Source organism: Pithys albifrons, chromosome 3 (genome assembly GCF_047495875.1).
Source record: "Pithys albifrons albifrons isolate INPA30051 chromosome 3, PitAlb_v1, whole genome shotgun sequence".
NCBI classification, from domain to species: domain Eukaryota; kingdom Metazoa; phylum Chordata; class Aves; order Passeriformes; family Thamnophilidae; genus Pithys; species Pithys albifrons.
In genome coordinates, this window is record NC_092460.1 from 60,387,888 (window position 1) to 60,532,066 (window position 144,179).

At 37.3% G+C, this 144,179-nt stretch overlaps 2 protein-coding genes across 3 annotated transcripts; one reads left to right on the forward strand and one right to left on the reverse strand.

Annotated features, from left to right (window-relative positions):
* Positions 1-6,003: 6,003 nt before the first annotated feature.
* On the reverse strand, positions 6,004-50,866 carry METTL25 (methyltransferase like 25). 2 transcript variants are annotated; one of them, XM_071552139.1, is made up of 12 exons: positions 50,425-50,866; positions 45,609-45,773; positions 40,903-41,003; positions 34,127-34,759; positions 31,676-31,820; positions 22,855-22,949; positions 20,831-20,860; positions 19,695-19,768; positions 17,260-17,353; positions 8,497-8,571; positions 7,809-7,880; positions 6,004-6,272 (listed from the first exon to the last, which is right to left on the reverse strand). In XM_071552139.1, exons 1-12 carry the CDS (start codon positions 50,669-50,671, stop codon positions 6,177-6,179), a joined length of 1,827 nt encoding a protein of 608 aa, XP_071408240.1. In that variant the 5' UTR covers positions 50,672-50,866; the 3' UTR covers positions 6,004-6,176. The 2 variants fall into 2 exon arrangements, with proteins under 2 accessions (XP_071408240.1, XP_071408241.1); XM_071552140.1 differs by lacking the exon at positions 20,831-20,860.
* CCDC59 (coiled-coil domain containing 59) lies at positions 50,532-55,585 on the forward strand. Its single transcript, XM_071552141.1, has 4 exons — positions 50,532-50,867; positions 52,005-52,227; positions 53,512-53,611; positions 55,347-55,585. Exons 1-4 carry the CDS (start codon positions 50,735-50,737, stop codon positions 55,506-55,508), a joined length of 618 nt encoding a protein of 205 aa, XP_071408242.1. The 5' UTR covers positions 50,532-50,734; the 3' UTR covers positions 55,509-55,585.
* The last annotated feature ends 88,594 nt before the right edge of the window (positions 55,586-144,179 follow it).

The following is a 144,179-nucleotide window of genomic DNA, read 5'->3' on the forward strand; positions in this document are numbered from 1 at the left end:
GTTTCACATGCAGAATTTTTAAATCCACAGATAAACTGTAGTTAAATTCAGAATTGATATTTTGCTTTTGGACAGTCTTACACAAAGATCTTAAATAATTGTATCTTGTTAGCATGTGTTACATACAAGAAGAAATGCATAGTCCTTGCTTATTATACATAACTACTGTGACTGTAATTGGAAAAGACTGAAAAGAGATAATTTAATTATAAACTATTGGGAAAAAAAAAGCCAAGCATAGACTTGGATTATAAAACAGGTACAAAATAAATGTCATGTAGAAACTAGCTTGATTTCCTGGGATGAACAGTATATTAGAGTGTTGCCCTAAAAAATGTTGTCACTTTTGCAGCTAGTTCCTAAATTGTTACGCAAATTTAAAAAGTGAATCTCCTGTTTATTTACTGCACTCCAGTTGAATATCATAATTGCATATATACTTTAGAGTAACTTCAAATCTTCAAGATATTTTTGCCCATACAATCTTGCCTATGTGTTTCATATTTATGATTTTAACAAATTGTGGCCACCAGTGCCTCATGATGTAAACTGTACATATACTGTGTTTTCCTAGCCAAGAACTTACACAGCCCAATTTCAATTTCTTCTCCATTTAACTGGGAATATAGAAACCATTTTCTGATTTACTTCAAATGTGCATTTCTGAGGAAATTGCAGGATATAGTGGGATTTCACTTGGAAAAAACAACATAAGCTTACTGCAAAATCAATCAATAAATAAATCTAGAAGTAGCTACCACTCCTAGCAATTAGTGGAAGTCATTTACTGTTTGGATGAGTGTATTAAGAGAAGGGTCCACCTGTAGAACACAAACCATGGGACAAAATTTTGTAGACCTATTAATGATAGTCAGAAGTGACAGAAGTAACAAGCTGAACTGACTGAATAAATCTGCTAAATGTATTTCAATGATATCTGGAGAAATCTTTGAATGGAGCATACCCATTCCAAGAGTTCTGCTGCTTTTTAACATAAGGCAGAGAGTGGAATGTCACTCTCTTGCTCATTTCATGAACAGCATCACAGTGATGGTGAGACAAATGGTCTGTTTCTTTCCAGTTTGATATAAACATTGCAGACAGCCTTGAAGAGGATGCAGGTTTATACTGGGAAGATTGGTGCATAACAGCATGTTTTAACATTTTGAGGCCAACCTTCATTACGATGGGTTTCCTTGAATGTTTAAGTTTAATGATAAGCTGCTCTGGAATTCTTGTAAAGAAAATGCCTCAGAGCTCTTGAATTGAAAAAGACTTTTGAAGAGAAGATACTGTGCATAGCAATTTTTAATAACCTATGCCTCTCAGGATGTCTGATGCTTACTAATCTTTCTGATAATCAGGAATTAATTTCAAGGGCTTAAGGGAAAAAGCAACAAGAAACATAACTGTTGTATAACTACTAAATCTCAGAAGGATTTTACTCTTTTTCTTAGAGTACACTGAAATACAACATTGACAGAGACAACAATCAGGGATAAGCAAATTCAAAGAAACCAACTAATTCAGCAGTTGCCTGGAGATACAGAATACAGACTCAATTTGAGTTGGTTATTTCAGATGGCGAGGGAACTGCAGCTGGATTCCCAGAGAATTAGACCATGTTCCCATATGTCAGGAAGTACGGGAATTTTGGAAATTGTTAAATTTGAATGGATTTCAGAAACTGAGGGAGGTAAAGTCACAGTTTAAGGGTCAGGAGGCCAGTTTAAATGTCTGAGCAACTACACCTCAGTTCTAATTTGGTTACAAATACTGAAAGATTTTCATGGCCCACAGCCTGGCATGGATTCTACTCCTTTCAGAGCACCAGCACATATTTCAGGAAGAAGGAGGACATTTATCAGTGATAAGATGCACAGGACAAAGAAATTTAAAGATGTAACAAAGATTGGGTATTCAGTTACTTTCCACAGAAAAGGAAGTCTGAAGCACCACACTGCAACTGTGAGCTTGACTACTTCACACATAAGCAGGGAGATTTTCATGGTGCTGGTCCTATCTTACCACTTGCCCTTAGTAGCAAGGACCTCTGACAGTATAATAAAGACCATTTAATTCTGACCCCCCTGCCACAGGCAGGGACACCTGTAAGACGCCATGTCTCGAGCTATGAGCCAACCAAGGGAGTTTAAAAATATATAAAGCTCTGAAAGTTCACCCGCTGAATTATTAGAAGAGCCCTTGGTTCCTTTAACACCTTAAGGGAGAGCACAAAGGAGAAGACGCGGCCCACATTTTCTCAGGAGCTTCTTTACAGATAAACTTCAGAAAAAACACAAATAGTTGGCCAAAGTTTAAAGGGTAACATACAACCAACCAAAACAAAGCATTCCACAAAGCATTGACTTAGCACATGCTAACACATACAACTCAGCAAAACCCAACCCATCTAGTATCCAGCTACCCAAAAGATTAAGAAAGGATATGAGAAGAAGAAAAAGAAGAAAAGAAAGAAAGACAAAAGGAAAGATAAAGCTACTGTTCCTAGCCCATGTAGGTCCAGCTACAGGAGACTAGAAAATGGTGGGTTCACACCGGTGGTGAGCACACGTCTCTGGTTTGACCCGCTCTGGCCACCCCTCCCAGGCGGGACTCGCTGCCCACCTGCCACGCTGGGGCTGCGGGGTAGGGAGGGGGCTCTTGCTGTGCCAGCCAGACAGGGACTGGGTCAGGGGCCCTGGGCTGTGCTACAGGCTGTGCTCCCAGGCTGCCTGTGACTGATGGCTGCCCTGGGGCTGTCCCGTGAGTCTTGCACAGGCTGGGATGTGGGACAAGGCATGACCTCACCTCTGTGAAACTCGACCTGTCCCTCCCCTGCTCCCACACACACACCTGAGTTGCTCTGAGCCAATACAGTAACCCAGTGTCTCACATCACCTTCCAGAAGACCAGGTTACTCAGAGCCCCATTCAGCCTGATCTTGAACTCTCTTGGGATAGGGAGTCCACAACTTCTCTGGGCAACATGTTCCAGTGCCTCACCATTTCTTCCTAATATCTCATCTAAACTTACCCCTTCTTCAGCTTAAGACCATTCCCCCCGTCCTTCTCCCCAGGGTTCATCTCATTCCATTCTCTGCCCAGACTGTGTTAGTGCTGGGGATTGCCACAAACTAGGCAGAGGACTTGCACATGCCCTTGCTGAACTTCATGAGGGGTGCACAGGGCCACCTCTCAAGCCTGTCCAGGTGCCTTTGGATGGCATCCCTTCCCTCCAGTGTATTGACTGCCCCACACAGCTTGATGGCATCTGCACACTTGCTGAGGGTGCACTCGATCCCACTGTCACTGACAAAGTGCCAGCTCCAATGGCAACCCTGAGGAACACCACTAGACATGCAGAATTAAAGTTTGTTGTCAAAAAAGCAGGTTTAGAGGTCTTAGGGCTACCACGTCTTCTTGGATATTAAGGTTGCACACACACTTTGCATATAATCTTGTTACTACATATAAGAACAGGTTTCAGCCCTGAACAAAAGAAATAAACCACTCCAAATCTGCTATAGAATGCAAAGCTCTGTCATAAACAGAATGAGGCAAACACCGGACGGGAAGCAGGTATATCCTCTGTTCCTTAGGCAGTATACCAAGATTGATAGCAGCACGTCAGACTGAAAGAAAATGGAGATTCTTTCTTATCAAAAGACTTAATCATATTTAGGATACAGTTCACATTATGAAAGAACTTCTGGCAATAACCATGAAGAAAAATGGTTTTATTCATCTTGATTACTGTCAGGGATTTTTCCATTGTGTAAACAATAACTCATAGGTATTCAGGCATCCAAAGCTTTGAAACAGCCTTGAGAGCAGACAGCAACTGACTGCTTGAATGCAAACTCATCATATAAACCTCTTGGTAGTTATTATTCTAAGAAGCACATTGCCTCTGTCTTTGCCGGCATAGACTACAAAGTGCATGAAAAGTACTAAAAGAGCCTGAGGAGTTGCTGGGGGTGGGGGAAGAGAAATGCAAATTTATTCAGACCTTTTTGAATCAGCAGAAAAGCATTTGTGCTAATCCTAGAGATGTGCTTGTTTTTCTAAACTGTTGCGAATATCCTCTGAGGATAGTAATAAAAATTTAACTTTGAATTTATCTAGCATTACAGACATATCACACAAAATTATCAATAGTCTTTATAACACCATTTGCAATTTTGACTGTGTTTAGATAAAACCAGACGGGGCTTGCTGAAATGAATATTTTTGGGCCACAATAGGGTACTTTTTAGGCCTTTGGTTTCAGTGAGAAACTGTGCTTTCTTCGTTTGGACATCATATATGCACATTTTTTTGTATTTGGTCTGAAAAACAGAAGAATCAATTCATTCAGAAAAAAGGCAATTTCTTCCCCAAGTACATTTTTCCAACAGCATATAAGCAGGGATGGCAACACTCTAAGCCTTCACTAACAATTAATCACCATGTCTTAGCAGAACAGAATGTAATAAACCCTATTTTTTAAAGATTTTTTTTCATCTTTTTTCTTTTTAACATCATGTACTTTAGACTGCCTTTTTATATCAGATATTACTGGTTTTTTCCTTCCAGAGGACTAGAGGATTTTCTTTCTTTTGATTCCTCTCCCGGGAAAAGAATTCAGCAGCTCGTTAGTCTCCTCGGTACTCTCTATATAACAACAGGTGGCATATATGGAAGGCCTCATTTTTCTCCTCTTAGCTCTGCTCTGAGGATGCTGGGAGCACCTGCAACATCTATTAATTTCCTTGGATATTGAAGGTGTTCAGCAGCTCTAAGGATTGAATGTACTGGACCAAATAAATGTGAGAAGCTCATACTGGAACCATGGAGCTGATAAGGACTGGGAGTTCCAAAATAGATAGCAGTCAATTTATACATACACACAGACACGAAGTATTTCTTCCAAGTCAATGAAGATATGACTTGTTAGGAAAATACGTTACTTCTTTTTCTTTTTCACAAACTCTCATTATGTTTTGCAAACTGCAACAGAGTAAGATTCATTTCTACTCACATCTCAGTCTCAGTCTGATTCCCATGACTCTTACTGTTCCTACACAATTAATATAAAAGTATTTTATGGTATTCTCATCTTCCAGGAATATTATCCCCTTTTGTTCTTTAATGCTGTATCTTATTATTTAGTTGTTGTATTTTTTTCTATGCACTAGTAGTTAATTATATTCTATATATGCTGGAAGATTCTAATAAAAGCATTAGGACTTAGAATAGAAACTTTTCTCTTTTAATTGATGGAAAATCTGCAAATTTAATTAGGCAACCCATTGAGATAAACACATCAACAAATAAATTCCACACTCATGAATGGAGCACAGCCAACAAAAAAACTGCCTAGGAAGTTTCACTTCACCTGGGTACCAAAGTATTTATACCCAACAGATTTGGGCTAGATAACAGCTTTCCAATACAACCCAAGGATTACAGAGTGAACCCCAGCAGGGCAGCTGATTCTTTAGCACTGGGAAATCTCCCACTGGATTAGAGCACACATATTTTTTCTTTCAGAGTCACAGGCAAAAAAGTGCATGCCAGAAAAATGCCTAAAGAAAGAAAGGCTAAATACAAAACTGTCCTTTGCAGGTAGTCACTCTCTAGGCTCTTCTACACTGCTCTATAAATGAGCTGGTCCTGATGACCTGAAGAACAGGAAGTACAAAGATTCTATTTAGTCTACAAGCCTCTTGTTCATAGTGCAGGTTATTTTTCTGTTTATACTCTGCAGCATCTGAATCCAGAAAAGAAAAAAGGTGAGCCTTGTCTGAGACTGCTGATACCAGCCACTGGTAAAAACTGAGAAGGTATAATCTTGAGATTAGAAATATCAAGAGAAGGAGTATGGATACATAAGCATAGCACCTTAAAAAGAAGAAACATAAAAATTATTTTAAATAGCAATCACATAGTATGGTTCATAACTTTTAGAATAAAGTCAAATGTTCAGCATTCTTTAATAACTGACATAAGGAAGTCATCATATTTATAAAGGAGATATTTATTTCTGAAAATTCAAAGAGGCATTGTAGTTTTTTCTTTTGCAGCTGAAAAGCAAAGAGTGTACTTGAGGAATCAATTAAAAATAACAGAATAAAAGGGAGGAAATAACAGTATCAGTTCAGAATTCTCAACCTCTCTGCAATTTGCTTCCACTTAACATGACTGTTTCTTCAGAGCAATAACTGCATAGCATCTGGGGGATTTCACAGGATCAAATAACTTCACAAGTCCAGACCAGGCAATGTTTTCCTGTAAAATGATATATGATTAAAGTACATAAAAATGTGTTTGACTTAAAAGCTAAGATATGTTAATAGGTCCACATTTTGAAATACAAAATTGAAAATAAAAATAATTATCATTAATGCAAAGTGGGAAAACCACTTGTCTAACAAGAAAACCAGGGAAAGTTTGTTGTGAAAAAACAAAGATATGCACAACAGGATGTATTTTAAAGTAATTGAATTATTTCTGGCACTATTAAATTATTGCTTCCCACTCCCCCTTCATCAATAAAAATTTGGGTTTTGGTTGAACTACAGCAAAGAAATTAAGGATCAAGTTATAGTCATTTTAGGCAGTACATTCTACTACTGCGGCTAATTAACTGACTTCTCAAATTAATCAGGCCAGCTGGATCTGGTCATCATGTTGCATATGGCTTTTATAATTTGTATTTTTCTTCCTAAACACATTTTCTGAATCACTCAGTACAAGATTAAATTAATGCATATATTCCATTCAGAAAAATGGATAGTGCTAAATGCAGCAAGTTTGATCTCCCATCTTGGAAATCATATAGATCTCTATGCAATTTTTAACTGGTTGGCATTTGGGAAAATACATCATTATTTAAATATTTCAAATTACCTCTCTGTAAAAATACCAGTTAGAACAAAAGCATACATTTACTACAACTCAGTAGTTGTCAGAGAATAAAGTGAGTTTTCACTTTTCATAAAATGGAGCTGTTCAAATGTAAAGTTTATGGTGGAAAAACACAGCTATTCATATGAATGAGTTTTGACCACAGCCCAGAGCAGAAGTTGGAAGATGCTACCATTTTCTCCTAACAAATTATTATTTGTGTGAAAAATGTTTATTGATTTAGGAAAAAGTATTACCACTGCTTCTGAGTTAATCAGGCCAAGTTCCAAATTAGTGTTAGAAGAAACAGTGTAATAAATCATCATGAAGTAAATGTAGCATTTGCTTGTTATATCCCAGGTCTATACTTGTAAAATGCATCCAGGCTCTATGTTAGTCAAATATACCTCGGTTGACCCATACAGTTGGAAAAAGTGCACCCTCTCATCATTGATCTTAATTAAGAAACAGTAAAACAAAATCATAAGCATTTTGGATCTAATTCAACATTTCTTGAATTATATATCCTAAAGCGTATTAATTGGAAGTTCTAACATGAACAGCACAGTGTTTGTTTTGCATTTCCAATATTCTTTTTAATTAATAAATATCTCAATATGTTGTGCAAAATGAGATTTGCTGCATACTTAAATAATTTATTTTTTTACTGCCTATTGACTAGTAATTACCATACAATTAAAAGAACATAAACTTTATTGTTGCTGCTTTATTGAAAATAAAAACATCTGCTGGGCATATGTTTATACTGAATGAAATGAATGCTTATACTTTTGCAAATATGATGAGAATAATAATTCTGCAACAGAGACTTTTGGTCTGCACAGTAATAAATTGACTGAAATAGCTCCATTTCACTGATGTAGCCTTTAGGTATCATAAAATATAATGCAAACATACCTGCTCCTTGAGGTAACAAAGACGATCCAGAAGTATCAAAACCTCTATGCAAGGAGCCAAAACAACCTTCAACTGAAAGAAAGATTAGATATTATAATCCTCTTGGGAAAGACAGGCAACACACTTCCAAATGGCTACACTTCCCCAGAACAATTCCAGGAAGGTCAACTTCTTTTAGGGGTTCTGTTGTACAAATGTCACTTTGCTAATTTTCCCTATGGGATGGACATCTTCAAAACAGACTACATTAAAGACAAAAACGCATGGAATGCCCTAAAGTCAGAGAACTATGTTATTTAACTGTTTTTCAGACATTGTCCAACAAGAAAATGATACTATATGTAGCTGAATAATTTTAAAGAAGGAAATAATGAATTTTAATAAAAAGAATTTTTATGAAATAACTGCATGGAGACCAGTCTAGGTTTAAAAGGAGACTGACATTTCATTTTCCAGTGTAATAGTCCCTCTTGAAAAAGAATCTTCCATGTGTTCACTTTATTATTTTACTTACACCTAATATAGTTTTGGAATAGGATATGTTCCAAAGTTTGGAAGGGTGGGCTGCTTTGTTTTTTGATATTGCATTCCACTGTAAGACAGTCCACCTCCACATAAAACTTAACAGGACTTTCTTCTAGACTAACACATATAAACAAGGTAATAGTATTAATCCTATAACTTTTACCATATTAAATGCTTCAAGCTCATTCATTCTGTGTTTGTATTTTTCATAGTAATCCATTATACAGCTGTCTGGGAGCTGGAAGAGATTTAAAAAAAAAGATATCAAAGTTATTCTCACTATTTTTGAGAGAACTTTACAATAAAATATTTTTTCCTAATTGAAAGTCACATTACAAAATGAAATCCGTGTTTTGTTTTTGAAATTAGTACTTTTCCTGAGGTTTACAATAACTTTCCAATAGCAGTTTCTCAGTTCTAATTTACAATAACTATTCTTCAGACAGCATTTTGCACTGACACGAAATACTGAGATACATTCATTATTCAGAAAGTTCCAGCCATTCTTAAATGAGAATTACACAGTGAAGTGGAGATAACATTTTCATTTCCTTTCCCATATATCTTATCCCCTTCTCAACAGCAGTATATCTATTCTTTCATGGCTGTGGAATGAGCTAGACCACAACTTAGGAGAAAAGTAACGACACTGACAGACGTGTAGATGTGGCTCTGAGGGACATGGCTTAGTGATGGACTTGGCAGTGCTGAGTTAATGGTTGAAATTGCTGTTCTTAAAAGTAGTTTCCAACCCAAAATGATTCTATGACTATATGACAAAAGACTATGAAACTGAAGCATTTCATATATTTTTGCACACTTTTATTAGAAGAATCATCTGAGAGCATGTGGCTAGTCCAGCTGCAAAAAAGTAAAATCTTTGCCTAAAATAGGAAAACAAACTAGGGAACATTTAAAAAAATTATAAGTTTTCAAATCAGGTGTGTATTATGAACTTAATCTAAGACAGCCAAGAAGTGACTGAAGGGACTTCAGAACTATTAGTCATTGTCACTGAGAAGTTCTTACAGGGGGTATGTCAGGGAGTATGTCTTTTATTATAGAACAGATAGTTCAAATTCAATGCACTGAAAAAGTGGAACAAATAAAGAATTTAAAACCACTAAAAGATAAGCAGATGAATTCGCCAAGAACAAATGACAAGTTGGTCTGCTTCACTTATAAGGATGGTAAAAAGCATTCACAACAGAGCAAAACAACTGACTCTCATATATTTTGATTTCAGAAAGAATTTGACAACTTTTCACATCATAATTTTACAAGCAAATTAAAGAAAGAACTTTTAGATTGAAGTATTCTGAAGTGAGTGAAAAGTGAATGACCATCACCAGACAATAGTTACTAATGAGTCTTTGAACAACTGAAAGACCTGCTGACTGGAAGTACATTATTGAATGCAGTATTTTCATTAAGAACGCAGACAACAGAATAGAAACCATATTAATTAGGTCTGTTAATGTGCAACAGGAAGGCATTACCAGAACTTAAAATAATTTCAGAAATTGGAGCATTGCTTAGAAAAGAAGTTTGAAATGCTGTACAGAAAAGCAGAAGGGACTAGGCTCAGACAGAAATATTCAGCTATTCAGAATGGGGAACTCCAAATGACAGTCTGGGAGATATAGCAGATCATAAGCTGAGTGAGAGTCACAGTTGTGCTACTGCAAAAAACCAGCAATCACCATTCTGTGGCACATATGGGAGAGCAGCCTGCAAAGTGCAGGAAGTAATCCTTCAACTCTGGCAGTAGAAAAGCTCTAGCTGGAATACTGCACCATTTTTGGGCATAAGATTTCAAAGAAAGAAATGAACTGTCTGAAAAAGCCCTGAGAGAGAAAAGTGATCAGAGATCTAGAAAACACGACCTATGAAGAAAGACTCAGAGAACTGAAACTGACCAGGCTAAATTGGACAAAATTGAGAGTGGGCATAATAAAAGTGTTTACAAGGCTATCACCAAGAAGCAAAGAACAGTTTGTTCATTGTGTCTACAGAGGACAGGGCTTGTATTGCAGCAAAAAAAAGGTCAGCCAAAAACTTGAAGAAACTTTTTTTCTTAGAGGTTAATTAAGGACTGGCAAGGTTGTCACTCTCCATTATAGGAAGCTTTCAGAAGATCTGACAAATATATTTCAGGAACAATGCAAAATTCTAACTCTGCCTTAAAACAAGAGGGGTTAGAAAAACTTCTGTAGTATTTCAGTCATATTCTTTTTAATTTAGAAAGTACTTTTTCCCAAGTGCAGATGCAAGGTTGAGAAGCTGATCTGGCAGTACTAATGTGAACTAATAGGATTTTTTTTTTATCTTATTGCTATTTTATTTTCTGTAAAGCTGTACAAATATTTTAGAGGTTCTTTTTTTTCCTCTTCCCCTCTAAAGAGTCAAACCAACTAAAATATATCAATCATGAAATAAACAAAATAGTTTATTTAACCTCTGTTCTATATGCTTTTCATTTCAGCTGATTATTAATAGGGTTTTAGTATAATGGATTTTTGAAATTACAGGCTATTTGCAATTGAAATACAAAGATCTATATTTGGAAAAATGTGATCATGACACCTTTCTGCTTTTCAAGATGAACCATTCAAAGTAAAAGAAAACAAGCTCTGAAATGTTTGGCAAATAGAAAGTGGGTCAAAAATGTCTCCTGGACATCCCACACTAAAGTATGTGTTTTTCCATTCCTTCCTTACTTATTACACATTCTGACTGAATGCATCGTGCTGTCATGGATAGATTAGGTACTATTCCAGAATGTGTCTCAGAGAAAAGTTTGGTGAAGTGGAAAAGAGAAAAAGTGTCCACCAAAAAGCATTAATAGAGAAGGGCATGAAAAATATAACTGGTAGTTAACTACGTGGTCAATATCTTAGAAGAAGACTAAAACCAGATAACACTGTGTGCTGATTTAAAAGTAAACTGGTTGGAGAAATGAATCCAACTCAAGAAAGATTACAAGTCAGAGTTACAATTTACTAAAAAGATTACAATAAATACAGTGATAGAGAGAAAAACTGGTTTTTAACCCACAAAAACAGATATATAACCCAGCACCCTGGGACACAAACAGGATGGTGCTCATTAGCCCCTGTGCTGAGCACCATATGGTCCCCCGGAATGCAAAGTAAAAGAAAAGGAAATCTGTTGGTGAGTATGATGGTCACAGTTCTGTCTAAGTAATGACTGCAGTCTTGTCCAGAGTGCCAGTCATAGTCCTGTCAAAATTCTGGTCCTCCTCTAGATCCAACTAGTGGTATCAGAAGTCCTGAAACCTGAAGATTATATATGCTCAGGTTCAGGTGGGAATGCCCAGTACCTCCCCAAGGGTGGGAAGTTTCACAATGGGTAATTTAACTCTGTGAGTCATGGGATAGTTTGGGAACCTTTGAGGATCTAGGTCATTGCAGCTGCCTATTGTGCCAGACCCTAATAGCCTCTTAGCAGACATGACCCCCCAGACTGGGTGTGACAGTGCTAATGCCTCTCCCAAGGTAAGTTATCATGGCTGGGTCACTGGTATGAAGACAAAGAAACACTCTCCTGCCTCACAGGCTTCTTTAACACCCAGCTTGTAACCTGGGGTGTCAGGTGTGCCCTGGGCAACTGATGCAAACAATCCGTTATTAACAATCCATCAGAAATGACATAGAGAGTGTAGAATGCACAGTTTTGGTTATACGCACATAGTGCTAACCCACTTCTGGCCCCTCTAACTAGGACACTCTGGCTTTGGCTGAAATTGCAACAGCTTGCCACCTGCCTTTGGTTCCTAAAAGGTACTCAATGCAACTTTCAGTTAACCTTCTAAGGGGAAGTAGGAGTAGATTACTGTTTGCATTTTCAGGAGAATTTTACTTCTATATGCAAAGCAATCCCCATTCAGCCACTAACATTGTCCAGGCAACTGTTTTCTGGGTTGCCACGCATTTGCGTATTCAAAAAAAAATTTCCCAATATATGCATGAACTTTTTTCTTACATTATGATGTTGATAGTATGAACATGACAGAACTTAGACACATCTACCATGTACTTGTCTTAAGACTGATTCTGGACTCAAAGATTTAGCTCATGTTACTGACACTCAAGTAACCTTCACTTCATACATAATAGTTTCATCAGTATTTCTTCCCTGATGTATCTACAATGTGTCCATGTGTTCATCAGGTTGTGAACCAAAGCACCTCTTTGGACAGTGATGGTGGTGCAAGCTTTCTTTTAAACCAATTTCTTTGTGGATTGATGTGGTCACTCAAACAGCTGAAACAACCAAGAGGACCTAGCAAGGTCTCTGCTGACCTAGTTATAACTATACCATACACGGGAGGTGGCACTAAAACCATACCATAGCACTGACTCATCTACTGTGAACACTACAAGACTGTCAAGAGAGCCCTGAGAACACGTGAGATACCAAGTGCCTGAGCACATCCAGCTTGAACTTCAGCCCCCTAGATGAGCTGATTGAGCACAGGCTGAAAAGAAAACATTCAGGCACGGTGTTTGGGACAACTAGTGATACCACACAATATTTATTCAGAGAGCATTTTTTCAGAGCTCTGTCTTTCCCTAAACTGAGTATTTTGACTGAATGAGTCTCTTTTACTGTCAAATGCTGTGCATGCCCTACAGAGGAGAGACACTGTAAGGATGTTACTCCACAGTGCATTTAGATTTCTGCCTCAAAGGGACTGTTTTCCCTTGCACTGACTGCACAATTTTGTTTCCTCTCTCTTCTTGTACCAGCATCATCAGGAACACTGAGTACATGAAAGCAGTAAGGCAATCCTTTTAGCAGAGCAGCATCTTAGATTAGTTCAAAATATGTGGGAGACCATATAGCAAATTTTACAATTTTTCCATGACTGAGGTAGTTAAAAATAATGTAATGTAATATAGTATAAAATAATGTAAACCAGATAAGGAAATTACTGAGAGACTTAAGTTTATTTAGAACTTTGTTTAAAATGCATTTCAAATGAATGCAATCTATATTATTTATAATTATACCTGAGATACAAGTCACATCTCTTAAGATTCCTTGTCAGACTAAAATGTTACATTACCATAACTGGGATACTATTTTGTCTGTTTGAAAAACTCTTGTACTTCAGAACAGCGTTATGTGCATACACCTTATAGGCTGTATACAAGTGTTACCTGAGCCTTCATTTAGTATTTCCCTAGCTAACAAAGGAACTAGAAAGTCTGTGTGCTGAAATTCCTTCCATCCAAGAAAACAGTGGAAAGAGTCAACTCTTCAACTGTAAATGCATTAAGTGTGTAAATCTATGTAGTACCTTCACTTTGTGATTGTTTAGTGTCAGGTAATTGCTGCTTTAGGATTCAGAGGAAAGGGGAGAGCATTGTTTTGGCTTTGGCTCCATGGCTGAACACAATAAAAAGCATCAAAATTACAAATATTCTTAAGAAAGACCAACTCGTTTCAGGTATTCACTGTCATTTGAAGTTATCCACACTGAAGCTGGTACAGGGTACACATTAAGATCATAAGAAATCTCAAGCTAAAAGTACCTCTTTCTCAATTTCTGCAAAAATCCTTTTTAGTTCCCAGTATAGCTGTGTATATTCAGGTTAGTTCATGTCTTATTGGACTGGAGTGGCCTCACCTTGAATATTGTGTACAGTTTTGGGTACCACAATATAAGGAAGATATTAAGCTATTAGAGAGTGTACAGAGGAGGGCAAAGAAGATGGTGAAGGGCCTTGAGGGGAAGCCATGTGAAGAGCGGCTGAGGTCATTTGGCGTGTTCAGCCTGAAGAGGAGGAGACTGAGGGGAGAGCTCATTGCAGTTACAACTTCCTTGGGAGGGGAAGAGGAGGGACAGGCACTGATCTCTTCTCTGTGGTGATCAGTGACAACACTTGAGGGAATGGCCTGAAGTTGTGTCAGGAAGGTTTAGGTTAGACATTAAAAAGAGGTTCTTCACCCAGAGGATGGTTGGGCACTGGAACAGGCTCCACAGGGAGGTGGTCACAGCACCAAGACTGACAGAGTTCAAGAAGTGTTTGGATGATACTGTCAGGCACATGGTGTGACTCTTGGGGATGTTCCTGAGCAGGGCTAAGGGTTGGACCCGATGATCCTCGTAGGTCCCTTCCAACTCTGCATATTCTGTTATTCTTTGATACCCCTCTACCTTCCAGTCAGCCATGGCAGACGGACCTTAGGACTGTAAACGGTGGGGCCAGTTCTGTGCACGCTGTGCCTCACCTAAAAAATCCACTGCGCAGGCTGAAAGGGCACACCCAAGTGGGGAGAGCCCTTCCCAAATCTCTGTTCACGAAGTCTGGCCATACATACATACCTTCCAGTACTTTTATTATCATACAGAAATGAAGTTCTTTTTAATTTTCTGATAAATCTAGTAAAGACTGGAGACTTGCAGTTTCCTGACTTCTGTATTTTACAAAATATTTTTGCACATGTAGAACAGCGGCTCATATGGAAACAATTTTTTTTTCATAGTTCTCTGGTCGTATTACACAGTGTCACTAAGTTTTAGCTGCTTTTTTAACAGAACTAATTAAGTTCATGTATTAAGACAGTGATTACCTATTTTTTTTGTATGTGAATGACAAGGACATTTTGGAGTACTCTGGAAATATGTTTCCTATATGCTTACTCCCACCTTATATTCTTCCAAAGGCATCAGTTTTTGGCCACTGCCAGAGATAAAATAGACTTTTGGTCTATGCAGTACAGCTGCTCTTTTGTTAATTTCTAAATAAAGCTAAAAAATAAATTCTGCATAAATTTCTCTTTGATTTTTGTTGTCTTTGAGAGCAAATGTTTAGGCTTCATCACATTTTTAGCTATGTAAGTATTTTTTCTGAAGAGAGGATTTTAATACATTCTCCAGTATTGTGTAGATATAGTGCTGACTCCACCATGAAAACTTCAGGGTCAGAACCACTGTTGAGGGAGCAGTTACAACTTTCCTCTCAGTAGTATCAAAATAGTACTGCTTTTTGCTGCTGCAGATTTCAACATAGCTGGGAAATAAAAAATAATATTGTTTACATCAGCATAAAATCCAAACCTCAGTATGCAGCCAGCTGCACATAAAATGAGGAGAAATATAAGCAAAAGGGAGCATTTGCTTGAATCAGGTCTTTAGCAACCATACAAACATGCAGTTTGAAATAGTGTTGACAGACATCTTTCTCCCAGGGCAACTTGCATTTGTCCAGGCTCTTTCAAGCAAAAGGTAGCATGTCTAAAATCAGACCCCTTGACACAAAGTTTCTATGCTTACTGGTTTTAAGGAAAACAGTAAATAAATCAGCCGAGTTTAGTCAATAACTTTGCAAACTGATTATTACACAAAAAATCCATTATTGCTTTTGGGTGACTTTACACACACTGAGTAAGACATCATTTTACTTTCAGCTGGGGCGAATGAATGATGTTGATGCCTATTCATACAGAAAAGCAAAGAGGTAACCACATTTGCAAACAGAATTAAATAGAATCCTTTTAAAATACCGCAAATTTCAGGCATAAGTCTTCTTTTTAATGCTGTAAGCATGACTCCAATGTCATTTGAATTTACTTGCTTATTTAGTTTTGCCTTTTTCTCATAATTCATGCTTTGATGTGTCTGGCAAATTTTAAGTGATTTGACGTTTTGACTACAAATTTTAAACACCACTTTACCAAAGACTACAAAAACATTTACCTTAAATATTTTACATACTTGCCACTCCTACTTTTTCTTTGATTGCACTGAATTTGTTAACAATCTGTCTAGTACTCTCTAGTGTATCCATTGCACAGCTTGTTCTCCTAGCATGGTTGTGATCTTTACACAGTAATATTCCATGCCTAATGTTATGTTGCCATCTGTTGACCAACTGAACAGTTGTAGTACTAAGACAAGACACTCAAGAACATAAATAAAATCACCAAAAGATCTTGTAAGTTTAAATCTCAATTTTGAATTTACTTCTTTTTCTCTATCTAGGAAAGTTATTTTAATATTTCTTCTTAACATTTACTAATTCAAACAAAAAAAGAGACATTAGGCCTTCAAAGGTCTTCAGAGGCAGCTTAAGAACACTGTCTAAAGGCTAAACTAAACTGCAAATACATTGGAAACTAAATTGTAAGAGAAACATACTGCACAGGCTGAAATGCTTATCTTACATATTTCTATGTCACATGTTTCCGTTTCAAAAGGTGTCCAATAGGATCAAGATAATATTGCCAAAAAAAAAAAAGAAAATCAAAAGGCTTTGAAGTATCTACCATGCGATTCAGTATTCATAATTTTTTGGATAGCTTTTAGTTTAAACTTAAATACAGAGAAAAAAGCAAGACGCTGGTATAGGATAGTATCTCAGCTGGATTTAGAAGGATGCATGAGTTACTTTGACTTGGATGCATCAGCACAGGCAAGAAGTTCTTCATGCCTTCTTCACTCAGCATCTGAAAAGTATACTTACCTTTAAATAACAAAATGTGAAAAATAGAGTGTTACATTTTCAGCCTCAAAGGAGATTTGTAGGATTAACTTCAGAAATAACAGAAAGCCTTAAAAAAATTCTGATGATGACCACCATGTAGAAAAAAGGATTGGTATTATATAAAGTCATTCAAGTAATTTTAAACCAGAATCTTTTAAAGAATTTAAACATGGAAATCTGTTTCCAAAAAACCCCATGAAAACACCCCAGCTTTCATTTGTTTTTTTTTTAATACCTACAAACCAGCATGGACTTGATATATTAATATGAATAAAAATGATTATGCTTTATATTCATATGGCAATAAATAAAGTAAATCAACTCAGTGGCTTAAACATTTCATTGTGGTGCTGACTTCAAGAACTTACAGGGATATAAGAATTTCATATAGTCTGTATTTAGTGACTCACCTTTGAATCATCCAGTTCCAGCTTTTTCAGGGACCTTCTAACATAATCTATGAAGGAAGATGATTTGGAGAAAGTTTTTCCAACATGTCGATCACTGAAAATACAGCATTGAGATGTAGGTTTTTATACATCCAACAACAGAAATTCAGGTATTTTTAACTTTATTTTTAATTTGAGAGAAATAAATCAGCTGGATGGTTACTACTGCCAAGTTAGTAACAAGTGGCCTTTTTCCTCCTTCCACTTAAAATGATCCAGCTAATACTTCAAGTAATTTCTGCACACAGCAACTGTATAATTGTATTATGGTTATAGTAAGGTTATTATTTTACCTATAAATTTGAGAGCTAGTTGAAGGTTGTTTTTAATTTCTTCATTAGTATTTTTATTTCCGTATATGAATGACAAAATTCTTATTTCTGCTGACAGATATTTCCTTCTATACTTCTGTAATTTATTATAATGCTGCTGTAATTTATTTACCATCAACCGCTGGATTGAGCAAATGCCACTTTTGCTTTTTACCTTGTGATCTTATCCCTGTAATTTTTATTTCATTAAACGATGCCAGCATTTTCTTCTGCTTGCAACTCAATAGCCTGCTTTTGTTGTCAGCCCAAAATGTGGGGTTTTTCCGAAAACATTAAAATAATGCCCAAAAACTTAAAAAAAAGGAAGAATCCAAACAGGTCACTCATGTTTGTTCTTTTCTGTGTGTTTAAGTATCTTGGAGAAACAACATGCAAAGTTTTTGTAAGTCTGAATTAATTTTCTTGACTGTGTCCTAACATAATTCCTCTTTCACCTTTACAATGTAGGAGTTAAACTTTCAAATACAGAATTTTCAGCTGAAATACATGAAATACACTCCTCCTGACTCTCCCAGTACAATACTGAATAGAAACACCTTAGTTTAAAACCTTTCTCCTTCTTTATTCATAGTACAACCCTACCTCCTTACCTAAAAACCAGAGCTAACATCTACTGAGGTCAATAGAAAGATTCTTCAGTGGCAGTTCTAATGCTGTTTAGCTGTCAATGACACTCACTCACTGAGAGTCATTTCTATTGTCATGTTTAATACTGAGATGCACTTAAACTTTTGGGCTGATGCAGTCTGAAAATCAGTAAATGATTATGCTGTTATGTCATTCTTAGCAAGATGGGCATCTGCCTCCTAAAAGAAGCTACTGGAAAAGAGATGTTTTGTGGATCTGTCTGGGATAGAGGTAACTTCACAGCAGCCCGTACAGTGCTGTGCTTTGGATTTGTGATTCAAACAGCGCTAGTAACACCTCAGTGTTTCAGCTACTGCTAAAGAGAGAATGCACAGAATCAATGCCTTCTCTGTTTCTCCCTCTGGCTCTCAGTGAGTAGAATGAAGGTGCACAAGAAGTGCAGGGGAAACACAGCCAGGACAGCTGAATGGAATGGACTATAGGGATATTCCAAGCCATACAACATCATGCTCAGAAATAAAACTAGAGGTGGGGGAGGTCTTTCCAAGGGAGGTCTTTTCATTTCAAAAGTATAATCTTAATTACTTCCTCCAAATTATACTTCCTTTAACAAATGAAAAATCTATCTCACAATTTTTCTTTTCTTTACAATTTAGCAGCCATGACTCTTTGTGAGATATTTTATGTAATTTTAAAATAAAGAAGCATTTCTTCTTTCAGAAATGTGACCTGAAGGGTAAGCTATCTGACTTTACATCTAGCATAAGTTTTGGGAATATCAGCATTAGCATTTATTTTAGATCTGGAGTATATTGCTGAAGTGAATTTTCTGTTTTCCCCCCTGTCATGCCTTAGTTCAAGCTGTGGAATAGCATCAGAGGTCAAAAAATGGGTTATTTTCAAACTAAATTAAACTGGAAGGTGTGCTTCTGGACATACTCCAGCTGTTAACAGGCACACATCCTCCAGAATTAGATAAAATCTAATCCAACTACAACCACAAGAAAGAGTATAATGCAGATGCCAGGTTCTCAGCAGCAGCTCCTCAGATCCCTTTCTACAAGAAGGCAATACTTGCCACAGTAGGCACAGGCACAGTAGCTCTTTACTGCCATCATGGCCATTGAGCTTTCAGCAGTTTTCCTCAGGACAAATGGAAATGTTTTTTCCTTCTGCAGTATTAAAACTGCCAGGACCTCTGCATGACCGAGTAGCCCAGGATTGCATTGACTTTTTAAGTGAGTTTGCTGAGTGTTCTCTGGTGAAGGAATGTTTTACCCATGTACCCAATAACAAAGAGAACCTACTTCAGCTACAGGTAAGGGAAAGGCAATACACTTGTAATGCATATTTAGGATGAGCAAATCTTTCCTGCATTTTAACACTAATGTGTAATACAAAATACTTTCTCTACAGAATAGAGGTGGAAGAGAATCAGATATTTGGTTGGTATTCTGTGAATTCAGAGATTCCTACCTTTTGGTAACACCATAAATTTCTTCTATAATAACCTGAAGAACAGCTCGGTAAAACAATGATTCTGTAGGCAGCTGTGAAAAATTACAACAGCAAAGATTTAAAATTGGCACTGAAATTAAGATTAGAGTAACAAAACCAGCACTGGCTTCCTTAACAACTTATTATGTTCTTTATAATCAGTCATAACAGATTTAAGAGCAAAATTTGCTAATGTTCTTGCATCCAGTCAAAATTATATTTTTGTATCAGATTCTAACATAACCATAACTGCAAGGAAAAAAAAACAACCCCAAACTCTGAAGATCAAAGGTTCATGGAGGAAAAAAGAACAGAGAAAAGCATAATGATCATGAACCAAATTCTAATATGCAAAATAAATAACAATTTACCCAAGCTGTTTTGAAGACAAAAGGAATAATTCCCTAGCTGAATCATCATACACTGTGGTTTGAACCATCCAGAAAATACTATGCTAAAAAAAGAATATACTGAAAATTTCATATCTGTGCACGATGCTCTATTTGCACAAAAATAGTTAATGATTCTCAACTAAAAATTCGCAGGAAAAAAACTACTGGGATGAGTGGGCTTACATATGGAAAGAAGTCTCTCAGCCTTGCCTTTTAAATACTTGCACAGTTGGTGTCCACCATCCCCTAAAGGATAAGTTGCATAACAATAATTCAAAATATTCACCGGGAAAAAATATACAAGGATTAAAAATGAGAATGATGATGTTTCTAACAGGTTCAAGCTTTTGTCATAACAATGTCTATTTTTACATTAGTTTAGTGAGTGATCCAAACCAGGGATATCAGAAGGACATTTGCACTGAATTTATGTATTAGCCGAAAGATAGTGAAGAAAGTTAGAAAGAGTAATTTAATGCCTTAAATTTTAAGCTGTGCTTTTTTCCCTCAGACTCTTAATTGTCAAAAGAAAACAGATTCACCAAGTACAACCACAGCAATAAAAATGTGACTTCACGATGACATCTGCTATCTATGAGGATTTGACATAGTCTGTTAGATTCCAGATATGCAGAAGTTCAATAAAAGGCCATGGATTAAGAACATTCAAAGGGAGAAAACACATTTTAACTTACAATGGCTAAAATAAACAATATTACTTACCATTTGGCCAACTGCAACTCGCTCCAAAGCCTTTAAGAGTCAAGGAATTAAATTGCTGATATGTTTATTCTTTATCATAACATTTTATAAACACATTGTATAATAGTCAGAGGAGATGACATTTTAAAAGATTAATGGTGTGACATAAAACAAGCTTGCACACTTTAAAGTGTTAATACCTTTAGGTACTCATAATCAGCTACTCCTGTTATTTTGGTTTATTTATAGGAGAAGTAATGACATCCAACTGTGTGGAACTAGAGACATGCAAAATTTGTTTGTTTTTCTTTGTATTGTATAAGAATTTCAGAGTATTACTTTCAGTAAAAACATGACAAAGAAATGCATTTTTCTTGGGTCTATTCCTACTGAAATACAAATAATTCACTTTGCATATTTGACTATTTAAAAGTAAATACTGGCTCAATGTACAGTATTAGTTTTAATCCCAAGAACTCATATAAATTGAACTGCTGTAAATAAAGTTAAATCAAATAAAACTTCAGAGAGACTGCACTTTAAAATAGTGTGCACTATTTTTCACTAGATTCTGCATACTCTAAATGCTGATGTAGGTGTTAAGACTACTTGCTTTTTATGATCCATAGTGACAAAGAATGACAAATAACTAGAAACATGGAATATCCTTTCACAGTTGAAAAGGTACTGTGCCTATAAAAATTTAAACAAGTTTTAAAGATGGTAGTAAAATGAAGACAAAAAAGTAAAAAGTAAAAAATAGAAAGTGAGTGTGTAGTGGCACTGTGCTGGCTCTCTTGTACCACATAGAAGGCAAGGAAAATCTTAGCCATGAAAAATGCATATACAAAATCACAAACTTGACAGTAGAAGTGTCTAGTGACACTAGAGAACTCTTTTGCCTTTTGGGAATGTTTAAACAGAAAAAGTTTCTAACTGACAAATTTCTGTGATTTCTGAGAAATCTAAAATAGATATACACGGCATGATGAGTACTGTCTTCCTACCATTGTTGAAAAACAGCCCAAACTTTTTCCAAAAGAAAGGGAATAGGAAAGGAAATAGCTAATGTGTCAGCTAAGGAAGGATTGGTATTGTAAGACACAAGAAAAAGAGAAAAGGCAAATCCCTTCAGAAAACACTTTTTTGTGATAAATTTTACAGCAACATCTTTAAAATGAACAATTCTTTTCTTTTACTTTCCAATGGTAACACATTTAAACCTTATGAATACTAAATAACTGTCCTCCTATACTTCCTCCTGATAGCATTTAATTTTCATGGTAGTACAAGTTTATGTATTCCAAACACATTAACCTACACTCAGTCTTTAGTCTACACTGTTCTCTGTAACAGAGGTACTGAGCTAGCAGCAGAGGCCAACCATAACCTGATGCAATTCACTAGGATACCAGAAATCAAAAATTAATAGAAGGAAGGAATAGTGGTCTTCTAACGCAAACAGTGGTTGAAATTTTCAGCACCTATCTGTTTTTTCAAATTAAAAACCAGCTCATCAACCTACCTTGATGAGGCTCGGAAGTACTTCCTCTCTTGGTGCAATGTTAAAAAAACCCCACTGTTTCCAGATTCTTAAGCCTCATGGATTTTAGAGCTCTTCTAGTTTTTGGAATGGGCAAGTTTGTTCAGGTTTCAAATAGTCCGAACATTCACTATTATGAATCATGAAGGCATTGGGGGAGTTCCTGATTGCAATCCTTCTACAATTACCTTGTTTCCCCCTAAGTCCTTGGCCAGGAACCATTACTCTGAGGGGTTACCTTGTTTAGGTTTCAGCAAAGGTTTGGCCTTTCTGTACGCTCTTAAAATACACTTCTGTCACTACTCATTTTTTTCATGCTGTTAGCTGGAAGGTCAATACTATTTTTTTTGGATATAATTTATCAAGCTTACAACATTAATGTTGTTATTCTGTATAGTCTTGGATTAAAGTCATGGCTTTAGGATTAGAAGCCAAAAACAACGAATCGTATAACATCTGGACAAAGCTCTCAGTAGGAAAAACAAGAGAAGGGGAATCATACCAAGCATGCTGACATTCTAGCATTGCGACCACAGCACCAGCCTTTGTCCTTCAAGTACTGAGACATGGGAAATCCCCACACTTTGTCACAGCGTTCTGCAAAATGAAGAAAAAACCAAAAGGCAGAGCCTTGCCGCATACTTACAGAATACACAATGGATTGGGCAAGATGAGCAGTAGTTAATGGAAGCATAAACACTTAACTGTTCTCATCCAGTACTAAAACCTGTGGTGGTGCTATAAAAAACATGTTTTCCCTGTAACAGATGTTTTGGGTTTATGCTGAATTTCTGATAATTTTCTGTTTTCCAAAACAATTTTAAGTGAATGTCCTTTACAAAAATCCACTGAAAAAAACAAAAGGACAAGAGAAAAGCTTCCAAATCCTCATGCTACCTCATGCTATGCCATGAGTCACAAGATGTAGGCCAGGCAGTCATTCCATGAAGCAGGACTTCAGTACTACTTCTCATTGTGTTCTAATTCTATCATAAACAACTTTTAAATATCACACAGAACAATGTGTATTTGTTTATTCCAGTTCTGAAAGACCGGTTCTGCTGCGAGGCAGAATATTTGTTTTCCAGAAAAGAGCAGCTGCAAAGGCTCTCGCTGTTTCTCCAAACATCAAGAAGCATTTGCATCATAATCTGTGCTCAGTTTGTTTCAGTATCATTTATATTTTGAATAACAACACAATTCTTCATGTTTAACACTAATGCAAATGTGGGAAAACTAAACTACAGAGATTACTTTCTAGATGTTCTTAATACCAAATTTTTAATGTAGACAAACTCGAAATGTTTAGAGTTTTCATTAGCACATTTGTCAGCTGATTTTTTAGAATGTTGAATAAGAATTACTACTTTCTTAAAAAAAACACAAACTGGCTGGGATCCTGGCTTTTGAGCACAGGAAGATGACTGGGGCATATTTAAGAATAAATCAAGTAATGGGGTTAAAAAGAGGACAGCAGAAACACAACTTCAAATTTAACAACAGTATGAGATACATATATCTAAGCAGAATTCATTTAATAAATTTAAGCAAAGAAAAAGAGAAAAAACTATGAAGAACCCTCCCCACCACAGCCCTTGGTTTTCTAGCAGTAGTGCCCAGTTTCAGTTGGTCTCTGGAAAGTAACAGCAAGCAGGTAATCTTCTTCAGGCAACCTCACCCTTTGGTCTCCTTTTAGCCCTGAGAAATGTCAGAGGCCATAGGGGGTGAATATTGATTTAAGGGCCATGATTTAAGAATAGGATTTTAATTTCAAATGATTAGCAGAAGGAGAAAGAAAATTCTTTAGAAATAAAGATGAAATTTTACAAAACTGCTTGCATTTGGTTTTAGCACTAGGAATGTACTAAGAACTTGTAAATACCTCATGACAAGCTCTAAAACATTAATTAACTTTAAGTCTAATTATGGAGCACATTAATTATATGGGTATTTCTACTGCAGAGATGGCAATAGGAACTTATTAAATACATTTTTTCAAAGACAATAATGACTGCCATGGTTCCCATTTTATGATTCACACTAATAAGTCGTTCTATTACATATGTTAAAATATTTAAAAATAAAAATTTGCAAACTGAGTTAGAAAGATGAAATCATTGATCTTTTCAAGAAAATCTCTTCTAATTTACATCCTGTCTTCTAGGCAAATTAATCATCCATGCAAGTTAAAGTTCCTACCCTGTCAGCTACAATCCCAGTATCAGTGCACTATACTCATGCATAGTACTGGGGAATTTATGACACCTTTGAAAAAAATATTTAGGCAAAGCACTGTCTTCATGTAAATTAGTGAAACTCTAAAGTAGCAGAAAAAGAGAGGGAAACCGATGCTTTAAGTTAGAAAGAATTTCTTGTGTATATCCAAAGTTGACCACACAACTACAATAGTGCCTTAAGTCCTATTTATATTTTCATATCCAGTCCCCTCTCAAACACACTGATAAAAATTGTAGGATTAATATATCAATATAAAGTTCATGTATATCTAAGTACTACATTTTTAAAAGCTGAAAATTCTCTTAATGCCTACAATTATTTTCAGATATACTTAATATTATATAGCTCACTAAATACCTTATTGTGCTTCTATCTGACAACATAACAGCTGCCTAAACTGTATAAATGTCCAAACATACTCAAGAAACATTTTAAGTACCAGTATTCCATGGAAAATTTCACAGTAAACCGTGCCAGTGTTCAACAGCACATGAAGCAATCATGTTATAATACAGTACAGGGCAAACAATCAGGCAGAATTTGTTCCATGAACTGTTAACAAAAAGGGGAATTTCAGGCAATCATTTGATGAGCTGGACTGACACTATGCTGGGGTATAATCTTAGAATGTACTAGTTAAATTGATATAAATTTACCTCTAAGCTAATTTCTAAAAAAGACTAAATCACACATTTAATAAAATGAGATGACGCAAATATTGCAATTATAAATCAGCAATTTTCTATTGATGTTTCTTCTTTTTTAGTAGTTACAGAAAACCATATATTTTAGTAGAAGTAAGATAAAGGTATAATTCTGTACGTTCACAAATGATTACAAGGAAATCCAAGAGAATGGGACAAACTTCTACAATAGCTTTAATACCAGGCCATCCATAGATTTTCATCTCTAAGAGTAATACTACAATTTCTAGTGTGTTAACACTTAAACTCTACTTCGCAAAGCTTTACAGTAAAATATGGTTTTTAAAACACAGCAGACCAACAAGTTTTACTGTTACTAGAAAAAGAAGCTTGATTTGAGTTCCATGGGGGGACCCAGATCAGAAAGGTGTGGAGGCAGCAATGTTGGTTCAGTGTTGTGCTTCCCTTGGTGTGCCTTTTCCAGCCTTGGTGTCCTAAGAGGCTTTTTGACTCTCTAAATCCCAGCCCTAAACCTCATGTCTGCTTTTGGCTGAGGATATAATTCAAAGGATTAAAAAGTCATTTTTTCTTCTGAGATTTGTCAGCGGAAATTAATCTCTCCTCAAAGTTGTTCAAATACATCCTACTTTGTCTCTTTGTATATATGGTAAAATTTCATAAAAGTAGTACTAAAACACAAATAACCTTTTCCAGGTCCTCCATAGCATCTATCTTCCATGACATCGTAGATTTGCAGTCTACTTCTGTTATTCTGTTATCTGTAGATAAACTACTTAACTACCTTTTTCCTGCATGGGAAAGACTAACTCTTCCTCGGTCATGTAATTCACAGTTCCCTGAGTTTGTATTAAAAAAAAAAATCCATGACTAAGCAGGATTTTTATACGGGAAATAGGGTCAGTGGGGAAGAAAAATGTTCTTTCCTTACAGGAAATAGAATCAGTTGTCATCAAAGTAATTTTAAAAACCCAGACCTAGTGAATGCTTTATTTACTGTGTATTATTAAAACTTTGGCATTCTCAATTCTAATCTTTTACTCTGTACACCCAGATAAAATATAAATGCAAAATGGTTTCAGGTTTTAATATATTCCTCCTACATTTATTAATGAAAAACACCTTAACAACTTCAATAGGTAATACTTTCATTGAACATCTGTAAAATTCATCTAGTTCATATTTTTTCAAGTTACATATTTTTTTCAGGATCAATTTTTATAGGAAACATCTGGAGTTTAGTCATTAGCTGTGTCACAAATTCATGGGAATGTGCCGTACACAGCAATATCTAAAGATGCCTTGGGAAGACAATGAAGCTTTTTGATCTTTTGCTTGGAAGTGTTTTCTTGTGTTGCCATGGTATCAGTGATAACTATTTTAAGACATTGGCTGTGGAATATCTTTGAAAATATACATAGGCAACACATAAATCATCTGTAGTCTAATACTCTGAAACAGTGAGAAATCTTTTATATTTCAGTGGAATGGAGTGATATGAAGCTGTTCTGTTTGCATAAGGAATCCCTTAAAAAATTCAGTATCAAAGTTTTTGTCCTCTGAATCCACCTTACTCAAGGCCTTTTAAGGTTTCACAAATATGATAAAAGTTTGTGTGTGAATTTTGACTACCCTTTGCAACCCTTTTGGTTCCCTTAATCATATTCACTAGCTTTTAATACTCAAAGTTTATCCTGTAAAAACTTTGTTGACTTCTTCTAGAGTGCAGTATTGAGAAACTACCCTCCGCAGCTTTCACAGGGCTTCAGGACTCCTCTGCCCAGCAGTGATGTGACTTTGGTAATCCTTACAAAAGCTGGAGTTCACAATTTGTAGTACTCAAGCCAATCTCAAAAACAGCTTCTATCAGACAGCTCTCGCTGACAGTACCCATACAATTACACCTATGTCTTATTTCAAATTGCCAAATACTTATAAATAATAACTAGTCAGATCATTGTTTATCCCATCAATTGTTATAGTCTAATCACATCCTGTGGTTATTCTCCTGATCTTTACTGTTTTAATCCTAAAAATCATTAGCAAACTGATTTTTTTCAGAAAAACTGCCATAATGGCTCACTATGTATTAGGTTTATGTAAAAAGTCTCTAATAAATAGTAAAATCCTTACTACTCTGATGCAATTGACTATCCAATGCAGTAACAGGGAAGAAAAACCCCAAAGGAATCAATTATACTAATGGCTACATATATTTTATCCATGGAAGAATCTCTGTATAAACAGACAATTCTCCTTAGAGAGAGCTGAAGTAAAACTACTTAGAATTGTTCAGAGATGTCACAATATTCCTTATTAACTGAAACTGAGAATTTGGTACTGCTTATAACAGCAGTGAAATTTAAAGACAGTGTTCAAAGCCATTGGCTCCAACTTTTTTAAATTGAGTTGAAATTCAGCATTACACAGCACCTCTTGGTTGTTGACGGTAGTAATAAATCAAAGCAAAAGCTTTCATGATATTAAGACTTCAATGAGGATTTCCAGCATAATCGGAAACATGGTCCCATTATAAAAATATCCAGATTAATTTACCTTATTTATACACATAGAAGGACACTATGCACTGATTGCATTATCCAAGACAGTGACTGCTGGCACTACTTTAATCAGAAATACTCCCAAAGTGCTCACACCAAGTCCAATGGCAAACTGAATCAGGCAATCTTGCAATATCTTTACTATTTTTAGAATATATGAGAAATGTAATGCATTATTCCCTGTAGTCAGCTCAGAGACAAAAAAACCCTCCAAACTTGTGATAACCAAGATGATTCAGTAGCTCACCAAGAATAACACAGTAACACTTTCTGGATATTTTGTCAACTCACCACCTCAGACTTACAAACATTATGTTAGGCATCAAAATAGGTAAATTTTCTTCCTATGAATATCAGTTAATTCCAGGTAATATAAAGTGAAAAATCAAATCAAACCAGACTGATCTTGGTATTAAATCTTAACTGCTGAACTACACCCTGTCCAGCCATCTCAGGTTATGGCAGCCAACAGTCCACAGCAGCTCTTTTGTGAGCTGGTTCATCTGTTTCAACCACAGATTGAAGAGAACAATGATCTGAGTTCACAGTAAAGAAACAGCAAAGATGGAAAATGTGCTATTTGGGGAAAAGAGCTTTGAGGTGGACTTGCCACAACCTTGACTTTAAGGGTGTGCACCTCAAGAAAATAAAAAAGCTTTTAAAGAGGGCAAAAAATAATACAAAATAGCACAGTGACACTTTTAAAACAGATTTTTTTAAAACTTTGAAGCCACTAAGTCAATTTAAAATAACTATAAAATGCTTTATAACAGAACTTCCCACTGTGTCCTTACAGAGAAACCCCTGCATACTGGACTGATTTCAAACAAGTGATTTCCTGTGTTGCAGCAAATTCTGCCCAATCCTCTTTGCTTCTTAGGAACATCTTCTATCTAGCACTGCATCCTAATACTCAAACTACTCTCTCTGTGTACCACTTCTGCAGATCTCTAGAATCACTGATTGATGCCTAGATCTTCCAGTAGCTTCCCTGAGCATAGTGTCAGAGCCTGGACAAGTGAAGGACTATCTACAGCAGAGATCATATTGGCTGAAGGACCACAAAAGCAAACCAGAAATACGCAAGTGCATGTGACCAAAGAGGATGCATTTCCAGATGAGACCACACTCAGTATCTGACAGGTCACGCCCATTAAAGGGAAGTTTCTGATTATGGGAAAAAGGCAAACACCATCCCCCGCTATAGTCTGACCTGAATAAGTTCAGTAAGTCTCAGTAAGCTTACAGAGCAAATCTTCTTGGAAACCATGCCAAGGCCAATAAAGACCAAGATGAGAATAGCTGGCAGGAATTTACAAAGGACTGACAAACTAATGCTTGCTGTGATGCAGTGACTGGTTCAATAAACTAGCAAATGGCACAGTCATAGTTTACCTTGATTTTAGCAAGTCTTTCCACAAGGTGTCCTTAGTTTCAAAATGGACAAAATGGAAAGATATGACTCAGATAGGTGGACTCTAAGGTAGGCAGAAAATTGATGGTACTTCAAAGCTTCATAGTGAAGCCTAGCAGGGGTTAAGTGATGTGATTATTTTCCCTTTTCAGCACTTGTGAGAGTGAGACTATCTAAGGTGCTTCTTTGGGCTCTCCAGCCCACCACACTGACTGAAATGAATTTATTTGTAGCAAGAGGACTGGAGGGCTGCAGAGAAGGTTGAGGAGGGATCTAACTGCTGTTTTTGACTACCTAAAGGAAAGGAAACAGAAAAGATTTAGCAAGACTTTTCTTGGTGGTGAAAAATGAAAAAGACAATAGATAATGCACAAGAGCTGCAAATTCTGAATAGATATAAGGAAAAGAACCTCATGGTGAGGGAAAACATTGAAATGGCCTGCTGAATCACTGCCCCTGGAGATATTCAAAACATGAATGGACAAGGCCCTGAACAACGTAATCTAAGTTGGCTATGCCTTGCACCATGATCTGACCCAGATGACCTCCAGAAGCCATTTGCTAGTTAAATGCTATGATTTGGTCCATTGTGGAAGTGGCAGCAAAATTCAACTTGCATCAGACAGCTGCATGAGGAATTAGTTTACTGCTTGTAGAAGTGTAGAATTGTTGGATCCATACCATCTGATTAGTTAAGAGTCCTCTAGCATCCTCTAGAATGCTTTGTCAGTTTGAAATCCATGCATAGGAAGAGTAGATACAAGATAATGGTCTGAACTCTCTCATTTTCACTTGGAAGAAATCTTAGACACTGTCGGTCCTTGTGCTCTTAGCTCTCCCCTGCCCATTTATGAACCAGCCATACAGTACAGGACTTAGTAAAGGAATACAACAGCATTACAGATTTCAGAATATGCACCCTCATAGTAACAGTACAAAACAAAAAAAAATCTATTTTTTCAGCACCACTGGCACAATGTGTTGTTTCCCAAGAAAAGAATATTGTAATTTTCTTTTATTCTGCCCAAATTTCTATCCTTCAAGCTGAGAAAAAGCAAACAGCTATAAATTTCAACATGCAGTTTGGCTTCATTTCCATTCTGCTATGAAACTACAGTATCACATTATTAGCATGCATGCATATCAGTTTGTTTGAACTTACAACAGGTTATCACATCTGATTTTTTGGTGGTGTTGGACTAACAATAATTTAGCACAGCCTTATGCACTAGTCTGGAAAAAGTAATCCTACAAGAACAGGAAGCCATGTCCTCTTTGCAATAATAATATGAAACAACTGACTTTTCAGACACTCAGACTTAATGACAAGCACCTGGAAAGTTCTTAATTTCTTAAAACTCTGATGTAAAAGGAATTGTATGTTTTTTAACTAATTGCATTTCTATGACTTAGGGATTTTGACTACATTTTTTTTCTTTGTTTTCAGAGGGAGCTGAAGTATTGTGAAAGAACTGAGACTAATATACTGCAAAAACATTTATGATTGTTGCAGAGCAAATAAAAAATAATATGAAAATATTATCAAAGTAAGCAAGAGCTAGCCCATGTCATGGTCAGTTTGGAACTGTGCTTTAGCTGCCTGAGCAGCTAACTGTTAAAGAGCAACAGCTGGGTTTCACCCGCCTTTCTGTCTGTGAAGTTCCCTGAAAGAGCTGATATAAACTTTGTCAATCCACCCCTGTCTCAGATTTGATTGATATGATGATCAGGTTCTAGGGCTTCAGCAGTTGGTCATTTAGACAGCTCAGCTATGTATCACTTGTTTCAGGAAAGCCAGCTGCTTAGATGTTTTTTGTTATTCAGAATTTCATGTAAAAGTATTTAGAGTAAAAATACCAACTTTCTTTCAAAAATGAAAAATTTCCACATTTGAAGGAAAATTTGCTATGGTGTGGATCCCAAAATAATTTTCAGGTTGTATCCCCAAGAAAAACGGTTATGTATGTAGTTCCATGATGGTCTAAACTGGCAATAACCCAGATCACAGCATCCAGATGAATGCTTTTTGAGTATTACCTTACATTACAAGAACTTAATTCTGCTCATAGTTTTATATGTACAACTCAACATAATAGGATGTTGCGTGTAGACAGTCAAGGACAAAGTCTGGTACAAAATATTTTGAAAGGATGGAAACACACTGGACTAAAAAAGCCTCCACATTTATAAGTGAAGTGATGAAATAAAACCAGCTGTATTCATAACCACATAAAAACATTATGCATTAATGTCCCTAATCTTAGTAAGGAATATTGGCATAACAGAAAAGCTACAGGGCATCCGGGAGTGAATGTCCCACACAGTGTTATTAAAACCAGGTCTAAAAGAGCCACTAGAAAGGAACAAATAAAAGGAGGTTATTAATTAACAGGCATAATACGCTCAATACGCAAACTTACAGCCACAAGTTAATCTCAGAAGAATTACCTTCTTGGTTTTCAAACTGTTCTGACAACAGATGGTAGCAGCAGCCCACACTGCAAACAGCTTTGATTTCAGGCTTGGCAGTAAAAATTCGTAATGTATTTGCGGCCAGATCTCCACATGTGTGTAGACCCACCATCACACAGTTCTAAAAAGAAAAACAAAAAAAGAAGACAATAATAAAGCATCTCCATCATCAACTGAAAGAGCGTGAATAACAATGAACTCCAAAACTCAAATATACTGCAAACTGTTAGTGAGCTGTAGGGCAGAAATATACAACTCTACAAAGACTTACTGTTCTGTCCTAGAATTTTCCAATGCTAATAAAAGGTCTTCAGTGCTAGGAAAACACAGTGAAAGCCAGTCATGTGGCAGCAGAAGTTCAAGACTATGAATAACAGCTGCATGGAAGGGAAGGAACATCTATGTGTTGACTGGACACAGTCTTTCCTACCTTTCTGTTCTTGTTATTAGTACCACTGCTACTTTTTTTCCTTACTTAAGACTTACTGTTGTAAATCTGGCTGGACTTATCTGTGGAATTTCTGCACCTTTAAGTTGCTGAAATCAAAACCACTTCCTAAATACAGACAGAAGGTGAAGAGCAGGCTTTGTTATTTCCAAAACTGTAGTACTGACAGTTTCACAGTATGCCTGCACCTATTCAACAACAAATAGGCATTTTGTTCCATAGCACAAAGGAAGAACATCAGGCTCAGATGCTCTGTTCTTCTGTCCATTCTATTTCCTGCTTTTCCTTTCCTGCTATTTCTCTTATCACTCCATTTCTCCATCAAAATTTTCCCTCTTCTCACCATTCATAACATGGTATTTCCCTTCTGGCAATATTAGTTGGAATCTACACGGTAAACATGATGTTGCTTTGAATTTCAGCCATATTTATTAATCACGGAATCAAAGAATCATGGAATGGTTTGGGTTGGAAGGGACCTTAAGGATCATCTGGTTTCAACCCCCCCTGCCATAGGGAGGGACACATTCCAGTGGACCAGGTTACACAAAGCCCCATCCTACCTGGCCTTGAACACTTCAAGGGATGGAGCATCCCCAGCTTCTTTAAGCAACCTGTTCCAGTGGCTCACCAGCCTCATAGTGAAGAATTTCTTCCTAATATCTAATGCAAATCTATCCTCCCTCATCTTAAAGCCATTTCCCCTTGTCCTATCACTTCATGCCCTTGTAAAAATTCCCTCTCCAGCCTTCTTGTAGGCCCCCTTTAGGTTCTGGAAAGTCCTATAAGGTCACCCCAGAGCCTTCTCTTCTCCAGGTTATTAACATGAAATTAGCCCAGGGTCACTCAGTTGGGTTACCTTTCCATAATCATTCTAATTTTATCTGATTTTCTCATCTGATCTTACCCATCTGTATTACCTAGTACATGCATGTGCAAAACAGTAAAACATCCTCTACTCTTTCACTTTTTCTGACAGGTTTTTTTTTAATATATAAGGAAAGGCAGTGATACAGGATTTCTTCTACCTTTTACATCACAGAAATTACATCCTAAGAGGATACAAAATCCAGCTGTGCAAATGTAAAGGCATATGATTCATCAACAAACCCTGCTGCTTAGGGTGTCTTTTGCAGACAGACATGAGCTTACTCCACACATTCTCAGATACTCACTCAGTAGCATTTATTTGCTCAAGTTATAGGACCATCAGCACAAATCTACGGTCTTGATTCAGAGATGAATTATGCCTTGGAATACAATAGTTCGGTTACTACTGCACATAGGCATGTCCTTGTCATTCCATAAAAGAATGCATCTAACTCAATATACATTTCTTCAGGCACAGCGAGCACACAGTTTCTTGACTTGTGTCACTGTCTTTGGGCAGCTGAGCTTGGGCTTATTTGTGTAGACACAAACCCTGCCACTTAGTAAATTACTCAATTAACTTAAATTACACTCAAAAGTCAAAATAAAAACACTATTTACAAACTATTCATCTTGAATATTATACTATAAATTCTCCTATGTCTTCCCAGTTTGATTGAAATTACAAAAATCTGTAACTTAAAAATCAGAAATCTCAGGAAAATTGAAACTCCAGGGCTTAATATATTCATCTACCTGGTAAATATAACTCCTTCCCTAATACTTATATTTTATCTATAATGACAGCTGCAAAATAACTGAATGTGCTACTATGTATGCTGTTAAATTTGACAGCTGATTATTATCTACCTCATAAATTCTAAAAGCTGCTTCAAAATAGTCCCAACACATATATTAAAATAGAAAAACAATATGTGTCTGCTAGACATACTTCTGTTACCTGGCTGAAAACCACTATGGTGCCAGAATATTCATTCATACCACAGACAGCACTTTATGTACACTCAGCAAACATTATGTAAATATGAAAATGGCAATAAAAAGACAATGGACAATCTAAATAGAGTAAATATTTATAGTCAAATAACCTCCAGATCTGTTATGATGTCACTGAGTTCTGTTTCTGCAGTGATGCAAGAGGTCAAGGCAAAATAGAGGTTCGATTCACTTGACTTTCTTTCTTTACTCTTGAGAGATATCATTTTTCTTTGCACTTTTTCCTCTTCACAGAGTTCCCCCCAGTTACACTGAGATGAAGAAAAAACTTCTACAGCATCCTGAGGCAGAACATTTAGAATAGCAAGAACCTCTTCAGAAAGTTTGCTTTCATGAGATTGTGTCTGAGCCACCAAATCGGCTTCGGTTTCTGTTCTGGTGTTGGATGTAGCCATTTCTGTGAAACCACAAGAAGGAACTAAATCTTGCATAATCACTTGGTCCTGACTTTGAAGACTGTTGGTATTATTTAAGAGCTCTTCACTGATTGCTTTACATTTAATTTCACTTTCCACTGGCCTGTCATCTGCTTTTTCTGAACTTTGGCTTTTGAGATTTGCTCTTCCTCGACTCTGATATGCTCTCCAGTGTTTCTTCAATTTTCTGTTCCTTTCATGAGCACCACTTGTGTTGGAGTCTGAGGAGTCAATTCCATAAACTTTTAAGTTATATTGCATGGACAAAAATGAACTCAGGTAGCCTTTTCCAGAACCAATATCAATAACCTAGATAATTGAGGGGCAAAAAAAAAAAGACAAGAAAATTTGCTTTATTAATAAGCAACAAGGCACACTTCATAAGCAAAACAATTTCCTAAAAAATTAGGCATGGATTGAATAGGTACATTACCAGCATCATCTGTCTCAAGACACTTAGTTCTTTTGCTTTGTTGTTCCACCTTCTGACTTTAAAACACAGAATTAACTCTTAACTGATTTGCTCTATTAAAAAGACACTGCAATGCTTATCTGATGCACATCCTGACTTTTCTGGGAAAGACCTTCAGTATATTTTTTGACAGAAAACTTCCTTCTGCTAAAGAAAATAACCACAAACCACCGGGAACTCCACCTGCCTTTGCTAAGCTTGGTCAAGATACAGAGATAGCAAATAAACTGCTCACAGTATTCAGTTTTAGGCACCTCATTCCAACACTGAGGAGCCCACTACCACTAGGTATCCAGGACAAAAGCGTCTTCAGATTCAGTGCCTAATTTAATCAGATGTGACCAAAAGACAGGTGATATTGATATCCCCTTTTATGTCAGAATACTTATTTATACTTCTTTCCCACTTTGTGAAAACAATTCATACAGCTTTTTTAATGTAAGGCTGCTTTTGTAATAAAACAAAAGGCTCATGTGTCACATTTACTTTCTACTGCCTGTTCTGGAGAAAGGAGTGATAACTGACAGTTTAGTTCATTTCACAGCTCATACCAGTGCTAGTTCAGTGACTGATCTAACAGAGAAAGGAAAATCCCACATAGAGTATTACCAGAAATGATAGTAAGCTGAGAACTTTCAGTACATCATCACAGCTTTACATAATATACATTTTAATTTGCAATAAATACATAATACAGGATTTTATGAGAATTTGCAAAGTGACATTTCTCAAGGAAACAAAACTATAATGTTCACTTCTGTCCAGGTATCTACCAAAACTTATATTGACTAGATGTAATGACTTCTTTGTAGATGTTCCGGAAAAGTGATGAAAGTGTTTGATTCTAGAATATTTACGTTTTGTTCTTGGTCTGTAACACATTTATAAAAAAGCTTACACAGGTATTTCTGTGTCCAAATTGCAGTATATGCTACATTGATCCATCTTAAACTCAACTGCATAGTTTTTTACCAGGTAGAGAATACTCAATACCGCAATATTCTAACTGAATGAGAAAGATTTATTGCCTACTTTAATAAAAAAGATTTGGACAGTCACGGAATTAGAAAGAAAAATTTGAGCCCATGTCACTAATGACTACGTAGAACAGTGGAAACTACATGCTATTAGGTAATTTTTTTTTACCCAGGCTGCACATGGCTTTCTCATCTGCAGTTATCATGTGATACTGCTGCATATTTGCAATCTAGGTATGCTTTGTCCAGCAAATTTCTTGAAATAAATCTGTACAGGAATGGATTTAGTGAAATAAAATTTATATAATCTAAGCATACTTTTGAAAATTACATTTATTTGTCACATTTATCACCAATATTCTCCTCTGTTCAGGCCTGGTGAGACTGTTTCTGGAGTGCTGTATCCAGTTCTAGGCTCCTCAGTACAAGAGACATCGAGCCCCTGGAGCAGGTCCAGCAGAGGGGGACAAAGATAATTAAGGGACTGGAGCATCTCTCTTATGATAAAAGGCTGAGGGAGCTGGGCCTGTTTCAGCCTCAAGAAGAGATGACTGAGAGGGGACCTCATCAATGTCTATCAGTATCTGAAGGGGGGGTGTGAAGAGGACAGAGCCAGGCTCAGCTCAGTGGTGCTGAGCAGTAGGACCAGAGGCAGCAGGAATAAACAGATGCACAGGAAGCTCCACTTGAACATGAGGAAGAATTCCAATGTGCAGGTGACTGCACACTGGAACAGACTGCCCTGAGAGGTTGTGGAGTCTGCCTTACTGGACAGATATTCACGAGCTGTCTGAACACAATCCTGTCCCACGTGCTCTGGGATGACCCTGCTCGAGCAGGGAGGTTGGACCAGATGACCCACGGTGGTGCCTTCCAACCTTATCCCTTCTGGGATTCTGTCATTTAAAAGGAAAAAAAAAAGTTCAAAGAATAATTTTATCCACTCTTTTATGCAACAGATATTACAACTATGCAGAATATGCACACCTCCACTTCTTCAAGAGTTTAATTATTTCTGTGAAAAGCAGCTTTTGGACACAAGACAGCCAGTGGAATTATTCCTAACTCCTAAGTGTGACCTCTAGTGGCTGCAGAGACAAGCTGCAGTTTGGGGAAAGTTTCTTTAGGTTTGTCCAAGTAAAAAGAAAACAGTAAGACATGGTTAAATTATACTGGGAGAACAGTTTTTAAAAGAAAGGAAAAACTGACTAAAAAATAAGCAGGCAATAATATTGTACTAAACAAATAGACTGCATTACATTATTCCCTGCTTTACCTTCCCTTGATTACATAGAGAAAGGTAATCAGCAATCCATAGCATATCTGTCAAGCATGAACTTTAAAAAATTAAATTTCCATGATGTAATAAACTCCAAAGGTCTTGTCCACAGTGACTTGGGTACTATGTTTAAATGCAGTTTCTGGCACAGAGCAATCAAGAACTTTGTCTACAGAAGCATTCCAACATTTCCCAGCACCAAATCACAAATGTAATGGATGCTGAATGCAGAATTATATCATCCTCACATTACTTATTGCAAGTCTTGCTGCATATGCTGCAATTTTTAAGGAAAACTTTTGCAAATACATTAAAGAAAACAAATGTGCACTTAAGCAAAGAGGAATAGACACTGGCTTCTTTTCAGAGTTTAATCAAGAACTTCCCTAAAAAAAATTCCACTTATATGATAGGAACAATGCTTAAAAGGGGCAGTAAACACCAGAAAAACAAGTCTTTAGTTATTTTGCTTTAATGTTTTCATTTAAATCATTAATCTAGAAGTGATTACCATAGTAATATTTTTTTGCTTTTATTCTTATTTTACTATTTATTATACTACATTATAAAATACTAACAGAGAGCAATATCCTCCACCACCCATTCTACAACATGGGTATGGAGGTGAAATGGAAGGCATTTTTCAGCTGTCAGTGATCTGTAATATCTGAAAGAAACACCCTGAGGACACATGCTGTTGTAAAACATGTGTTTTCATGGCTCTTGACTTTTTAATTAAATGCCACATATATTTTGGTTTGTGAGAAGGATAGAGAAAAATCAATAAAGAAAAACTCTCCTAAAACTTTTTAATTGCTATATTCTTCTTAAGTTGAAAGGAAACCTAAACAAAAGGAGTTGCATTTTAAAGACTGATAAGGAGGCTTTTCTTTTTTTTTTTTCTCAGAGTAACAGGAAAGCTCTGTTTACATTGGGGATTTGTAACTGTGCAAATAAACATTGTTACAGTGTATGACTAAAATGGAAAAAGTTAATATAGAGCAGTACACATTTCATATTCAGTGATATACTGAAATAATATTTTTTCATTAAATGTTACAATTCTTTTAAAGAGTAAACAGAAAATAATCTTATGTATAAAGATACTCCAAGGCATCTGATAAAAGCACATAATGACTGCATGAAATTGCAGCACACTGACATACTGACATTATACTTAATAATGACTGGTTTGAGATTTTATTAGTAACCAGCTACATTGAAACTTTGGTTAAGTTATTAAGATGGCTTTACTTTCTGAATATGGATTTTGCTTTCCTTTCATTCCTGCATCTCAAAGGAACTATTTAAATCTGAATGAAAATGCTGTATGAAACAGTACCTTCCAGCAAATGCAGAGAACATTTAGTATTGCACTATAAGCAAATCACACTCTCCTACAACTTTTCAAGTATGTGAAAGTCTTCAATAATTGCACAACTAATACTTGTCTGAAACAAAAGCTAAGCAAGGCAAAGAGCATGCTTAAGATAGAATAAAAGACTTTCACAAATCTGCTGATACTCTAGTTCTGTTCTTTACAGAGCACATCCACTTTAGGGCTGTGGAGAGCACCCACACTTGTCACTGTGACTGGCCCTTAAAGAGCTGCTGGAGAGATCTCCTTCCATCGCTGCAAGCAATCACAGATGCTCACAAATTGGTTGTGTCTCATCCAGTAATACTTGGCCTTAATTGCAGCTCTCTATTTACTTGGTAATCCCAGTTGTAAGAAGACTGCCTAAAACTTTGCCTTTGTCAGTCGTTCCTTACAAAACAGATGGTCAGAATTGAGAAGTTTGATCCCTATTTCCAAGGATGCCACAGGCCTGACCCAAACCTATCAAGAGTACTGCATCATTTACTTATCCAAATTAAACTCGGTCTGAGCCAAATAACTTCCTAACCAAAGTTCAGCTTCAGCAATTCAGAGCTGAATCCAAATTTTGGGGCCTTCCCTAGGGTGGTAGCAACAGCAATTTTGGATACTGCAGGTACATTAATTTTAAACTATACTCACACATGAAATCTGGGTAGATACCTTATAATCTTGGGTGTTATTAAAACTAATACAGTTTTTCTTCACAAACCTTTGTGGGAATGAATACTAGCCTGGAGGAAATTAGTCTCCATATACCCTTACAGCCTCTTACACAGAAAGCAAGTGCTGCTCAGATCTAGAAATGAATCAAATGCAGTGTCCAGAGCCACCAGTCATCTCTAGTTTAAAGCAAGGATGAAGCTACATTGGTCAGTTTCTGGCATTATAGAGAGACTGAAATGAATAAATGAACTCAGTTCACCCTGACAGTGAAAAATTTAGCCATCCCACAACACAGGTCTGAGGTACGGAATCTAACTGAAAGTGTAACATTGCAAATACTTACAGAAAAACTAAATGTATGTAAACTGAGGAAATGGTATTGGTGTACTTTTGTCTAATAGAGTGTGAAATACAGTACTCAAAAAATTAGATATTGTTGGGATACTTGTGTTTTGTCAACAGATCCATACGTAAAACTCAATAAGGTTTCAATGAACAGTGATCCAGTGCACTGTGCAATCATAATTATATGTATGTATGTGTGTATATATATATGGAGCGGTCCCGTGGTGTAAAGGAGAGCACTCTGGACTCCAAATCCCAAGCTCGTGAGTTCGAGTCTCAGTAGGGACCATCCCCTGGCAGTTCAATGCCTCCCTGACATCCCATCCCATCAGATCTCAGATGCTGAGCAGGGTCAGCCCCGGTTAGTACCAGGTGCTGTGACAATCCTGAGGACTTCACTGTCACTGTCCAAGCTCGCTCGGCCATGGCAGATGGACCTTAGGAGTTAAATGGTGGGGCCAGTTCTGCGCATGCTGTGCCACACCTGAAAAATCCACTGCGCAGGCTGGAAGAGCACACTTACGTGGGGAGAGCCCTTCCCAAATCTTCATTCATGCAGTCTGGTCATGCATACATACATATATATATCTAAAAGTTAAGTTATGATCAAATTTGAGAAAGAAATCCTGCAATTCTTCACCTTCCAAGGACCAACTTGTCATCTGATGTATTAAATGGCCACCTCATTCAGTAATAACTGTGTTGGGTGTTCAGACGTCCTGTGTCCTACCAATTATATTTCATACATACTCTGTTACTTAAATCTCTGCTTAACTTGGTTCCTCTTCCAACTGAAAAGGTCATAATTAAATTCGTAATTGATAGATCTCAATCCATGTTAAACAAAGGTGAACAGTATTAAAGAATAGGAAATAATTTAAATCTTGTGCCAGAAAAAGACAAGCTTTCAACATTACTCAGGATACTCTGCTTTGGTCTCTCTGTGGCATACTTTTGTGCCTGACAGAAGACAACACTCCTACTGATGCTTATGGAAAATTGCTAGTAATATAATACTGCTAAACAAGTCAGTAGACATCCATAGCAAAAAGCAACACAGTTTTTAGCTGCTCAACATAGAGAGGATGATTATAATTTCTTAAGATTATTCATGAGTAGTTATGAGCCACTGAAAGGCAGTTTCTTCGGAACAACACATTTGTAAAACAAAATTGTCATTCAGCTTGGCCCTAATGGCTCTTCTTTAGCTACAATTATGTACAGGAAAAATAAGAATAGAATATTTGACAGAATATAAAAATTATGCATCTGCACACAACAAGGAGAATAGCTCAGAAGGTACCTGGTAACATACAATAAGAAATGCTTTCTTACCTGCTTTATACCACGGTAATTTGCTATGCTGTTTACCAGCTCTGACATCACCTGCACTTCATGTGATTTCTTATTATTCATAAACTCATCTGGTTTGATACCTATATCAGATTAAGAAAATAAATACACATTAACAGAACCCATAATAACAGAGACTTGTGATCAGTAAGGAAAACCCACAGCTAATGTATGCTATACTGTTTATATTTTTAGCATAGTATTTTTTAATTAAATATTCACTCAATTATTATAAGGTTAAACTTCTGAATTAGGGCTAGTGAAAAACAGTAAAATTCAACACACTGTAAAACTCAGTGTTTTAAGATGTAGCATATCTAATACCTGACCAGGTATTACACAATAGCTACTACTATAAAACTGCGTAATTTCTCCCTGTTCATTAAAAAAATCTATTTTTGTCTCATTTATTAAATTGACCTTTACACAAATGAAATATAAGGGCAGGGACAATTAATCACACAGTACATCTTGTTCATGCTGCAGATTTGCTCACAATATCAAGTGGGAGATATTGCTAATAAAAGTTACAAGTGAGGCTGGGAAAATTCAAAAAGAGATAATTTTTTTCTTTATTTACCCTGTAGATGGATTACAGAGCTGTTATGCTGGTAGAAAATCTCTCATTTCAGTGTTGCTGAAGAATGTGTTAATTAGTGGAGTTAATATCTGTCACAGGTTTACTGCTTGTGGACAACACCAAGAACCCACTTGAGCCAAAGGAGGAGCTCAGAAGTTACTCCCTTGGGAGAAACCCACACATTTTTCTTAGGGGACCAATGCTACAGTACACTTGGATATTATTAAATTAATGGAAATTTTTGCAAGCCTGAGTGATGGTAGAAGAAACTGGATCATTACTGATGAGAATGCTCTTAGAAAAGAGGACTTTCCTATACAACTAGGCAGATTAATATACTTTCCCATTCTCTGCTTTTTGCACAGTATGTGTTCATCTGTCCAGAAACTGATCATTAGGCAAAAACTATGTTCATTCCTTGATCAGATCATGCTGGGAACAGAGCCAAGTGTGTTACTTCTTTAAAAGACAGTGGGGAATTGAACTTAGCTCATAAGAAACTCAATGTTTTTTCTATTTTTCCCAAACCCCATAAGATCCTTCTATTTCTTAAACATCTGGGGTTTTTACAATAAACTGTTATGACAATATTTAAAATCTAATATAGACTCTATGAACTGACAAAAGAAAAAATAGACTAAAAGATTTCAATAAAACAAATAGCAGAAACAAGTGTTTGTCATTTCACTGAAGGTTTTCCTGAACCTTAAAATTGTGAAGAACTACACAGTGTCCTAAAAAGCTCTTAATTTGTAAGCATATCAAATTAAAGAAAAACAGACAGAAAAAAAAACATTTAAAAGGAAAAAGTCTATCTGTTTAATTTTTGAACATTTTTGTGTCTGGATAGGCTCATCAGAAGAAGCAGAATCGGAACAGGAAGAAACAGACATTTAACTTCTTGACAGAAATAAAAGTTGTTTGACTGGTCTCCAAAGCTGTCACTTTGAAAGATGACCACATATTGCAACTTTACTCTTTTCTATATAATGAACTCAAAGACTGAATGGAGTAATGCTAGGTGAAGTACTATTTCAGAGAGTATTTAATCCCAATTAAGCATTTCAAAAATGGTAGAGATCCAGAAAACATGATCCAACTTACATAAGCTGAGGTTCCAGATGGAAAAAGCATAATTTGTTGATATCCACATATATAGATTATTACCTTAGCTACTAAAGTTTCTTAAACATTGTTTGACTGCTTTTTCTACTTTCTGCAGGAAGAACACAATGTTTATTTATCAGTGCTGGGAAACTGATACTGTTTGCAGAAAATTATAGATTTTTCAATAAATTTTAATGTTGCTGCATTTTCTGCAAAATTCTGATAGATTTTTACATTATTTTGAAAAACAAGCAGACACACTACAAACTAGTACAAAAAATGTATTCGGGGACTGTTTTATATTGCCCAGACAACTGAAAATTTGAATTAAAAAACATATACTACTTTTACACAAACTGTGTGAATTCTTTCTGGTATCATAAAATTACTTCCTTGAAAAAAAATTATTGCACATGTGGATTTCCTTCTTAGGTGCACAACTGATGTAGGCAGAAGAAATGCTATTTTCAAAAACCATTAGAAATTTAGAGAACCATCTCCTTTTGTGATGCAAAAAATAAAGTGGGGTTCAAATACTTTACAGAAGTACCTTGGATATGATAGAGTAATAGAAAGCTTAATGCCACCAGTTTTAATTGGTACTAAAGTGTTGCTCATTTTCATTTTGAACTCCTAGCACCAGTACCTGTTTTACATTTGAAAAACTGCTTCAACTCTATTGTGCCATTTACAGCTATATCTTTAGTTGTGAAACTGAAGAAATTGAGGAGAGACTGTTTTTTATACAGGGCTAATACAGACCTTTTAGAGATTTCCTATGGCAGAGTGCAGGGGTTTTATACCCCAGCTACATGTGGAAATTCAGATACACCAGATTAAAAAAAAGACATTCACAGTCCATACCATACACCACCACCTATACAGGAGCTGTACTACTGTGATTTAATTCCATGAGCCAGAATGAAAAATTGGCATAACCACATATTAAAAAAAAATCCCCATTGAGGCAGAGTAATATTTCACCACACTGGAATTAAAGACAGATTCACTAACAGTCACTGCATGGCATGACTACTGCCTTGGCCAAAAACATACTGCAAAGGCAGAGAGAGTACTCTTAATCCAACCCTCACTTTTTATCAGATATGAACCCTGTAACAAAACATGTTCTCTTTGCTGGCTTCCTCCCACTGGGCTGGGCTCTTCTGGACCCCGTGTGATCAGTGCAAGCCACCTGATGGCGCAGTCAGGACCACAGTGACCTTCATTAGAAAGCAACAGGGAACGCCCCTTGAGTCCACAACATGCTTAGAATGTTCATGCTTACCAATTATTCCAGGAAAGGGCAGCAGCAATATGTCTATACTAAGCAGTCAGAGAACTATGTAAGTATGCAAACTATGGGAGTAGGCTCAAAAGCTTGTTTGTCTTAGAAGAAGAAACCGTATTAAAACCATCTGAAACATAAATGGAATTATCCTGAATATAAGCAAGTCAATCGTAAAGCTGCCAGTTTTCTCAGACTTACTCTTCTCTTGTCTTGCAAGCTTTAGTATGTCAGGAAAAAAGCATTACCTTCTGAAATACAGAATTAAGTCCAAAATATCTAAAATAGCTTAAAGATCACAACTTTCATTTGGCAACATGTATGCTATGAATCCATAACTTGGTATTTTGTTTCTGCCAAATGAGTACCAAGAACTTCAATTATGTTAATTTAACTGATACTTACTGCCAATTCAGCACAAAGGTTTTGAATTATAATTCTACTGTATAAATTTGGAACGTGTTTTATTTTTCCTATGAAGTACAATTTAGAAGTACTGCAAAAGCACAAACTCAGGCCCCAGTTACCCAACCAAGCACCACTCCTGCAAGAGAGAACAAAATATTCAGCAATTGTCTTATTCCTTATGCTCCATTCTGCATGACAAGAAGACGAAAGAATCCTTGAAGCTCTGTCTAAGAAAGTTAATCCAGGTATGAACTCAAGTATGAGTACAAGAAGGCAGAACTAGAGAATTACAGAAAATTAAGAGGAACACCCTAATAAAAATGAAAACAACTAAAAAGCAAGTGGCAAAAAAAAGCAGGATATAGTTGTCAAATAAGAAAAAAGGGCTTGAGATGAACTGAGAGCACAAGGAAAGAAGCCAGAAAGTAAGACAAATGCTCAACAAATCATTAAGACTATCTTAGCAATGGCATTCTAGCACTTCTAAGAAAACCATGGAGCCAACCATGGAAAACAGCAAAATTGGAAAGAGATCACTATAGAAAATGGGAGAGATGCACAACATTTACATAATGGTGCTATTGCATAGGATAAGAAATGTCACTAGTTTTAATGTATTATAAAAGGCAAAGGCAGAGAGCTGCTCAGTCTGTCTCTTAAATTAAAGAGAAATCTTGAAGACAGTGACAAATCTAGAGACTGGGGACTTCATGAATAGCAAGAAAATTACAGCAGTCCAAATAAGGATAAATGCCTGTTTATCATCTGATGCAAAAATATAATCAGGGATAAGACTCCTAGTGTCCAACTTGGTGCCAACTTAAGAGTGTTTTAATTCAATGTGTTTAACTACAGAAAATACAATTACTCTAGTTTTATCACACATAATTGGTATTAGTCTAAAACATACAAAATTAAGAAAATCTTTTTTCTTGTAAGACATCAAGCATTTGCCATACTTTAGGGTGATACTTTTAGAAAAAGCAAGAGTAGCAAGGATGATTCTTGCTGCTCAGGGAGAAGACAAACAAAGAGAATCAACCAGGCATCTCAAATAGTGATGTGCCCACTTCTCTGTCCCATTTCCTTTAAAATGGAATCCCAGGATGGGTCACAGATATTGAATGCTCAAATTTAAGCAAGAGAACCCATTTTCTAAATAAAGGCAATGAAGAAACTATCCAGGAACAAATGAAAATGGAAGCATGTAGAAAAAAAATCCAAACAGCAAACCAGTCTTAAAAAGCAAAATTCCACAGGTGCAACAGTGAATAAATAAACATGTAAATACAAATGTAAATATACCTGTTGCTTCTTGGCTGTTTCCCTTCAGTGCTTCAAGAACATCTTCTAATGGGGTACACACTCCAAGGCTGGACAGAGAATAATACTTGGCAGCCAGGGCAAACAAATGTACATTGATAAGCTTCCCAGAGTTTTCACAAAACACACTGGAAAACATGTCATCGTCTGCACATAAAAGCAAAGGGAACAGTGCTTAACAGCTCTCTAATGGTGATGACAGAGGTAATACCTAGTATCAGTCACAACTGCCATTTAGCTTACTTTTGTCAGTGGGAAAACTCATTACTTTTCTTCATCTTTATTGCCCCTTCAGAACTGAGGTCAAAGTATGCTCTTTGATGAACTAAATGTGTGAATGTGGAAAAAATCTATTGTTTCAGCCGAGCTTCTTTGGTGTAACTGACAAGCTAATTCAGTAGCATTATCACTTCTCTTTTGTTTACAAACTTGCTCATTATATATTTCCTAGTCAGCCCCATCTGCCAATACATGCTATTAGATTTTTTAAAGCAATGCAGCTGTTTAATATATGAAATATTTTGATTTACAATCATTCTATTCATGTACTTTCCAAGCTGCTTTGTAACTGGCAAATCTAGAGGGAGAATTAACTTAATTATTATTTCCAGTCAGATGTGGGTTAGATTCCAATGTGTATTTTGTTAGATTCATGATTAAATACTTCAGTTTGATATTACTTAGTTTCAAAAACATACATTTATTTTTAAGTGAAACATATTAGTATGAATAATTTATTAATTCTGAGACTGTTTTGTATTGTCTAATTCCCCTCTATTTTAACTATTTGTGAATTCTACCTAGTTTTGCTAGTAATTTTGATATATTTGCAATTCTCTTAAATATATAGAAGGTAACCAGTCCAGCAAAAAAACTTTTGTAAAGATTTGGAAATCTCCTGGTTTGCCTTCTGTGTCATGGGATAGAGGTTGGGCAAGTACATACCTAGCACAGTTGCTTTCCTGAATGTGGGATGAGAACGGATACAGCTGTTTGTATTGTCCTCTTAACTGTCTTGCACATATTACAATTTACTGAAAACAGTCCCAACAGTGCCAACATGGTGCTTTTCATGGTATGACACTACAAAGGCATGAGTGCAGCAAACAAATTTTGGATCTAAGGAAGAATAAATACTGTCTAAGCTATGACTAGAATGAGCACAGTTTCAGTGCCTGTGTGGCACTTCTTACTCTCCACTACAAAATCCAAAAAGAAAGCCACCTTCCTTTATAAATGACTTATTTGAATTTCTGAACATCCAGTAAATTTTAGTTAGTGAAGCCTTCATGAAGGATAAAGGTGTAACAGGAGAAATAAAGAGTGGAGTTTTTTTATGGAGAAGGGGCAATTTTGCTTTCTCATCTCTCGTCTCTAAGATATATTACAGAAAGATAAGAAATTAGTTGTGTGCATTTGAAACGACTGAAGAAAAATAAATTTGGTTTCTGGCAATACTTTCAAATCAAGCAAATAATGGAAGAAACTAACATAACGGGATAAAAACCTCACTTAACTAAAATTAAATGCAGCAATACCAATGTTCTATGACTTCCATGAACTTGGTTATCTGATGGAAAAACATAGAATGTAGCAGGATCTCATACAAGATCACTAGTATATCACCTGTAATAACACTCCTACTCAATTTAAATTGTTACCCCAGCTTGCCAGCTAAAAAGTAAAACCCCAGCTGTCTTAAGGAATCTGAAGCCTAACTTCAAACTACAGAATGGCAGTTAATGTTTAATATTTATGATATTAAAAATGTTACTTTTCTTGAAACATTTTTACTCTGGATGCTCACAAGAGGAAATCTAGTATGTCTTTTAACCAGTCAGTCTGTACATCTGCAAACAAAACTTCAGAGGACAGAAACATATGCCCAAAAATTGGAAGTACAGTACAAACAGAAATATACAGTAAAATATGAAAATACTTAAACACAGACTTGTCTGTGCCTGCGTCCAATTTACAGCAATGACGTGATAAACAAAATGCAATATGCCAAATGTCAGCATTTTGAGATACATAAATATAAACCAGTTTTCTGACTCTAAAAAGGGATCTTTAATTTTTCTGCAGGGTACAACTGAAAACAAGGGCTCTGTCCCATATATGGTCATTATGATGAAATAGTATGAGAGTTTGAAAATACTCTTTGAAACTGATTTTCAAAACATATAATTTTCCGCATCCTGATTATCTTCTTGCATATAATACTGTACAACAGAATTGTTATGTCTTGCTTGCTAACTTCTAAAACTACAATTCAGCATATGTTTGTCAAAATCCCCACAGCAACATAAAATATTGTTCAGAATAACAGTTTTGTGCCAATCTGCAGTAATGTTACTTTTTAGTTTGTAGGGTTATGTGAGTATGAACTGACAACTTCATATTTTCAGATTAATTCTGTCAAATGTAGTTGATGTCTTCCTATAATTTAAATTGGGATCCCTATTTAGAACAGATCCTTGAAAACTTTTCGTAATAGTTTGGGGATTGCAAATGTATATATGTAAAACTTCTCAAAATCTTAGGAACAAAGGTTTTACCATGTGAAATAAAAATGTCATTTACACCTATTTTGAGTAAGGTATTTGGGGAAGATGACCACAAAGTCTTCCAAGTATGCAAAATAAATCTAGAGTTACAGCCATACTCCAAAAAACATGGGTCTGTGGATGGTAGCATGTTATGAGGGCCTTTTAATATCCTTTTCAAGGTAAATATAAAAAATTGAAATTTAGATTCCTGATAATTCTGAATATGGAAGAGTAATTTCTGGTTATGTTGGGTTAGGTCTAATGGTTAGTTTCTGATCTCTAATGTTATTGAGTTACATTAATGCACTCAAAGAAACTATGATACTAAATTTCTCAATCTTCATTTTAATACAAGCTAGCAGTGCACTTATTTCAAATACAAGTAATGTTTGCAGGTATCTTCACTGCAAAACTCATAATCTACAATGAAATATTTTCTTCTTAAGACTGGATGGACAGATAACATGTAGTCAAAGGAGTAAGGCATGAACCAACAAATCAGTAAGCATATGTCCATTCCATTGCAGTGCTTTCTGTTAAATAGCATATTATGACTTTAAAAATTGAAAAAAGGAGCAAGTCTCCCTTTTTTTTTTTTTTTTTAATTAGCAGAAATAATCCCTGCAGAAACCAAGGCAGAAATTCTGTATTTTAGCCACAGCATGAACGCTTCGTACCCTTCCTAAAGACGTGCTTCATTTTAGCCATAAATTGCCTCTTTTGTTTCAGTAATTTCTGCAACATCCATTTCGAATATAAGTCATTAGGTTATTTTCTGATTTGAAAATCTACAAAACAATACTCTGCCGTCCTAATTCTCATTCTACTCTACAGGCCGTCACTTCAGTGTTTGAATCATTTCATGGCCTTTCCCAAAGAAACAGATAAGACCAGAGTAATTTTCCATTAGTGGGTTTTTTTGATGATTTCATCAGTAATTAGTTTTGTTCCAGCCTCTATTTACATTCAATTTTATGGCCTGTTGCTCTGAATCAGTTCTGACTCTGACATTACCTGTCAAGAACATTAAGTTTTTCCTGGCAGCTTCCCAACGCTTGCTTGCTGACTAGACCACTGTCCTGTTTCCATATGACTCTTGGAGCTAATTCATAACCCAGTATCTTTTTCATGCACAAATAAACTCTGTGGGTTTTCTTCCCAGACACCTCAACTCTTTTAAAAATGAGGCTTCCACAGTTAATATTTTGAGAGGTCTCTAGATCCAAAAGTGAAATGTTGCAAGTGATGTAGCAATTCACAGTTCTTCAATCTCTTTCCAAGTCCAAATCATTATCTTAGCTTGTCTTCTATGCCAAAAAGTACACAGCTCCACACGCTCCTTTCTGTGGAGCCTCCTATTCCGCTCCACATGCTTTCCTGTCTCACGTGCCATTGAGCGCAGCGTTTCAGCGCTAACGCGATGTGACAGCTTATCTGCACTCCATGGGCTTTGGCACGGCCCAGGTTTTCCTTGGCTAAGTGCTCTGTCAGAGGTTTTACCTTAGTTTTGAAACTGATCTCTTTGCTTGGGCTCAGTACCCCCAAATACCGCAGCTTTCAGGTGCTTTATCTTAATTTCTGTGCTCTGCCTGAGACAGTATTGCTGATATGTTTCCCTTCCACTTGGACTGCCGTAAATTCACTAACAGTTTCATAGCTGGCTTTCTCTTGAGTTACGCAAAAACTACTAAAAATATGAAGTGCCTCCTCAATAGATCTTGTCTGAAGTAAAACAGCTGTCCCCCTCTGCCAGACACTCGCTATTGCAGATACGGAGGAAGGTGGTGTTTAAGACTTTTACAGCTGTTCTCCGTATCTCATGTTTCAACCTCTGACTGTGACACCTTTCCACGCATGGGGAGGTTTCCGTTTGGTTTGGGGTTTCGTGTTCTATTTTGGTTTCGCTTTTTTTCCATTGTACTTCTATTTTCCTGAAACCAGCCAGAGCGAAGGAGTCTGCCCCTTTGGAGTTTCGCTTCTAAACGGACAGGATGAAATTTATGGAATGAGGCAACGTCACAAGTGCCGCTGCCGGGAGACTTCCACGTGCAATTCCGACCCCGGCTCCAGCACCTCTGACGCGTGACTGCTCCGGGCACAGCCCGTTACTTTGGATGGAGACGCTGACCGGCGCCGACGTCCTATCCCCGGCCCCGCCCTATCCCCGCCCCCGCCCCCGCCCCCGCCCCCGCCCCCGCCCCCGCCCCCGCCCCCGCCCCCGCCCCCGCCCCCGCCCCCGCCGGACTCACCGCAGGGGGCGTTGCCGGTGGTGTCCGCCAGGGGGCGCGCGAGGGGCCCCGCGAGGCGCAGCGCGCGGATGACGTCAGCGGGGGGCGGCGCCACGAGGCGCTCCCAGAGCCCGCGCGTGAAGAACTCCACGGTGTGCGCGCGGCACAGCGGCAGCGCGCGTGACACGAACCGCGCCGCGCGCCCCAGCGCTCGCGCCGCCGCCGCCCGCGGCACCTGCGCCGGGAGCGCGCGCGGCCGCCGCGACATGGCCCCGCGCGGATCGGCGGCGCAGCTCGGTGACGTCAGTCGGTGCGCCGCGCCGGGAGCGCGATGGCGGCGGCGCGGCAGGGCGGGCCGGCGGCGGCAGAGGCGGCCAAGCAGGGCGCGGGTGGCCGAGGGCCCGGCCGAAAGCGGCGCTGGAGGCCCGTCCTGCTGCGCAGCGTCGTAGGCAGCGTCCAGGAAGGTGAGTCGGGGCCGCCGGTGAGCCTGAGCTGGCGCCGAAGGAGAGCCGGCTCCTCGAGCCTTAGCTAGGGTTGCGCAGCCGCAGCCCCGCCTCGCCCGCCACCCGTGGGTGGTTGTGGCCACGGGCTCGGGGCTGCTGGGCAGGCTCCGGCCTGCTGGGGTGCCGCCGGGCGGCGAGTGTGAACCGGGGCTCGGCGTGCAGATCCCTCGCCTGTCGGGGCGGCCTCAGCGGGGAGCGACGGCTCCGGTTACGGACTCGCTCTTGAGGTTTTTTTCCATAGAAAGCTGTACGCTTAAACGTTTTTGAAAATAGGGTCGGACTATTGATAGGTTGGTTAAGAAGATATAAAAATGAATCGAAAAAAGAGCATCGGCTTCAGCAGCATTTTTCTGAAGTTGCAACTTTAGAGAAAGAATTAAAAGTGACTAATTTGACTTGCTTTTGAAACTGTTTTGTTAGTGACTATTGTGAAAGCTTTTAGACTAATGCAACAAAAAATAACATACTAGGAAAACCCCCACATTTAGCTTCAGATTTGGTAAGGCTAAATGATTCTGTGATGTAGCACCTTTGAAGGTGTAGTAAAGCTCTTCCTGGACATGTGCAGAGAGAAGGTAGTAGCAATACAATACTATTTAAGTGAAAAGATGTAATGGATTATTAATATAGCATAATACAGTGATTTAGTGACTTTCTTCCCCTGTGTCACAGCAGCTGCAGACTGCTGCTGCTCCTGCCAATATTTTTGTCATTGTCTTCCTGAGACTCCCTTTAGGACCTTGTTTTGGAATTTGACGTAATTTATGAACCTGTCAAAAGTAAGGAATTGAAATGTTAATATTTCTTTTGACTGGATTCACATAGCATTGGAAAAGGTGTATAAAGTTGAGTGTTTGCAATACTCTCTCAGGGGTTTAGGCAATAATTTCAGTAAATCGGTACAAACTTCATTGCTACATTAGAGAACAGATTAATAGGTCGCTTTTTCCTTGAGTTTATGACTGATTCTTATTAAAACTGACAAGCGCAGTGGCTTTTTCTGTTTTGGAAAGAAAACAGATTGAAATTGTCCTGACAGCAGTTGAATAGTTTGGTACTATTTGAGTGGAGGTGTATTTAACTGTCTTACGTTTTCAGGACGAGGATTTGCATTTCGGAGGAAACAAAAGATCGAAAGACAATACAGGAAATTACTGAAAAAGGGAAGAAAGGTCCATTCCCAAAAGGATGATCAATTCACTGATACCTATCCAGAGCACTTGAAGCATCTTTACCTTGCAGAGGAAGAAAGGCTTAAGAAACGGTGCAGGACATCAGGGGATTCAGTGTTACCAGCAGAAAAGCTTAATAAAGCAGTAGAGTAAGTTGTCAAAATGTGTCTTTAAAAACAAGTAATTGTTTCAATCGTTAAAGAGAAAAGTTAGATCTTACACTTTATGGGGACTTTATTGTGGTGATGTGCTTTACTAAAAATGTCATTAGGTCTTAACTATTTTTCCTGATTGTTGGGAAAATAAATAGCAATGCAAGGAGTTTTGTACTTGAGATGATGAGACATCATTGCACAGTGTTGCCACAAGGTGGAGATGAGAATAGAGCAAAATGTTTTGGTTTTCCGCAGAAGAGAGTGGTATTTTTAAATGAAATTATGAGCAAATATGTTCTCTTTGGTTTTGATCATCTGTCTGTATCTCATGATGCTGATGATTACTTCTCAACCTTTTGTAGCGTAAGTGATAGAGTAATCAAAAACTTACCTTGTGAACAACTGCTAAGTATCTAGCAAGGCTTACATTTTTTAAGTGTGAAATGTCTTTGCTACCACACTGTTTATGTAACAGCTTTACTGTAAATCAGAAAAAAATATCCACTCAAAGTAGTGTGAAAGTAAAGGCCAGACAAATGGCACTGGTTTTCTTCTGTTTTCTTTGGTAAAAAACACGTGGGCAGACTTTTATATTGCAACCTGGAAGGAGTGTAATTGTAGTTCTTTATTTTACAACGCTAAGGATAGCAGTGTACCTTTTCAGTACCTAATTTCAGAACATTAATATGCTTTCTCGTTCAAGAAAAGCTTTCAGAAAGGCATTGTTAGTACTGTGCTTTTTCACCCTGCTGTATCAGCCTCACTTCTCTGGCAGGCAGTCTGCCAACAGCTAGCTGTCCTCCTGTCTCTGCAGTTGCCTCATGTTGGAACTGGAAAGAGATAACACAGCTCTAAGTCAGTGCATTCAGTTTCTCTGACTCTTAAAGTGCTTGTATGATGGGGAAAACTCTTTTAGGCACTCTTTGAACTTCATGAAATATCATCTGTGTGAAGCTCCAGCGGATTAGATATATGTGTTACTAAAAGTTGTATGCGGATCAGTCTTTGGTACATTTGGCACTGCAGGAGTTCAGTTGTGCTTTCCTGCTGACCACTCACTGCATGGCTTGGAGTGTGTTGCGTATCGTGTGAGAGCGCTGCAAACAGGTCTGTGTTCAGTGTACAAGGATAGTCTTCTGAAATCAGTATTTGTGATTAACTTCCCTATATGCAAATACAGTGGAAGACTGTGCTGTGATTCTGCAGTGGCTGTGGGATATATGATTATATCTGCTTGATGATAATCAGGCTCTGAAGTACATGTACTTTTTCTTACAGGCCAGTTGTGACTGAAGGGAAGTTTAAGAAGAAAACATCCAATCAGAAGGCAAAAGAAGAGTATGAGAAAATAAAGGCTGAGCGTGCTAGAAAGAAAGAGGTAAATCTTAAACAGAGTTTTTCTTGATCTTAGACAAAGACTAGATTAATAGCCTTTCTACCTGCCAGTCTTCCAGACAGGACTGTAGGAGAAGAATACAGATGTTACTATTCTTTCAGTCTTTTTCAACTTGACAGTAATATTCAGGCATGCAGACATTCAGAGTATCATTCTCCTTGTTCTTACTATTTTTGTCTTGGAGTTGCCACTAGCAGGATTTTATTAGGTCAGTTGGTACATCAAGAAAAGCTTGTAGAAGGAGAAGTAATAACAATACCATCATCTTGTGATGAAAAATAAAATATCCATCCTATTTCTTACAGTGTTATCGTAATGCAGTCTCCATTTTTGTTTCACTGACCAACAGTGAAACAATTAAATGTAATAGTATTTGTGGCCAAAATCTTTAGTAATTCCCCTCATTCTAATTTAAAGGGATGTATTTTTACAGGATGTGTCTTAATATTATCATTGTTGAATAACTCTCTTGAATTATTGATTTGAAAGATCCTTATTTAAATAGTTTTGTTCTCTCCTAGTATAGTGTTTGTTGCACTGTAAAGTGGCACACAGCGTAACATGTACAAGTTGTGTAAATTGCTTCTGACATACTAAATTTCAGTAACTATTGTATAAATATATAGCTGGATAAAAGACACTATTTCTTCAGTTTAGCTGTATTTAGTTTTATGCAAGCTGATCCTTTTGGAATTCTGAGTGAGTTACACAGTTTTTCAGCTGATAGGTGCTTTTTTGAATGTTGACTCTACAGATCATGCCAAAAGAAATGAATTATGACCCGTTTATTTAGAGGAAATGGGAACAAGTAGAACTCCAGCAAGACTTGTAGCAACACACAGACGTTGCCTGATGGGAGATGTTGGCATTTTTAGTCTTGCTCAAGATATTTAGGCAAAACAGTCTGGCTGAGTGCCACAATAACAGTAATTATTTATGTGGAGTACTGGCGTGATGATCACATTACTTTACCTCCAAGTGTGTTAGCAAGTACTGGATTTGCTGTTACTTATCTTGGGAAGAGAAATAAGCTTAAAGATACAATTTTGGCCTCCACAAAGGCCCTTCTTGACCTTAAAAAAAGGTACTATTTAGTAAAGATCAGGAAGAATACAGATGTAAGCAGTAACTGCCTAAGTAAGATGAATGTTCTTGCTTTGAGAAAGCATTTTGTTGGTAGCTTAAATAGACTGCATTTCCAAAACTAAACCTTATAAGAAGAAATCCAAATGAACTCAAGCAGTCCTTCAGGCTGATATGTGATGTCTTGCGTATTTTGGTCCTGTCTGTCCCATGCAGATGTGTCTGGAATCCTAGCACATCTGCACTGTCAAGACATTTATATGTCTTTTGTGTACACAAGAGGAGAAAGTGGGAAATTTTTTGCTGCTTTGTCATTTAAGGAGAATAGTGAAGGAGCACATTTTGCAGAAAGGAAGTAGTTATGCATTGGAGCAACAAACCTTATTATGAGATGTTATACCAAAGAAAACTTGGCTCTTCTCTTGAAGTTTCAGTCTACATAATGTGTTTTGATAGCAGTATGTGCTGAAAGAGCATCCTGATTAAGCTGTTAAGAGTAGTGGAGTTTCCAATGTCAATGCAGTACCTAATTGTCATTATCTACACAAAAATAAATCTTATTGCTTATAGATAGCTTCATGGTCATAGAAGGTACGTAATGGTATTGTAATCATATATGTTTATTTAATTTCAGGAAGCAGAAAAAAGAAAACAACAAAGAGAAGAAGCTCAACGGTTGTACAAACAAAAGAAAATGCAAGCTTATAAAATATTGAGTAAGAAGACGAAAAAAGGACAGCCAAATCTAAACTTACAAGTAGAGTTTCTTCTTCAGAAAATACAGCAAAATAGATAAACCTCTGCATATATTTGAGTTACCTTTGGATATTTTATTAAATTACTTTTAATAAATAATGTCATTTTGCTTCTGTATTTCTTTTGTTATTGGATTGATTTATTTCATCAGTCCAGTAGTGATGTATTAATCCTGAAAATATAAATTCTATGCTGAGGGTGAGAGAGATCTGGTACCTTGAAAATAAATGGTCTGTATTTCTAAACTTAATTTCTGTTAGCTACATAACATCCTGAATTCAAAATCAGTAGGGCCTAGGACCATCTGAACATAAATCTAACCCTTCCTGCAACTGTGACTTCTAAAATTATACTTACTTGAGTGGACTGAAGTGATACATGCAACATACTTGATAACTTGTGAACTGCCAATTCTAGGAGTGTGATTTGTGTACTCTAGTATAGAGTTTGGCACATGAAAACAACATGCACTGTACTTGGTTGACTATTATTTGTTGTTTTCCACAAAGAATAAAACTTAGCAAAGGTCCAAAAATAGTTTGAATGTGAAGATCTTGTGGGCTTGACATATACTTTGTGCTTGGTGATTTTTACTTTGGTGATTTATTTTGTTCATAAGTATGACTTTCTAGCTGTGGTGGATCAGGTGTTGAGGTTTTGGTATGATGAGTGTATCAAGTTTAAATCTTCTTTGGAACATCTTTAGAAAATTCTTTGAAACTTGGATTTGTATATGCAATTAGTATCTTTGATCTAATAAAGTGAAAGCATTCTTCCTAAGTCTGTTTACAATAAAATAAGTTAACTATTTTCCTTAAGTTATACAGGAGAATACTATTATGTATTTTCCTCTATTTCAGTCTACTTTGGCAGCCAAGAAATAATACTGAGGTTTTTTTCCTGCATATAATAAAGATTAGTTAGATATTAAAGGAATATATTGGAGAAAATTCCTTAGAACATGCTTTGTAAGATTTGCAGTACGTTTACAGTATTGCAATATTATTTATAATTTTACATTATTTCATTTAGAAGTTGATGTCAACTGCAAAAAAGTTCTTGTTTAAAATACATACAAAAATAGTTTTGAATTGTATGACAAGTGCTGTTAAATGAGGGATAGCTTAGGAGTTTGAGTGGGCTAAAATGTTACTTATGTCAGTATCCTGAGGCTTCTTCCACCTCATCTTGTAATACTTCTGGCAGGGCTTTGAATCCTCATTCTCCGATGTCATTTGGAAAAACTGAACACAACGCATAATTTACAACAGAAAATGTGGAATGGGCATATCCATTCTATGAGAAGAGGGCAGTGTAAATTTGACATGCTTATTCTGTGTTAAGATTTCTCCCTGGCTGTCTTTGGTCTGTTTTGTTTTGTTTTGTTTTTCTTGATAATTGGTGTAATTGCCAATTTTGAATGGTTCTGAGCTGAAATACTAAAGAGCAGAAATCTGCAAAGTGCCCAGAAAATGGGAAAGGGAAATTTTGGTATAGAGTCTAATTTGATTCTTGTCATTTTAGGCTGTCAACTTTTATTTAAAAAAATGATAACACAGGTATTTGCAGTTACTATTTTTGAGTTTTTTATCAGAAGGGCAGAAGGCTTAAAACTTTAGCTTTGTGTAACTTGTGAATGATATGAAATGTATTCAGTGTAAATTCATGCTTTTTCCATGTTTTGTTCATCTGTGTCTGTTACTCTATATGATCTCTAGATGCCGAAATGTGAAAAAGAGGAGTTTAAGTCCTGTTGCTGTTCGTTCTTGTTTTATAGTCACATGCTCTGCTTTCTTCTTCAGCAGTTTGTGTTGTATTCTCTGAAAGCTTGCAGATCTCAAGTGCTGATGGTTTTCCAGTGTATCATCTAAGTTAGATGAAGTGGAAGGGATAGAGCTGCACAGTTTGAAATTTTATTCTTGTATATGTAAGCTGTATAGTTGATGAATACAAGCAGCTTCCCATGTGTCTTTTTTTTTCTTCCTGTTTCATTATAGTGAATCTGAATCCAAAATAAGGGAGGAAAGCAGGTGCAATACATTTATGTTTTTGTTTTGGTTCTGAGGAGCAGAACTGAAGCTTTCCTTGCTCCTTTCTTAAGTAGCTTCCTGGGAAATCATAATAATAATTTAAATGGATCATCTCATTAGGCTAATTTTGACAGCACAAAGACATTCTTACCCTGTATCCATCTTGAAAGAATTTATTTCCTTGCCACTAATAGGAAAAACAAAAGAAAAACTTTTAAGTTACTACGGCTTTGGTCATGTGAGGCAATGTAGGATTTGGATTTTTTAATCTTTAAAGTCTGGTAAATTATGCCTGCAATAAGAATTAGGTAAGGAACATGAAGTTAAAAATTTGATTCTTAGTGTCTGTTTCTGCTTTCACAAAGTAATGTTTTGAATCATTAATGAAAGAATTTAGAAGCAATTCTAAATGAATTAATGTACAGAAGTGTTGTGAGCATAAGGAAAAAGGAAAGGCACATCACTTAAAATCAGTGAGGACAGGACACACCTCTGAAATACCAATTTCCGTAGAATTTTTCTTAGCTCATGCATGCCTTCTGGAAATTTCTGAGTGGATAGTTAATAATGAACTGGAAGCCGTGCAGCTAGCTTGCTGAGTCCTCTAAAGAAGGACATTTATAGGATGTGAAAAAAGAAAAAAATAGTCTTAAGTAGTTCAGTCTGAACTCTGGTAAAATAATTGTTGGGCCATTCATAAAGCTGCTGTGTAACTGGACCGACCTACAACAAATTGCAAATTGCTCTACCTTTTATGTATAGCATTGTCATGAACTTTTTCTTCTGTATAGCTTTTGATTAACAGCAATTTGGATCATTAAGTCTGGATTTATATATTTTCCCCTAAAGAGATTATCCCTATATTTGTATCTATTTTTTTAGTATCTTACTATCAACACAGCTGAGGAAACACAACATATGTCTATTAAGAAACGATATTTGAGGATCCCACTTAGTGGATTAAAAAGGAAGAGAAGTATAAACGAAGCTAACTGCTTTGCCAATATATTCAATCCACACTTGTGCACTAGAAAGTGTGTGTTGGTTGTGGCTGGAGTAAAGTTAATTTTCACAGAGGCTAGTACAGGACTATGTCTGGGATTTGGGCTGAGCACAATGTTGATAATATAAAGATGGTTTTGTTGTTGCTGAGCAGGGCTTGCACAGAGCCAAGGCCCTTGTACTGCCACGCTGGCGAAGAGACTGGGGATGCCTGGAAGGTTGCAAGGAGACACAGGTGGTGGGACAGGTGACCCCAACTGACCATATAGTGAAAGGTATTCTGAGACACAAAAAGTAGTAAGTAAAAACAACAATCAGGAAATTACTGAAATATTTTTTTTGCAACTGAAGGTAGTTTTGTTCTGGTTTAAGAATAACATCCTAACTCTAGTGTTCTTAACATTTTCTGTAGTCAGTGAGGATGCTGTCAAGTGGCAAATAATCTCATCTGAATGTAAATCGTAGGCATCACTCCTACATACCTATCCATAGGAGTTCATGGTAGCTAGTTCTAACACCTAGACTTCTAGAAATGTCATGGTCAATCTGTCTTGTGTCTTGAAGAAGCCTTTGTAAGTGTCATTTGTAAGCAACATTTAAAGACTGCAATTCACAGTGCAGTTCTGTTAAAATTTAGACAGAATTTATCAGCATCTTCAGGAGCAACAGCTCATACACTTGCAGGTTCAGAAAGTGAAATTACCACAAAATGATGTATAGATAATTGCTTTTAAAATAACATTGACAAGAGTAATCACTACCAGTTGGTCACTTTTTATTTTAAAACTATGTCTGTTGCTCCTGAATCCTTACAGTGTCCTGCTTGGAAGCAGTGAAGATGCTGATAAATTGCCTTTTCACTAAGAGCAATAAAATTCCAAACATTTGTATTAACAAATATTTTCTTTCGGAGCACAGAAAGGGAAGAAAACACAGTCACAATATACATAGGAACACCTTCCACTTCTGCATTGTACTTTGTAGCAGAGCAAGTTATCCTCCTTTCAGCTGCATAAGGACAGGGCAGCTCTTCCAGCCCACCTCCTCACTTCCTATCTCTGTTCAGAAGCAGCACACTTTAGGAATGGGCTTCATCTTCAATCAGTGGGGCTTAAGCACATGCTTGAAGTTAATCATAGAAAGTGAGAGAAATAAAAGGGAAAATAAAACCTACCTTTTCCCTCCTCTCACCTCTTACCCTGTTACATTGGTTTTTCCCTTAAGTTGCAGCCTAAGTCTTAGGATTTTTATTTGTTTTTGAAAGAGTACAGGGTTTTTTGTGGTTGTTTGGGTTTTTTTGTAGTTTTTTTCCTTGCAGGAAGAACCAGAAGAAGATCTAGTAAACTACAGTCTTAACAGTTTGACCCTAATGCCAGAGAAGGTGATGGAGCAGGTCATCCTGAGTACCATTGCACATCAGTTGCAGAAAAACCAGAAGATTAGGCCCAGCCAGCACAGGAGCATGAGAGGCAGGTCCTGCTTGACTAACCTGATTTCACTTTATGTCAAGGTGATGTGCTTAGTGGGTAAGGGAAAAGCCACAGATATTACTTAGCTGGACTTTAGCAAAGCTTTTGACGCTGTCTCCCGCAGCATTCTCCACTTTCCTTGGGTTTGTATTCACAAACCAAAAACATGGATATGGTGATGTTTGGATATCCACTACGTAAGGAAAAACTTGTAACTGAAAAGCAAAAAAAGAGGGAAAAAACAGGAATCAGAAGTGAGCTTGACCTGAAACTGTTATGTGTAGGAAAGACTGTCATAGTTTTCTATTTCCTCAGAATGTCACTTGGCAAATGTGAATTTAAGCTACCTCAGACCTTTAGCAGCTTTAAAAAAACACACCGCTATGTAACAAAACAACAAGAAAAAGAAAACCACCAGAAGGAAGAATAGCTGGAAGTGCCTTTGTCTGTCAGTTTGCATTAGCTGTCTCTCAGAACAATGTAGTCTCCTAAAATCTCTTGAAATTAATGCAGAAATTCTTCAACCTGTGGTATCGAAATGTAAGAAAAGATGATTAGTGCATGACTTGTTTGCAGTCTGAACTATTATCTAATATGTTTGGGTTATTATTCCTACTCCACCAAAATCTAATTTGTTCTGAAGACTGAAGACTTTTGCATCTGTTATCAGTTGCAGATTAATTACAGGCTGAAAAGCTTTTCATTATCCTTTAGTTTCATTGTCTTTTAGTTTCAGTTCTCTGGTAGTATTAGTAAATTGTAAACGGCTCATTGCAGAGAGTAACAGGACTACCATATGGGAAAGAGGTTTATTCTGAAGTGTCTTTAATACTGGATATAAGAAAAGTGCCATCGTTACAGTGGTGGAGGACTAGAAAAGTGTATTATCTACTTCTCTAACAGATGTGGAAGAACATATCTTATTCTTCTTCCTGGCTTGGAACAAAAGCATTTCCCTAAACTGTGTTTTCTTCCTTGTTATATTAAATGTGCACTTCCTCATAGGCTTATATTTTCCAATGAAGTGTGACACATCACAGTGAAGTTGGAGGCCTGACAGAAAAGGAGACAGAAAGTACAGACAATTGGAGAACTGGTAACAACTGTGTGTTTCTTAATGTAAACAATATTCAGCATATATGAACGACTGTTTTTAAAAAATGGTGCATATACATGGGAAAGGTCATGTAATGTTAACAGAGAAGTTCACATCTACAGAACTTATTTTGTTACAAGCTTTTTAGGATATATCTCCGGGATAGTTCTTTCAGTTTAAAGCAGGGTTGCCATTGCAAATAGCTAGATAATCTCAAGTGGAAAAATAAAAAAAGAAGTAGAACATACTTTTCCTTCAATTAAGTATGAAAAATAAATACTACAAAGTAAAGTGTTATTTATTACCAAAATTCAGTGTTGTAATCTTTTATATTTATTTTAAAAATTAAAACTAATTTTAGATTTTTATTTTTAAAAAACACCCAAACCACTCTGAAATTTAAGTTTTTTGCCTGCTGCCAGCTGTATTTGGATGTTTCCCAAGTAAGGTCACAGAGCCACAGAATATTCTGAGCTGGAAGGGACCAAGGGTCATCAAGTCCAACTCTTAAGAGAATGGCCTATACAGGGATTGAACCCATGACTGTGGCATTATTAGCACCATACTCTAATCAACTGAGCTAATCTCAGGGTTTCTATAGCAACAGCAAACATATTATGAAAGTAATACTGAAACATTTTTAAACACCTCATTGTGGTTATCTAGCTGCAGAAATTAATATCAAATACCTGTCTCTGTTTCAGCTAAGCCAGTCCACAAAAAAGATGCAAAGAAATAATTTGCAGCACCCATGTTTCCCTTAGTACTCTGTGTGTGTATGCACTTTTCAGAGGCTCTTCTTGTTCTCGCTTTAAAAAAGCCCACTGGGTGGAGGCATGGAGCTAAATTTCATCAGGAGGCAGCAATTTGTAGATGAATAAATGCCAAAGAGGAAGGGACATTAAGGTCAAAACCTGGTAGCTCTGTTTAATGAAGCCTTTAAGACTTGCTTGTTATTCGAAGTTGTGCACATCTTCTATGAAACCTACTGATTATAATGGAAAACTTTTTGTGAACTGCTCAGATGTATCTCTTATTTTTATACTGTCCAGTTGCAATTTCTGCCATATCCTGTTGATTACACAAATAATACTGCAAGAGTTACATATGCGTTTATCCTTACTAAGCTACATAGGAGGAAACCTGAAGCCTTGCAGTATAGAGTCTACTTCAGTAATTTTTTGACTCTTCTGAGAGCTAATTGCCAGTTTATCAATATTTTTAGCTTAATAGGAGCACCAAAGCTGAGCAAGGCTAACTGTTCTACAAACCACTGTGCATTGCACAACACCTTGTTTTCCACTACATTACACGCTTATCCAATGCTAAATAAGAGCCTTGGCCACAACTCCTCAATTTGTCATCTGAATTTGCTGCATGGCTAATAGACTCAGTGAACAACCCTTCTTGCAACAGAAAGTAATCACAACTCCACAGCTTCCAGGCATGTTCGCGCAGCTCCTGCTGCAGCAGTGCAGGGGTGGGGCTGGGACAGTTCCAGTTCAGGGGGTCCCCCGAGGAGGTGCCCGCCCTGCCTGCGAAGAAACAATGCTGTGCTTCATGAGCTCCTGTGATGACTCACTTGGAGAACAAAAAGCCTCCGGGGAGCACTGGGGAAGACAGGGCGGTGGGGGTGGTGGCAACCCAGCAGGAAGGTGACAATAAGCAGGGAGAGGGCTACAGAACCTTTGTAACTAAAAACCCGGTACAGGTAAAACGCATAATTTTAAAACTTCAACAAGTCACTCATATATGCAGCCTGTCAGGCTCAGGGTGCTTTCCCAGTGCTGTTCTCCTCGGAGATTCATTTTAGCATTTTCCTACATGCCTGCATACACCTACAGTGGTTCAGCTGGAGGAGTTGCTTCAACAGGGCCAGTGACCTTGCAGACAGAACCGGGAGTGAAGGGCTAAAAGCAGAGTATTTGACATCCGTTACATACATATAACAGGGATTTTTAATGGAGCACTTGGAGATGCTGGGGTTTGATAATCTCTGCCTAATCTGCTTTTCTGGGCCTTGAACATGCTTTCAGCACAGGACCTCTCTGTCTGCTGTAATGGTGGTGACATCTGCCAGTTACTGTTCTGTTGGTGTATCTCAAAGCAACTTTGTATAAGGTCTTCTCTGCAGAACTCTGTAGAACTCTGCGAAGAAAAAACAAAGTCAAATGAGACCTAGTTAGACACTTGACAAATATCTTCATAGTCTGCTCTAGTTAAATGGAGGCATAAGTACCATAAGGTCAGACTTTGTAATTTTGTCTATAGGTGCCTATTCTGTGCTCCTTGTTTCAAGGAAATGCTTGTAGAAGGTCTCCAGAGGAATTGCTATTACTAAGTATCTCGGCAAATATTGACCCATCTGTGAGACAAGTCAGTGCCCCGAGGTCAATCCGTGTGACTGCTGTGCTGCTGCAGTGCTATTATGTTCCTTTTTGAGTTGGTTCACTTGGGCATCTTCAGCCAGGCACAAAGGTAGTCTGCAGTCAGGATAAGATGCACTTTTAAAGTACAAAAGCAGGAATTGTTGATTAACATAAAACTGCTAGCTAGAAGTTAACGAGCTGTTAGTCTAAATAACACTGTGCCCACGACCTGCAGTGTGAAGAATCTTTGCTGGGAGGCTGGAATCTGTCAGAAGGAGGAAGAGTTGGACACCACCGCATATCCTCCCTGCTTCACTGTGCTGCCTGCTACCAGCTGCATCAACACTGCCATTTTGACCCAATACTTCACAACTAGTTCCAAACTGAACAGACCAGCCCAAGTAATCTCCCTGCTGTTTTCTCATTAGACTTTAAAACTTTTCTGTGCTGTAATTTCTCTCTTGTATCTTTGGAGTACTCATGATGCTGTCTCAATATTACTATCCCTCAGTATGACTTTTGTCTTTTCTGTCACTTTACAGACCTTCTCACAGCACTTCCATGGCAGTTTGAGCCCAGGTTACTCTCCTGTGTCACATGAGACTTGCATGACCACTGGGAAGAGGCAGGCAGCCTTCGGGTGGGATTACAGAGGGAGGGTTTCAGCCTGTGCACTGACCCACGGAAAGGTGGGCAGGAGTTCCTTCCTCTGGAGAAGTAAATTAATATAACTGGTTCTGGTGCTTTTCACAGCTCGGTGTGAATTACAAACCCCTCAATTTCTTCTTGCTTTAAGTCACTTTGGGTCATGGAAGCAGTGTTTTCATCCAGGTCAGGGCCTTCTATTCAAGTTCAGGAGTGGAGCACATGATGCGGTACCCGGTTCTTCTAACTCAAGTCTAGTACTCCCATTTGTCTTTGCCCCTAACATTCCTATTTGCCCATTGTTCTGGCCTGCCTAGGTCTGAATTGAAGTCCTGCTTTTGAGCATGTGGATTTGTATTCCCAGTTTGATGTCCAGGCCAGTAATAAATATGTCAGACATGACAGGTCCAAAGACAGACTCTTGTGTTACTCCACTTGTCACTGACTCCAAGTAGCACCCCACGACCCTCTGCATGCAGTCATCCAGCAACTTCTTACCAATGTTGTAACCTGTTTAGAAATATTTTAATTTTTTAAATTGTAAATATGTAATGTGTATATCAGTTTGCTTTTTCCCCAAATAGTGAGTAGAAATATTTGTTGAAAATTTCTTTTTTAATACTTTTTTTCTGAAATAGCAATTATAGCTTTCCTTTTGTACTAAATGCAGCTTAAATTAGTTTTGTTTGCCTTACGAGTCAGCTATAGAGCTTTATTTATCCTTTAATTTACTCTATTGATTTTTATGATTTCTTATTGATACTTATATTTATTTCACTATTGTTCTTTGTTTCTGCTCTTTTGAATATAAAAAGGATTTTTTTATTAATCTATACAACACTGTGATATATATATAATAAAAATGAAAATATAGAGGTACTAATTTATGTGCATAAATTCAGCTCATTATTGAAAAAATGAACATCATAAAAGAGGCAATGATACTCCATATAAGAATAGTAATAGCTGTTATACTTGTATACTTGTAATACACCTAACAATCTTGAAATGTGAGGATATTTTCACAAGTATTTCTTCCTGTTTTCTAAAATCCACTATGTTACCCTGGGATCTCTAAATGTATAGCATCTATAGGGAAAAGGAAGCCTTTCCACTGAAGATTTTACACCCAGTGTTGTCAGCGGTACCAAGATTAAACTAAAAATCTTACATAATTACCTTTTTTCAGCTCAATAATATTAGGTCTCATCCTTCATCCTGACAGATGATGAGTTACCTCACAGAATTATAAATCTATGTAGCTCAGTTCCAGTGATCATGTCTTGATTATATTTGTCATTTGCAAATTACATACTGGGGAAAGCAGTAAGCTTATAGTACTTTAAAAAATACAGTACTACCCAGGCATACAATTTATATGCAGGGATCTCTTAATTCTAGCAAAATAATACTAGTTTATTACAATATAAGGTTGTAAAACAGCTAGATTGCTTGTTTATCACATCAGATACTTTTATCTTCTCGATTTATGATAAACTAAACCAATTCAAAAATTTACAAAAGAAAGTGCCCTTGTGTATTCATGCAGATCTTCTCCTGACATTCTCCTGAGACTAAATGTGTAGTTTATATAAGTTGTGGCAACTTACAAATTTGATTTTTCTCATGAGTTTTATGGGTAAATGGATGTTTTCCAAGTGAAGTAATCACTGAGAGCTTGTTTACATAAAATGATTGACAAACACGTCAGTACAATTACTAACAGACTGTGAAAAAAATCCCGGGGAAAAGTATAACTGAAGGGATTACTTTGTTTGCTGTAGCTCTAGCAGTATTCTAACAACAACAGTGTATGTACAACAGGGAATGTTTTATGTAAGAGCAAGTGTTTGTTAAATCTCAGGTTTTGTTCCAAATGGCTTTTGGAAACACAATCTTGGTAGAGCATTGAATTTGAATTCTATGGATTAAGATTTCTTTGATACCCACTCAGGATAATTATGCCTATTTGTGGTTGGAATCTGTAGGCTGTACCCGAGGAAGTAAAGCAGCAATTCATGCAGAGCTGGAGTGAAGCAGGGGAGGAGACCACACTCAGCCTACCAGTGTAATGTTTGTCGTGTGAAGCTTGAAGGGTCATCTCAGTTTGAACAGGGGAGTGGGTAAGGTGGTTACCATCTCAGCTCCTTTCTGTAAAAGCTTCCCCAAAACATGGTACCTACCTGCTAACATTAAGGTGAGAATACAACAGGTAGGAATTATGCTGGCTTGACACCATTCTCTCCTGTGTGGTGTAGATAGTCCTTTCTTCTTTGAACAGTATTCAGCAGAAGCAGTCCATTAGTGGGCAGCAGGAGAGGGTGGGACAATTAAGTGACTCTCCTGTTTTCTCATATACCATTTATTTTTCAATGTTTGCCCAATGCTCTATGGAAGCACAATTCAGCCTGCACATGATGCACATCTTCTTCTGCTTATGATGCATTTGAGTCTGATATGATATGTGTATATTCTGACTGTTTTACCAAAATATTTTAAATACTAGAATGATTGATAAGTAGTAGGTAGCATTGATTTTTACTTCCTTCACGCTGTACCATCATAAAAGGATATTAATATTTTAGCATTATCTGTAACACTCAAACCTGTTCCACAGTCTTTAACACCTCTGCAGTTTTGACCAGAGAGAGACCAAAAAGATGCTGGGTGTATATGCCTGTGTCCACGCTCATGTATGTACATGTGTATGTGCACGCATGTGTATATGTCCATGTTTAAAATGTGAAGATGTTACATACTCAGCACTACTACATGCTTTCCACGGTCTGCTTTTAACCCTGGATCCATAAAACAAATAATTTGTTCTAAGAAATATCAGTTCCAGGGAAGCAGTGACATTCTTTACAACAGATATTAAGAAACCATGGTACAGTTGAAGCCATACCTCTGAAGGACTTGATATTCTTCTTTGTCCATCTATTTTGAAGGCTGTTGCTATATTTCTTGAGCTACTCGATGACAATAATGTTCAGATGTTTTTCCTTTTCCTCTAATAGTACACTGGTTTTGTTGTTTCACTACCTGAAAACTGGAGGTAAGATTTCGTCAGCTGGATTTGTCAAAGCCTGCAACTGTTCCGCTGGAAATCAGGAAACCTGATGTTCAAGTCTCTGACCACCAAATGAGGAACTTTTCTTAGCCTGTTTCAGAGGAAAAGTATCTATCAAATGAAGTCTAGCCATTCAGGAGCATTTTATGGGGTATTTCTGGTAGCTCTTGAGTGAATAGAGTTTACGTTCCAAGTCAATACCTTGATTATGCTTATTTTGGGATTTTAGTGTCTTCCAAAACAAAAGAGAAGGAACATGAATTTTTTTCCCCAATTTTCCTTTTAATAGTCCTTTCCCACAGAGCTTCACAACATTACTTTCCTCAGAGACCCTAAAAACATTGCATCTTTTACAGATTAAACAGATTTCTTCTTGCTTTCTCTTCAAGTCAGCAAAGCTTGCTTTCTTGGCCTCTGCCTTGTTTCAGTGTAGAACAATGTGGAATGAAGTGGACACATTTGAAGTCAATCCCTATTACAATAAGTAGGTTTGCAATGTATTGGTTTTACAACCTGGGCCTTGGGGAAAAACAAACAAAAACCAAACCAACAAAATATCCAAAACCAAGCACAAGACCCCCACAATTCAGTCTCTACTGCCGGATCTGAGAGTTCCTCCTTGTAATTACATGGATCAAGAGAAGAGCCTTTAAGGCGAATCCCAATGTAAGATGAGTCCATTATTCTTAATGGATAGATTTCAAACTGGCTAAAAGTCATGCTAGGTAGCAACACCCTGTGGGTTAGCATCTTGCTTATCACTTTCTATGTTAACATAGCATAGAAATTAAGATATCTCTCAGAAAATAAAGTAACAAAACCTAATTCTATTCAAATAATTCTATTGTTTTTAAACTCACTAGAACTATTATAATGAGAAAATATTGGATATTTTAAAAGTTTCTTTCTCTGAAAGAGAACTAAATTTCTGTCATAGACCTAGTATTAGTAACAGGAACAGTACTAGTAAAAGTATCCAGCTACTTTGATATTTAAAAAGTAGGCATGTCTTTAAGTGTCATGATTAGTCATAAATAAAGCAGCTTGTATTAGTTTCATTTTATTTGATTCTTGTAGTAAAATTTTACTCTATTGAAGGCAATCAGATTTTCACCTTGTGTTTTAAACATGTCCAATATTCTCCCCTCTGTTTTTTTTTGTTAACCTTTTTCACTCCCATTATAGTATTTCATTTCTTGATGTGTCAGTTATTTTTAAGCTGCAAAAGCAAGCTTGCTAGATCTCCAGGTGAACACATTTTATTTCTTTTTGCTGTTGTATGAGGATGGTAACACCAACACAGTGCCACAAGACGTGTCTGTCTCCCTGTTAGGGAACACACAGATTTTTGTGACCTCAAAATAAAATGCAGTGTTGAACCACTGATTTCTCATTACATCCCGCCTTTTAAAATAGCTGCAGCTGGAGACTTCTTTCTCTGCTTGGAAATACCATGTATCAGTACACAGGAAGTATTTCATCCTGTAGCAAGCATAAGTCACCTTCCCTCTGGTGTGGAGAAGCAAATGCATTACCTCAGATGTGCACCCAGGGCCATGTCTTTGAAAGACAAGTCTGTTTGGTGGTGTGACAATGGTTCAGGAAAACATTCTGTAGAATCTGCTGCTTTCATGCAGTGTACAGAGGGCATTTCAAGAAGAATTTAAATTCCAATAACTCCTAGCTTTGATGCCCTCAGTTCCCTTTAGATGAACGAAACTTTCTTGTATCCTCTACAGAAAAAGTGAAGAACAATCTAAGCAGAAATTATATCATTCCAGACTTCCTTTGGGCATCCCAAACAACATTTTTTTGAGAGAAAGCCAAAACATCATTGCAAAACACTATTTACAATTGTGTAGTCTGAAGAAATGCTTGTTTCTCCATTCAACCTCTTAGTCAATAAAACATTTACAAAACTCAGTTCTACAGTGTACTTCTGCAAAGGGAGTTTGGTCCTTATGTAGTTACTAAATTTACTTTTTCATGAATTTAAATTCACCAGTGGATTTCACAGGAGCATGAAATCAAGTGTATGAGTTCCATCAATAATAATAATATGTCTAGTTTATTTATATCTTATAATGTAATCCGTTTTTACTTATCACAATCCTGCTATAGCATACAGTTGCATTATTCTGGGGGTGTGGGATGTGTGTCCTTCTGTCCAGTTGTGGACTACAAGAAATTTTCCAGTGATGGTGTAGAACACTTTAGGAAAAAAAAAAAACACCACACCAAAAAATAGACACACGTATTGCTGCATGACAGTATATGGTCTTGGGATTTCTCAAGTAATATTTTGTTAGTTCACTAGAAGTAGTTCATGGAACCTTGTGAGTGTATGGATCACAAGCCATAAAATCATCTTTACTGTTGTGCAATCCTATTTATAATTGAGGTCTAGATGCTCAAGTAGAGACAGAAACAGATGAGCATTGGAAACTAGCAGCTACAAATGTCATTCAGAAACAAGGGAAAATAAAGAGTTAGAGCAGTATATCAGAGCTTAGCTACATCTTTTGACTAGAAGTCTTTCTTCCAGATGGATCCCTTTTAAATCAGCCTTTTCTTAGTGTCATGGTTTTCTAAACAACATTTTGCCCTAATCCAGTAGGCAGAATTTTTCAGGGAGAGCCATTCTAGTCACCTGGAGTAGAGACAATCACTTCTGGGGAGGAAGATTTATTTATGGACATTCACATGAGGATCACATGAAGATGATAGGGAATAGTCTAAGGAAGCAGAATTGGAATCCTTCACCACATCAGAAAATAATCTGATAAGTTTGGGATTGATTAGAAGTAAAGATCGTGTTATTGTGTTTATTTTTCCTAAAGGGGAAGAATAGGTTCCCTCATCCATAGTGCATTACTTATAGCCCTTCTTCTATTTGTATGCACCATTTTTCTTTACTAAGTTTTGGAGGGGTTTCTGTTTGTTGTTTTGTTTTGCTTTGTTTTGTTTTGGTTGTTTTTGTTGTTTCAAAGGACCTTGCTGAGCCACTCTATGATACTTGAGACAGCTCCCCTGTTTTAGTGAAGCTTTTGATCTCTTTTTCTATTATCTAGTTAAAACTTCTAGTATCCAAGAACCTTGTACTGTATCCAGAAACACAAGTTGTGGGGGAATTCAGATTTAACAGACCTGAACTTCTATACAGCTAATCTGGTTTTATTCTAAACTAGAAAGCACAGGCAGCATTGCAAGCAATATATTTAAACAGTGTCAGGATTTCAGCATTTCTGAAGTTGTCATAATAATGCTATCTTTATGCCATAAAAGGGACTGTTCAGTAATGACATGCTAAAACTGTGAAGAATATAACAGTTTCCTACAAGATCTGATTCCATCAGGACCACTGCTAGTGTGACCTTTTAGACCCCAAGGAAGAATTTGTTTGGAATAAAATCCTGAAATTGGATGTTCATGTATTACAGTATTGTATTTTAAGTGGGTATAATAGCAAAAAAAAACGCTGCCTTTTAAAGGATTTTCTACTTATATTTCGTGATTCAAGTGTTCAATTTGATTTATATTTCCTCTTATCTGCATGTGGAACATTTAGAGAACTAGTGAAAAATATGGAATGCGTGTCATATTCTTCACTACACTAATACTCTTCCTAAAACGGTATCTTTCCAATGATAGAGACAGGTCATTGACAAAGAAACTTTGTTGTGTTTAACCTGATTTGTGCCTTCCTTAGAAAATTCCTTTCCTTTATATGGATTCTCAAATGTGACACCTAAAAATAAACAAATCTTAAAAAATTCTTAGCAAAACTTAGAATCTTGCTTAGTTGCACATTCAAAAGGTATTTCCTAACATAATGACAGTTCATACATGGCTGAGATCAACCTTCAGTCATTTACTGGGGAACTGCAGAGTTCTGGATGCTATGCTTTAGGAAAAAAAGAAAAAGAAAAAAGAAAACAATTTCTCTCTCGCTTTACAAGTAGTTCTTTATTAGTGAGAGTTCAAATAATGTCAGATTTTGTCACTTAAAATCAAGAGAAGAAATATTGGTAATATAAATCAGTATGTTGGGAATGGAGAATGAACCAATATAAGACTCAAGAAATGTTCTTCAGAAAATATACCATGCACCCAAAGAGGGGCTTCACTTTAATTATTTTTCCTTTAGATTTCATCCGTTTAATTACGAATTTCTTACAAGAGACTTTAAAAAAATAGTGTCTCACTTCTCCAGAGAAAACAGCAAACTCTCTCAAATAACAAGCTGCTGGATTTGCGGAATTGCCTCCTTTGTTGTCATGGAAACTAAAGTAAAGAAAAATTGAATGAAAGAAGCTGATGATGCCTCACATAATTTTTCTATAACTCTTGGAGTTGTTAATGTTACTTAACACAGATAATTATTAGTAAATACTTTGGAGCAAAATACAGAACAATATGGAGTTTTACTGAAGACCATCTAAATATTTACACACATAATTGGAGCATGTTAATACCCTACACATGAATGTTAAAAAATCATAATCCCAGTAAGGGTAGTCAGAATTTAGCAGTGGAAGCAGTAGAAACAGAATCTGATCAAACAGATAAGGAATTATTGTTCTACATCCTTGGGAATTTCCACCATGGGGAATCTCTTTCTAATGTATTCTAGGACTACAGTATTCTAGGACTACAGTGGGTTTCAGCTGTTGTTTCAATAATGTTAGTGTACAAGACTCTTAAAAAAAAAGAATGAAAAAAAAGTACTTCCTCCTACAACAAGAATCACCTAAAAAAAAAATCAAGCAATTGTTTTGTTTAAAGGAGCTGTCTTGTGGACTCAACCCAGTAGAAGCCTCTGGGTCAATTGTTTTAGCCAGTTTATATCTATGGTCTTCATTGTATCTAGAACTGGCATCTGAAAAAAATCTCTAAGGTACCCCCAAGTTCATTAACATGGGCATGTGACTTTGGTAATCAACAAGATCAACTTTTATATTAAGGCTTTGATATCTTGAATCATCAGGGAAGTTGCCAAATCAGAGCCACTTTGTACCTGAAATGTTGAGCACCACACCAAATCTTAACTCTCATTTATCTTTCCTTATTGATCGTATAAGTAATTACTGTGTTTTCTTGGCCACAGGAAACTTTGTAAGCAGATATTGGACATTCCAGATCTGTTTCTTTCAACTATCTCTTACAACAAATGCAATGTTACAGATTTTCACTACCTTACAAACCAACACAGTAGAAATCAGTCATGATGAACGCCACATTTTGCAACATACCAACACACCACCTTTTCAATCTAATAAGTTAATGGTTAGAGAACTGGATATGTAATTAACATCTTGGGTTAATCCTTTTCCTTTTAAGGTTCAAATCTAGACTAAGATATATTCTGTGCAATTTATTTAGCACCTTTTTAGAGGATGGGAGGAAAAAACCCCTCCAGCTTTTCTGTTGAATCTGTGCATCCTGCAGTAATAAACTTATTCTTAAGTGAACAGACATCAGGACCAGGAAGAACCATGATGGTTTGGGTGTTCCCATGTGAATGATTAATCAAGCTTTTACCCCTACTACTATGACTGACTACTCTTTTTATTCAAAGAGATTTTGTATATATGGCAGCAGCATTTGTTAAGATCCCGTTCTTTAAAATTATGAGAGGTGCCTCTGCCCAAATTAAGGTGCAAATGAGATCATACGCCAAAGTCAATAGCACAGATTTTGTTGATGTGAGGTAGAGAGTGACCAAAAAAAAAAGGAAAAATAGAGAAAGGGGGAGAGGAGAGAGCAACAGAGAGACAGATTAAGTAAAAAGACTAGTACTACTCTGTGGATTCCAGTGTTTTCCTGATGACCCTCTTCTTGTGGTCTTGGTGGTGAGACTCCCAGTCTTGTTGAAGTAGTGACTGCAGTCTGGATGCATCAAGGGAAGCCCAGGGTGGTGAATGAAGAAGAGTCCATATGGCTCTTGTTATGCTTAGGCTAGATGGGAATGTCCCCAATACCTCCCCTGAGGTGGGGGAGTTTTGCAATGGATGATATAATACTGGATCACGGGACATTTCCTGACACATTTCGTGTATCTTTGACGCCTTCTAAGATGTTACAAATGCTTGTTATGTCAGTGTAGTTGAGTCTATTATGGTCCATGAGCAAAGATGAATACCTTCAGGCTATGTGTGAATTGTCCCTGTGCTTCCCTGAAGGGGAGTTATCACAGCTGAGTCATTTGTTTAAGGAGAAACAAATACTACAGGGTTTGCCTCTCTGCTTATCTTGTCCAACCCAGCTTGTAGATGAGGTGTTGGGTGTGTAGGCCCTCAGCACCTGAGGGGTTACTTCTCACATCTTCAGTTTGCACCCCGATCTGACCCATCAGCATTCCAGTCTCTCACACTTGTGGATACACTCTTCTTCTGGGATAATTGTACCACCTTTATCTTAAGTTCCCATCCCAGTCCAAATTAGAAGGCATATTCAGGGAAGAGCTGGCTTTGGTGAGCAGTTGCTTCCTTGCACAGTTTGCTACAGTGGACAAAAGTCTTTCATTGATTTTAGCAATGTTTAAGCCATTAACCAGTTACAGTCTCACATGAGCCCCAAGGCCTCCCTCTCTTTTCTGGCTGCTGTGTAGCATCTGTGCCTTCTGCCTCCCAGTTTGTTTGGGGAGCTGTTGGGTCACTGTGCTAGCAAGTTTACATCAGTCATCTCAGGTGTCCAACTCATCCCAGCAACTCTTGAAGCAAAGAATCTTTTAATTTATTATCAGACATCAAATAATTATTATTATAGTAATTTATGTCTGTTTAATGTACCTAATGTTTTATTGAATCTGAACCTTACTTTTTTCTGCTTCGTTTTTTCACTAAGTGGTGATATTACTGTGAATTTTCACTGTTATTGTTCACAAAATAATATTAGAAAGAGCCTATAGCTTGTGAGTTGCTCATGTACTAAACTGAGTGCTGTAAAAATGAAGTAGATAAGAATAGATAAACCAATACAATAAAAGGTATAATTTTGATTTCTGAATCATAGAAATAGCTTCTGTAAACTAAAAAAACATTGAAAGGTATTCTCTTGCAGTCCATAAGAATAGTATTTCATATGAAAATACAAATGGTAGTATTAGCTGATCAAATATAGGAACAGTAGTGCAAAAATAAAAAAACCTCAACAATTATTTTTCATAAAAAGATAGGTTATTTATAAATCAATAAAAAGTAAACCAAGGGCAAAAGAAAAATAAATTAATAGGAATGAGAATTTTGTGTCACTTTCAGAAAGATCAGCATTTTGCTTTTTAAGGTTCTTCATCTTCACTTTGCCTTTTTTCACAGTTGTTCATTCTGATTCAAATCATGTTTAAGTTTGTCATTGAAAAGTAAAGCCAGAATTACTTGAAGGACAAGTTTGAGTGCTTTCCCTAAATCATGCCTTTCAAAATCTCCTGGTTTAATCACATTATTTTTCCAGAACCATCTCCTGAATTTCCGTAGATAAGAGTTCCAGATGTAGGTTTTGTCTGTTTGTCTTCTTTATTAAGCATTCTGTCTTTATAGAAGTAGATAAAAACTAGAAACTACAAATTTTAAAGCCCATACAGGCACACATTCTAGAAAACAAATAAAAGTCACCTCAAAGGCTTCTTTTCATAGCTGTTTTTTGGGACCCAGCCTCTTTGAAGTCATATCTTCAGTGATGCAGGATCAAAATCTGAAGATACATGTACCACAAAATGACATTTTTAAAGACAGATATAATTTTGTTTTAGTGAAAGAAAAAAATTCTTCTAGTCTTCATATGAATGTGAGTTTCTGTCCTGGGCTGAGCTGGCAAAGTGCCACCTGTCCAGGACAGAGTGAAAAGGGTTCCTCCTCCCCCCAACAAGCCAAGGGAAAAAGAAGAGGGAGAGAGGGAAAAAAAAACTTCCAAAGCCAGGTCTATGCTGAAACTAACTACATGTATTTATACAGAAAAGAGAAAATTAAGAGGAAACTACAATGTAACACACACTTACACAAGTCATGTATAACAAGAAATAACTTCCCACTTCCCAGTAAACACAAATTCTACCATTTTAACTACAAATCATTCTAGAGAAGTTAGTTCTTCAGAGACAGACTTAAGCAGAGAGAAAAGCTAGGAACAAATATTTTACTTCCCTCAGATAACATGATGTTAAGCCGGTGCTCTGGGCTTGGGCCTCCCCATCCCTCCTGGGACAGCAGAGTGTCTTGCTGGCACCACAGCTGTGAAGCAACTGCCCAAGCCACACCCACACACCAGCTCTTACCCCTTTTGAGATGATGCAATATGGTATGGAATACAATATTATTGGCTAGAAGAAGTCAGCTGTTAGCTAGCTCAGCCCAGCTCAAGTCAGCTGACAATTCCCAGGCCTAGCTGAACTTTAAAACCTAAATTTAGGCCCACCTGGCTAAACCCATAACATATTCCACCCCTTATTCCATACCATATTACATCACTCATATCTTCAATTTATCTATTCCCACGCTTAAACAGTCTTCGTTCTTTCCAGGGCTGTCTTCCACCCCTCCATATTGTAGGCAATAGTCCATTAGGATGGGGTAGGTACTTAAGGCAGGAAAAAACAGTTCATCATTGGACACCAACACCAGTTCAGCTCAGGTCTTCTTCATCTCATGGTTCATGTCCTACAACACAAAACTCAAAATCCAAGTTACCTTTTTCCTCAAGGTTAAATGTCCTTGAGGCACACATTGGGATCACCCCATCCCCTTCTTAGGGGTCACTGTAACCTCATTAGGGTCACCATCCCCACACTGGGGGCACTATCCCCTTTTCAGGGGTCACTATCCCCACACTGGGGTCTCCAATCCCCTTCTCAGGGGTCTCTATCCCCACACTGGGGTCTCCATCCCCTTCTCAGGGGTTTCACAATAGCGGATAACCTGGGAAATAATGTCCATGGTTAAATCCACCCCTCGGCCTCAACCACCTACAGGTGGTCTGAGGCATCATGGGCCCATTGAGCCAGGAACAACTCTCCCTTATGCTAGTCCAGGTGTGATGTTCCTTCATTAGCTCAGCCTTTGGGCACATGAGCATCCACATGATGAATCTTTACAGATTCTACTCAAGCAGCAGTGTCCTGCCACACACCAACAGCCCACATGGGCCTCTCTGTGATTCAATTAATCTTCTTTTATCGGTCCAGCCACCCTCAGAGGGGCACTGGCTGTCATCTACAAGTCAGTGTAGAGGTACAGTCTTGGCTAGTTTTCTGGTTCGGCAATGTCCAGTAGACTTGGTCGTTCTCCTCCTCCTCTCGGCTGGAGGCAGGGCAGCTTAATTGTGGTTCTTGGCTCTGTTCTGGGATCTCTGCTTCAACATGTAGACAGCTTTATACCAGCTTTCTTACGTTTAGATTTCCATACTTGGACTTCAAGCACAGAAGTAGATGCACTGTCCCACCTCCTCATGCCTTTCCCCTGGTCACACAGGCAGGACGACAGTTCACCATGTGACTCACGCTTGGGGTTTGCTCTCTGGTGAGGTGAGGCAGGAGAGAAAGACAGCTTGCTGTGGCTGTAAGGCTTCTCCTTGCAGTGGCTGCATTCACAGCAGCTACGAGTTGAGCTGTCTGAACTCACAAAAACAGTCAGTACAAGGAATAAAACGAGTATCCAGTAGCAAGAGGACATTCTTATCTTAGTTGTTCTAGATGTACCATAACAAAGCAGAAATCAAGGAATGTTTCTACAACAAAGCTCCCGGGAACCCCGCCAACCTTCTGGGACACTTACTAGTGTCCTTCGTTTCCCGGCCAACGCACCATTTATCTGTCCTGGGCTGAGCTGGCAAAGTGCCAACTGTCCAGGACAGAGTGAAAAGGGTTCCTCCTCCCCCCAACAAGCCAAGGGAAAAAGAAGAGGGAGAGAGGGAAAAAAAAACTTCCAAAGCCAGGTCTATGCTGAAACTAACTACATGTATTTATACAGAAAAGAGAAAATTAAGAGGAAACTACAATGTAACACACACTTACACAAGTCATGTATAACAAGAAATAACTTCCCACTTCCCAGTAAACACAAATTCTACCATTTTAACTACAAATCATTCTAGAGAAGTTAGTTCTTCAGAGACAGACTTAAGCAGAGAGAAAAGCTAGGAACAAATATTTTACTTCCCTCAGATAACATGATGTTAAGCCGGTGCTCTGGGCTTGGGCCTCCCCATCCCTCCTGGGACAGCAGAGTGTCTTGCTGGCACCACAGCTGTGAAGCAACTGCCCAAGCCACACCCACACACCAGCTCTTACCCCTTTTGAGATGATGCAATATGGTATGGAATACAATATTATTGGCTAGAAGAAGTCAGCTGTTAGCTAGCTCAGCCCAGCTCAAGTCAGCTGACAATTCCCAGGCCTAGCTGAACTTTAAAACCTAAATTTAGGCCCACCTGGCTAAACCCATAACAGTTTCATCATTGTAAAAGCAAGGAAACAAGATTTTGTTTAACCTTAGGAAGAATGAAGACATGAGAAGTGCTAACTTAGGTTATATCTTTTACATAATTTTTCAGAATTTTTATGAACATAACAAATTTTAAAAGATATTCTTTTACCTTAGGCAATCTGTTTATCCACAAACCAAAGTGTGTTTCATATGTGACCATATATATTTCTTTTTAACACGATAATAATATCACTAGCATTGATAATTCAATGACCAAAAGTTGAATGGCATGGAAATCTTATATTTTTTAGAGTTAAAAGGAATGAGGGCTTTTAAACATTAACATGTTTTTAGGACAATTCTACACACAATATTAAAATGTAATCCTCTCAAGACCAAGCTTCTTTAACTCTCCTCTGTTTCTTCTTTAATTGACATAACCACTTCCACCATTCTGGAATGAAATTAAATTAAACATATATCAATACATTTATACATGAACATAACTTGACAATCTCAGCATATCCCAGATAAGATAAGGAAGCTAAGGTTTAAACACCGAAACATTTTATAAAAGCTCATTCTCCACCACTGTAAGCTTCCAGAAGGATCCCTCAAAGGATTCTTAGCCTCATAACTAATATGTTTTTCAATACCTGCAATTCCAATTAATTGCTAATAAACATTTTGAATTCAAGTTTGTTTTTTCTCCCCCTAAAACATATGCTTTTGTTCCAGCTCTACTATGAGATATGAAGGAAAAAATAATTAAATCCTGTGAACTGTTGCTGCTATTCTGGAAATTGGAGAGAATTAATCTCATCCAACTTTCTATTTAAGTTGAGGCACCTCATCTAACTTGATTTTTCAGGATCCATCTATATCCCATAAAGAAAATTAGTAGTGCTAGAGACAGAGTCCTCCTGCTTTAAGACAGGTGTCTGAGTCAGGACAGACAGTGGGGTAATAGCTCGATGATAAGCATTAAGCAGATGATGCCTAAGTTTTTATTTGTAAAATGAAGGACAATAATTCAGATTCTTTAAGGCATCTCTCTGTGCTGTATCCCAGCACCAGCATCAGCACTTTACCTAGCTTCATAGGGCTGCTCCCACTCCACTTTGCAGCAGCTTGTGGGGTCATCCATTCCCCTGCCAGGTGCCAAGAGAGAAACTCACTGTCTCAAAGGAGCAACCTGCTCTATATGGGGGTGGGATAAAATTCATCTTCTAAGCAGATAAGTGCAGTCCCTAAGGGAAGAGGAGGTATTAGAAAAAGGCCAGAAGAGAACTTGAAGAACAAAAAGACTGAAAGAAAATGAAAAAAAAAAACCAACCAGGAAAAGGTTAGCTATAGCAGAAAAACCAAAATGTAGGACTCATTTGTGTGCACATAAAACCAAGGTGATATATAAAGAACCACAAAGGAAGAGACTGTTGGAACAAAAGAGAAGGCATAATTCAGATTTTATGATGGACCTGAGTCATCTTTAAACAACCCGGCTTATGAATAGTTAAACTGAATCTCTTGAATAACCTATAGAGTGACATTTGTTTCCATAAATTATTCACTGAATATGCACAAATAACAAACATATTTGTTGTAACGGGCTTTCAGGCAAAAAAAGGGTGAATTTTTCAATACATCATTCAAACAGCTGGAGTTCAGATATGTTTTTTTCTATGCCAGCCACAAATACACTGGAGGTGTTATTAAACGGCAAGTGTGATAAACTGGGCATTTCCTTTGCATCAAATGCTATTGATTGTGAGCTCAGAGAGCCATTGTCAGCTGAAAACATGAAGTGTTTGAGCTTTTGCCAGTTTCTTGTTGCTGAGCAACAGCATTTGTCCCTTCCAGTTTCTTGCATGTATACAGCTTGTACATATGGATTAAATGGAATGTGGAATGAAAACTATCTTAACTATTTAATGACTATATAAAATATCTCCTCTGTTTAAAACTGTAAGAGCTGCCTAGTGGTAAATATTTCTGGTTTTCCTATAGAGTTAGGTTAGGGAGAGGACATAGCTGACAGGGAGCAGGGCACACAGGAGTCCCTGTGCCGTATGGGCAGGGACCTGGAGCCAGGGCTCAGCCACACAGCTGAGAAGGGACTGGAGCACACCTAGGGATCTTGGCCAGGTGCAGCCATGGTCCAGACCATGGTGTCAGGGAGGGTCCAAGGTCCAGCCACATCAGACATGGTGTAGACACAGCCTCAGGATGGCTGGACAATGTCATGGATGTGACAATGGGCTGAGGGTAGGCTGGTGAGCCTGGTTGAGTGGGACTCTGTGGCAGGGCAGAGCTTTATGAAGCTGGAGACCAGCTGTGCTGCAGAATCACTGGGGGATGGGTTGATTAGCAATGAGCATGTTCTCCAAAGCTTAGAGTGTCAGCGGCATCTCACCACCATGGAAAATGAGAGCATCTTTGTGAAATCCACACAAAGGTAAAATAGGGATTCACATAACAGTGCTAAAGATTATTTTGACATTTTCATCAGTCAGTCTCAAATGTCAGATATTTTCAACTGACTCCACAGAACACCTTTAGCTCCATTAAGCACCTGCTTTCTATCTGATATTTTAAATTTTAACAATATGTTCAAATAGCTGCATGTTAATTAACACAACAAAAAGTGATTTCTATTGCCCTTGCAAATAGAAAATTTATAGGTAAATTCAAATTCAATTCTTTTTAAGTGTGAAGACATCACTGAACCCGGCTTCCAAATCTTTTAGCTCTTATGAGGTCCACAGTGCCTAATTAGAGCATTTTGGAGACTCGCTAATGAAGGTCAACAGCAACTGTCTTCAGTGTGATAAGAAATAGTAATGCTGTACTGAGTTGTTCATATCTGAAGGAGTTTTGGTCCAACTTTGGCTCTTCCTTTTTTTCTAGCAGTTCTAACTGGAGTCTTACTGCTGTCAGCAATGTAACTTCTGCTTGCCAGCTGAGAAAGTAACTACTAGTAGTACAGTAGTTGCAGTAGTAGGTGCAGATTTTTTTAGAGTATGTCTGATTTGATAACTGAAGTGAAACACTGGCTTAAACTGAAGTTCTGAAGAGCGATTACAGATTTCTAGTAAGAGGCAAGGTCATCACAGAAAATGCTGGCCATCATTTTCTCTCTACTTTCAGTGCTGTCTGCATCAATACCAAACTGGTGTCTGCTGTCTCCTTCAAGAACAGTGCTATGTGTACATGAAAGGTAATGTTACAGGACAACTGTCACAATGAGTAAGAGAAGGTATCTAGTCAGCTGCAAGGTTTTTCTATGAAAATGCCTTTTTTAGGATTGGAACAAGAAATTGCAAAGAATAGGTGAAAAACAGTTTTCAAAGAAATGAAGAACACTTATTTTTTAATTTCATGAAAGCTGTAAGCCTCCTGTTCTTCCATACCTTCTTACTGAGTAAACTTAAAAAAAAAAAAAAGACATGAAAGAGTTTTTCATATGCGGGTCATGCATGAATATTATTTCTGAAGGAAAAGATACAGAAATAACAAATAATTATTAATTATGTACATCTGATTTGCTCACTCCCTCTAGACACAAATATACTTTATTTGAATATATCAGAGCACCCTGACTATTTCAACCGTTTCAGAGTTTCATTACTTATTGTAGAACTTCCTTCCTCCTGTTCTAGCCCAGTGCCAAGATCAGGGAAGATTTAGGTCACATCTGTTATAATTTTCTCCAAGATGAAGAAAGCACAACCAGAGTATTTTCTCAATGAGGCTGGTAACTGAAAGTACAGATTTCAAACTACCCAGTAATGCCTGTGTTTTCCTCCAAGACATTGATCATCCTGTGTGTGGAAAAAAATTTTATGTTACTTTAAGAAACATGATTGTTGTGTTTAAATGCATGCATCTTGAATTCCTAAATTTTAAAGAAACTGGGTATTTTTGGTGAGGAGTATGAAAAGAGATATACTAAAATGATTCTTTAAAAATCCCTATTTGTATTTCCCTGTTTTGCTTTTTGTCCCTCTAACATTGGTGTCATAATGTACGATAAGTGCAGATTAGGAAATTAAGATGTGATATGGGTAGGTTAAAACTCCCTGTAACAATAAGCCAATTGGTTCTTTTACATTTCTGTTATAGAAATGTAACAAATATGCATAGTGAAAGTAAAATATGGATGTAAGGCTGACCCTAAATAATTCAGATTAATGTTGTAAAGAGATTTCTGGCAACAAGGTCTATTGCTGCTAAATTACTAAGAAGATTTCCTAAAATTGTGTGTGGGTCTCGTCCTCTGGTTTTGCCAATGATTTTGTGTGCAGTTATATGCCTGTTGAGTTTCTATCTTCAACACCAACCACTACAGAGCAAGAGAAAGGTCTGGAGAGGTATAGAAGGTAACATGGATACAGATACCATACAAATAATACAGATACTATAATTCAGTATTGATCTCAAATCCTTGTTAAATCCTAAAAGCAGCAGCAACCTTTACCACAGCAGCACCATTGCTACAGCACAAAACTACTAGCTGCATTCAGTTCTGCAATGTAAGTGTACCAGACTTGTCAAAGCCAGCTTCTGTGGAGAGAATGCTGGAGTTTTACCTTAATTGCAGACTTATTCAAGTGTGAATTTACCTATCATATTAGATCAAGCATTCATATAGTGGCATTAGGATTTGCCTAAAAAATTGATGGGATATACATCTTCCCTCCAGTCCCTCATAGTCAGAATTTTGGATCACACTGCATATATTGCTTGGTCATACGGTGTAGGTCTTCTAAAGCACCACAGGACGTGCATGAAAGGTAATGATGAAATCACCAATTATGCAAGGAGAACTGCAATGCTGCGTCTGTAACACAATCCGTACTTGCAACAAAAGTCATTTTGGTTTCCCTCAGCTGCTCCCCAGAATTCGTGTTAAAAAATAGAGTAGGAGAAGTTCAAAGCTGTGTGTTCAGAAATGCGTCCAATTAATGGCCTTATGAAACTGATATTCATATGTCTTTGCTAAGACAACTGGTTTGTGACAGTATGAATGGGAGCAATGATCCGTAGTGAATATTTGGTACAGAGCAGGCAAAATTTTAATTAGGTTTTGGAGGCAGTATAAAAAAAAATTCTCTTCATAAACAGAAGAAACTCCAAGTTTGAAAATCCTGAAGCTGTGTAATTCCAATTACAGCCATGGTAAGGCTATTCCGCAACTCTTGTTGGAGACTACCTAAATTCCAACTGAAATTTATTCATGGACAGTATGTTTCTAATTGTTTTTATGCCAACATCATCCCTTAGATTAAATAGTTCCTATTCTTTTCCTATGTTTATCGCCAGAGTGTTCATAGAGTGACTGTATCCCTCTCAGCTTTTGTTTTGCTAGGATAAACAAGGCAAGCTCTGCTGACAGATGGTTGGCCAGAACCCAGTCAGGCAAAGCTCACACACCAGCTTCAGACAGGCAGGAGCAATCACTCTTTGGAGGGGACCTCCAGATTCTAATGCAAGTCATCAGAGATCTGAGAGCAAATAAACATCCTCTTGGACTGTAGCTGTCTCACTTCTTCCCATTCCCTAATTACTAATACTCTATTAACTAATTTATTTTTTTTCAAATAATAGTTAGAAACTCAAAATTTTCATAGACATGGGAATTGTAATTGTAGCCTGAGTTGACATAATTGGACTACTTTTGATCTAATTAATTCATACACTAAAAGAAATAAAAGATGAGAAGTCTGAAGATGGAGCAACAAAAAGCAATCATAAACCCCGAGTTCTTATTTCACAATTTCAGATATGGTAAAGTTCTTGCTATTAGTGTTCTTGCTTACTCTATTCAAAATGAGCTCTCCTATGTATATGTGTGTAGCAGTCATGCTGGTGGCTGCTGTGTTGTCCTGATCCTGAAAAAAGAGCTCTCTCAATAAACATTGAAAAGCAGAAGAGCACAAATCATTGATAAATCCTGGATATTTTCCCCCTAATTTCTTTAATATGGAGCTGGCAACAACAATTAGTTTCTCATTTCAAGCTGCAAATGTTGTGGCCCAAATTCAGACTAAGGTACCTATGTTCTGCCAATATAGGAAAGGAATTGCTAGTTTCAGATTTAAAATTATTTTCCTCCCCATCTTAAAAAAATATTTTGCAGTCATGAAGTGGCATCTTACCAACAGTGCTGGCTGCTTGTCAATATGAGTGAGGTAATTCCTACATATAGAGCTCAATCTTAGGAACTGGCTAATCTCCAAACTGTAAAAACGAATAGGTTGGGCTGTTGAAATAGGCTTTGAAATCTTGTTTCTGTAAATCTTGCACAGGAAAAATATGGACTTTGTCACCTATGGATAGTTTTATGGCTAAAATATCTGGTCAGGTGTTGTCTCATGTACATATTTCACTTTTAAAGGAAACAAAACTGAAAGGAATATTTATCAGGACCAAGGATCCCTAACTGGCTATCTGTTTCCCTCCCTCTTGTTGGCAGTTCCTCCCATCATTTCTTCCTTACCCTCCTTCCCTCCTTCCCTCCTTCCCTCCTTCCCTCCTTCCCTCCCTCCCTCCTTCCCTCCTTCCCTCCTTCCCTCCTTCCCTCCTTCCCTCCTTCCCTCCTTCCCTCCCTCCCTCCCTCCCTCCCTCCCTCCCTCCCTCCCTTCCTTCCTTCCTTCCTTCCTTCCTTCCTTCCTTCCTTCCTTCCTTCCTTCCTTCCTTCCTTCCTTCCTTCCTTCCTTCCTTCCTTCCTTCCTTCCTTCCTTCCTTCCTTCCTTCCTTCCTTCTGTTCTGCCTGCCTGCCTATCCTCTTTCTATCACTCAGGTTTTTCTATCTTATCAGTCATCATGGGATGATTTCTGCTGCTCAAATGTTTGCATGTTCAGATGAATCAGGGGCATATTTTTAAGTGTGAAAATAAGTCCAGTAGCACATTTTCTTGATTTACTAGGATATATATCATCTGATTACTTTATGCTAAAATTTTCTGAGTTCAGTTTATCAGACTTGTTCTTTTTTCAGCATATTTTCCCTTACTTCCTAATTCTTCCTATATTTCTTAGGGTTTTTTTAATAATCTTGACAATTATGAGAATTGGGCAAATACATTGTATTTGACACTACTGACACTTGTCTTATATGTTATGCTATTTTCCCATACTTCTTCCTTCAGGTGAGTGGGCCCAATTAAATTCTTCAGCAGGACCTGCAGCTTTGTTGTCTGTGGGTGGACTTTTGGGCTTTGAGCGCTATCATAATACAAATATGTATTTGTTAATTACACTACCTTCAGCAGAGAATGCTGCTGCACACTGAAAGTGCTTTTAACTTACACAGGGGCCTGTTAAAGGGGTTTTTGCAGCTGTATGGTGCTCCATTTCAATAAGGATAGCTGCAAGAACTGTACCCAAATACATATTACATATTATATGCAATATATTAGTCAACAATAGAATTCATATTCACAGGTATTCAAAACAGTCTTTGGTTGTGGAGACTTCAATACTTGCAGGTGTAATTTCAAAATAAACTCCAGTTTTATTTTTACAGTGACTGAGTAGGGAAGACCTGGAAAATATCACTTTGAAATATGAAATTCTTTAAAGTAGAACTTTGATGGTATATATTATATATTTCTAGCATTATCACAAGTACAAGACATTCATGAAAACAAGTCTGCTTCAAATGCCTCAAATCTTTAGTGCGCATGTGAGTGTGGGGGTAGAGGCTGGGTAAAAACAGTGCAGGAAAGGTAGCTGCTACCAGTGGAGGGGAAGAGGGAGAGAGCAACAAGAAAAGACGGGACAGGAGAAAAGGATGATAAAATATCCCAGTCAAACCACTTCCCATCAGTTTCTTCAGAGCAATGATAATGAATGGCCTGTGGTGAGCACCACAAGAAACTGGGACTTGACAGAGGTACAAAAAAATCTATATAATGTAAGAGCAGTGCTAACCTACCTGTGTAATAGTTGGCATGGATAGCAAGCAACTCAAAATGATCCATTGCAAACAGGTATTCACAGTGAAACCTTACACTTACTATTCCTTCCTCAGTGTTTCTCTTTGCCTGACTGAATTTCCATATGTTGTACTCTGCCTTACTGCCATATGGTGCAATGAAATGTAATAGCTTCGCATAAAGTTGTAAGCAAAGCATTCCTTAGCAGCTGAAGGATCACAATGCAGTCTTCTCATTGTGAGTAGCCCTGTCAGTTTCTGAATGATCACCTCGTGATTTTTTTCTTCCATTTGCCTTGGTAGCAAACAGTTATTGCATACTGACACTGTTTCTTTCCATTTACATTTTGAGTGGTTCTTTGAAAATATTTAGCTCTCAAAAGAATACTTCTGCTTTGATTTTCATTCTTGGTTGTTGCTGTTGGTGTGTTTTCTTATAGTTACTAGAACTAATTTTTTAATAGTGGTCCTTCACAATGAAAAATTTAAGTGTATACTAAAGTATTTCAGGGCTTAATTTTTTCCAGCAATGAGGTTTCAGAATTTTAGTAACCAACTCTTCATTATTGGTTTTTATGCAGACATGTTATTCATAAAACAAATGGAACTCCGGGAAAATAATGAATAAAGCAGTGGTGAAATGGAACCATTTATATGATAGGTGAGGGTTTGGGGATTTTTTTTGTATTTTTCTTTCTTTAAAACTTGTTCAGAGCTCTGTACGCTTTTACTACACATTTTATCATACATTTATATATGTCTTAGCACTATAACTTCCTCAAACAGGATGATGAGACATGCTGTGACTGGAAGGTACATGCTATAACAGGCAAGGGCAGATTATAGTAATTCTTGAAGTGATAACTACCAGAAGCAGAATTCTTTACAGGGTCTTCCTGAAGGTGATGTCATCTGCTTAACAGTGGGTTAGATGTTTCTTTATTAAAGAAAACAAAGTCCCATTCATTTGTGCTAAACTGATTCTTGAATTTGGCTAAGGACAAAACGGACTCATTGAGAGAAAGACTTCACTTTCAAATCAATTCTATTTTGATAGTTAAAAGCCAATATTGAAACACACAAATCTGCTTTACTTGTCACAGCATGGGAAAAGGAATATGTCTAGAGTAAGGTGCACATTAGCAGATTCCTAGAATGTCTTGAGTTGGAAGAGCCACACAAGGATGATTGAGTCCAACTCCTGGCCATGCACAGGACCATTTCAAAAATCACACCATGTGCCTGAGAGTGTAGCCCAAACACTTCCTGAACACCCCACTTCCCTGGGTAGCCTGTTCCAGTGCCCATCTACCCTCTGGGTGAAGAACCTTTTCCCAATATCCAGCCTAAACTTTCCCTGACACAACTTCATGCCATTCCCTTATATGCTACCATTGGTCACCATGGAGAAGAGATCAGTGCCTGCCCCTCCTCATCCTTTCGTGAGGAACCTGTAGACTGTGGTCTTCCCTCAGTCTCCTCCAGGCTGAACAGACCAAGTGACCTCAACTACTCCTCACATGGCTTCCCCTCAAGGCCCTTCACCATCTTCATTGCTCTCCTTTGGACACTCTCTAATAACATGTATTTCTTATATCACAGTGGCCAAACCTTCACAAAATACTCAAGGTGAGGCTGCCCCAGCGCAGAGCAGAGCAGGACAATCCCCTTCCTTGACTGGCTGGTGATGCTGTGCCTGATGCCCCCCAGGACACGGTTGGCCCTCCTGGCTGACAGGGCACTGCTGACTCATGCCATTGTCCAGGACCCCCCAGGTCCCTTTCTGCAGTGCTGCTCTCCAGCTTCTCGTAGCCCAGTCGGTAGGAACATACAGGGTTGTCCCATCTCAGGTGCAGAATCCAGCACTTACCTTTTTCAAACTTTTTAAGGTAAGTGATTGCCCAGCCTGCTAATTTGTCAAGGTGTCTCTGCAAGACCTCTCTACATTTGAGGGAGTCAACAGTTCTTCATAATTTATAAACACATCACATGGTGGGTGAGCAATTGGCTCACGGGTTGAGCACAGAGGGTAATAGTGAATGGGGCGACATCAGACTGGTGACCTGCCACTAGTACTTCGTACCAAGTAATTTATGAAGACATTGAAGAGCACAAGACAGAGCCCTGTGGAAACCTACTAGTGACAGGTCACCAGTCTGATGTCACCCCATTCACTATTACCCTCTGTGCTCAACCCGTGAGCCAATTGCTCACCCACCACATGATGTGTTTACCCAGCTGTGCTGGACATTTTGTCCAGAAGGATCCCGTGAGAGACAGTATAGAAAGCTTTACTGAAATCCGAAAAGATTATAGCTGGCTTCCATTGACCTACTAGGTGGGTTCCCTTGTTGTAGAAGGAAATTAAATTTGACAAGCAGGACTTTCCTCTCATGAACCTAGGCTGACTGTGATCAATGATTGCATTGTCCTTCAGGTGTTTTTCAGTAACTCTCAGGATAATCTTCTCCATAATTTTATCAGTCACTGACGTGAGACTGATAGACTTGTGATTACCTGTGTCATGCTTCTTGCCCTTCTTGAAAACTGAGAGAGTCGCCAGCTTCCAGTCCACTGGGACATCTCTATATTCCCAAGAATCATTCAAAAATCCTGAAAGAGGTCTTGTGATGACATCATCCAGCTCTTTGATGAAACCCATCAGGTCCCATAGACTTACCATGATCCAGTTGGAGCAACAAATCCTACACAGGTTTGGGTTGCCTGTGAGTTTGTCATTCTCATAGTCATGGTCCTCCAACTCAGACATCATCACTGAAGCAGAGAAAGCAGTAAGCATCTATGTCCTTGTTTGTGTGGGAAACTTCCTCACCAGCTAAAGGGTCCACGTTATTTCTGGACTGTCTTTTGTTATTAACATGTTTTTAAAAGTACTTTTTACTGTCCCCCATGGTATTGGCCAGGCTTAGCTCAAGCTGTACTTTGACTGCATGAATTTCCTTTCTATGGAGTCAAACAGCATCTCTTTAGAAAGTTTCTATGCTGTAGATACATAGTCCTAAATTACTAAGCTTTATGCAGCCTTGAAAAGTGTTACTGCTATTAGTGGAGGTGAAAAAGGTAAAATGACACAGTTTTCAGACATTCTTGTTTTTATTTTGCATTTATTATGTCTCAATTATACATAACCATTGTGTACAGTGTAGAAAAATAAAAATTATTCCAACCATTCTAGAGAGGACAGAGAGTGTTTTGTTCCATCAGAAATGAAAATTTTTCAACTCTTTAATGTTTTGAACCAACAGTTATAAATAGTAATGGATTTATTGTAATTGATTTTGATTTTCTATGGTACTGGATTTTGCCTACATCTCCCATTGTAAATTGGTTTGCTGTACCTCTATCTGTATTGGCTCTGTATTAATATTTGAGCTTGTCTCTTTTACAAAATATGCTCTTGTTGTATTAGGACTGCATGTTTAGTTTTACCGATTTGTTATCCTTTTATTACTAGTTTTTCAGATTTTGTGGATAGCATTTACAAGATGTTTATATTGCAAAGGCTGTCTTGCTGTGTTTGAAAAGCTTTCTCAAGGAAGAATTTGTAGCTTTTTCTTCATAGCTTGCAACTTTTCATTTGAAAGGGTCTCCCTTTACTAAATAATAGAAACTCAGGACATCACACATCACATCTATTGAGAGATGACTGGGCTATGATCAAATAAGACAGAGCTCAATGCTGTATTACAGACATAAGCCAAAACAGATAACATATTCTTAGGAAATAAATAGTTATAGTTCTTTGAGTGTTAACAGTTATTTTTCATTAATTCCCAGTTTATGAGGTGTTAATGTGCTAAATAACTGCCAAATATTGCCGGATTTGAGAATATTGTAGCTCAGGGCTTTTTTCTTGCCCTAATACCCATAGAGAAAGTGGATGTGCTGAAAAACAATGCATATGTACAGTCATTAGCATATTAATTAAAGTAGTAGATATGGCAGTAAAACAATTAGCTCTCTTATGTTGCATGCAAGTTCATTTAACCACTTTAATAACTCTGTAAATGACTGAAATTTTCAAAAATTCACAAGCATTTCTTGTAAATGCCAAACGCACACTAATGGTTGTTTTTCCTGTCTACGATGAATTCTCAGTGTGCAGAGAGAAGTTTTATTTGAAATTCAAAAATAATAACAAACAGGTCTGTGTTGTAATAGCAAGCAGGCTGAAATCAGAATCCTCTTTACTTCAATAAAGGTGTATATACAACAAAAAACTCCCTTGAAGACACTGGAATTAAACAACTGGTGCACAGGAGAAAGAGAATGAGTTCTGAGGAGTAATTCTATACTGAACATCGTAGGAATGAGTTACCAGCTACCTTTAAGGAAGATGAAATGGTGACTTTCACTACCGTGACTGTGTTGAGGGCTGCTTGATATGCAGAAAAACGCCAAACAATTCAAGGAACCAGATTAGTTTAATTCCATTCTTAGGAGATTTATTTGTTTGCTGTTTTGTTTTTAAATCTTGATGTCAGTATTTTACAAGTTAATGATATTTTTTAGGTGCTAAAGACTTTCCACTAATTTGTTAATACTTTGACCTTCAATGTTGCATTTAGCAGTACCAGAACTTTAAAGAAGTGTACTTTAAGGTTCTTCCTGCCAAAATATGTACTTGCAAATAAAAGACAAGTTCTATTCAGTGCTGTATCCATTTCTATTATATTACTTAGGGTATTGTACAAAATGCCTGCCATTTGCCTGTTTGTGACATGATATTTTCAAATGTTTATTCTGAGTGTAACTGTGATTGTGAAGATATTGGACGCATTTCCCAGAAGTGGACAAATCTATCTCCAGGAAGAGAGGAAAAAGATGAAGACAGATTTGCAGCATATTCCTTAGCAGATGTTGCTGTGTGATAGTCATTGGTCCACAGGGAAAGCCACAGAAATTTGTGCACTTCAACAATGTTTTATGAGAGACAGAAATGTGCTGCTGAGCGATAGATACAATCCAAATTATATGGTCTGTGTGGAAAACTGGATCTCACAGATAAATATATAATTAACAAGAAATAAAAGGTTGTGCTGAAGCCTTAACTTGAGAATACATTGCTCCAGAAATCAAAAATTAACATTTTCTCTAAGAGACAAAGCCTTGGTTACATCGCTACTAAGCATCTGTTCTCTGAAAGTAGCTGGCTGTTCTATTGATTACATCTGGCATTTGTTTTAAAGCCTTTTATTCTTTTTGAATTATGTAGTTCTTTAAGTACACACACTGGCTCTTACAAGTTATAATAACAAAGAGGGAAGCTGATGAGCTACTTGAAGCACAAAGCTCTGTTTTGCTAAAGCATCCTAACTGGGGAACTTGAAGTAAAAATAATATAGTAAATCAGTGAAAGGTGCAAAAAAGCAAGAAAGGATTTAGGTTATTTTGCTTAAGTTTTCAAAAAGGCAATGCATCCAAGCTACAACATGTCTCAGAATTCACAAATAATTTTGAAAGTAATGCTTTCAATGAAATCTCACAAAGCAAGTACATTAAACACCTAGTATTTGTTGCATTATGATTTTGTATCACTAGTTCTTTGCTACCCATAATCTTCCATAGCAGTCCAGAACAATTTATTTAAGTTAATATTCCTTTAGATTAGTAGTGAAAGAACCAGAAATTCCTAGGATGTTTTGCTGAGCACTGTCATGTACACAATAGCAACATTTAACAGAACTTCCTGTGGAAGTACCTTTACAGAAGCAGAGACCCAGTCTTGAGAGCTTTGGGTATTATTTTTCTAAACTCAGAAGGCATAAAATTAGCTGTGCACTTATTTATATGTAAGCTGAAGAAATTGCAAAGATACATTTTCATAAATCGAACATTCAAAATCATAAGCTTGAGATTGAAGATTAATGTTTGTTATAATTCTTTAAATTTAGAGCAACAGCTCAAATGAAAATTGGCTTTTCAATAGGATTTATATTCTGTTCAATAGGTACTTTTTAGATAGCATCTAATATTCTTTTCAATTTTTTCCTTTCCTTATTACTGTAAAATGTCTATTACTGTGAATATTACCTACAGCTAATAGATGTGGCTCCTTCTGGCTTTGATTGCTGAGCACAGATCTCAATTGATGCCTTATGTTTTCACATCTGATTTAGCCCTTGAAACCTGATTTTGGTAGTCCCTTATCACTAATCTGCCTGGGATCATTCTAGCCAGTTCCACCTCTCTAAAGAGAGGTCAGATTGCTTTCTTCTTACTAATGTATTGTGCTAAGTAAACCACTGAGACCATTACATTGGAACATAGTCCTACCAATTTGTATCCTCAGTACTTAGAGATCTGTTTTACAGGAAAAAAGTTATTTACAACTGCTGAAGAACAGCTTCAATGTGTTACTTTCATTCTGCTTGGATGCATTCAATTCCCTGATTTAGTGATTTTAGAGTTCTGTTTACTTTCTACTGTCTACTGCTCAGACACTTAATGCTATTAATTAGCAATAATGCATGTAATTGTGCACATTAAAGCCAGATAAATGTCTCCATCCATTTTAATGATCTTGAAAGAGACACCAAGAAAAGACAGACCTTTTTATTTAACAGCTGAAACAGAAAACATTTGTCTGATGGCCACACATAACTTTTGTATCTTGATAATAATACCAAATATAGTGTGCCTCACCTAAAAAAAAATCTGCTGCACAGGCTCAAAGGACACACCCACATGGGTAGAGTCCTTCCCAAAGTCTTCGTTCATGAAGCTGAGCCATACATACATACATAGTTAAAATAGGCTGTCAAACCCAAATGTATGTAATGAGATTTTTCTTTTGCACTAAAAATGCAATGAAATATTTTTATTTATTTTGGTTTAGTTCATTAGCCACAAATAGTTTTCTTTTAATAAGGAGCAAATTCAATTTTTCTTAAGTACTTTGCTTTACAATGTTCCTATTGTAATAATGCCTTAAGATTTTTATATATTTTTTGATTTTAATATAGCTATATAGTTTCTCACACTTGAGGTAGCAGCTGACAGTTTCTAAACCCCTTTCTCACAGTTAGTGCCACATTCTTGAAATTCTGTTTAACCTTCTTTTCAAGGAAAATACTATAGCCAGGACATCTTGTTTTGGACACCTGCACCTGGACCAAAATAATAAGATACATTGTAGTCAAAACAAGAGAGAGGGTCCAGATCTATTGGAGGGGCTCCAGTGGGGCAGTTCTGAGGATGGTAACAAGGGCAAATGGTTTTCAGGTTGGATGCACCCACTAGATATGGAAATTAAAGCTATAAAATTGTGAGAATTCTATATTGGGATGTGCACTTATGTATTGTGGCACCTGAAAGCAATTACATTAAAGACCAGCTCTCTATTTTATCTATATTAATATCATCTTTTCACTCATTTTAGGCAACTATAATAAAAGGAGAAACATCTAGATAACTCATTTCTTTGGCAAATCTCTCATATCTAGACAGAATATGGTCTATTTATCTCATCATTAATTCCCAGTTTCCCAGGTTTAAACTAATGACTTTCACTATGGGTTTGTTAAATTCCGTAATATGGCACCTGTCAGAGTAAAACTCAACACTAATTCAACTAGGGATTTTGCTTAAAATAACCCTTTGATTCTGGATGGTATATGAGCTATATATATTTTAGGTCTTATTTTAAGCATTGCTAGTAAATATAAACAGTATATCAACTGCCTTTTGATTTTTTTCTGCCTGAATTTGTGCCAGAGCTTGTTTGCATTCCACTGCTTAAGGATAATCTCAGGGGAAGAAGAGGACCGAAAGGTGAAGAAGATTTGTGACACATACTAAACACATACTTAACCATATCTGAGCAGGGCAAGTGGAGCTGTGACTAAGCTGATTGCTGTCTGTCTTTGAGGCACTGTCATGTTATTGGTGTTTGAGGCACAGAAAGCATCAACTCTTTGGAACAGAATGATTTTTTGGGAGGCTGAACTTAGACAGCTCTTGTACACTGTGGAGATATCACTTAAAATGCACTACTTCCAGGAACTGAGTAAACCTAGATCATGCTCAGTAAGAGTTCAAGTCTCTGATACCACAAACCTGATGGTAGTCACGCTTGCACCACCAAGTCATGGCATCATTTATATGAGATGGAAACGTAGCAAAGAATGAGCATGCTTCTAAGTTTGAAGGTGCTAGTGTAGTTTTATTGCTTACAACTCCACAACTAAGCTGCTTAATAAATAGAAAATTAATACAAGCTAAGCAAAAGCTATTGCTTTTGTTACAACCCATATGCACTTATTAGGGCTGTTTTTCAACCCAGGATTCTTTTCAAAGGTCAAAACTAGTTTTTGCACAACCTCTGAAATTGAAATAATTTCTGTTTCAGCAAGTGCTGGAGCAAGGAAAGAGGGACGAATAGCTGGCAGGAGAATGGAAGGTGTAATGCATAGCTAGCAGAGCACAAGCATACCAATAATCCTGGGGTAACCAGAAGGCAGGCTTGCTCAACAGAGAAAAGTATGGCTTGTGCCAGCAGACAGTGGAGTGGGGACCCCCATCTCTGGAACAACTCATGGAGCTCAGAATGGCCTGAGTGTCCACCCCAGAAGTGGCTGAAAAAGAGTGAGAGGACCAAAGCAAACCATGGCCAAGGCAGCCAAGGAAGGTGAGGAATCACTGCAGAAGTGGCAGAGAGAGCACAAGCTGGTACAAAGCCCAGTGCTGGAAGAGCTATCTGTGCAAGGGGCAGCCAGCCAAGCAAGGAGCTAGGCAGAACCATTCTCTGCACCTTATCCCTTCAAGTGCTGCCAGGCTGTGTTTCCCTGCAAAACTTAATGATTACTTAACTACAGAAACCAGCAGACATAGTAGATGCTTTCCTCAGAGAGGAGCATATATTATAGCTACTTTTCAGGAGTTGTAACTCTGCTTATCTATCTTGTTGAAAGTGTTATCCCTGCAATAAAAAGATGAACATGCATAGGTTATTCTATATTGTAGAATAATAGAATCATAGAATATGCCAAGTTGTCAGGGGCTCATCTGCATCATCGAGTGTAACTCCTGACCCTGTGCAAGACCATCCCCAGGAATTATACCATGTGTCTGAGAGTACTGCCCAAATGTTTCTTGAACTCTGTCAGGCTTGCTGCTGTGGCCACTTCCCTGAGGAACCTGTTCCTGTATTCGACTAGTCTTTAGTGAAAAAACTTTTCCTGATCTCTAACGTAAACCACCCCCGACTCAGCCTCATCCTGGTAACTGCCTCTCAGCTTCCCCTGATGAGTATGCTGAAGACCACAATGAGGTCTTCCCTCAGCCTCCTCTTTTCCAGGCTAAACAAACCAAGTGACCTCAGCCACTTGTCATAAGGCTTCCCCTCCAGACCCTTCACTGTCCTCATGTCCTTCCTTTGGATGCTTTCTAGTAATTTAACATCTTTTTCATATTGTGGTGACCAAAATTGCACACAATATTCCAGGTGAGGCCACAGCAGTGCAGAGCAGAGCGGGACAATCTCCTCCTTCCACTGGCTGGTGATGCTGTGCCTGATGCCCCCCAGGACACAGTTGGCCCTCCTGGCTGCCAGGGCACTGCTGACTCATGGTCAACTTGCCATTGACCAGGCCCCCAATAAAGATCTTTATGGGTGGTAGGCAGTCACAAAAAGTAGCCATTTTTAAAAATAGGATTTCACTGTGATGTGTTCATTCTGAAGCTCTGCCTGCAAACTACAGTTCAGCTTTTACTTCATATGCATACTCATAGAACTTTATGCTGTTGTATGTTATTTATGGCGCTGTCTAAATATAGGTCACATCTAAATATAGATAATGTTTACTTTTCATAAAATATTGTGGATTCAGTTCTGCCATAGAACATTGCCATTAAGTTGCCTGTGAGCAAAAATGGGTCTAGATAATGCAGAAATAAAGAATAATCAGGAAAATGGTAAGCAGACACCTGTCATTTCCTTAAGCATTTCTCAGCTGTGGGATTTTACCTCCTGAATTTGGCTTGTTTGCTACTAAGTGCTTTGTCCCAGGGTATTTAATGAACTTTTACAGAGGACAGACCTCTAACAACAAAGGAAACTTTTGGAAGGCCACTGGTACTATTAGAGGGAGAAAATGCTTGTTGAAAAACAGGGAAGTTACCAGCTTCAGAATCACTTACTGTCAACTGACTTACAGATATGAAAGGGTAAAGCAGTAATATTGTGAAAAGTGTTCAGTACTGAATAGGAACAAGGATTTACAACCTAAAAAACAAAAGGTTAAAAAAATTACATAAACCCCAATTTGTGATTTTGAGATATAATTATTTTTCAGTTTAATTATTTTCATTTAAAAAAAATTAACTTGGAAATAAAAACACCCCAAGTCTGAATACAGAAATGCTGTATAGTGGGTTGATCCTACATGGACACTAGGTGCCCACCAAGCTATTCTAACACTTCTCTCTTCAGCTGAATTTGGGGAGAAAAATACAACTACTGTGTCATGGGTCAAGATAAGGACAGGGTTACAACACTCACCCACCACTGTCACAGACAAAACAGACTTGACTTGGGGAAAGTAGCTTAATTTATTACCAATCAATTTAGAGTATGATAATGAGAAATAAAACAAAATTTTAAAAACACTTTCCACTCACCACCCTAGGGAAATGAGCCTTGGGATGAGGTTGATCCTTCATTCCAGGCTCAACTTCACTCCTGATTTACCTTACCTTCTCCCTGGCAGTGACACTGGGGGACAGGGAATGGGGACTCTGTCTAGTTCATCACACGCTGTCTCTTCTGTGCCTCCTCCCCTACTCTGGTGAGGGGTCCCTCCCATGGGAGACAGTCTTCCACAGACTTCTCCAATGTGAGTCCTTCCCATGGGCTGCAGTTCTTCGTGAACTGCCCCAACATGGGTCCCTCCCACAGGATTCAGTCTTCAGGAACAGGCTGCTCCAGCACGGTCACAGAGGTCCTGCCAACAAACTCAGTCCAGCATGGGCTCCTCTCTCCACAGGGTCACAGGTCCTGCCAGGAGCCTGCTCCAGCACAGGCTTCCCATGGGGTCACAGGCTCCTCTAGACATCCATCTGCTCTGACGTGTGGCCCTCCACAGGCTGCAGGTGGATCTCTGCTCCACGGTGAACCTCCATGGACTACAGGGGCACAGCTGCCTCACCATGGGCTGCAGAGAAATCTCTGCTTCAGTGCCTGTACCAGCTGTTCCTGCTCTTTCTGCACTGACCTTGGTGTTTGCATGGCTGTTCCCCTCACATATTCTCACTCCTCTCTTCAGCTGCTGTTGTACAGCAGTATTTTCCCCTTCTTAAATCTTATTTCAGAGATGCTACCACCATTGCTGACAGCCTCAGCCTTGGCCAGTGATGGGTCAGTCTTGGAGCCAGCTGGCATTGGCTCTGTCAGACATGGAAGAAGGTTCTGGAAGCTTCTTACAGAAGCCACATCAGTTGTCCTCATGCTACCAAAATCTTGCCACAAAAATCAAATACATGCTCAAAAATATGATGTAGTATGCAAATGAAATTCTGCATTTTTTAAACTAGATACTATTTTTTAGGCATGTTTTTCTAAATATTTATTTTTTAATGTAAGCAATGGCTACCAAAATTTTCTGTAAAAAATAAAGGCTCAGCTATGGTTAAATAAACTGACCCAATTTGATGCATGAATTGACATGTGATGTTTAATATGCTGGGTTACAGAGGCTGTCAGAATAACAAATTCATAGACTGATGTTTTCATGTCTGATTCTCTTTTTGCATTCACCAAGTGGCTATTATCAGCACAGCCAATCATTGCAACAGATTAGGCAAAATCAGGCTATAAAATATGCTAGACAATAATTTTAATCATAGTCTATTGTTAAAAGCTAAACAAAACAATTCACTTTAAAAAGTTATTTATGCTTACTTTGAAAGTACTCTTTGTACCATTACAACCAGATGAAAACTACACCTTATAGTTAGTCATTTTATTAGTCCTTACTTGTTCATGAATGGATAAAAAGATTTGCAGTGGTAACATTATTTTACTGAGCAGTCTACTAGTTTCAGAGGAATAACTCAATTCTGTAAGCACTGGGAATTTGTGATTCTCTTATAAATCAACAGTATTTTTCGATATAGAAAAGCTGCTGCTGTCAGCTGCCAAAAATTGCTATAACCCAACAAAGTCAGTGGAAATATGGTCATACACACTAGCTGACAGCAGGATCAGAAGATTCAGCTTCAGAACCATTTGAGAGAATCAGAACTGCTTGCATGAAATAGCTATTGAAATAGAGTACAATGTAAACAGTACTTTGAAAGGAGAAGTAACAACTTCAGAAAAAACCTCCAAAATGTAGAGATTTGTGGATATAATTAGAATAATTTGAAAAATACCAGAAAATACAGTAAAAACAGAGTAAGAACCAGAATGTAATGGCAGAAGGAATTTCTCGGTTAATATAATACCTACCAAACAGCAAATGAGACAAGCAGCAAATAGGTCTGCACCATGAACACTCTGACATTGAGAACAGTGACTATGACGTGAGAGCCTCCTTCTGTTCGCATAGTCACCAGATAATTTGCTCTGATACATGTCTTAACCATGTTCATCATTACTCCCTATGTACTGGTTTCCAAGAAACTAAATTAATAACTCTTTTTTTTTAAACATATTTTCTAATTCTAATTTCTTAACCTACTCGATATATTACTTGTAATAGTAATTTTTATTTATGTTCTTCAGTCCTCATGCACTTTCTCTTGCAGGCTTTGCTGGAAACTGAAAATCAACTAATTTTTTCCACAGTTTTCCATTACCCATGGAATTGCACTTTTGTATAATAGATATTCAATATTAATCTCTTTAAAATAACTTCTGTTATGCTTGCATAATTGTAAACTGAAGGAAACTTTGTCTTCTGATTTTTATATATAACAAATCAATTTAATTAATTTTACTTTTGTGATGGGAGGAGAAGGACATGTTAATTAATTGAGAGATTGCATTAATTCCAGCTGAGTTAATGAATCCAGTGTGCCAGCTAGCAGAAAATTACTACTAATTACTAAGGGTCAACCTCTGAATAAAAAAAAAAAAAAAGTGAATATATACAATGAAAATCACTTCAGAGCCAGAATGGTGTGAAATTCAGTTTGCAGTACTAATAAACCACCATTAAATTCAGAAACAGGTATCCAAAACGTCACTGGTTTCATATTTTGACAGATCAAAAGTCTGCATCAAGTCCACTGAATCCATAAATATAAAATATTACTTGATCCGATGTCATTTAAATCTGAAGCATTGCAGACTTAAATGACATTGGATCAAGTAATTCCTTTTTCGATGGGTTCCTGAGCCTGTGCTGAAGTTTATGGAGTGACTGTCTAGCATTTTTCTAATCCCCTGCTGTGTAGGTACTTTTCACAGCTGCAAGTGCATTAGCTTCGGTACACTTTGGATTTATATCTTGCATCAGAAATGAGAGGACTGCATTTAATTTCAGCCATCTAAAACTTGGGGTTTCAGCCCAAGTTGCCTATCTACATTTTTTGAATTTCGTGAAAAACTGTCACCTGCCACCATCTGACAATTTTAAGGAAGATGTCTTAGGGTCTGTGAATCTTGAGAATAAAATTGGTTTCCTCAGATAAGATTTTTGTTTGTTTGTTTGTTTGTTTTTCTAATGTGATAAATGCTCTTCCCTGTAGAGATGTTATATACTGTCACAGTAGACTCCACCCACATGACAGACATAACTATTGCTAGACCAGAAAAAGCCGAATTCTCTCCTCTTCAAAGATAAAGAGTATCTGAAATATATTTAGTTGCAAGTGAAGAAGAGTAAGGTAATATTTGATAATTGATAAATTAGACTTCAGATCTTCCTAGGTAAAAAGAAACATGGAAAAACCTGTCTCTGTGAAGGAAGGTTCTTCATCCAGGGGTGGCTCGGTGCTGCAAAAGGCTCTCCTGGGAAATGATAACAGCACCAAACCTGAAGCACTGAAGAAGCATTCAGACAATGCTCCAGGCACGTGATGTGATTGTTGGGGCTGTCCTGTGCAGAGTCAGGAGCTGGACTTTGATGATCCTTGTGGGTGTCTTTCTACTTAAGATATTCTATTCTATTCTATTCTATTCTATTCTATTCTATTCTATTCTATTCTATTCTATTCTATTCTATTCTATTCTATTTATGCACTTTCTAGACATGAAGGCTACAGAAAAATGGTGACAAATACCCTGAATGTCTCCTCAACAAAGAACAATGGAGAAGAAAGCACCAAAGGTAAGAAAGATTTTCAGACTAACCTGTCTGAAATGCTAATAAAACTTACACAGATATTCAAAGAACTACCTTTACTTCCAGTTAATTCTGATTTTATTTCCTTTTTGACTTTAAAAGAACTACAGGAGTGTTGCAAAATACACAACAGATAAAGAAGGAGTCTATTGAGTTAAAAAGGGTAGTGTTATCAATTATACTGATTGAGAAGAGGAAACAGAATGAGAGGAAGTCTGCATTGATTGAATACTACAAAGACACGCTGCTGGCTCCAGCTAATGCAGTTACTTAGAAAACTTTGTGTTCTAGTCCCAAAAGTAAATTCTCATAATTAATTTATTGTATTGTATTGCTTCTGCAACCCATTAAGCAAGAACATAGTGACATGGAAATCTACAGTGTTGTCTCTTAAATGATGACTACAATGCTATTGCTTGCCACAAAGGAGTTTATTTGGATCTTGTGCAAGATAGGAACTAGGATAAATATAAACCAATATTGTATCAGCAATTTTATGAAAAATGCCATTGAAAAGCTTTTTTGTCTCTTTGACCAAACAAGACATAAAAGTTTTTAGGTCCCATCATGGAAATTATTTATATCCATACATGACTGAATGTTCTAAGCTAGACATGTAAAGAAGTTTGTACATATATTATACACTGCCACATATAACTACTGTATAGCAGGTTACATGCTAAGCCAATCTGTGAAGCTGGAGAAAAGTATATTCATTCAAGCACAAGGAACATTCAAAGATTCAGAAATAATTGTTTTAAAATAATCTTTTTATTCCAAGTGCTCTAGTATATTCTGCAAATTCTGCTAAGTCAGAATTTCTCTAGGCAGTCGAATAAACCATTTTTCTTTAAACATCTCAGAGTCTAGAACTCAAAATTTCAAGAACTGTAGCTGGATCCTCACAACATTTGAAATTAATTTGTAGATAACTATGTGGATTAAGAGTTCTGAAAGAGCTCCAAACTCATAAACTTCCTAAGTTCAGAAATCACTTGAAGCACAGCCTTACAGAATATTATGAAGATGATTTTTAATAGAACTGCATAAAGTATAACACATAATTCACTCTGTTTAGTGTAACGCTATGAACAGAAATAGCTTCCAATGTAATACCAGTAGATAATTAATACAGTATTTATCTGTGGATGCTGATGAATGTGATCTTAATTTCCTTAAGCAGAGAAACTAAGTAATTCAAAGTTGTCAAATAAAAGAAGCAATTGTTTAACTTCAGGCATTCATTTTTGACATCAGTAATGGATGACCACACAGAAATACATTTCATGATTAAACATTCCTGTCTAAACAAAGCAGCCAGAATATTTTTTCCTGACTAACAGTAAAATGCCTTTTTGTTGTCATTCCATTACTTATGTCACTCGTCTGATAACATGCTTTCTTTCACACAGATTTATATTCTTTCACAAAGATTGGCCATATCTTATGGCTGTGATTATGTCAGACTCCTTCCTTTCAACACTGCAGCACTTTGCAACCCATTGTGGTCCAAGAAGGCCCTGTCTGTCTCATGACTTCTGGAAGAATGCTGGGATCTCCAGTGCTACAGGAACCATGCCTACTTATGAGGAGCAGATAAGAAGATGGACACTTCACTGAGTTTTGTCACAGTGTGCTTTTGACACTATGGCTTATGACTCCTACTTCAGTCCAGTCACTGGGGAAGACATGAAACAACCCACACTGGACCTCATCAAAGGCTCAGAGAGGTCGTAGGGTAGATGGATACAGTCCCTGCTCACCACAAAGAAATGAGGATGTCACCCATGTCTCTACTTTGTGACTTAGAGGTTGACATCCTTCATAATGACAGAGCAGCTGATGGAGAGTGATGGCCAGAATCACCAGCCCAGTAGTGTCTTGACAAGCTGGACACCAGGTGAATGTCAACAGGGCCACACGGGCCACATAACATAAACCAATGGAGCAGGTTTTCCAGACAAGCTGCCCTCCCAGAAACACGTTACGTGAGTGGCTAAAATGAGTTCTGTAGGTACAGGATTATTAGACTGTTCCCCAGTGTAACCTGCAAGGTGGGGATGACAACCAAAATGGCTGATCAGTGTACATGGAGAAATGCATGTCAAACACATGACACAAGGCACTTTTTTCCAGCAAATCATTGTGTCATTCTGTAAATCAGTATAGTCAACACAATTTTCACTTAAGCTTGGAAATATGTACTTTTATAACATTAGGACTGAGTAAGATTTACAAAAAAACATTGCAAAATCTAGCATGGATGCAATAATCCATCACCAAGGAGAGATAATCAGCTTAACCTATTACCACTACTGCTAAGTAGGTAATTCAACAGAAATTGTTTTCTTGCTATTTAGGAACAGAAATTTTGAATACAGCAAACTTAAATGATTTAAAAAACTCTTTTTGTTTCTTGCAACCTCTTCTGTTTACATCCATAAGAAATAAGGGTGATATCTGCACTGGTTTTGTATTTAGACTTTCCAGACTCACTAGTCATTGTCCTGATAATTCTGCCTGGTCATGTCTGTCAGTTCGTGCAGGGCCATAACAGAGTGTGTGTCGTGCATTACTCAGAGCTACAATGTCAGACTTAAGAGAATAAAAAATAACTTGTAGCCTGAGCGGCTCTCAAAGACCTGATTTCAGATGAACCACACTCTGAAAAGAAAATTAAAATAAAAAAATTTAGGGCATGTGATGAATCTGGTTTATCCTTAGTGTACAATGGAGAGGACAGGGTAATATTTTTTTCAGCTACAGCCTGTACCACATTTAAGAAAGCATGTGTAGCAATAGCAACGTGTCAGATTCCAATCATTCTTACATCTTTTGATGTGCAAGGAAACTGGTGTGTGCTTGGAATGAAGATATAGGTTGATACCTTATACAGGAATTTAGGATTTGAAGGTGACCCATGAAAAAGGTCATTGAGCTCCTTTGCTTTTAGATAGTCTCAGTTTAAATCAATGCAATCCCCAGCTCAGACACTTTAAACAAGTTATCCTGCATAATTGTAAGCACATAATTTTGCCCCCTAAGCTGGATAGTCAAAATAACGTAATGTGAAGATCCCCTAAATTTTTAGATTTATGTTGCATTGATTTATAAAAACTTCATGTAAGGGTAAACTATAGTATTTTAAAAGTGATTTCCAATTATTAAAAAGAGAAATTTTGTCAGTCATTTTATGTAAATATTGACCCCTCTGTAGTAGTAACTTAGACTCATGCTAGTGAACTAGGTTGGGCTGTGGCACAGGCATGGGCATTGTCCTGTTGTCACCTGTGTGGCTTAGCGCTGCTGTGCCTGGTGCAGCCCAGGCTGCTCCTAGCCCTGCTGGCCATACATGGTTTTATTTGGATGATAGCTCAGACTAACATATTTTGGGGGGAAAGATATATATACCCCAAAGAAAGATATATATACCCCAAATATACCTGTATTGACACAAATAGTGCCACACAACTTGTTCACAGTGCCAGAAAGCTAGAGAGCTAGAGCCTTCTTTTTTTCCTCTTTCTCTTTCCCTCTCTCTCTTTTTTTATTTAACTCATGTAGTACTAAGAGGTATCCTTATCTCCTGCCAACTTTCGTCCTCCTCCTCCTCCTTTCAAACTCAACCGCTAATCAAGAATAATTCCTCCATTTGTCTTTGTTGGAGTACAGTGATGTTGCGCCATTTAACTACTGGAACTTCATACGTACTTTTGTATACTTAATAATGCAGTTTCATTAATAAAGCCTTTATGTACTAGTATAGTGGTTTAGACAAGGCATTAAACAAAGTAATTATTTCATTGTAAGTGGGTTTGTTGCTGTGATGAAATCAAAGAGGTCTGTATTTCTTTGTGTTGTTAAAGCAATCCAAGGTACACTGTTTATATTACACTGAAATACAATGAGTAGGCTGGGTGGTAAGGGTTGGAAGAAATAGAGAATAATATAAACACAATTGTTGGCAAATAGATGATGCTACCTCCTCCCCATACCTTAGACAGTAAGTCTTGGTCTACTTGAATGCATATTTGTAACCTCACTCCTATGTTCTATTTACTTTCGAGCACCAGACATAGTGGTTTTATCATCAGACTGGACATACTCATCCTTCACACTTCATCAGAAGCTCACAAAATAGTCAATAAATGTACTGTTTCCTTAGTAGCTTTACAGCTCAAACATTATTACTATGCTATCAATAAAATTTGTATGCAATTTCACTGAATTAATATATATCTGAAGGGTTATCTTTGGCATATTTTTAGCTGGATACATATCTTGCTGCATAAATATTGTAAAGCCTAAGATGCAGAAAATTTAGGAAGTGATTTTCAAAAGAAAACAACTTTGTAACTGTGTAGAAATTCTCTTGGGGAAAAAAAAAAGTAGTCATGAAATAGTTATCTACCTATATTTTATAGAACCTGAAAACAGCTTTCCATTATAATATTAGATACATTTTCTCATCCATCTCATGTGTCAGAATTCCATAAATTATTCACATAAGAACAAATACATATCCTGGGAAAAACATCGTGAACTTAGGCATTTCACAGGACACAAAATCCACTAGGAGGCTGTGAAGGACCATCATGGAGAGCAGAAGATGGTAAAAGTAGTGTGGCAGAGATCTTGTAATTCTCCAGTCTTCATTGCAAAGTTTAATTGTTTTCAGAGACGACTTTCCTGTCCCATGGCAGACACTTGCAGGTCACTTGGCTGTCACAATGTGTGGTTTAGGGTAGCCTCCTACTAGCTTCACTGTCTACGCTTTGTTGTACTTCTCTCTAACTTCAGGCTCTTAGCAGGATTTCCAAGTTTAGAAAATGGTGAACATTTAGATCCCGCAGTGATTCATTTGAGTTTTCCCTTAAAATGCTTTGCACGTATTTGCTACTTGTAGATATTAAACTCCCAAGGTATACAACTTCATTTACATGTGTTTCAGACACGTATGCATGCACACATGTACTGTGTTATGTGTAAGAGTGCACCCATGTAAGCTTGACATGCCTCCAAACTTAGAGGGGAGGGATGACGTAAATCATAGAGAGAATTCAAGCTCAGAAACATATATAGAGATATACATTTGTAATTCCTTGTACTAATGATGGTATTTTTATTCTTCAAACATGTTAAGTTAAAAGGTTGTTTTAAACCTTTTAATAATACAAGTTTTCTTTTCATGTCAATAGTAAATACATTATGGCATACTTCAGAAATAAATGTGCAACATAACTTTCCAGTGTGAATGACATGTTTCTTCATCAATAAATTTTGGTCTTACTGGTGCTTGTACATACTTACAATAATTTACTTAACAGGCTTACTGTTTTGCTATACACAATGTCTAAAAATAGAAATAAGGAATCTATTACTTAAAAAAGACTGTCGTTATTCCTTATAATAGGATATTACTGGGTTTATGTGTTGATAAGTATTATAACAAAAAACAATAATTATTTTGGGTTTTGTGACCAAAAAGACTATTCCATGTGTAAGAAAACAACATTAAATGAATGATCTTAAACACATTTAATTTTATGTGAACATTTTCAAAAACATAAATAAAATAATCTAAATCAAAGTAGATAAAACATTTATGAAATGAACAATATATGTTACTGAAGATAGACAAGGGGATGGATTTTACACAGAAATATGTAATTTTGTTAAATTGATGTAATAAAGATTTTCCATTTAAGTGCAATAAGATCAGAAAATTGGATCATTTTGAAAAAGGATTGTAATATCTGTCTTTGGGAACCAATTGTCTTGAATATATCAATAGCATTCCTCTTCATCTGTAAGTCTTTAACATTGGACAACTGCAATTACTAAAACATTAATTCTATCCATCAGGGTCTTGAGGTTTCCACTTCTCAGTGGTGCTGTCAAACTTCCCACTTTCTTAATTTTCTAGTACCTCTACTATGAAGCTACCCAGGGTCTACCTGAAAATTCTGAGAATAGTAAAGAACCCTACTCTGTCTGTGACAATTTTAACCCTAACCAAAAAAATTACTTCCTGATTCCTCAAATGTTTAATGATTTATTTTCCATGCAGGAATCATATTTCAGAATAACACTTCCTTTATTTTACTGAACATGCTTAATATGAAATTAATAATTAAACTAAAATTACATGTCAAATTTTATAGCCTTTACATAAATGCATCCTCCGTGTACAGTATACAAATTGTATAACCTGTATTGATAAAAATGAATAATTAAATTTTTTAAGAAGTTAAATAAAAAAAAAATTAATGTGATTGTGCCAGGAATGCAACTCCATATTACTCTGACTACTGTGTCATTACTTACTGGAGTGTTGTTGGGTTAATACAAAGAAAGAATGGCTGGAACCGGTTAATTGTGATAAGGTTTTATCTGTGTATGTCTTCTAGTTTGCTGTATTACCCTTTCAGATAATATTCTTCTGACACATTACTAAAGTCCTGAGTAAATCACCAGTGTTAATTAAAACTAAACCTTTACCTGAAATTGTCAATGGCTACTGAACTCACACATAAATTGCTTCAGATTTTTAAAGATGAGAGAAATTAATAATTTCCATCAGTATTCATTTCAGCTATGTTGGAGTGGTCCCTTCAGCTGATTCTGCAGGCATTATAAGAAAATTTTGTCATGCATAGGACTAAAACTGTGTTGAAATGAAATAACAGCTATCTCAGAAGCTGTTAGATATGGTTTTAGTTTTTGTCACAGTTTCTGGGATAGTTTAATCATATAGGATTAAAATAAATGCTCATCACTGCTGTCATTTTTATTGGAACATGAGAAAAGAATTCATGGAAATGATTTTTTCTTTTTTCTTTTTTCTTTTTTTTTTTTTTTTTTGTATCTTGCCATAGGCTATGGAAAAAGTTTTACTTTGTGTGTAGACAAATATAGCCAAGTCAGAATTCATGGACTGCAATCCATGAATTGCAGTCTGAGGCTCAGGGGGAAAAACTAAGAAAAAAAAAGGAAAAAATTCCACACGTACATAGGCACAAGTATACCTCTTCACACCACTGACAGGGTTTCTGCTGTATTGTTTAAAGGACTGTAGGGACAAAATATATGTTAGAAATACTATTTCAGTTACTAATGCTACAATTCCTGTATTTTTAGACCTTGTCCTTGATCTGTAAAGAAAGTAAATTTCCAGTCATTTAACATTAGATAAGTTATCCTGTCAGCAGAAGACTATTTGCATTACTGACTCTTCCACCTTCACTCCATGTGCCCATAGGCAATTAGGTTCCTGAATTACGATTAGTTAAATGCATTCTCCATTGGACCATCTTCATTAGTGTGATGAATCTTTCATATTGTACAATAATGTGACATACAGCAAAATGCAACAATTTCAAGAATAAGCTTCTGTGACATAACCTCAAAGATATCACCAATGGATCTTTCAAGATTATTTGAAATTTCATTGCATTTAATAAAAACAATAGGTATACTATTATTAAAACAGAATTTCAAAACATGTGGTAGGATGTTCATGCTTCACCAAGCCAAAACTGATTCCAATTAGTTTTTCAGTAGTTTGAAAAATAGGAAAAAATTGTCACAGTGAAGCAGAAAAACATAGGGTAATGTTTTACATATCTTAGGACAGAATGAATTGCCCTTCAAAAGTGCCTGGTCCTCTCAGTTTACTATGTATGAGACTAGAAAATCTGGCTATACTGTGTTTTCAAAAATAATTATATATTCAGATCATTATCATTAGGGAAGATGAATCTCATTTTAGCATGTTATAAAGGAATTTATAAATCCATTAAAGTTAGGTGGGAACAAATTTCTTCCAAAGTTCAATATTTGCTCAGAAAGTTATGACATTAAGTTATTGTAAATATTTATTTTGCATTTTGTTCTGTATCTGCAGTATTTGTATTAGGGTACAGGATTGACATAAAACACTGCCAGCATTTGTTTTAAGTGACTGGATAGCTTTTGCTTGGTTTTCCTATGACATGTATTTTAAAAATTCTAAAAAAACCCCAAACAAACCAAAACAAAAAAACCCCAAACCAACAAAACCCAAACAACTGTACCATTAGTCTCACTCTTTCAATCACCAGACAAAAATGAAGAGATCTTAGACTTCACCCTAGGAAACTCAGCAATAGAGGCTTTTTTCTCCCAGGGCTTAGAGAATGCTGGTTTTAGGCAGATTTGCTGACAGGCTGCTAAATGAGCAGATACATCAAATTGCAACAGCTCAGGACACTATAAGAGACTTGTATAGCAGACATACTTCTACAGGTCTACATTGTGTCTGACCAAAATACTTTGCTCATCTCTTGTCACAATGTCTTCAAAACTGGCAAGTGACACAATTTAGGAAAAGTCGTCATGAGCAATTCGTTAAAAATACTGAGTTTACAATCCTGTGCTGAGCCCTTCGTGAAAAAACAGTGGCTCTTCTGAGGTACAATTGATATTTTAAATTAAGATCCTGAAAGCATCTTCATGAAACAGAAATACATTATCCGTCAATACAGCAAAATATATTTGCGCAAAGGGTCTCATTATTTTTGCCTCCAGACTGAAAACTTATAAAGTAGTATCTTATTTAACCATAACTATTCTGGTCTCAGTCTTTGCCTCATTGTGTTTGATTAACCCTTATTTATTTAAAAAATACTTGAAACTACCAGCAGCTCTAAGAAAGACTAACAGATTGATTAATCATTCATTTGAATCAGTATCTTTTCACTTTACACCTCAGTTTGAGAAGCAAAACTACAAATTTGGTTTCAAATGATTTCTAAGACAAGAATTTTTTCTCTTTTCTTTCCAGTATGGGAGATGGGCTACTTTTCAAATATTTCTTATTAACATAATGAGCAATTAGTAAGCAAAATCAGAAGTTGCTCCATGTTTACATTAAATCTATTTCTATGATTTGCAAAAAGTACAAGCAAAGCTTTGGATAATTGCTCAGTATGGTTCACAGGGATTAAGCACATCAGCTTCTCACATTAAAAGATCACAGAAGTGAACATATCATAGGATTAATTTTTTGAGTCACTTTTAGATATTTAAAAATATTTAACTAATATGTGGCAATATTATATTCACACTTCAAAGAAATTTTTAAATTAGTTACCCAGCCAGGACTAATCCAGTTAACAAGAGAAATGGAGCAAAGTAAAGCTTTGTTAACATCAAGCTAATAGTGACGTGAAATTTTTATTAGCATCAAGAGTCCATGTTTTCATGGACTTCCTTTCAGGAAGGAATAATGCAAGTTGAAAAATTTGTAAATAGGGGATAAATGATTAAATGCTCCAGTGCCTGCTCTTCTTTTAGTAATAATAATTAAAAAAATCAGCTTGAAGTAATAACATTTCATCTTAAAACATTCTTAACAGAAAACCTGGAGTTGAACCAATTTGCTTTAGAAAAGAATTTGAAAGGGAATCTAGATAAACCTAAAACAGGTAAGCAGAATGCAGATGCAGCACAACTAGGCAGAAAATGAAAGGCCTGTTTATTCCTGTGTGATGCTCTTTGTTTGACAGATTGCTTGCACTTGGCACAGCATTTGTGTAAGGCTGATGCTGGAATACATTCAGAAGTACAGAGCTTTGACAAGAAACATGTTGAATTTAGCATTTTCTGCATGATAACAATAAATATTGACCTTGTCAAAAGCATAGTGAGATATTTTTAAGCTCTCAGCTGCACTTCAGTGCAATGAATTGTTCTTTGTTAAGTTTTTCCAATCATGTTTACATGTATAAGATAAAAGTGGTCCTAGCTGTTGTAAAAAACCTATTCTTTACTCTGACAAAACCTAAAGGTTTGTCAAATTCAAGGAATATCTATAGGGTAACTCTTGTAGGTAAATGAAAAGCATTAGTCTTCATGCTGCTTGCCTACATTCTCTCATATTTTTAGAGTACTGTAGAAATGTCTCGTGATGCAGATTTTGTAGCTAGAATGCCTTTCAGGGCTGTAGCCATTTCAAATACTCTGTGATGTGAAATTCTGTCAAAAATGGGTCAACCATGAACTAAAGGTTCATTCAACGGAAGACAAAGAATGTTATCATACAGAAGATGAGTGATTCCTTTCATGTTGTGGTTCTTTCACCGCAGTGATGGTTTTCACCCTCTTCCACAGAGGATGTGCTGGTGTTTTTCCTGTTAAAGGGTTCTGCATAGTTAAATGCAAGAATGTTCCATAATAACAGTTTTTTATAACACTTAAAACCACCAGTTCAGGTTCTGGAAAGACAGTAATTGTTTTGCATGCATAGAACATCAGCATTATAACTCACATAAAGTGAGAACGGATGCATATACATGTATACATAACTATATATATATATATATACACACACATACATATATATATGTATATATATAAATATTTGTGCATCAACATAATTTTGATACTTGTGTTCATATTAATTTCTATGAGATATAATTCCTATTCCACTCTATTTTCTGCCTTTTGCCTGCATATATCAAATCCTCTAATCAGTTGTTTGAATGTTTAAGATTTGTAGGGACTCACCTTGAAGTTTACTCATTTCTCCGAGACCTACAATCTTGATAACTATATGAAAATTACTATGAAATGTATAGAATGCATAAATAGTCCAAGACAAATTTATGAAGGGAGCCTGATGACAGGTGCACATAAGCACTTTTTAAAAGAAAGCTATCATCTAGGTGCTTAATTTAGAAATCTAGCTGCATTAATATGAGTGCTAAGGATATCCATGAGTGCTCCTGACATTAACAAGCATATAGCCTGTGCCTATACCTGCATGTGTGCAGAAGGCTTAAAATATTGAATTATACCATATATATATGTATATGAGACCCTCTGGGTAAGACTCAAGGGGCAAATAAATAAGGTGGGTGTCATCATGAGAGTCTGCTATACACCGTTCTACAAGGACAATGACACCAACATATTTTTCTTTGAGGAACTCAGGGACACTTTCAAGTCATCTGCCATTGTCCTTATGGGGGGCTTCAACTTTCCAGAAATTAACTGGGAGCATCACAAAGCTGGTACAACTGAGGCCAGAAGATTCCTAAAAAACCTGGATGACAACTTTATGGAACAAGTCTTAAGGGAGACAACTTGGAAAGATGCTCTGCTGTTTATCAATGGAGTGGATCTTGTGAGTGAAGTGGAGATTGGTGACCATCTTGGTTACAGTGACCATGAAGTGATTGAGTTTAAAATCTCTGTTGATAGGAGGAAAAGTGTCAGCAAAACCACAACTCTGACATGATGAGAGCCGACTTCAGACTGCTCAGGGAATTAGTAAATAAAGTCACCTGGGAAAATGTTTTTGCAGGTTCTGGGGTCCATCAGTGCTGGTCACTTTTCAAACATCACCTCCTAAGGGCACAAGAACAGGCAATTCCCAAATGTTGGAAGTCAAGCAGTGAGGCAGAAGGCTGGTTTGGCTGAACAGGAATCTTCTCTTGCAAATAAGGCTAAAAAGGGAGTTGTATGCCCAGTGGAAGCAAGGTCAAGTGACATGGTACAGATACAGGGATTCTACTTCCCACTGTAGGGAGAAAATTTGTGTGGCCAAATATGAAGTGGAGTTGAAATTGGCCAGAACTGTGGTGGACAATCAAAAGAGTTTTTTCAAATACATTAATATGGCAATATAAAAATATCAATGGCCCATTACAGGATGAAGATGGTCACCTCACAAACGGGGGCAGAAATAAGGTAGAGGTGTTTAATGCTTTCTTTGCCTCTGCCTTCAACATGGATGACAGACCAAGGGAGTCTCAGTGCCCTGAGCTGGAGGACCATGACTGTGAGAATGATGAACTCCCAGCTGACCCTGAAGCTGTGTGGGATCTGCTGCTCCAGCTGGATGCCTACAGATCTATTGGGTCTGATGGGATTCATCCCAGAATCCTCAGAGAGTGGACAGATGTCATCACAAAGCCTCTCTCGAGGATTTTTGAATAGTCTTGGAAATGTGTAGAGGTCCCAGTGGACTGAAAGCCGGTGAACATTGTCCCCATTTTCAAGAAGAGCAAGAAGAAGGACCCTGGAAACTACAGGTCTCTCAGTCTCACTTCAGTGCCTGGTAAAATTATGGAGAAGATTATGCTGGAAGGTATGGGAAAACACTTGAAAGACAAGGCAGTCATTGGTCACAGCCATCATGGCTTCATGAGAGGAAAGTCCTGCCTGATTTCCTGTTATGACAAGATAACCCACCTAGCTGACCAAGGGAAGCCAGTTGATGTCATCTTCTTGGATTTCAGTAAAGCTTTCAATACTGTCTCTCACAGGATCCTTCTAGACAAAATGTCCAGCACACAGTTGGATAAACACATCATTTTGTGGGTGAGCAGCTGGCTCACAGGTTGAGCACAGAGGGTAATAGTGAATGGGGGGATATCTGACTGGTGACCTGTCACTAGTGGGTCTCCATAGGTCTCCATCCTGGGCCCTGTGCTCTTCAATGTCTTCATAAATTACTTGGATGCAGGACTGGAAGGGATACTAAACAAGTTTGCAGACAATACAAAACTTTGAGGAACTGTTGACTCCCGCAAAGCCAGGGAGGCCCTGCAGAGAGACCTTGACAAATCAGAGAACTAGACAATCACCAACCATATGAAGTTCGACAAGGGAAAGTGCTGGATTCTGCAGCTGGGTTGGGGCAACCCTGGATGTTTATACCAACTGGGGAATGAGATGCTGGAAAGCAGTGCCATGGAAAGGGACATGGAGGTCCTGGGTGATGGCAAGTTGAACATGAGTCAGCAGTGCCCTGGCAGACAGGAGAGTGAACATTCTCCTGGGGGGCATCAGGCACAGCATCTCCAGCAAGTCAAGGGAGGAGACTGTCCTACTCTGCTTTGCACTGGGGTAGCCTCATCTGAAATATTGTGTGCAGGTTTGGGAGCCACAGCATAAGAATTAAGTATTAAGCCATTAGAGAGTGTCCAAAGGAGGGCAACAAAGATGGTGAAGGGTCTAGAGGGGAAACTCTATGAGAAGCAGCTGAGGTCACTTGATATGTTCAGCCTGGAGGAGGTTGAGAGGAGACCTCATTGTAGTTACAAGTTCCTTGTGAGGGAAAGAGAAGGGACAGGCACTGATCTCTTCTCTGTGGTGACCAGTGACAGAACGCAAGGGAATGGCATGAAGTTCTGTCAAAGGAGGTTTAGGTTGGATATTAAAAAAAGGTTTTTCACCCACAGGGTGCTTGGGCTCTGGAAGAGGCTCCCCAGGGAAGTGGTCAGAGCACCAAGACTGACAGAGTTCAAGAAGTGTTTTGATGATACTCTCAGGCACATGGTGTGACTCTTGGTCCTGCGCAGGGCTAAGTTCTGGACTCGGTGATCCTTGAGGATCCCTTTCAACTTATGATATTCTGTAATTCTGTGATAATTATCAATTTACTTCTCTCCCTAAAAGACTGTATTCTTGAATTACTGGAAAATGGTTTGTAACCAATATGATGCCTATTTACATTTAAGATAACAGACTGGGAACCCACAATTTATAATGTTATACACTTTATGGTACTGAAAAACAGGATGTGTATGTATTAATAGACTTTTTCACAATTTTTTTTTAATACTTAATGCTGCAAATATTGTTATACAAGTCTTCACTCGTGTAGTGTTTGAAACATAGCATGGACTTTCTGAGTAAGTGGAAAACAGTAAGGAAGGCATACATGTGGCCTTTGGAAGGTATATATAGAATATCCTGCTTTGGAGCGGCCTTACAAGGAGCAAGGTTCAGAACTGAGGTTTTATCTCAAGACTTTTACCTAAAATTATGTATGTGACATTTTATTCACATTTCTTTCCCAAAACTGAGTAGCTTAATCTTTGTCATTTTTCAAACCAGGACACTAGGTTTGATGCTTCTGAAAAATTTCCCATGGCCGAGGAGATGTGTCTCTCCCCAGATTCAACACAAGAAATCACAAGTATAGCAACACAGCTGTGGGTGCAAAAATATCCTGATATTAATGGACTGGGAGGGAGAAGGGTGCTGAGCTTGCTTTCCTCTCTTTCCTTCCCTCTCCAGTTCCTGCTGGGCACATAGCTGGAGACTGCTTTTTTGGTAGGGGGAAGGGGGGCACTTCTCCTGGTGGAGGTCGTCTGTGCCCTTTCCATGCCCCTGCCACACTTTGGCCCCATTTACATCTCCAAAGCCCCTGTGCTGCATTTCTCTGGCTCTCTTAATCTGGTGAATAAAGCCTGGGAGTCAGAGTAAAACTGCAGCATTTGCAAATATGAGTAACATACAAGTCTTGTGGGAGGGACTATCAAATGGGCTCATCTAATTATTTTTACTCCTTGTCTATAATTACTGTGCTGTAGAGGCTGCAGCAACATCCAATAGTAGGAAGTTTAGATTTTATGAACTATAAGCTTCAGAAATTTGAATCCATATTTTCCACTTCTGATGAAGTGCCATAACCAGCAAGTGAACAGGCAGGGTGGGGTGGTTTGAACATCCTTGTGCAAAGTCTTGTATCAAAGGAATAAAGCTTTGTTAAGCCAGAAGAAGAAGAAAAAGCATGACTCCTTCAACCCAAATGAGAGGAAAGTGCATTTGGCTCCCAGAGCTGCACACCCTTTTTACATTAATGAGCTGCTGGCCATGAGTCCCTACAGAGCACTGGGTGAAGGGTAGATAAACTCATGCTTGATGACTTAAAGCTGATTGTATAGAGCAGATTATAAAATTCATATCAAAAATAAACTTTAAAAGGAAATAATGAGTCAGACTCACCAATATTTATATTATTATTCTACATAATATTTTTAGTTAAAGGTGCCATTTTTCTCTTTGAGGGCAGATGAGGATCTTGTCAGTCATACTGGTATATGGAAATAAAAAAAATTGTTTCAGTGTCCACTGTACTGAACTGAGAATTTTGCCCTTTAGGTTTTTAATTCAATATTTAAGCATCAGTCAGTTAAAGGTCAAAACATACAGGTACACTTTAAATAAAAAGCCACATTTATCCAACAGTTTCAAATACTTGTATCTCAAGACAGCTTTCCAGCTGTAGATGATCAGGAAATTCTCTTTTGTTTGTTAGCTTCCAAGTGAAATTATCATATTAGTAAGATGTAGACAGAGAATAAGAAATTATAACACAGTGAGTTTTTAAATTAAATTTATTTATTCTAATTTAAAAATAAATTTTAATCACTTAGATGGTTGATGGTACACAGGAATTATGTTCCTGTTTATTTGATACATCTTTATTTTATTTTTCTTCAGGATCCCTCTTTATGGGTTGCCATATTTGTAAAGGCTGATGGAATGATTCTGAAAAAATTAATTTCATCATGTTTTCTACTTTTACTTATTTGATGGTTGAGACATTTTCTAGCAGATAGTGATACCTTCTTCACTGGAGTTTGTCAACTTACTTCATCTGCTGCATTTTCCATTGTATACCACACCCATTCTACTAATTTGATTTTCACAGTTTAGGATATTCTTAAGTTTTTCATGAAGAACCCCCACATATTCTTTCATCTAAGGCTTAGTCAAGCCCAGGACCATTTTCATTCTGAAGATGAAATGTTATTGGCTTGATTCTTCCATGATTTATCCCATATGAAAAACAACTTTTGCATATTCTGCTAAAGATTTGTAGCCAAATGACTGAATGTTAAGATGGCGTTTGGCTCTCAGTAGTTTGGTACTTTGCATGTCTTTAGATTGTAGCAAAGACTGAAATTAATCAACAGTCAGGTAATATGGGTAATTCAGGTATACCAGCTGTTGTGCAGCCACAGGAAGAGCATAGAGGTTTTGGAAGGATGCCACCTTAGAGTTCATAGGACTAAAATACTGGGTTTATCCTTGTTGCTTGCTGTGTTGTGTCCTAAATTAACAGTGCAAGGACATGTAACCAGAACATTCCAATGTCACCAATATCAAACTCTATCATACAATTACTTTTAATGCTTATAAGACACTACTTACATAAATAGCAGTACAAGATATTAAAGTAATCTGAAGGAAAGGAGCATCTGCACAGCTTATCTGGGTTTGTTGCTGTGTTGTACCCCAGCTAGGAGCAGCTTCACCTGCTGATGAGTGGTCAACATTGATAATTCCTCAAGTGATTAAGTTATGTGATTCTGATACAAAGTTAATTAGCTTTTCCCATAGAAATTTTCTGTTTAATTTGATAACACATTCTGAGGACTATCCATGATTCTGTGTTTGTTTATATACTATCTTCACTTTCTTCAATCTTTTTTTCTCAGATAATTGTGTCAGCTGTGGACCTCCCATCAGAGTATGCTTTTGTGAAATGCATATTGATATTCTTTGAAGATGTTGTATTTTATTTATGGTTTTATCTGGTTCAAGATAACCTTATTATATTCTTACATATTCTTATAATGTTATTATAATTTAATCTATCTATCTATCTATCTATCTATCTATCTAATCTATCTATTTATTTTCTTACTTGAAAGGTCTCAGATTTCATTAGGATCCTTGGAAAGTAAATTTACATAGTCATAGTATAGGAGAATATACATATTTCTGCAAATATATTATGCACACATATTATACATGCAAAGATACATACATACCTACTTGCCATATTTTTGATTTCAGTGATTATTATTTCTTAGTTACAATGACTAGAAGTGAACTGAATCACAAGTAACCACTCTGTTTTGTTTTGTTTTGTTTTCTTTAATGAAGCCAAGGAATTGCTATTTTGTGTGTGATTTCACAGAATCACAGATTTGCGGACTGGTTAAGGTTGGGGGAAACCTCTGGAGGGCATCTGGTCCAACCCCCAGTCTCCTTGATCAATCAGTGCCATGTAGGACTCACTCTCCATGACCATGTTCAGATTTGTTTTGCCTATCTCCATGGATGGAGACTCCACAACCTCTCTGGGCAGCCTGTGCCAGTCCTCAGTCATCCTCACAGAAAGAAATATTTCCTGACATTCAGAGGGAACCTCTTAGGTTTCAATTTGTGCCCACAGCCTCTGGTTTTGCCACTGGAAATTACTCTCCATGGTCTGCCTTCTGTTGAAAGTTCTTAATGTATTCATAGGTACAGTGTAGATCTCAAAACAAAATTTATGCAAGGAAGAAATTCATTATATCAATGTTTGATGAAGCATCTGAGTTCCTTAAATCTTCCATGTAATGACAACATATATATTTAATCAATTATTTACATCTGTTGTAGATATGAGATAGATTAAATTAATTTAGTGAAACAATGGAGTTTAGGAACATTTTTCCCTTGATGATGTTAATCTGTGTCAGAGTAAGTAACAACTGTGCACTTAAGAGTAATTTCACTTCTGAGGTCTGGGATTTTCTAATGCTACTTTTCACATAATTACAACATACCTGTCATATTCTTTAGCCTAAGAATTACAAAAATATGCTTTCAATCTTAATTTAGTTTTAACATAGAGTATTCCTTTGTGTTATACTGCATAGTTTTTGTTTAGTCTTCAGTAAACATTAGGTTACAAACCCAAAAAATGTTCTTAGAGGAGATGCAGACTCCAGTTTAAAGTTTTTAGGTCTATGGAGAAAAGATTTGCTTTTCTTTTAGCTATCATTTTATAAACTGCATTGTAGAAAGTACTAAAAGTTTGGCTGCCAGAAGTCCTTTGTTTTTTAGGAGCTCAGTGGAGCAATGCTGCAGGGTGAGAACCCAGTGCAGATGTCTATGTAAAGTCTTTAAAGAGCAGTCAGTGATAGAAGCAAGGACTTCATGCTTTAACATCGCATTCTTCTGCAACCCTACAGAGCTGTTGCTGTACAGTAGTACTAAACTGCTAAGATGAATTCCTGCTGATGAGTGTAACTATTACACATGGAACCCTATCCTAAAAGGCTAGTAAGAGTAGAGAATAAACACTCAAAGGTTATGAAATGACAAGAGACATTTCGCAATAGGGCAAAGCAATACCTTTAATTAGCTCGAGCAACTGGAATAAGCAGACAAGGTTTTATGCACACAAACCAGTGACTGAAAGAGTAGCAGGCAACTTAAAAATAAATAAAGAATCTTTGCAAGAATGAAGGATTAGCATTATGTCAGGGTGAAAACAAATGAGGATGTACCACAAAATTTTTATGTCCCCTGAATTCATGGAGTTACATGAGCTTTGGCTTCCAGCCTTACCTTTTAAAAAAAGTTTAGTAAAACTGAACATTTTTTGATTGAATATTATGTCCTGTTGTGTGGACTTGTTTTTAAGTCTGCTTCATAACTTATGTAGAAGTAAAATGTAAAAGAAAACAAAGAAATTTCATGGTCTGTTTAAACATGAAGATAGATATGGTTTTCTCAAAAAGACTACATAATAAGAAAGTCTTAGCTCATATAAAGGCATGGAAGTAAACATAATCAGCATGGAATGGAATTTAGTAAATTAGACATATGGAGCTCCAAAGTAGTGATTTTTTTAATCCTCTCAGTTCTCAAGCCACACTGTTGTATTCAATAACTTGTCTACTTTTTCACTTGACTATATGAAAAAAGCTTCAGGACTTTGTATGTGTTTTGTTTAATGGAGGTTTTACAAACTTGACCTAAATCTCACCAGAGTACTTATTTTAAAAAAACATACTTTTATCTGAGGTTTGCCTTACTATTTCTGCTGGAGGAGAAATACTTTTGGTGTTAACAAAATGCCTTTCTTCTCACTGAATTTTGTTTTCCATTTTATCTCGTTTGCCTCAAGCCTATGCTTTTCTCAGCTGTCAGGAAGCAAGAATTTTCCTTGTTCCTAATCCATCCTTTTCATTTGTCTGGTTACCTTTTACTTTCCATTTTGTGTGTTTGGAGCAATGTCATACAAGCCAGCAGTTTATCCTACAGTCGATTTCTTGGAGCTTGCATCTCTTTCCAATGTTACTGGCCTGACAGATGACAATCTATACCTCATACAACCATCTCGGCTTTTTCCACACTCTGCTGTGGAAATTTTCTGATTTCACATATGTTACTTTTATGTTTTCAGCCATACAGGCATCCATCCCTGCTTCCCACTCCCCTTAATATTACACACTAAAAGAATTGTGACAATGCAGCATATTTCCCACATAGCATATCAGCTTCAGTAAAGTCTTGCCTGCATATTAATGAGATGGAAGTCCTGCCTGGGGTATTGAATACTGGTCCTGAGCCTGCTACTGTTGTCTCTCTTCATTTTACTGTTTTATGGATCTCTCTTTTGTCTGCATCAGGTCGTAATAATCAGTGATGAATTCACTCTACCATGGAATTACAGTAGGGAAGAGACAGAGCTCATTTTTTACTTATTTGTGTGCACATCTTGATTTAAGCAATGTTTATTCTATTAAAGCAGACTAGTAACAGTCTGAGGTCCCTTCAGCAAGACCAGCTGTACTCTTTTGCATATGTCTGTAATAATGCCAGACAGCTGTGTAATTTTGTAGAAGACTATCATAATCCTAGAATTGTTTCCCTTGGGAGGAGGCACATTTACCCCATTACAGACCCAAAGAAGCTGGTTTTGGAAATCATGATGGCAGTTTACACTACTCCCTCACCAAACTGAAGGTGAAAAAAAAGACATCTCTTTTTTTAACAGCAAATCACAGGCATGGTAAATCTAGGGAAAGGTCTAAAAGATGTCACTCTTTGTTTACTGTGCTTGGTTCCTGTTTTACAGAATTTGGGGTTTATATTCTTAATTTTTCTTTAAAAAAAAAGAAATTTCAGCATCTGAGTATTTCTTGAGCTTCAAATACTGATGTGTTCTTTACAATTTTGCATAGTTACTTATAGACAGGCTTCCAATTCTGTGGAAAAACAGGAAAATTCTGCAATTTCTTTTTAGGACAGATTGAGATAGTGATACATTTATCTCTACATTTAACTCTTAGCTATATCTTTTTTGCAGTTTATATATTTACAGGAAAAATAGCTTTAAGATTAAACACCTTGCCTGGAGTGAAAATTTTTTGCTCCCACTCTCCAATTCTGTCCTCTGAATGTGGTAACTGGAACTCCTTCTGCTAGACAGGCTGGAGATGCAGCATAATTTTCCTCACCAATATGCCTTTTGCAAACCCCATATTAAGCAACATGCCATAATTCAGAAAATTCTTACTAAAGGAACTGCATCACTACATGTGAGACACCTGTCCCTCACTGGATGGCCTCTCAGTGCTGTTCTATAATAAATCCCTGGCTCTTGTCTTAGGAATGGATCATGCCAAAACAGTCAGGGGCTAAGGGCATAACTGAAAATTGGCATAAATCTTCCTCATTCTTGACAGTGTTTTGTGATGTGTCACTACACAGGGCAATGCGGGGCTCTACCTTGGCCTTGCTGCTGGGATGTGGGCGATCTGTATGGCTGATTGTCCATCCTTCCACGAGTGTAGTGGAAAAGCAATTGACACAGCTCTGACTGACTGACAAATCTCTAACTGATTTTTCTTGATTTATGTCTATTGAATGATGTCTTTAGTGAATATATGCAATTTCTCAACTTTTGATAAATTGTGGACAATTTATGACTCTTGCAAGAAACTTACCTTCTTTGTGTGGCTGTGGTGTTGGTGGATATAATTTAGTGGTGGACATGGCAGTGGTGGGTTAATGATTGGATCAGATAATCTTAGATGTCTTTTATAATGTTAATGATTCTATGACTCTATGACTCCAAGCTCAATATGAAATTCTGACAGCTTGCAAACAATTTTTTCCCATCTCAGAACTTTTCCAGAAGTCTTGTCTCTATCAGTGCAAATGTTGGTATATACATACACACAAATATATAAACATGGTGACAACATGTCTGTGTAGAGTTGTATCTTATAACTAGTGGGGGAAAAATTCTGCAGGAATCCTCAGTGACTGTATGTTTAAATACATCTGTCTCAGATATGATATGACAGATGTTCAGAACACGCTTATTTGATCAACATTTTAAAACAATGAAACAGAATTTTGTTTAGATTATAATACATTAAATTAGACATGGAGTTTACAAACTGCCCTAATTTTCAGTTTTAAACAGAAATTCAGATCAAAAATCTTCATGTTTTCAAAATACTAATGACTTTTTTGATCCTATTTCTATTTTTTCTTGAGCTAATATATAAAATATTAGAAAAAGTGTGAAATTATTTTCAGTGGGATTGAGGCAACAAAGTAGATATTGGCATAATTTTTGTTTTATTCCTGGCATGCATATACGTAAATATTTTGTGTAGTAGTTTTGAGACTGTTTCTCTGAAACAATTACTTTGAATCATAGAACAGTTTGGTTTGGAAGAGACCTTAAAGATCACCTAGTTACAATATGCCCTTCCATGGGCAGGGATGCCACCCACAAGATCAGATTACTCAGGATGCCATTCAGCATATCCTTGGACACCTCCAGAGATGGGGCATCCACAACTCTGTACAATCTGTTCCAAAGTCTCACCACTCCCACAGGAAAATCACTATCCCTCATCCTATCACTACAGTTCCTGATAAAGGGTCCTTCTTCATCTTTTCTGTAGGCCCTATTTAGGCACTGAAAGGTACTCTAAACTCTCCCTAACCCTTTTCTTCTCCACGCTGAACAATCATAATACTCTCATCCTGTTCTCTTAGGGCAGATGCTTCAGCTTTCTAATCATCTTTGTGGCCATCCCCAGGACCCACTCCAATAAGTTTCTATCTTTCAATCCTGCAGCCCTCAGCTCTGGACACTGTACTCCAGGTGGAATCTCACAAGAACAGAGTATAAGAGGAGAATCACCTTCTTTGACCTACTGGTCACATTTCCTTTGATGCAGTGCTTGAATGTACTTTTATTCTCTTGAAATCATAGAGTAATTTATGTTGTAAGGACTCAATGTAGGTTGTCTAGTTCAATCCTCTCAAAGTCAGGCCAGGTTTCCCAGTGCTTTGTCCAGCCAAATTTGAGTAAGTCCAATATATACCATTTCCACAATCTCCCTGAGCAACCTGATCTGTGCCTGACCACTGTCATAGTAAAATAAGTTTTCTTTGTATTTAAAAGTACTTCACATGGTGCACCTTCTGTGTTTTGCCTCTTATCTTACCACTGTGAGAACTCTGAGAACAATTTCACTCTGTCTTTTCTTAATTCTTCTATTAAGCAGCAGAAGACAGAAGTAAAGTCTTCCTTTATCCTTCTCTTGCCGAGTTTGAAATGACCCAGTTCTCTCAGCATCAAATTGTACTTCATGTGCTCCAGTCTATCATCATCCTGGTAGCCCTTCACTGGACATATTCCAGTCTGCCAGTGTCCTTTTTGTACTAGGGAGCTCCAAACAGTATACAGCAGTCTGGATGGGTGTCACAAGTGCCAAATAAAAAAGGATAGGTCTCCTCAGACTCCTGTCTGCAGCCCTGCTCATGCAGTCCCAGGGCAGGTTCTTTGCTTCCATGGCACAAGACTAGCTTGGTTTACAACCATTTTAATAATAAAATCTTGGTAAATCTTCTAAAAAATTGTACAGCTTACAGTAAAATATTAAAAAAAACCCTCATGCAAAATCACAGCTGCGTATGTCACAGAAGTGGCACGCAGCACCAGGGAATCGGGAAACACCTTTGGCCCCAGTTCCACTTGTGAGCATCTGTGTGCAGAATGTGTCCAGGTCAGGGATGAGCCTGGGCTGGCAGCACTGGAGCATATAATGCATGCAGTCAATCTGTTTCAGTGGTTACCCTTTTGCAGGGTTGCAGTGTTCCCTGGTGCTCCTGCTAGAAATGGGCATCCTGTCCCACATAACCTGCTGCCTGACAAGAACCACCTTGTTATTTGTATACTTCATCTTTTGCTAAATGCCCAATGTAGATTTCAGAAATATATGTGAAATTAGTGATATCTATAAAGATTACTCTCTGTAGTAGGAGGACACTTATACACAATTTATAAATGGCTCCTAAATTATCAATACTAGCTGTATGAGCATAACTTGGGTTGAGCTACCAAGCTCTGGTTTCTTGAGCCACACTCCAGACATCTGTCGTGGGCCCAGCCTAGTTACTTAAACTGAAATTTGGTTCATGGTCACTAGGTACTCAAAAGCTGTTATAGATCAAATAGCAACTGTATGAGCCATAGAAATCATTCCCTAGAGGGCCAACAAAGCCCAGGTGAATCTTTAATTTTTGTCAAATCTTTCACATGGGATTACTCAAAGTCAGTCAGTGAATGAGTTAGAGATCTTTACACACTGATCTTCAAAGGCCTATAATATACCTGTAATAAGGTTATTTTAATCTATAGTGTTCTAAGCTACTTAGAAGTAAACACTATTACAATTGAAAAAAATTAAATATTCATCATTTAATAACCTTTTGTAAAAGGGATGTATTTATAAATTTACACTTTTTGCTTTACTTGTACTCAGTTTTTGCTTTACTTGTTTTCTTCAAGAAGGTTTTGCTTATATCTGCAATAATTTCAACTGAGTACTGCTGGCAAGCTGGCTGCAGCTTCTTTTAGCATCTATTGAAGATGTTTTTGAACCTATTTGACTAAACTGGTGAAAACACAGCTACACAGATGAAAACAGCGGACTCTGTCTAATATCCATAAAAGTTAAAAATAAATTTATTAATTGATGTAAAAACCCCAGTCTATATAGCCTTATTTAAATAGCAGGTGCCTTTAAATAAAACTAACTCCATTACTATTTTAAATTGATATTACAAGATCTTTAGAAACTGAAAAGATTTTTCACATCCACTCTTACAATTAACTTTATCTCTTGTTCTTTAAAAGAACATCCCAAGTTATATCCATTCTGGAAGTTATTGACTGGAAATAATGAATGAATCTTTTACACTCGACAGACGACTGAAAATGCATTTACATTTTGATATCATAAAGAAAGACCTGTTATCTGTATACATGCATATAGTAAAAAAATCTAAATAAGGAAAATTAATAAATAATAGTACTCCCTCATATTGAAAGAGTAGTCTAACTTTCTTGTGAAATTATCACAAGAGTCAGGGTATGAAAGCTGAATTAAGCTTTAATTGTTTGAGCAACTATTTGTAATCATTAACCACTGAAGCAAAGTACTGGAGGAGTGATGACTCCTTTTCTTTTTATGTCTTTGAAAAACATATGATAAGTCTATACATACATACTCTATAGCGTAGCCAAACATAAATGTTAGAGTCAATATAGGATAAATGAGAGAAGTGTATTGGTTTGTACATTGAGTCCAAAATATGTTATTTTCACTCTTTAGTGGCATTTATGGAAGCTCAACAAATCTTGAGCACAGACCAGATTTGTGTAAATCATCTAATAGTCCTCTCAGGCCTCTCTAAATGTATATGAAAATCCTTACAGATTTGAAATCATAGATATACACTCAGTCTTTTCAGAAACTGAAACTGAGCAGGGCATCTCATTTACCAGCTGGCTTTCCAGTGCTAAAAGGAAGTACCAGCTATGGCTGGCACAGACTGTGACAGAAGAATCAATAGCCAAAGTGGATGTCATCATTCTAGCTACTCCAACACCCAGATTGTAATGCCTGGATCCATGTGTCTCCAGACCCTGTTCACAGCAACTATGAAATAATAGCAGAAGAAAGGGAATAAATAATAGTTATGAGAATCAGCATACCTAAATCAAGAGATTATATTACTGCCATACTTCAGCTAAAGTAAAGGAAATAAATAAAAGAGCAAAGGGAAATGGAAACTTGGTAATTGAATAGATGTAAGGCAGTTACAAGGAAGGTGTGAAGGAAGGCAAACAAGATCTTAATTATCTCAGAGCAGGGAGAAGACTGTGTCGCTTTCATGAAACATACTCCTATCCAGAATGCCAGGCCAAAAAGCCAAAGTGTGGGATGAAAGGTCATGCCAAGGGAGACAATGTAGACAAGAGAGAAAAAAAGACTGACACAAGAGATACAAAGAATTAACTAGTACACGAAAAGATGCAAAACAAAGAAAGAATGAAATGAGAGAGAGATGAACACAAGAAATGAAAGAAGAAAAAATGATGTAGCCAAAGAAGATGGGGAATGGAACAGAAGGTCTGAAATAGCTGTTTACTTCCAAAGCAACTAATTTCTCTGTTTGCACTCAGTTACTTGTAGATGACACAGGAAATATAAAAATAAGTAAATATCAAGATGAGCAATATCACAAAAAAGAATTTAAACAAGTTTTAAAAAGTGGATAGTAAAACTGGAAATAATTACTTAAGGGAGCATTCTGTTATCAACATAGGGATTAGACTCAGTGCCTATGTACTCACACAGGGTCTGTGATAGGGAGTGGCTTGCAAACTGCCTATTGAGAGTGATGCTTGTCCCATTCCAGCAGCTGAGCTGGAGAACACTGGTTTTGGCTGAATTCCTGCCTAAGAGTACTCTAGTTACTATTATATTTAATTGTGGTCAAGTGGGAAGCAATGTTTCCAAGATTAATTGACTTTACTAGAAAAAAAGTGAGTCCAAGATAATATATAAACAGCAAGAGAAGTGGAGGTGCACCTCAACCATAGGAGTAAATCCAGCCACAGAGAAATGGCAACAGTCTCAAGATGATGTTTGATGGAGAGATGCAAGGGATGAAAGGCAATCAAACACAAATACAGGCCTCCTACTGTAATTGTAGACATGAGTGACAATGAAACTGGTGATGAATTATCAAAGGAAGCAATAAAGATTGGATTAAACATCAAGATATCAGCTTTAGCACAGTGGAGTCTGAAGTTTCAGTACTCGTCCATCAGCAGAATTCCTGCATGCAGTACCGCATGTGGTTTAATAGGTGGTAAGAAAATCTGCTACCAAAAATTAGACCATCTTATTAAAAGTTAGACACTACTTTTGAAAACTGAACTTTTGGCATGTTTTAAAAGATTCCATACCTCTCTGCAGTATTCATCTTTTCACCAGCTTTTGTCTTTCAGTGCCTGAAGACCTTTAAGACATCTATTGCTTCTAATACAAACAGAAGTTGATTCCAGTCAGCAGCAAAATGAACAGGGGCCTTCACTTAATATTCTGTGGGCATATTCTTAAAACGTCAGTGAATATTTTAGACACTTCACTGCACTTCTGCGCATCACTTCATGTTTTTGGTTTCTGTTCTGAAGTGCAAATTTATGAGGCACCACTGAAAACCCTTCAACTGCCATTGTACTGCCTCTGCAGTTTCTTTTGATTCATCATAATAGCTCATCATGGGAACTGTTTCTCTGTACCCTTACATGTATACTGCTCAGTGAAGGTTGTTTGGCAAGAGGCATATATCCCCTCAAGGGAAAGAAAAATTTTTTTCAACTTTCGGCCCACAAGCTCTACATGGGGAACTGAATCTGTGTTTTCACAGCTGATTACTCCAAAGTTGTTATTCCAAAGAATAACATGCTACCTGTCCTGGTTGATTTCATAAATTGAATTTTTTAAAAAATTACACATTTCAGAATATTTATTTTCCATTTAAAATCATTAAAAGTCAACAGAAATGTTTTTGGAAAAAAAAAGAATTGAATAATACTGATTTAAAATGATGAGTCCTTCCAACACAAGTGCAGTTTTTAGATGACAATTAAATACTTCAGTACAATTTATGTGAAATAGAAAGTATATTCAACACTCTGTGATTTTTTTAAAATCAAAAGTACCAAACATAATATTGAAAAAACAACTTCCTTCAGTGCCTTGAGGTACATGAGATTCTGGAGGACAAACACTGAACCTTGAACCAAGATCCTGTAAGACAGATATGTTTCTTTTTTCAGAGACAAAGTTTTATTTTCTTGAATTACAAGTGAATATTGATAGCAATAGTAGCTCAGGCATGTAATTTGGGAGGCTAAGTTAGACCAGAGGCATATACATTTTTTTCCAGGATATGTGTTTATCATTCTGTAACAAAATGCTATATTTTCTCCCGCAATATATATTCTATTTACGGAATTTTCTGATCAGTTACATATGAAACAGTGTTTACACTTCAGATTTTCTTAAGCCTCTCTGGAATAAAGAAAAAGATTTGCTTATTTTTATTTGGTGCCTTCCTTTTTGGTATACTGAAATACAGAATAAATTTGTGAATTATACATATTACTTACAGCCTGGGCATGCCATTCATTTATTTTATGGTAAATGCACATTTTGGATGCAACTTTAGAGCTATTGTAGCCTATTTAGCCTTTAATTTTGGTGGAAATGTACATTTTCTAATCTCTTTGTGGGTGGCAACATGGACCAGAAGATCAGGATTGGGACTGCAAGCAAGATTTCTGGGTGTTATTTTTGGTTCAGTCAGTGGCTTGCCATATGACTACAGGCATTTGCTCTTGGCCTCAGTTTCCTTACAGATAAAGTAGAAGTGACAACACTACATTTCCTTTGCAAACTGCCTTGAAAGCTAGGAAAGGAAAACAAAGGGGAAGGTTAATGAAAGATGTCCCATTGTAAATATAAAAAAAATTATATATAATTAGGGAGTTGATGAACACCAGTAAGTGCAGGTACAGAAATAGTAATGCTTCTACAGTACAGAGCTCAGCACGAATTGCAAAGCCAGCCCAGGACCTGAGTAAATATTCTGTTGGGTAACTTGCACAGTATGTGCGGTTAGCACATCAGTACCAAGAAGCATGTTTAAAGATGCTTCTGCTTGCCTGGAGTGACCTGCAGCTCCACTTCCAAATGTAGAAGATAATTTCCATCAGTAAGTTAACTATACAAGACTTGATAGAAAGGTATTAATGAAGAGTTGTCAGTATAAAACATTTCACTACTCTTAGGAGTGAAATCCTGAAAACCAGATAAATCCTGAAATATTCAGAACAAATGTGGATGCAAGTCTTTCTGATCTCTCAGCCTGCACATGGGATATCCACACCAGCTGCTTTGCTGTGCTTATATGTATGTTCTACATCAAGATCTTCTAAATTCAAAACACAGCGCCCATCTCCTGTTCTCTCCTTCGACACGAAGTATTGCTGCTTTCCTTACCTGCCAACCACTTGGCAACCAGCTTGCCATGGTGTAATGGAGAGAAAAACAGTTGTACCACTGCCCTGCCATGAAGTGATGGGTTTTCTACCAGTTTATATTCCAGGAGAGCATACATGCAGCTGCAGTGCAGCATCCTGTCTTGCCCCCATTTTATGACTCTATCAGAGTTCAGAAACATGTGAGGTTTCTTACACAGTAAAAAAACAGAGACTTGTTCAATAAAGTGTGCTCAGAACTGAAGCTTTAAAGACAGGGTGTTTTTAACATTACTTGATAGGTCGTTAAATAAATAGGAGGGAACATAAGTCTAGGGAAAGGGGCTTGGCCTAATTTTCAAACAACTGAATACAGGATTCAGACACAGCTACTCATATGTAAAACACACAGTATAAAGGAGCTTAAAATTGTCAAGTAGTTCATGCATAAATAAGTGTCTGTGCATGAAGTGATTGGAAATGGATGATATTAGCATATTATCTTTGCCAATGTATAGCACTGAATACATAGTTATTACTAGAGCTCCTTAGTATCAATTCAGACATGATTTCTCTACAAAATTTCTACTTCGCTTTGTGCTATGGCAACTTGTGGTCAACCAACAAAAAAGGAATTATGTAATCAAGAGAAAATTAAAATCTAAATAGAAATATCTGTGGTTTATGATGATGTATGTCATTACAAAACATGAGTACAAGTAAAGCAAACAGAAATGATGCAGAACAGATTACATTGCAAAACTTTGTGCAACTTCATGTAGCTTTTTTTCAGCTTCCAAGGGGCACAGATTCCGATGTGAACATAGGCAGTCAGCTGACTGTCTGAAAAGCATGATATCTGTCGCATTGCAAAAGCTCTTTCTAGGTATATATATATATATCTTCTGTGTAATGCAAATATACTGCATAAAGCATTTCTCTGTATCTCTGCCGCATCAACTCAATTTTCAAATTTCAGATGAAAAAATTATCTCCTCTCTGCTGCCTACTCATCCACCCAAATTCTTTCTTCTCTATGCTTATATTTTTTTGCTTTTCCCCTGTTATTTAGTTCTAGAAAACACTTAGAAACCTGAAAGATGTTATATAAAATTAAACTGTAGTCACTAAGACCCATCCAGCAAAAAAAAATATAAAATAACAAATGCCTAAGCCTACACTATATTAAAACTGCTTTCACACATATTTGGATTAGTATAGCAAACTAACATTGATGTTCTTTTTCAAAACCTCTTCAGACACCTTTCAATATTTTGTCCTTTTTTCATTTCTCTGCTGTTCTGATGTCCCTGGTTGTCAGGAGGGGACAGCCACGGTAGGAGCTTCACACTAAGGGGAAATCAGCTGTATGGGGAGAAGTAGCAGCAGTGGTCTGGGGAAGGCAGTGGCAGAGTTGATGTGGGATCCCTGCAGCACACAGTTCGGTGGCAGCAGCCAGGCCAGCAGATTTCAGTAGGGCAAGGCCTGATGCTCAGTGCCCTCGTTGCCCAGCTGGGGCTGAAAAGGAATGAAAGAGAGGAAACTAGAGATACTGCCCTAGAGCTGAAAAAAAACATTAGCTCTCTTTTGTAACACAGAATTATATGTTGAAAACCTTCCTGGGAACAATCACATTTGATCTCTTTTTTGTTTTTTTTTTTTTTGAGATTACTCTCTCCAGGTTTTTGGTTTCTTTTTATAGGCAACAAGTCTTCATTGAAACTAAAGAATGATCATGTTTTCCCTTTGCTCTTATCTGCCATGTTTCTTACTGGGTTAAACATTTTCTGCTGCACTCTATCAGAACCAATATTTTCCAGAAATCCCCAGCCCATACCTGCCTCCCTGAGGCATAGGACACTCCTTCAGCAAAGCCCCTGATAAGACCTCTGCTGATGTGGAGACTGGCTAAGTCTCCTTGTGTGCTCAAAAGTCCAGCTTTGCCCAGTGGAGGACTTTTCAGTGGCAGAGGAAATGAGAGTTGAAATAGTTCCTAGAGGGTAAATTCAAATCCTGGTGATGTTAGTATTCATTCCAATTTAATTGACTGTTGGCCTTAACTATTATTATTGTATCTACCTCCAATTCCCAGTTCCCAATGGCAGTGATAGAGATGCCCTTTGCCTGGAGCACTTTGAAACCACACCTGAGCATTACTTACAACCTAGCCCAGGGTTGCATTTCCTATTGCAGACTCCCTGATCATCTGTCTCTATTTCTTCCTGAAGCCACTGATGTTATCTAAAAATTCCACGCTTCACATCCGGATATGACATTTGTCTAGTCTGTCCGATATTAATTAAAGTCTCTCGTTACAGTTGTATTTCCTGCTTCTGTATCCCTTTCAGCAGATTGCAGTCAGTGTTGCTCTCTTAGTTGAGAGTCACTGGTAACATAGATCCAATACTATATTCTTATTCTTAGAACTGAAACACCAATTTAACCTTCTCTATGGGTTGCTTTCCCGGGATTTTATCTTGCATAGAGAGAAGTAGGATATACACAATTCTTGGGAAAGCCATTACTTACTAGGTATAGCACACAATAAGGAAACAAAGACTAATGAGATGCTAAGCTAAGCATTAATATGCTCACCCCCATTTCACTAAAGCAGCAGTAGAGCCTTTCCTCACCAGACTATTGTCAGCAGACGTAAAAGGACTATCCATGGTTGCTGCTTGGGCTGCACCTCTGCACTGTCCTATTGCCTTCTACAGAGTCTCTGTTTCCTAATACCCTCCGTGCTTTACCTTTTTTTGTCTTACATGGTTTAGTTCATGTATTTTCTTTTACCTTCATAAGAGTTTCCTGAGTAGGAGAGAACCAAACTAGAGCTGTGTTTTACCAGTTCAGGCACTGGTTTATAGATAGCTGAGCCCTAGGGTTGGGAGCTGTTCACAGAGGCTTCTGTAGCTCACTGAGATGTTTGGTTCATTCACTTCATTTAGGGTCTTAGTATGAGAGCCTTCAATATGACCAGTGGAATTTATTCTACCTTTCTTGTTTGTTTAGTTCTTAGTATTGCAACAGCACACCAAGCATTTAAAAAAGCTAGCAAAATAATGTCTGGATAATGTTCTTGTTTTGTCACCTTACTCTTTAGTTTGTTGGCACTGGAGAAGAAGCAAATGCTGCTGCCCTGGCCTACTTTTGTGACTTCCAGTCTGAATGGCACTGTAGGTGTTTGATTACCTGTGTGACAATATACCAAAACCCCAAGTCTTCAAAATTGAAAAATTTGTATTTCTTTGACCACACTGAATTTAAACCTGAAAAAAAATCATTTAAAACATCTAATTTAAGTGTCTTTGCACATGAAATATGCTTAGGTTTTTTTGCACAATACTAACAATTCTGTGAGGGGTTGCATGACTGCTGGTACTGGAGAGCAGCTGGGAGGCTGCACAGCCATGTAGGAGCAGAGAAGGATGCTGGGAAGAGCTGGCACAACTCCCATTAAGGCCACTGCCCTGACATCACCCTGGACACCCTGCTTGCCAAACCCTGCAGAACTGCCCCCAACAGGCAGGGACCCATCACCGGTTTACTTGCATGTAGTCCCTGAACACATAGGGAAAGAACCCCTGCCACAGCATTCCACAACCTCATTTTCCTTCAGCCTGGTCCACGATCAAACTACAGCAAAGCTGAACATGATCACAGGCAGTCAAACCTTCAAGGAGTGGTGAGTAAAGCTGCAGAGACTGTTAGTGCAACCAGATCCCTAACAGTCATTACAATTTAAATTTTATTTTCATTTCTGTCTTTCTTCACAGTCTTTTCTGGTGAACTTGCATTCTCAGTCATGTTCAATTTAAGCTCATGAAGCGTTATATTTCCATCTGCCTTTCCAACATCTTTCCTTGATTTGTTTTTTATCACTCCAACCATCTCAGTTGTGTATCTTGTTTATTGATATGTCTGGGAGGAAGAACATCCATCTCTTGTTTGCTACATATTTGCTCAAGTGCATTTGTCTTATTATGGAAAATCAGCCTGCTCCTCAGTTCTTTTCCCCTCTGTGTTTCATTTCTAATCTTCTGTATCTCTCCCTCAAAACATACCGTTTTCTCACTGTCTCCACCACTAGCCAAGGGACCACATGCTAGTTACTGTTTGAACAGGAAATATGTCTTTTGAATCATAGAATTGATTGGGTTGGAAAGACCTCCGAGATCATCAAATCCAACCCTTGGTCCACTCCAATCTGTTTACTAGATCATGGCACTCAGTGCCACGTCCAATCAGTTTAAAAATCTCCAGGGATGGTGAATCCACCACCTCTCTGGGCAGGCCATTCCAATGCCTGATTACTCTCTCTGCAAAGAATTTTTTCTGATATCCAACTTAAATTTTCCCTGGCAGAGCTTGAGCCCGTGCCCCCTTGTCCTATTGCTGAGTGCCTGGGAGAAGAGACCAACCTGCACCAGGCTAGAACTTCCCTTCAGGTAGTTATAGACAGTGATGAGGTCACCTCTAATCCCCCCTGGGGTGACCTGCTCCACCCTCACCACACCCCATTTATCCCAAGTTGTCACTTTGACAACCATCTTCTGTAATAAATTCATGGATTTCATTCTTCATTTCCATAGAACTACAAAATAAGCCCTGCTTCCAAATCAACCTTCTTTTTTTTTTTTTTTTTAATTTTCCTCTTCATCTGCTTTTGCAGCTGGCTTCTTTTCACTTCTGTCTTTTTCATTGCACCTCTTCTGGGCTTCTCCATTTTTCCTCTTTATGAGTGACTCCAGACACCATGCATGGCGGGCTGGGGTACCAAATACCTTGTTCTGCAGCAATTTACTGCTGCAACCAGTGCCCAGACACAGTCTGTTGCCAGCATCAGTTTCTCCATGCATCTGCAGCTCCCAACAGCTGACAGCTGGTAGTTCACTCTCACTCTGCTCATCTGGTTTTAACTTGGCTGCTCTGACATCTGACATGACTAACCAAGCCCAGCCCATGCCGGCTGCCACACTAACTCTGCTAGAGACCTGAAGAAATCTCTCCATCCTTAGCTTTTGCGTCTTTGAAAACGTCAGTTTCATTGGTTTTTATTAGACTAGGACAGTGCAATCAACTTTTTAATAAGACTTTTTAAAATAAAACCACTTCTGATACATATATACATGTCAACACACACACACACACACACATATATATATATACAGACACAAAACAGAGAGTTGTGTGTTTACCACCCTTTATACATGGAGACCCTGCAAAAGAAGTTAGGGATTAATATCAGAAGCAGTTGTCACTCAATTCCTGTGAGATTGCTCAAGCAGTGAGCTATTACAGCATAAGGGTGTAAAGAATTACAGCTACAGAAAAGCAATGTCTTATATTTTAATTTCAGTGATTTGTACTAAGTATATTTTTTCTTTTGTGTGACTGGAATAGACCAAGTCTTTTATTGGCCATGTGTTAGCAACCATCCTTATGTCCTTGTCAAATTTTGTTATGAATTCTCCTCGGTTCAGCACTCGGGTTTGAGTAATGGGAAGTCTGCCAAGTTTTGGAATTTTATTTAAAGCTTTTAGCTAATTGTACTTCTTTTCTATTAGCTTCTTTTCACAAATTTGTTGCCTTGAAACTGCAGTTTATGACCTTGTTTTTCTTCTAAACAAGAACAAATTGCTATAAAAATTTCACAGTAGGGAAACAATTTTAGCAGCAAAGTTTTCACGCCTCAAAATATTAAACCGGGTTCCCTTTTTCTAGGTAAAAAACGCAGTCCATTTTGAAAACTAAACAAACAGAAACTGTTGAAATTGTGCCCATATTTCTATTGATATTTAATTTCACAGGAACCTTGTCACCAGAGTTTTTTGGAAGTTTTTATGGTTCTAGGGAATAATGTAATTCAGCACATAACGATATCAGCAAATCTCTGCTTGAACCAATTATCTTTCTTGATTAATGCTTGCTGATCAATGACTTAATTCAAAATAATACTCCACAGTTGAAAAGGTGATGTTAAAGATGAGGAATCAGGGGAAAGTATGAGTAGAATCATAGCATCATAGAATGAACTGAGTTGGAAGAGACTTCTGAGATCATCGAGTCCATCCTTGATCTAACACCACTGTAACTACTAGATCATGGCACTGACAATCTTGTCTTAAATACCTCCAGAGACGGAGAATCCACCACCTCTCAGGACAGGCCATTCCAATGTCTGATTACTCTCTCTGTAAAAAATTTCTATTATCCAACCTAAAACTCCCACGGCAGAGCTTAAGCCCGTGCCCTCTTGTTCTACTGCTGGTTGTCTGGGAAAAGACTGACCCCACATGGCTACAACTCCCTTTCAGGCAGTTGTAGACAGTGATGAGGTCACCTCTAAGCCTCCTCCAGACTAAACAACCCTAGGTCCCTCAGCCTCTCCCCATAGGATTTGTGCTCAAGTCCTTTCACCAGCCTCGTTGGTCTTCTCTGGACCCGCTTCAGCACCTCAATATCTTTCCTGAACTGAGGGGCCCAGAACTGAACACAATACTCAAGGTGTGGCCTCACCAATGCTGAGTACAGGGGAAGGATCACTTCCCTGTTCCTTCTGACCACACTATTCTTGATACTGGCAGGATGTCATTGGCCTTCTTGGCCACCTGAGCACACTGCTGGCTCATGTTCAGTGTCCTGTCAATCCAAATCCCCAGGTTCCTTTCTGCCTGGCTGCTCTCCAGCCTCTCTGTGCCCAGCCTGTAGCACTGCATGAGGTTGTCGTGGCTAAAGTGCAGGACCCGGCACTTACCCTTGTTGAACTTGATCTGGTTGGAATCAGCCCATCTCTCAAGCCTATCAAGATCCCTCTGCAGAGCCCTCCTACCTTCCAGCAGGTTGACACTCGCTCCCAACTTGGTGTCATCTGCAAATTTGCTAATGATATGCAGGTATGTGTCAGCTTATCCTTTTGGAAACTCCTGCAACTATCATGCAAAATTTTGCCAAGATGCAGAGGACTCTATACTGCACATCAAGTGAGTGTGATATTATAGGAGATGTGATGGAGATTTCTTTCTGCACCCAAGGAAACTGCAGTGTGATGGGAAGGTTGCCACTGGTGTAGATTAAGCTGGCCCTTACAGTTGATGCTTAAAGGCTTCTCTGAGCCAAGTCTTTACTACTGCTGAGTAGTATCTGATTAGGTACAACACTCTGTAGACTTCCTATTTCATCCTGTCATCATATTAGCCTCAGCTTCTGACAGCTATGATGATTACCTAAATTTAGGTGAACTTTGCTCATTTTCTGATTAGTATATCCCCAAATACTTACTTGGTAATTATTATTCAACTTCTCACTTAAAACACTTTTTGAATAAAAATAAATTGAACTTAAATTTATTAGTTTCCCTGGGAAATGTTTATAAGTAAAGGTAACTAAATGCTAAATAATCCATTAATTTGTGACATAATGCACACTAGTTAATTTTTCTTTCAGTGACAGAGAATGGATTTTTTTTTTGCCTGAGTCTTAGGGTTAAAAGTTAAAGAGCAGCTAGCTACCCATATAAGTTTTCAAATGAAAGATCAGAAATGGTAGTTTTATTAATTTAATTACTGGAATTCATAAAAGAGAATGTGCAAAGACCTCCTTTTCCAATGATTTTCACAGCTAAGGGGCAAAAAAACAAAAAGAAAAAAAGAGGAATTTATTTTCCAACAAAAATGTTGAATGACAAATTGAATCCCAAAGATAAGTTTGTTCTACAGTTGCCTAATATCACTTGTTGTAGTGCAGAAATGGGCTGTGCAACCTAATGCACAACAAACTTGTGCCAATACTTCCATCACTTACTTCAATTAGCATCATGTTTTCACATATTCAGCTTTTAATGTCTGCCCTGAAATTAGATAATTGGTTTTAGCACACCTCTTTATGCTTTCTGCTTACTAGTTTTTTAAACAAGTGACTAAAATGTTAAACACTACCTATTGTAATCATCACACATAGCACCACATTCAACGGCTTCTCTGTCAGGTTTCTGACTTCTTGCTCTCAGTCCCATGTTTACAAACTATCCCCATCAGACAGAAACCATACCAGAGACACGCAGCACAAAAAGATGGGCTTATCTTATAGAAATATGATTTAGGGACAATAATAAACTCTCTCAACTGTAACATTTCTTTACCTGTTGAAAACAAATGTAACTGCCCTCTCATCAATTACTTCCTTGCATATGTGAGATATATGAAATATGCTCAGATTCAGATGGGCTAAACATGTTTGAAAAAACGTAACTTGCACCTTTTCTGGTCCTTCTTCAGAAATTGCCCTGTTAGGTTTCATTTGTATATTGCTGAAATATGCAGGTACTCATGCAATTGATTTGATCTCCTTTAGACTTTTTTTTTGTCTTTATTATACTAATTATAAGTTTTAGCTGACTAAATACTTAAATCAGTCAGTTCTATGGAATACAAATGATCAAATAGGAACTTAAATAATTTACATCAGCAAGCAGCAATTGGGAAGAAAATGTGTGCCTTTGGTAAGAAAGAAAGAACCATGAAAGACTGGACTGGGAGCAGGACAACATTATTTGTTCTTGTTTCTAGCAAAGATTTAGTTTGAGGTGTTTGGTATTCTTCAGCAACACCACATATGAGTTAAAATCCCTAAAGACGTCATGGTCAAAAATTATGATTTAAGTGAGACTTAACAGTTTTAATCACTTCATAAATAGAGAGCACTCAGATTAGGAGAAACAGTTGTCTAATTTATTCAAGGGGAGAAAACACCATTAAAAGCCATTCTAATCCAGCTGGTTTTACTGCTGCCCACTTTGGCATGTTTTTAGGCATACACATGTTTGCTTTTAGTAATTCCTTTGGCTCAAAGTGTATTTGCTCCCTAATGTAAAACAAGCTGTATTAAGACACTCCAGGAGTCAAAAAATGAGAACAATTCTGGTGTAGTATTAAAATTTAATGCACAGTTATTAGGCTGTTTTCATATAAGTATTAGCAGTCTAAAAGTTAAGAATAACTGGTGTTTATTTATATTTGACTGTTTCATTCAAGATTTGGTATAACTTCTCAAGTGATGGAAATGGTGCTGGAGTTTATTAAAAGGGAGAGGTTAAAGGTCCTCTATCTTCAAGTGCTTCACTTTTGTCAGGTGTCAGTGTGAAACTGGACATTGTGACAGCAGACAGTTACCAATTTGTGTGCTCATATCATGTCTGATTTAGATGTCTGATAGATACAGGCCAGTGCAACACTCCTCTCTCAGAGCCAGAGAGAAAGTGAGAGATTTTGACTTTGAAGGTGGAAAGAAGGAATTGTTTACAACAGTTACAGTTATCAGCCAAGATGGGAAGCAGGCACTGAAAAGAAATTAAATCCTGGCTATTCTTGTTGGAAGAAAAAGGAAAGTTAGATGAATGAGAGGAAAAAAAGATCATTCTAATATATACCAAAAGTCAATTCAAGACAATGAATAATGATGATGATGTGAATATATGCATCTATCTTCATCTCTGCCCTTTCTATATATCTGTAGTAATGTAGCATGTTTTTAAAGCTAAAAATATCTTGAAGTTTTATTTTTCTAGCTTTCCTTAAGTAATTTTAAGTAATGGCATTACCTCAAAATATTATTTATTCAAGATATGGTAAGTTTGCCTTGGAGAAATCCTCAGTTATATGATTGGGTACATTAGTTCTGTCAGAAAAAATACTCAAACATTTCATTCCAAAAGAAAGTAGTTTTAAAGTCTAGATTTATATCACAAAGTACATTTAGACTCAAACAGTTTTCCTGTTTATAAAATATTTTCCTTTTGCTAAATTTGAGCCACTTCTACTTGAAAAATCTTTAAAAGAGTGGAACTTTGATTGTCTATGTGAAATTCCTTTGTTTAAACATCAGCATCAAAAATTAGTGGCACTAACTTGCTGAGTGTTCAATGCAGAAATCAGCAGTTACCTCTCTTCTCCTTCTGAAGAGAAAACAAATAACCCCTTCATATTTAACAATATTAACGGGTTTTTTGTACATGTGTCTCATTTAATTATATTGTTCAGGAAAAATAGTATTTTAATCCCAGAGAGCATGTGTATCATCATAGTTTGGGACGAACTCACTCTCACACCAGTTTTGATCTTGAACTGCTCATCAAGCAACAGCTGAAGGAGGTGTCACTATTCTTCTCTATATATTGGTGTATTTAGAATTTGGCTTTGAAACAACCCCAGAACTTCACTGCTGGGGAGTCATCTTAAATTTGTAGGATCTGAATCAGATCAGATTAAGATATGCACCCAGAACAAGATGTATGTTATACAGCAACACATTAGTTTTCAGGTTTGAAAAGCTAGACTACTAGTAAAGAACTAAAGATGTGGTGGTCATGCTCATGGTGCTGTTAATGTTGCATATAATCTAAAAAATGTAAACTTCAAACCAGTGTGATCTGAATTTTTAAAAGTATTGATAACCTATGGATTTGATAGAGATGAATGGAAGCAGCCTCATATGAGCTGTACATTTCAAAGCCTGCAGGAGAAACACTTATCATTCAAGCACACTTCAGCAGTAAACAACCTGCAAATGCAGTCTCTGATGCAAAAGAGATCTTAATGCTGTTACCTAAGATTTAAGTAGATATAGGAATGGACAGCACTGAAATAAATAGTCAGAAAGAAAGTAGGAGCTTGGGATACTCTTGCTTCCATGGTGATGCTTCCTTTAACATGGTAAAGTTTCAACCTCTCACAGCAGATCCTAAATAAAACAGTAATATAAGCAATAGCAAGGCATTATATCTTGAACAAATGACAATAATCTTTTCTATCCACTAACAGCTTTTTTCAAAAGGATTAGGTTCAAAGCTCCCAGGATAATGATATTTTGAAAACACTGAATGTATGACATTGCATGTCAGAAATACTCTCTGAAATTATTTACTTTTAATTACCGTACTATTCAGAGGTGATTTTAAGACAAAGCAAACTGATGATGGATTCATAATTTTTTAAAATTAAAAAATACCTACAGTCCTTTTTTCTTTGCACTCACAATTTTCACTGGGAAAGTACATTGCCTCTACTGCGCTTCACTCAGTCAATTACCTGATTATAATCACATTTTTTGTGGAGCACTGGTATGATTCAATCACTTTCAAGAGGAAAATGTAAGCATCTTGAATGGCTATAGCATTACCAGAAACAACTCTGTTATTTTCTAATATAAAGATCTTTTTGCTTGGTTCTTCTGGGCAGGACTTTGGCTACTTTAGCTGTTACCTTGGCAACTCTTTGGTCATTTATGTTGCAAACACTGTTTGTAAGCTGGAAAGAGATTTTTGAGGAAAGGAAAGATTAAAGAATAAAAATTCTTTTTCTCTTTAGCCTTTATTTCTGCAGTATATCATTACTTCATGAAAGTCAGCCTTGGGGACCCTACCACTGCTTGATTTTCTGGTAGGTGGAAAGGAAGATGAGAGGTAGGAGGGGGTCAGAGCAGAATTGTCTGTGCAGATGTATTTGTGTGGCACAAACTAGTTATGAAATAAAAATAATCTATGCATGCAACTTTGAAGCCCTTATAACAAAGGAACATCAGCATTTGAAGAATCTCTTATGCCTAAAAAATAAATAAATTAAAATGAATACATAATAAAACAATGACTGAAAAACAGTATTAGAGAAAAGAAAACTAAAATGGGTATTGTGTACTGTAGTGTGATCTGGAAATACCATGCTTTTCCATCTACTGAAATGTCATATTTCTCCACTGGCGGTTCTGCTTTTTTTTAAGCAAGTTCACAGAGCCAGTGCTGATCCCTCAACTACTATAAGTAGACAATTTCCGAAATCTCCCTCATTTAAAGCCAACAGGAGTCTCTCAACCCATGTTGCTCTCAGCAATGGAGATATAACCACAGGCTATGGATCAAATAACATTAAAAAAACCCAAACAAACAAGATCTCCATTAATGTGCATTTGCAAAATAAAAGACTACTCCAATCAAAATCATAATTACTTATGGACACCAGATAGGAGATATTTGCTGTTTGACAGATGCTTAGGAATGCATGATTTCTGTGGTCTTTTCCCTCCTAGTGTAGCAGTGAAAGAAACAGTAACTTCTGTTTCTTATCAGGACACAACCAGTAGACCAATATTTCTACACAGAGATATCTCAAATAATTTGGAAATCTTCAAAACATCCTGAAAAAAGAAAAGGACATTTATGGCCAGCCCTGAGGAATGTGCATATCCATTCCATAAAGTACAGAAGACCTGACATTTGAATTAGCACAAATTGTATGTGGTTAAACTGAAGATCAGTTATAAAAAAAACACCAGAAAAACAAAGACAATTGACAGAAAAAAAAGCTTATCTATAAAGAGTAACCATTTTTAGGCTAATTGAAGAATGCATAAAACTTGTTTTCAACATAAAAGATCAATATTAAACTGACAAAGTCTCTTCAGCACAATAGCATCACAGATGCTGCGATAAGAGCAGCTGATTATCAGACAAGTGCACTGTGTAGGTGAATAAACATAGAATTACAGGAAAAAAACAAAATGGAAAAAATGGAAATAGGAAGAAAACAAAATGAAATGGATAACAGCAGTAAAGAATCTGAAGAAAATGCTGAAAGTAATCATAGTGAAATACTGCTTCAATTCCCATTTCAAAGTTCTGTGTTTACAACAATAATAGTGTCTAAGAAGAATAAACAAAGAAAAAGACCTGATTAGAGTGATGAGAGAAAGAAGTAAGAATATAAAAAAAAAATTCCCAAGAGCAATTTGCAGATTAGCATCAAAGAATCTATTAAGGTATAATGGGAATTAAACATTCACTATTACAGATACACTTGCACTACAAAGAAATGATACATGAAGGCAAGAGACTGAAGTCAAGCAAATTTGTTGGTAAATCTAAGCCAGTGGGAAATTTGTGGTGATGAACTCACCCTAAAATACTGAATGTTTTTGATGAAATATGGGACTAATAAAAGCCCTCAAATAGACCATTGTGGACTAAAAATCAAAGGGTGATAACAAGTTTGCCATAGCACCACATGAACCAGTAGAAAGACAGCAAGTGGTTAAAGGGAAGAAGATGGGATTTCGGCCTGAAAGGTCACACATTCATGATATTTTCAGTATTAGTATAGTTGTAGGAAAGGACAATAGTTTAAAAAAAAAGCCACTAAAATACCTTTGATATGCAACTTTTATATTTTAATGAAGTATTTGACATTCCATTCCATAATTTACTTTGGAATATCTTGAAGTTTAAGGTCTATCAAAAGAAATAATTAGCTTTGAAAAGGTTTCACTTTACAGTTAAGGTCAAACTGCACAAGTCTATAACAACAGAAAATCATGGCAGTGAGATTTTTTTCTCTTACAACTGCCTGCCTTGTCCTTGATTCAGTATGTCAAAAAGTGGAGAGTCATAACACACAGAAAAGGCTTGATTTAAATCCATTTTCTAGTCAGATTTTCTAAATTACACTATTCTTTGATGAAGTGAAATTTAAATCTATAAGAGGAAATTACATGAGTTTGTTTATAAAGAGTGACAGAAAAACAGGCCAGCAGAGAGTATATCTTTCAGAATTGCACAAACAGAGTTAATAATTAATTGTATAAACCAAAGCAGTTCTCAGTTCAGGTATTATGATAGAAGGCAAAAGGATACATAGCATTGGACCATTCATTTTCTTCACAGGTATTGTGAATTCTGATAATAACCAAAGGTCTGAATTGCCAAAGCAGCTGTTTCAGTTGATCACCCAAAATCTACAACTTTTTTTAAAAAAAGAGTCAATGAATTTAACTCCAGTGCAATTGTTTTAACATAATAAAAGCTTAAGATGCATAAAAATATAGACAGATCAGAAAGCACTATGAAGTTAATGTGGGGTATTGAAAAATGCATCCATCGTCATCAAAATACTAAATCCTTCTGCCTCTACTTTTTTCTGGAAACTAGAACTAACTAGGCATATCTTAAAAACTAATCGGCAGAATCTCTAAGACAGACATGCACTGTACATGGAGGACCATTCAAAAGTTGACCTAAACAATTTGACTGACAAAGATTGTCGTGAGATAGACAACGGTGGTAGTTCCTGCTTTGTGTTCACTGTCCCATTAGATGGCACTGAAATGAATCACTCAATGCGATAAAGCAAGTTGCATGGTCGTCAGGTTAACTTACTAAATCACTCTGAATCTGGATTTGTGGTTCTTCATATGGTGCCATATCAAATTCAGAATTTACTCTCAATGACTTGCAAAATTATGCCTCATTGATAATATAAACTATTTTATTGTACTAGTGTGCAAACAACTTCATTTCTTCGTCACAGTATATTTTATCATTCCTTGCACACTACACACTTGCAATTTATGACTCCTTCCTGCATGTTCAAGTATTTTATTCATTTTAGGCATAAATTCTGCAAGCCTTTAAAGCAAATTCATATATTTAGAAATGTATTTAGTTCTATTAAGTCAATACTTCAAAGTAATCTTTAAATGAAGCTTATACCCTATGGGGTATTTTTAAACCAGAACAACAAATCCTGTCAGAAATCCATTTCTAGCATGCAGACTTTGTTCTATTGTGTTTCAAATTGTGCCAGACTAATATATGTCTAAGTTGCATAGCCCGTGCTCAGCTGACAGAATTGCCTAGTGCACACTCATGTCATTTGTACACTAGTAATGTTAATGTGCATTGGGAGAGCAGTAAATTTCTTAGGTCAGGATACTTCCCTTCTGTTTGAATACAGGAAGTACACAAGATATAAAAACCTTATTAATTCAAAAAGGAAGGCAAAGAACCAGAAAGAAAAAGAAACATTTTCTGCCATTGAGGTGAAGGGCTGAGTAGTTTTAAAGGAGAAATGCATGCTTGAGACATTCAGTTCCTCCTTGAAGTCTGTAGAGTAAAATGTATTGCTTCCTATTTGAGGTTTAGGTAAAACCAGTAAAACTTATAATCTACTCCAGAGTTTTAAACTGTGACTTGGGGAGCCCAGGCTACTCTTGGGGGAAAAATAAGGATCTACTTTCAATTTGAATATTGATGATAAAACTTGGAAGTCATTTACTTTGTTGATGTTTGTACAACACAAATTTGTCTCCACATTTTTTACTTCACTTCAGCTTTCACAAAAAAATGGGTAATGGAAACTGATTTGTCAGGATTAGAATTTCCAAATGGAGCCATAGTACTAATTGTTTCTAGCACCAGCGCCACACAAATTTTCTACATCAGGATAGAATAAAACCAGATAGGTTGAAATAACTTGAGAGAGCTAGTTTGAAAAATTCAGTGCATATTTCAGCTGGGTGATGAGAGTAGACATCATACGATCAGCCGTATGTGTTTCTGGGCTGACAGACAAAAAATAACTGTTTCTGAATTTAGTTCACTGGAATTTAGGAATTCTATTTTTGCTTCCTATGGAACCCAAATATAAACCCATGTTCCTAAGAATTCTACTTGTTTTTCAGGAAATGAGAAAGAAATACAGAAAAAGAAGTTTTGTCTACTTGTGAGAGAAAATTTTTGGTCAAAAGTGAAAACTTTTTTTAACTGAAAAGTCTCAGCTGCAATATTTTTGATCTGTCACAGAAGTCCTCACTGCATTAAAAGTTGTCAGGCAGTTGCTCTCTTAAGTACTCAATCTGATACCGCTTTATGCATTGATGCCTTTAATATTCCACAATTTTTACTAATTCACAGTTGAATTGGATAACAGAACATCTTTTTCCCTTGCAGTTTTAACCTATGCACTATGTATTTGGGACCCACCTTAAAGAGGCCAACGACAACAATACCAGCACTCCTGTCTGAGCAGTTTCTAGATTTCCTCAAACATTTACGTTTTGACTAATGTATTTGTTAACCCCATTTGGGAAGGGTAGAGGACAGATTTATACGACTACTTCTGCACTGAAAACATCTATTATCAGAACATATGAAGCTGAGATGGCACCATGCTCATCTAATTATTTTGTGCTATTTCTGGCCCACTTTTAACCTCTGAGGTCTAGTGGAATCAGGAACAACCTTTTCTGTATGCATGTAGGCTCTGACCTCTACAGTTTCAGACTTGCTTTTGGCTCAGCCAACAGTCTCCCATTTCATTAGCATATTTCAAGCAAACCAGCACCTGGAAAGTAGAATTTTTTTAGATCAGGATTCCTCATCTGTACACAGAATATCAGCAATTCACTGCTGATGGAAAATACTGTGACTTCTTGCCCATGAGAACTTTATTTACTTACTCCTGAAAATACATTGCATACCTGTTTGGTTTTCTTTTGCTTTACCCACAAACAAATCCCTGCCTGCCCATTTTAACTTCATTTCCATCACA

Bases quoted from the DNA above. Each gene is read 5' to 3' on its own strand.
- CCDC59 (XM_071552141.1), top strand. From the start codon at position 50,735: ATGGCGGCGGCGCGGCAGGGCGGGCCGGCGGCGGCAGAGGCGGCCAAG. The intron at 50,868-52,004 runs GTGAGTCGGGGC...TTACGTTTTCAG, and splicing joins CGTAGGCAGCGTCCAGGAAG to GACGAGGATTTGCATTTCGG. The intron at 53,612-55,346 runs GTAAATCTTAAA...ATTTAATTTCAG, and splicing joins AGCGTGCTAGAAAGAAAGAG to GAAGCAGAAAAAAGAAAACA.
- METTL25 (XM_071552139.1), bottom strand. From the start codon at position 50,671: ATGTCGCGGCGGCCGCGCGCGCTCCCGGCGCAGGTGCCGCGGGCGGCG. The intron at 41,004-45,608 runs GTATATTTACAT...AATCTGATATAG, and splicing joins AAACAGCCAAGAAGCAACAG to GTATCAAACCAGATGAGTTT. The intron at 19,769-20,830 runs GTAAGTAATATT...AATTTTTCACAG, and splicing joins GAGTTGCAGTTGGCCAAATG to CTGCCTACAGAATCATTGTT.